Below are 144,179 nucleotides of genomic sequence, written 5' to 3'. Positions count from 1 at the left end.
GTCCCCAAATTAGCAACAGTATTGCAGGTCATAAAACATGGCATCTCCTTTAATCCACAGTGACACGACCATGCCCACATTCTCTCATGTTGCAACATCAGGAATGCATTTTCATCTAATATGGGGCTTCTCAGCCATGTTCATGCATTTTTGAGGGGACCAATTTGTCCCCAGATTGTGAAATTTGAAGATGTAATAAATCAGAACATTTAGCAGGGATATTATGGGTGGTTGAAGTCTGGGCTTTGGAAAAAAAAAATGTAAAAAAAGAGAAAATGTGCTCAGTCATAAGAAAAAATTTTATTTTCCTTTTCTTGCTGGAGTTGTCTGAGTAAATGCCAGAGAGCAAGTTTGTTATTAAAAAGCCTCAGATAAGCTCTGATTAGTTAATTCTTAAAGCTCAACTGTGTCTTGTTTTATCTTTTGTCTTCAATTAGTGATAAAATCTGATTGTCCTAATGTTTCCTGCTCAACACAAGGAAAATCTTTTTGCACAGCATTATTTGTGATCAGTCCTCCACACACACCTCTGTATCAAATTATAGTCAAATGGAACGAAAAGCAAATTTGAGCGCTATATGCCAATGAAGATCTAGTGATATGATTGAAATCTACAGAACAGCTTGTAAATGGATCTTGTGGTGATTTTTTCTCAAACTCAACCTAATTTCTGTAATATTACAGCCCTTGCTTTGAATATGAGAATTTCTTTCCCCTGTTCATTCATAAAATTGAAGAAAAACTCTGGCAGTAGTGTACAAACATAAAGAAAACCATCAAATTACAGTATTTGTTTAAAGTAGCTGTGTGTTTATTTCACTCATTCTGTGTCTACATTGCTCTCTGTAGTATAAACTCTGCAGTTTCTGTTATGAGATCTGTGCTCTCTGGAGTCAACAAGACTGAATAATGAAATCATCACTAGTCCTCAAAGACGAAATCATCTCTGAATACCTATCATTTTAATTACATTGTACAAATACTATTGGCTCTTTTCCCAGACCTATACGTACAGAATCAGTCACACAAGATTGGGCTTGGCAAATGTTTATTTTCCCAAATACCAAATGGGACCCTGGGGATATTATGCTTCATTCCACTTTGTCTCTCACTTCAAAGGCACTGCTGGGAATCGACTGACATATTTCACTGAGCTTACTTGTCCTCTGAAGAACTGAAGTTCTGAAGAACATATTATATAATATATATGTGTGCATATTACTTCATAATTTCAAATTTTCAAAAAAGTATTCTCAAGCAATGAACAGTACAAGTCCACACAACTCAACAAGAAAAAAAAAGTGATTTCTGATTCTACTTAGGGATCTTTATTTCCCATGGCCAAGCATTATCCCTTTGCATCAACATTAGTGAGGAATGTGCTGGCTTCATACCTACAGACCTCATAAATTAAAATGTGTAGACAAATTACACACAATGGCAAAAAAAAATAATAAAATTTAGACGACAGAAATGTGAGCTGTGTATTTAGCAGCGTGCTGTTTGACTCTCTGGCTCTATAACAGAGCTTTTATTATTGTGCTGTTTCCCGGTACTCCTCAAACAAACTCTCACCCTTGCTTAATTAAATCCTCGATTGAAAATGTGTTTGTGGAAAGAAAGGAGATACTCCATGCAGAAAATACTTTTGCAGACAATTCATGGCCCTTTGTTTTCCCAAAGAGAGCGGCTCTCACTCCAATCCAGATTGTGTCTGTGTTTGTTGGCTTATAAGTGGGTGAATTTATTTCTAACAGGCTTTTTTTCTTCTTCTCCTTCTTTTCAGCATCTTGGTAGTGGAGTTTTACTCTGCTGTAAGATGACAGTCAATAAGAGGCCTGGGTCATACGAGCAATTATAATACTCATCCAGGTTTCCATACCTGACATTGTGCTGAAATTTTATGGCACTAATGAGGCATCCTTCTTACTCCGGTCAGGAGATGTTTCCTTGGAAAAGCTTGCGTTCTTGGTTTGTTGGCAGATCTCAGCACCTCTAATGATTCATCTGTTCATGATGGTTGTTTTTAAGGGCTAGGATAAAGTCTATAATTTAGACTCTGGTCATTTCTATGGCTTTTCTTGGGATGAAAAGGAAAATACGTTTGCTAATGACTCACCTTGACCCTGCCAGCTTTATCTTGAAGGAAACCTGCTGGACGTCACAGTCTGCTCCCCTTCAGAACTGTTCCTCACTTATTTTTAGCGGGTTACTTTATCTGTCTTTGTCTACCTTGAGCTTTCAAGCGGCTATTAATGTTTTTGATGTCGTCACATGCTAATGTAGACTATAACAATTGATTAAAGCCACTTGATGTGAAGTTTAAAGGCATTCCTCGTGTATTATAGTAGGGATTTGTCCCAAGCCACAGACTAAAGCATGCATAATGCTGCTTTCTTGCACATGCTTCTTGGTTTGGGATATTTTTGGCAAAGCATGCTAGGGAGTCCATGACAATCTGTGCCGTGGAGGCGACAGGCCTGTTATGATTGACACATTTCAAGTGGGATTTGCAGGGATTTAAAGACCATGAGTGCATTAGGAGTGGAGACATGATGCCAGAGGCAACACCTGTAACATGAGTTGCATGAGTTTCAAATGAAGTAGCATTAGAGTCATTTTCAATCTGTGCTCCTTTAAGAAAATTAAATATAGCAGCCAGTAAAGTCCAGAGAAACATGAATCCACTTGCTTCCCTCTGCCTTGACACTCTCTCACTCATGCCTGTGGTGATATTTATTTACCAAAACAGTAAGATGATGGGGAATTTGTCTTTTCATTCCATGCATGTAGGCTTGCATTCAGAGGCCAAATAACGTCCATTAGGTGGAGCCCAGTGGAGCGGAGAGCAGGAATGCATGAGGGATGGTAGCTGTGAGAGCGTATTTACTGTAATGAGAAGCAGACAGGAGGAACTCTGTGCTGCTATTGTTGTGCACAGGTTTGCTTTGGATTCTTGTCTCACCCCTGCAGGCTACAGACCCATGAATATTTAAATAGGAAAGGGACTTCCTCTAAACATCAATCAAAAGCCTATCTATTCAATTACTGGCCTCAGATCTGAGATGTTCAACCAACAGCAGCTTCTGATGAGAGGGAATTCAGCCCGTGGCAATGCCCGTGAATATTCCAACCATGTGGACAATGAGTCAATTAAAAACAGCCCCTCGATGGCTGGCAGAACTTCAAGACAGGAAAATCACTGGATATTTTGTCAGTGACACTGCACTTGGAACAAATTCATAAGAAGTTTTAGTTGGTTGAAAGGGGATAAAAATACAGCAGAGTAATCGCAGTAAAGAAATATTATCCACTTTTCCAGTATGAAAATTTAACTCAATTCAGTATTTTCTCATAAAGTATGTTGAATAGGCTCAAATTCAAAGGCACTTTCTCTCTCTGAGCACATTTCATCCTTGATAAATGCCAGAGGCTAACCCTGTTTCTTTTGTACAAAAAGCAAGAGAAAGCATTAGAGAGTGGGTGTGTGGGTGTGTGTGAGAGAGTGGGAGGCCAGGACTGAGATGGGATCAGATACACATACAGTAATGTAAAAGAAAAAACAGATGAGAAAAGAAGTGATGAGAAACAAAAACAACAGCTTTGGACACCTGCTCAAAGACGCTCTGTTTGGCCTGTGCCATGAGAAAAAGATGACTCACACTGGCAGGGGATCAGTTGATTAGAGGTGTGTCATGCAGCAGCAACAACATCTCTGTCAGTGAGCGAATGCACACAACAGACCCGCAATCTTTTTTAACCACAACAACAGCACAGCTAAGCCTGCAGAGAAGCTGTGCTTGACACAAACCTATCCTCCACTAACAAGAGCCAGACACATCAGCCAGAGTGCTTTTCTTGGCAGTCAGCACTGGTCGTCTATGAAAGACAGATCAGGCAGTGAGGCCAGAGGACTACTAGAGGGATTTTACAGCGACCACTACAGTGGTTAGTTAATATAATGTTTGCTTTTTATATTATCTTTACATATCGTGGCTTCCTGTCCATGATTTGGCCATACTAATTGAGTTAATCAGCGATCAGGGTGTTGTGCCCGGCAGCAAAATGGTTTTTAATTTAGTCTTATGAAGAGAACCATAGAGTTTACAGAAACACAACAAGGAGATGAATGACCGCAGAACCGCAGTGTTAATTAAACATTACCCTGATTAAAGGAATAGTTTTACAAGGACATGCATTTGATTTCCTGCTGCGAGTTAGATGAAAAGATCAATACCACACACTGTATGTCAGTTAAATATGAAGCTAGAGTCAGAAGATGTTTAGCTTAGAATAAAGATTGGAAACAGGGGGAAAACATCTAAGCTGGCTCCGTCCAAGTGTGGCACCTTCAACCCCACTAATTTAAGGAGCTATTTGTAAGTTTTGTCACTTTTCAATAGTGAGTCACTGTTGTGTCCAGTCTGCTCTGTAAATGCAACCATGGCTGAAGCTCTTGGCAAGAAAGGTGAGTAAACAGCTGTTAATGCTAACGTTCGCTATGTAGCAATAGCAAAACTTACAAGTAGCTCCTTTTGCATGTGATTACATCATGTTACTATTTCTTGGCCAGGAAAAAAAAAAAGTTAACCAGCTGCCTTATCTTTAACAATCAGATATGAGCGGGGTTTCAATCTTCTGATCTAACTTAGAACAAGAAAGCCATTAAACCAGTGTATGTCTTTGCCACAGGTGCACAAAATAAGTAGCTTAAAGTTCGGTGTACTGGAAAATATAGTTATTAGGACGCAGAATGCATTCATGGAGTTTCATATTTTTAAAAGTGTTTCATCACCTGTAGTGTATTAGTGTGATCTGGTATTTCTTTGTCAATTTGTGGTGCTTATTCTTCTGTGTGTAGAAGGTGATCATTAAACTTTAGGTTGACTTTGTTTGAAACAAAGTGTAATAAGTTTGCTTTTACGTAAGATTAATTGAAAGGCAATCCAGAATCCCACTAAAGAGATGATGGTGAAATATTGTCAGAGCTGAAAGGAATCTGCAACGCATTAAGAGCCTCGCTGGGAGTACCAGATGAAAGGCTCTGCCCTTATATTAAAAGAACTGCTGGGGAGGTGAAGGATTCTCCTCACGAGAAATCAAAAACACTCTTCTCCCACTGGCGCACTGACAGTAACTCACCGGCTGTCAATCCATTTTAATCAAATTACTGTGATGTTTCAAATGCTCAATTTTAAAACTGGAATGACATAAGTCTGAGAGATTGCTAGCTTCACATTATGAAAGCTGTTTTCAATCACATCTGCGCAATATTTCATTGTTTTTGGAGCTTTGCTTTAAAGGACTGTGAATATGAGGGGAGATGAGCAGATAGCTCGCTGGCAACATCACATAACGGCAGATGTGAGAAGAGAGAAGGCTGGGAAGCCGTAAATTATTTCTGATTTGAACAGAGGAAAATGTTTGTTTGCTTAAGCAGATATGAATCGTACAGGAACAATGTGTTGGTGTGAGGTTTTTCACAAATGATTTCTCTTGAGGCGCTTTGCTTCAGCCAAATGACAGCTAATGTTTGATGAGGCGGTCTCTTAAGTAGAGTAAATAACCTTCAAGCAATTAAAAACCTCAAAATATGTTGCTGCAGTCATCCGATGCCAATATAAAGGGTCAAGGAGTGAACTAAGGCCAGAAAATACTCTCTAGGTTTTTGTCATAAGTGATGAAAAGCAGATTGTCCCAAAAAAGTATCAGATAATTAGCTGATAATGTCATTTATCCCAAAGGTAGGACTTGGTTAACAGGCACTTACCATCAAAGCGTGGAAAAAGAGAGATCATCCCTTGTTTAACCACGCTCTGTAAACCTTTCTAACATGTATACCATATGTTTTACTCCTCTCGAGTACCGTAAACGTGTTACAGGCTGCACAGACACAGTGGCCTGTCCTGACACTGAATCACAGGATTCCCTCAGCTCACCTAAATCTTGGCTCCACTCAACACCTCAACACAAACGGAACTGTTTATGTTGCAAACAGGCTGAAAAAAGCATGCTTGCAAAAGGATTTATGAGCAGGATGTTACGGCTCTGTTTTATATGGTTGATCCATCCAGTGTGTTTTTAAAGCTGTCCCGAGATATTTACACTCAATATCTGCTAATACCCACTTCAGTATGGTAACAATATTGTTATTATCCACTGCACCACCATCCTCACTCTTTGAGACAAACAAGACCAGGCTGTGTCTCAAAGCATGCTGAAGCACAGGAAATGATCAGCCATCACTGAGGCCATAAACTCAAGTCATGAAAGTATTGGATGTTCCTTGTAATCTGCATTTTTTGGTGCTGCTTTCTAATGAGGCATGCCTTATGAAGGGCTCCTAAGTTGTATCTTTTGTCTTAATTAATGGTTAATAAATTATTTATTTACCATGCTCCATGGAACAGTAAAAAAGGTTTTGATAGGTGCAACTCTTGGGCAGATTTGGTTGTTTATTGGAGAGTAAAATACCAGAACCCTTTATGGGTAATTTATAACTGTAAATTAGGGTTATTAGAAAGTGAGCAAGTCATTAATAAGGGGTTATTCTTGACAATTAGAATGAAAATAAAAAGAAGCATTCAGCCGGCAAGGGGATCCTTCATAAACTGAAAACCAAAAATTTTGTTCTTTTAAATGGTTTATTGCTGATGTATGAGGCCTTAATTAAACACAAACAAGTTAATTATTAACCATTAATTAGCCATTAGTCACAATTTTTATAAAGTTCGCTTTATCAGAAAATGGGACCAACTTTTCAGACTTACAAAATTAATTTAGTATTTCTAACAAGTTTGTGAAAACGAAGGGAACTGAGAAATCAATTGATTTATATTCATGTGTGAGTCAAAGTTATGCATTGCATGATTTCTTTCACATGAACACCCAGAACCATCATTCAAAGCTGACCAACACGTCCACCAGGTCTAACAGCTCTGAGTGTGGCTGGCAAATGACGAGAGACACCGACGACCACAGAGCGAAGAGGGCAGTTGACTTTCACCAGTCAAGGCCCTCTGTTTGACATCATGTTTTCTTAATGAGAACCAGCTGCCCGAGATATCAGCATTCAACTTCATACCAGCATAGAAAAAAAAACAAAAAAAACTTGAAAGTTAGAGCTTTAAACATGTCCAGATTCCTTTGTACGCCACGGGCAGAACTAGCCTGCTCGTCAGCATTACAATCAATGGTGCCTGTGATCATCAAGGGTGGAAATGAGCTCTTAGCCTTGGAACACACACACACACACACGCACACACACAGACAGGATGAAATACCACATTTTCATTATATAAACATTGTAGTTTTCGAGCCATGTGCTGGCTTTGTTTGTAATATATTTACATCAACATATTCATACAAAATAAAAACAAAACCAAAAACATCATATTATCCTGGTGCTAATGTACACAGTATCTGGGGAGTCGATTGCTGCTCCATGTTGTTGTGGGGCTGTAACAGCTTTTGCTTCTCTGACCAGTGATTGCAGATATAAGCTGTTCTTTTACAGAGTAATCAATTTCATGCTCCCTTTTCAGCTCATGCCTCGTTTTGATTCTCTCAGAACCAACAAATGGATTTAACAGAAATTTTGAAAAATGTCCCACTGCTTGTATTGTGAGCAATGATGACCTCAGATGCCATCTGACCATATGTGAACAAACAGGTACATTTATTATTTTGGGTATAAACCAGATGCTGATCCACAGCAGTCCTTCCATGTGGAGAGAGAACACTGCATTTGAAGACATATAGATCTGGCTGTTTAAAAGACAGTCCTTGCCAGCCCTGAACAATCAAGAAGGAGACAGAGCAGGTTTTCCTCAGAGAAATCTGTGGATTAAATGATGCAGCTGTGTCTGAGCTGGTGTAAAGAACAAAATACAGTGATTCTAATCTCTAAACAGCCCCCAAAATCGTTCTTCTCTGCTCTTTTTTAGGTCACCCCAGTTTATTTTCGAGATACTGAGGAAGCCGAGGCGCTGAAGCAGAGTGTTTACACATCAAATTATTCCTGTTATAATTCCTTCTTTTACTGTAACACCTGCCCTGTATGGCAGAAGTATCATCTTATTAACACCTTTGAATTAGTGCTTGGAGTCGGAGATGTGTCTGCCTGTGCCTGCCTTGAGGAGTCCGTAGCGGGTTCCAGCAGGAAAAGTGGTGGAAGCTCTGCTCTCCCCTGACAATATCTATTTCAACATCCTCTGTGTGGATTCCATCTGAACTCAACCCCTGACCCCTTCCCCTTGTCCCCGAGCCTGGGCCCTGCCCTCACGCTGCCGTCCATCCTCCTGGGTACATGCTGACCTGTGAACTTTGCTTCGCCTCTGAGGCCCAGCTACCGACCCCGCACACAGACTTCACAGGAGAAAAGAACACAAGACGGAAAGTTGCCCCTCATCACTAGTCACGCCTGGGGGTGTACTGTATTGTGAAAAGCTGACACCAGCCAATGTCAGCCGTTGGTTTTTTTGAGTTATTACCTGTGAGTCGTATTATTTAGAGCAAACTGTGACTCAAAACAAGCTCCTGTAACACTGGATTGACCACTATGAATAGATGACAGCATACCACACTGCCTAACTTCATTAATTAGGAGTGGGTCACTTGGGTCAACATGTGTTTATTCTCAGGAAGAAGCATTAAGGGGATTAACACTAATCAGAGGGGATTATAAGCAGCTATTACCCAGCTGGATGGTACTTTCCTGCCTGGTCTCTTCACTTTGTATGCCTGTGGAGTAGGATGTTTGGTTTGGAAAGAGCGATCTAGATAATGGCTCCTCTGGTGACGTTTTCTTTGTAAACACAAACAGACTGGACCTCTTGCTTACCTTTGACCCAAACTCTGAGGATCCAAGTCCATTAAAGAAAGTGTGTTTTATTGCAGGATAAGGATCAGCAGGAGTCTTGTTGGAGTAATGGTACGGGTCATCATTAAAAACTCTGGCTATGTTTTACACACTGAGCTAACACTATATTGGGAAAATCCGTACAATGCAAGTCAGTACCTCTGATATAAATCCTGTGTTTGTGATGCTAATAATTTTAATATTCAACTATATGACCGTTTTGAGGCTGTAGTTTGTGTTGTTGTATTATACTGTAGCATACTGTGGTGGAAAGTAACAATGTACATTTGAGCAAAGTAGTTCTAGTATTTCTATTTTCTACCACTTTACACAACTCCACCACATTTCTGGGGGAAATATTGTCCTCGCCTATTTAAATTTTACCTGCAAAACATATGATCAGTTTACAAAATACAGAGTAAAACATTATTAGTGCCACCTCAACCACCTACAACCTTAAAATGCTGTGTGCATGCTAATGCAATAATAATACTCCTTAATAATAATTATATTACTCTGACAAGGGTAATTCTGCACTATTAGCACTTTTACTTTTGATACTTTAAGTGCATTTTGCTAAATACATTCATGTACTTTGTTTAATTTGTTTTTATATGTTACCTCCTGTTATATATTAGAAACCCATCTTTCTATTACAGAATTCAATATTTCTCCACAACTGCCACAAAATTACCATAGAGCTGAATTGCTCCCCTCGGACGCAGTATCAGAAGAAATTAACATTATGAGATTGAGGTTATGGTATTGATTGCACAAGTGTAACTCACAAACTCATAACTTGGTTTTGTATGAAAGAATTTTGTTATGAAATTATTCTAACAGCTCAGCAGCTGACTTGCACCCTGTACGTCTTCATTTCATCTAAAATACACACCAAAGGAACCTTTTCCAGGCAGAATCTAGGAAATCAAGTTCCCTGTGGAGCCACAGAGGCAAAGGAAATTGTTGCTAAAATGAAAGGCAGAAAAACACACAGACAATATCTATCTGTCTTTGGATGTTTTGGTGTTTTCATTTCTGTCCTGGTAGTGCTGCTTTTTAATCTTAGCACACACACACGTGCTTATCAAGCTCTTTCACTTTGTCAACCTTGAAAGAGCAGGAGAGGAATACTGCGCTTGCCAACAGTGTTGTAGTTCTAGTACTTGTATAATGTGTGGCATGCATGTTCTCAGGTCTGTCCATGTGTTCTGGTCTTCATTACACCTAGACTGAACATCTTTGCGGCCTGACAGAGAGATCCTTTCATGTGTCCCCTGCCTGGTCCCACTCACCAGAGCCTAACCAGAAACATGCCACTGCCCAGGGCAAGGTCAGATTTCTCACCATACCACAGCATTAAAGCAACATTGCCTTTCCTAATGGAGGGGGGAAACACTGGTTATTTTTCATCAATCTCACAAACAATATATTCCATCTCATCATATTGAAGGAGTACCCACGCGAAAGGACATAGTCCATGTGGTAGTAATCTGGAGCAAATGCCTGGCTCTGCTCGATGATCTCACTGACCTGAAACTCACATGAGAGTGAAACTCGGAGCCTTCGAATCATTCAGGTTACGATCTGTGTCATCTGAAAAGGGAAAGTAAAGTCCATCCATTTTATTTTTCGCCCCATTCTTCAAAGTCAAGCGAGGATTGAACCTATCATCAAAACTTGAACTCCACCCATCCTTTCAGGAGTAATGTTACAGTTGTTCAGTCAACTATTGTAGGATGACCCATAAAAGTGGCTTAGATTTGATAAATAGTGATGCATGGCTCATTGCAGTGTTAATCTGCAGAACGGGTGCAAAGAGGTCAGAGGAAATGTGTGGGAGAAACAGCCTATCTTTGTTGCGCTCCTCTAAAAGAACTCTTGTGTTACTCTCAATTCTAATAAAATAGGGGCTAATGTCAACCAGAATACAGGTAAACATTTAACTGACTGGGATTATTCAAAGAGCCAAATGAATAATATTGTTTTCAGAACTATGTGTTTAAATTTGAAAGCAATATCCCCTGCCTGACTCTGACAATAGGGATGTAATGTCATGCAAAGTGAATAAGCCCTCACTGGCCTTGTACCATCAGAGACAAAGCTTTTGTACTGACGACTGGCCTATTATTTAGTTGTTGCATTTTTTCCTTTCTTTTATGTCCTCGGAGACTTGGACGTCTTGCAACGTGCCTCAAAGGAGGCTGGAGGCCCTTTTGTTTTGAGGTTTTCACACTTGAGGGCCATGGTATTTGGTGTGTGTGGAGCGGGACTGTGACAGTCTGAAAGGGAGAGGGGCTGGGCTGGCTCACACAGAAAGGAACATTGGCTAAACACTGGCTCGGCTCCTAGAAAAGAGTGAGGGATTAGTGTGCACAGACCAAAAGGAACTAATCTCCTGTGACATAATAGAACTGTACATAAACAACGTCCCTGAGAAGTGAGTGGTGAAGCACTGACTGAGTGAAGAGGCTGAGTGTGTGAAAACAAGGGCTCGGAATAATTTGTCGCTTGCTGTGGAAAATGGTAACAAGAATAGACTTCAAATCTAAACATCTGGACAGCAATGTTTTTCACAGATTAAGAAAGCACACTCACGCACACACACACACACACACACAGAGATATGCAAACACCGGGCTCATTTCATACAGACAAAAACAATACAGTGTTTGACACTGATTAACCTCCAACAGCACATTAGGAAACTAAGCCTTTGCTAGTGGCACACTAGAATAATATCTTAATAATATGTCAATTTAGGGAAAGTAATTTCCCCTCAGTATATCAAAGGTAAGGCAAATTAGAATTGCAATCTGAAACAAGACCACGTCTCACGGGGGTTCAGCATGTTGTGAATTCTGAGATGTTTCTCTGCTCACCACAGTTGTAGGGAGTGGTTATCTGAGTTACCAGAGCTTTCTGTCAGCTCCAACCTGACCTCTCTTATTAACAAGGTGTTTGTGACTGTTGTGTGTGAAAATCCCAGGAGATTAGCTGTTTCAGGAATAATCAAACCAGTCTGGCTGGCTATTTTTAGTCCCCATTGTGATGTTTGATGTGAACAGTAAAGCTGCTGACCTGTATCTGCATGATTTTACACCTTACTCTGCTGATACGTGGTTGGCTGATTGGATAATTTCATGAATAAGCATGTGTTCCTAACGAAGTGCTCGGTGAGTGCATGTGGAAAGAATAAAAATGAAATCCAATCACTGCCAGATTCCCTGCACGTTGTAATCGTGATAAAATCTCCATCCAACTTTTAAAGTCCAGAATACTTTGGTTTGGATGTCATGGACAATCAGGGCAGATGCAGAGGTGTGAATACTCTGATGAGTGAAACACCAACTGGTGAAGATACTGATAGTCAGTGGTGCAGTTTTTGTTCCATGAATGAACATCCTGACTCACATTATGTAAAAGCATCTGCAAAAGGAACATAATGTAATGGCGAGCTCAACACATCACATATCTCTGGTGTAAATAAATCTCACTGACACTAATATTGAGAATAATGTAATGCACGCCATCTTGCCTGGAACACATGATAAAGAATACACTATTAAACACAGTCCTGCATGCACTGCTTTCAGGATTTTTATTTGTGCGCTAGGAAAGGCTTTCATCCGACATCCACACATCCACTGCAGGCTTAAGTCTCAGAGTGTCACTCTTAGCTTTATTTTCTTGTAAACATTTCCACTTTCCATTTCATGAGGGTGAAAGGCTGCTGAGCAGAGGAGGGATTTAATGCTTTTCAAACACACAAGCGCTCTGAGAAGCAGAGTATTATGTTGAGGGGTGCCCGACCTCAGCGATGGTAAATTCACTCGGGCTGCTGAGCTAGATGACCTGTTTATTTGGACTTGCAGAGCGCATGTCTCGGGCTCCTGGACCGATCAGTGAATATGCTGTACACACAGTCTGCCATGGTGGATTTTACAGCCAAAATAAGCAACAGTAACTGCCAAATAGCACTGGGAAGAGAAGCTTGTCTATTTACTGCTTGCAAGCAGCTTCAATTAAACAAACAGCAAAGGGAACTGGTTAAGGATTATTTTATTACTTAGCAGTTTGTACAGTTTCTACCATGGAAAAATAACATGTAACATAAGACTGTATTTACAATTCCATTTTTACAAAATGTCTTTACAAGATTTTTTGCCGGTTCAAAAGTTTGAGACTAAAACACACAAAACATACACATTCACACACATCCAAACCAAACTTTGTAATACACACATAAATAAATATAGACATTCACTGACTGTTCCACGACAAATATTTCTACAGCCAAGAACATGTACAATTCATCATTTCCACACAAGTTATAATTTCATTAATAAACATTACATATTACTCGCAATATAATTCTTTGTTAATCTGTTAATGAAATATTGCTAACATATTGAAAAGAGGTAACACAGCCATTATTTCATGCCAACAGAATGCTAACGGTTGTCATGCAAAACCATTACAAACTTTCAATTTGAAGCAAGTAATTCATTTACAGTTCAAAAAAATCAAATGTACTACATGCAACATACTACGTGAAATATTCTGGGTTAGACAACAATGACTTTAGTTACATTATCCATCGGTACTGACTGTATGCCTTAAGCGCCTCTTCAAAGGGTAACACAAAATAAATAGATGGATTTCTACTTTTCTTTCTTCGTGAATAAACAACTGTTTTACATGTCTGGCATTTCCTCCCATACACGTTCAACCATCTTCTATCATGTTGCCAAAGTAATTGTGTTTCTTGAAACCATGTACTAATTGCTTGTCATTAATCGAGTGATCAAATCCAATTGAAATGCCTAATATCTTATCAATGCCTACAATGACAGCTGGATCACAACATTTTTAGGGGCTTTCCTGCATCTTACTTTTACCTGGGATTTCATAACTTCCTCATGATTTCACTGTACAGATACAGACCAACCCGTCCGGTGCCTTGTGTCAGTCAAGAGAGAGGGGTTAAGAAGGAAAGCTGATGTGTTGTGGAGCCTGGAGAAGATGGACCCATATTTCACGAACAGGGGGGTCAGTTCATGGTCTGGTGCGCTGTGTTTCTGTTTGGTTCCACACATTCCTTCCCTGACAGCCTGGAGCAGAGAGCCACTGGTACGTCTCCCTTTTGGGTTTGCCTCGACTTGAAACTCAGTGTCTCTCTACCGACGGCTTCTGGTGATGAGAGTGGTGCTGTCGGAGCCTGGGTCCTAGAAAAACACACATTATCACACACACATTACCACACATGCTATTAATAAATATAATCATTTTATATGATCTTTTTTTTTTGTTGTTGCTTGCTGTTACTGATAGAAAGCGGTGTTTGACCTGTTATCTGGCTCATAAACACTTTTTACATCCTCTCCTTTTGCTGAGCTTAACAACCAGTGTTAAGTGTCTTTTCCGTAAAATGATGCTGATAAGACAAAAGAATGTGGCAGAAGCACAGCAACTTTGGGTGCAGCAGGAATAAGCTGTAAACAACGCTTGAATGTTACCACTTAATAAAGTTGATACGGCAAACTTGTTAGGAAACAGCTGCCTTTACATCCATAAGATACAAATAGGCATTGGCTTTTATTTATTTATTCTGGCGACTCCTCTTTGAGCTTCATTTTGCTCTAGTTCAATTCATGAGGGAAATATCTGTCTCTTTAGCCGCTAAATGCTCCACTGTGTTAATTAGGTAACCGGCCATATTGTGCTGAGCTGGTATACCATACAGTGGGTTTTTAAAGATTTTACCCTGAATACTGCTGCCTGCTGCTGTGGAACTAATGTGAGAAGTGAGAGTGAACAAAAACAGTTAAGTTTTGTGCCCCAAAATCAAGTCAGTGAGCTGACAGACACCAACACGGCTCTGTGGAGCGTTTTGGCATCTGCCATTTTACAGGGTGTTATGAGCTGGACTATTTCTTGGCTCAGAGGAGTTTCCAGGCAATGTAATTGATTAGTGGGCTTTAAGGTGCTGGTCAGTTGATTTTGTTATTACTGGACAGAGCCAGGGTAGCTGCCTTCCCTTGATTCCAGTCTTTAACTTTATTTCTAAGATGTGAGAGTAGTGTTAAGAAAGCCAATAAGCATGTTAACTAAAATAAATGGAACACCAACGAGTGCCACAATATTAAAAAGAAATCTGGCAGAATATCACTTTAACCGAGCTAATTAAGGTGCAACTCATCGATTCCTCAAGTTGTTCAGCATAGCAACAGCTGACAGTGACTTAGCACTTACGGTGTTGAATGACTGGTAATATGTTCGGGGTCTGGAAGGTCTTGACAGTGGCAGGACCTTCTCCTCCAGTTGTTATGACCTGCACCTCCAGTCTGTAGTAGGTGGATGGCCGCAGGTTGGACACTACAAGCAAGTTATGATCCTGCCAAGAGAGGGGAGGAGAGCAGCAGAAGACATGCAATCAGCTGAAATACAACAGAACATGCCTTTGAATTTGACAGGACATGGATTTGAATTTGGCTGTAGACCAGGGGAGTATCAGCCGCATAGCTGTCTTTGCACAAGCCACAGACAAAAACAAAGACTTTGTTTTCATAAGGCTTGCCGTCTCTCTTCTTTGCTGCCAGCTTGATAAAGTGTGCGGTGGGTGGTTTTATTTATAGACGAGCTCCAGAGGCTGGGAGGTGCAGATAGGCAGAACGTGTTGTTGATGGAGAAGATTATGTCAAAGAGCGGCGTTTTCAGAACTCTCACGGAGGATGAAAGAGGAAGACGTGAAGTCAGATGAAAAGGTAGAGGAGGAGAACTTCCAGCAGGACACAACACTTCCTCAGATCTATCCCTGTGTCTGTCTACACACCAGCGCTTATCACACGATTCATGCAAAGAGGCCACAACAGAGTTATCCTGAAATCGCCCTCACCTCTGACAGATGCTGTGAAATGAAATACTGAAGATAGAACAAACTTTCCTGCTGCAAGGGACACTTTTCTGACTATATGACGTATGTGAAAGCACATGAAAACAGACTTTGCTGCCTTTATTGGCTTTTAGGAGAGTTAAAACAGAAACTATTCCTGTTGTAATGAAAAAAGACTTACTGGAGGCAGGATCTGGGACTGGGAGATGATGCTGTTGGGTAAGCTGTTTTGCCGGCTCTCAGTGGTGATCTCAGCCCAGGTGACCTGGAAGCCTGTGATTCTCTGATGGGGAGCCACCCTGGACACACGCCACAGGAAGTTGCCGGTGATGTTTCCCTCGTTGATGGAGAAGGAAGCTGTCAGGTTCTCTGGCTTTGCCAAAACCTTTGGAAGCCCTGGTGCTGTTAGGAGAAAACTAGTGAGCTTTACAGGCTCTGGTAGACAGATTTTGTTGAAGGCTTAGTATTTCCCCCTGTATCCAGTTTTTGTGCTAAGCTAAGATAACCACATGCTGGCTGTAGCTTCCTATTTACCATGAAGACTTGAGAGTGGTATCAACCTTCTCATGTAATTCTTGTCAAGAAAGCAAAACGTTGAACTACTCTTTTAACAGCGTATTAATTTTATCCATCATCATGTTAACAATATGCTACAGTCTGATGATTGTGTTGCCACTAACATGGATGTCCTTCATGTGTCAAATCACTGAATACTCACCCCCCTCCCCTGGGCAGGGGATATGTTTGTGAGTCTTGCTCCGGATGGTAGCACAGGATGGGGTGAGGAAGGTGGTGCTCTCATCCTTGGAGCGTCTCTTGGACTTCAGCATGTGAACTGTGACTTTGTACTTGCAGGAGAACAGCAGGCCCGGGAGGTTGATGTAGTTCTCCTGAGCCAAGAAACACATTATTCAGCCCTGATGACTTCGACATGTCACCTAGGTCAGCTCCCATGGAGCTTCGGAGATAATTAAATACACAGTGCTGGGGCAGATCACATTCCCATTCAGGCCTCAGGAACATGCCCCACATTATAGGACCACATTGAACACTCACATGGTAAGGGTTAGACCACTATTCTCCTCTTCAAACTGCAATATAAATGATTTTTTAAATCGTTCCCAAATGCAAAAACAAAGATGAACTTAATTAAGAAGCAGTAACGAAAGTGGATTCATGTGTAATTTGCAGCAGTCTTACACTTTACATTCACTTCAGACTTTAATTATCTATTGATCTTGACAAAAAAAACGCCTTTCTCATCTCTTTTCGAGGAAACAAAAAAAAAAAAAAAAATCACGCTGAGTAGTGGATTTAGATCTTGCATTTGTAATAAAGAGGTTCTACATTAATAGGCAGTCTCTTGAGAAAGAAGCCGTGTATATTCTCTCTGATATGAAACAGCTTTGATTAAAAGTGAATGAGGCGCTGTGCTCACATAAAAGCACAAGCCTGGAATCCTTCCCAGTGATCTATAGAAAATGGATGTATATTTCCTAGCAACCAGAGCACTGGTCGCCAAAGAATGTGTTGATTGCCAGGCCTCTGCCATCCTGTATCAGCCTGAGCCCAAACAGTTAACCCCCCCCCCCCCACCCCCAGACTCCCCCAACACCCCTACACAGACTCTATTGCACCCTAAAGGAAAGCTGCATGCAGAAGCTTTGCTGGAGCTGTTAGAGGTGAATGATCCCCCATTCCGGGAAACATTTTTTAAAGTAAATGTGTTTTATTGGCCAACACACCACATGCCTGACCACACGACTGACTCATAATATTCAAAACAACAGCCAGCAACTTGCCCTGTGCAAATTCAACACAACAGGGCTTCAGGCTCACTGAGTGGAGCTGTTTTCTTTAGAGGAGCTGTCCTTTATAAGCATCAGACAAAAGCTTTACCACGTGCTTTGCATAGCACAGAGCTGCTGATGGAGTCATAGATCTGCACTATGCACTCTGTGATGCAGGCTTTAGCTGGAAGGTGTGGGACGGTTGCTGCAGACTAACCTGCGTGACAGATTTCTCTGGTCCTCGGGTCTCGTTGTGGCTGCAGTACTCGGGCATCCACTGGACATGGTAGCGACTCACTGCGGGATCTGAAGCAAGGAGGATGAGAAGAGAGAATGCCAAAGACGGGACTCAGTATTCCGATCTAATCGTTTTTTGTTAGTTATGGCCCTTGTTGATTGATGATTATTATTACTGATGCATTACTGTGTATGGAGCATGTCAAGGTGCAGCTAACTTCAGTGACTAGACAGTTTGGTAGTTTAATTTTATAACAATGCATCGTATCACTAAAGTCATCACAGGTTTTGTATATGAAATCTTATCCTGCAAAGTGACTGGTAGCAAGTGGCTGTAGTTCAGATGAAGCAGCAAGATTAATCACAGGCTTCTCCTCCGCAGAGGAGTGTCCTTGGGAAATGCATGCACTCACATGCAACTCTCTTTAGACAAAGTGCACTGTGTTGCCAAATGACTGTGATGTAACTACAATGATCAAATACATGCAGCGGAGTAAAAGGTTCTGCCCCTCTCCCTCCTAGTGAGATGGAGCAGCTTTTAAAACCTTAAAACTACACCTCAGTGCAGCACTTGAGTTAATGTACTCGGTTACGTTCTTCCACTGCAGCCACCGAACATTAATCTGATATCAAAAGACAATCTGACAGACTGAAATGATTAACTGATGTGTATCTCACAGATTACAACACTCCCTATCTGAGAACTGGTATCAGTGTTTCCATTATGGATGATCGCGATAACTTGTGTCTCCGAAAATAAAAAGAAACTTGAAAGCGCTTCCTTCATCTTTGCATTAGCTTATTAACATGATTTTCCTGTTTCCTGAATGTTTCCTTTTGTTTGCTGAAGGCTCAATTCCCAAACCAAACTTTTCTGCTTCGACTTTGAGGATATGTATTCTCATCAGCGGAGCAGAAGCCCTGGTCATGCTGGGACACACTCGCTCTGTTACTGTACAGTAGCTCATCAGCAGTGTTTATCTGCCCCTCACTCTCGTCTTATGTTACTAGATTTATTATTCATTCATCTGTGTCGCTTGGATATGTGAAATACTTCTCCGATTAATAATTGAGTTATGCTATGTTCGCCCCTTGGCGGGGGCCTGCGTTATAGTGGGGAGATAAAAGGGGTCCTTTGAAGGCTTAGACACAGATCTGGCACTTGGAGCCCCTGAGCCCTTTGGAAGTAGAAGAGAGGAATTACAGGGAACCGGGAAATCGGGGAAAAAATAAACAAGATATGCCTAGCTGGGTCTGACGGAGAGGGGAAGTGGTATGTAAAACAAGAAATGGGACATGGAAATCAGGTAAAGAACAGAACCTAAGCAGTGTTCGATAAATCATGACTGGAAGCGAACCTCAGAAGTACCGCCACTGCTGAACTGCTGTCTATTGTCTGGGTGTTGGGCAGACGGCGATATATTATCTGAGTCCATGTACAGTGAGGCTCGCTTTCGTCTGCTGGAGACAACCCAGAGGGCGAGCTGCCTTGGATCACGGAGACAATGAGTGAGTTTAATTGTGGTTCAGTTAACCTGTCCCTTTTCCCTGTCACACAAACCAGACTTCCAGAGACTCCAGGCCATCTGTATGTGTGTATGTTTACAGTGGTAGAACGCAGGTTGTCAGAATCAAAGCCAGGGGTCATCCCTCACACTAATGAGTGGCAGTGACATGCACACTGCAGACCAGCACTGCAAACAAGAGAAAAAGAAGCTGAACGGGAATTAACTCTGCTCTGCAACACTGTGATTCCCAAGCTGTGCTCGACCCCCATCAGCATCACTCAGCTCTCTGAGTCCGGGCCAACCTTGCAAACAGCTCTGGGCCAACTCTATCTTCCCCCTCGCTCTCCCTCACTCTGATTCAGCAGTTGGTGTCTCACCAGGCCTCTCCTTTAGCCAGGGTTTGCATTCTTGACTCTAAGATGTGGAGTTTGGCTTGGGCGATGACATATATTAGTAACATAACATAGACCAGTGAATGGGACTTGACAGGTTACCCTGTGAGCATGGCTTTCAAGGTTTCCATATTTCCACTCCGGTATTAACAGAAGGGTTGGGGAATGGACACCGCTGGGACAGGCATTCCTATAGGCTTTAACCCCTTGCGGTGCTACAACCCACAGGCGTTTCTGTTCCCTATGACATCAGGTCTTGTAAAACAAAATGGGCTGCTTCAACGCTAATGCAAGGGCGAGGATCTATTAAATACAGCTGTCAATAAATCCCATCGCACGGCCTCGGCTCTGTGTGTTTATTGTTCTTTAGTAAACGGTGGCTCCGCTCTACCAGCCCATGTGCAGCTTAACACCAATTTGCCCAGCGGTCACATTCCCAGCTCTCACAAAGACACATTCTCTTTCATTTATACCATTTGATGCCACATTCATAAAAGGAATCCTCCATTGTTTGAGTAACTAAGAATCAGTCATAACACTTTATTATGGTGTGCATGTGTCATAGTGATTGATGGGCATAACAGGGTGCTAATTAGATTCTAACAAAGCTATAAATCAATTCAGTCGAGTACATACCTCCCCGGTTCTTCCAGTAGACACGGACCTGCAGCTGGCCATCCTGGTAGAAGGGCGTGCCTACCTCCAGAGGGCCAGAAGGGCGTTTGGCCAGGGTTGAACCAAGAGGGGATATCTCCTCCTTTTTTGACTTGAGCACCGATTTTACTGGGAAGAGAAAGGAGAAATGTTTGCTGCTGTAGCTAAGACACAAGAGTGACTGTGTTGTGGCAAACTCTCCAGCATGGTAACAAAAACACACAATTATTTCTTTGTGAAACCACAGCAGTTACAACACGTCCTTTATGCATAGAACTGGTGTAATTCGATGGGTACACACATAGCTAACGCTGCCAAGGTTAGAGGTTCAATTCCCCGTAGAGCCATGCATGCTTAAAATGTACGCACTCATAGCGCTGAGGCTTGGTCTGTGCTTCCGAAACACCCAGGAGCTCCGGATGAATGCAGTTGTGTTGTCAGTGTACCTTGGCCATTCCTGCTTTTTGCAACTCTCATGATGATTGTTTGCCTGAAGACTCAGTAATTTAGCAAAATCCAACTCTCAAGAAAAACAAAGGAAATTGGAATCGGCTCAGTCGGTTCAGCCAAACCCATATGGATCTGCAATCACAAATCTGCAGCTCCATCCAGGCTTTTGTTTGATTTCAGGAAGTGCATGACCCTGGCTGTGACTCCTGACTGAACCTACCACGCTTACTTGGCTGCCACATATCCTCCTCTGCATCAGTTTCTGAGTGGAGCCTTAATCTACACGAAGGTGTTTTGGCCTAACACATTTACCTTGACATATGTAACATGATATACAGTGTAACAAGATTAAGCATCTACAGCCATGTGTGTGTGGCTATACAGTTGTGCTTTCAGCTACATGCTAACATCTGCATGGTAGTATACTCACAATAACAAAAAAAAAAAAAAAAATGCAAATGTGCTAATATGCTAGTGTTTAGAAAGTTTACCACATCGACTATCTTACGTAAGGGTGTCAGCATTTGATCATTTGCACTAAAGTGCAGCTTGGGCTGATGGGAGCATCACTAGTTTTGTAGGTCTTTGTTTATAGTATTAGACAAAGTGAAATTTTTCACATGATCATCACCCTAGAGGAAAATCTGGGGATCAAAATTATTAAAATTCACTCTGAGGAGGACATGAATGTCTGTGCCAAAAATCATGACAGTCCGTAATCGTCGAGACCTTTCCCTTGAAAAACCACAAATATCAATCTCACGATGATGCTACAAACAAAGTCAGGGGATCACCAAAGTCTTTAGGATTCATCTTCCGGGAACCACAAATGTCACTGCAATCCATCCAATAGTTGCTGAGATATTTCAGTCTGGACCAAATAAGTGAACAAATCGACTGACACTGCCATCCCTAGAGCTGCGTCGCTAGGGTGCTGGAAAAACATTATCAAAAATAAGTCTGACAGCTGAATGAACAATAAAATATTAGCACCAGCGTTTACCTGATTCATTATTATGGCCGGTGCTGAAGTGGAGAGAAGCCTTGGAGCTCTTCAGTCGCACCTGTCCCCAGTATGTTACAGCCTGCAGCTCCACAGTGTAACTGTTGTTTTGTTGAAGTCCCTCCAGATCCACCCAGCTCTGAGCCTGTGACAAGAGAAAACACTAACATGTTGGCATGTGTATGTTACCACACTGTCACTTGAGCCTCCTTTCAAAGCCCTGTCACCGTCCCAGTCATATTTCCAGCTCAGCTCAGCCCGAGCCAACTGGGGCCTGTGGGAAAGCCTTGCTTATTGAGAACACATGTGGAGCTGAGGAAGGCACCGTGGCAAAGAGATAGCCTTCAGGGCCTTGTGAGGGAGCCATGTTATCAGAGCCTCCCAGGGCTTCCTCACTGTGTTTGACTTCCAGCATTCCACCATCAGCGTGAGCTTGATGAGTTCTTGTTATTGACTGTGCGTGTTTTGACATTCCTCTACCAGCAGGCTGCTTTCAAAGCCCCGAGGTGCCAAAGTGGAAACCAGTAGTACATGTGTCAATAGGTGTCTGGTGTCTCCCACCTCTATCTCCTCTGTGTCACATCTGCTATGCATTTCAAAACCTAATTCAGGAGAAGACTGTATAGAGGTGTGTGTGGACTGTCTAGACACTGTGTCTTTCTGCTCTCTCTAATGAAATGCTATTCACAGCTACTGAGCCACGGATGTGTCACATGCCACTGGATATATTGTGCAAATGGCTCAAACAACTTTATTTAAATACCAAATTTATTCAGCCACGTGTATAGTCTGTGATTTAAGACGAGAGTCAATGATTTGCCATGTGATTTATCTGTATGGTTAGTCATTGTTTGCATACATCATTGTGTAATCTTTTACAGGAAACAAAAAAAACACTTGTTTGCAATACAATCAAAATGTTTTTGTGTGGGTTCCTCAGTTGTCCAACTCAGGAAGTCTAACTTTGTACTTTTCCTGTTTGTCTGAGCTTTTGTAACCAAATTATTCTCATCCTTTCTAGGTGATCGGGGGGGGGGGGGGGGGGGGGTATAAGTCCGTGTGACATCCCAGTAAAAAGGCCATGAAACCTCTTCTTTCTGGCCAGAGCAAATACTTGACAATGTTCCAGTATGCAAACTAAACTATTCCAAGGAGTAATGAGGGCTTTAACAATAAGACTCAAGACGAAGAAAATGTTTCTTGGATGTTTTCAGCTGTTCTGTCCTGTTTTACTGAGTCTCCCCTTGGTTTAAATATAATGTATCATGTAAAAGATAATAACAGGCTAGGAATTGTGACTATAGTTATACAACCACTTGACTTCGAAAGGACTGAGTTCTATGTTAAAATAAGTGATAAATAAATAAACAAACCCATATACTACTTCAAAAATAGTTGAATTACACAGTCAAAAAATTAGTAAGAGAAAAAATATGAATACAAATTGAGATATTTAAGAAACAGATCTTGAAATTGTGATTTATCACTTTAAATGGGGCTATTTATCACACTTAATGTGTTTTCTTTCAAAGCTTAGCAGTGCGTTTAAGGGTTCTTTCATCAGTATCAGGAATCAAAACAATGCAGAACACATTGCACCAATCTGCATGTGATTGATAACCTTGCAAGTAAATGAAACCTCTATTCCATGTTTAGCCTTTGCAGGCCTTCATGGATATTTACAGCGATGTGTTGAGACCGGGAGAGAAGATGCCGAGATAAAACTTAACCAGACTCTGAGAGAGAAAAAAATAGGGAGGAAGAGAAAGAACACATCACTAAGACAGGGTGGGAAGATTACCCCGTTGGTGGTCTTTCTCCTTTTCTTCTTGGATGGCACCATCGACTTGGTGGACACAGTCCAGCTCCAGAACACTTTGTAGTGATGTATGGGGATATCGGGCTCCTCTGGCAGGGTCCAGTTGAGACGAGCTGTCACCAGGCCTTCATCATCCAGGCCTGCGTTGGTGATACGCAAGCTGGTTGGGGTGGGAGGGGCAGATGGATCTGATGATGTAGGAGCGAAAAGAAAACAACACTGTCAGTGTTAACAGATTTTAGTACATCTGCAGACATTTAGGAAGGAAGAAAAAGAAGGTCTCTTGTTCTCTTATGTGACAAATCTTGGGCCTCGGCAGTTTTCTTGTAAGTATAATTTGAGGTTGAATGTATCACAGGCTAAGATACCTTTCACCACTTGACAGTTTGCATTGCGGCTGAGGAGGGGGACCACTGTGACACTGTGTAAAGTAATTAGTCCACCATTGACAATCTGCGGTGAGATGTTATGACAGGTGTCATGTCACCTCTATGACAGCGTTCAGCAGGACCGAGAGCGCAGGTCAGGGGTTAACAAACACATGCTGCTCACTTTGGCTCCACACTCAGCATTCCTGTACTCTAACTAATGTGTGTGTGTGTGTCCAGAGCAAAGCTGGTTCTGAATTATCCGTATGTGCTGTGACCCAGCCTGCTGCCGGCTGCTGATGTCAGTGCAGGAGGAGAGGCAGGGCCACATGCCAGACACCAGACCAGAGGGAATAGCCCTGTAATGAGAAAATGATTCACGCCACAGCCCAGTTGGCTCTCCTCTCCTCCACTGCCCTCTCCCACCTGAAACACATTTAATCCAGTCCAAAAACAGAATCGGTCACATCGGCTCTCCATACCAGCTGATGCTGGCCGTGCAAGATAAATAAGCAGTCGGCTCTTACAAATTGCACTAACAAAGTATAGTAGTGCAAAATTGCAATCAGATGATATGGCCGTACTATATAAATAACAATGGCATGACACACTGGCCAGGAGCTCATCAAGTCCATGACAGCTCCCATCAATCTATCAACCTTCTGGCACTGATTGGTCTGATTAGAGATCAGTTTCCATCCCTGCAGCAGAATCCTTCTCCCACCTGGTGTCCGGGTCTGTCTGACAGCCATCCAGAGCACTCGGGGGAGCAAATGTATGACGGAGGACTGACAAGACAGGTCAACACACACACACACACACCATAACCAAACACTATACTGTTTGTCTTTGGCACGGGTTTTAGTATTTGGCAGAACACAGTTTGTACTCCACCATTCGTAAACAACTTTATCTATCCGTTAACTTTATCTAAGTGCGCACTCTGATGAATACAAGACATAGTGGTCCACACAACGCAGACAATGTTTTCCATCAAATTCCCTGAATTCAAAGCTGCTTCCCGAGCCATTTGATCTCAATATATGTAAACTGGTGAGCACATAGTTCTTTCTCTACATGTCAAACAAACACACTGTATTGGATGTGAATCAGATGCAATCTAGTCACAATATTACATTCACAAACCTTTAATGTCTGGGAACCACACAACAGTTGGCTGTAACTTTAACAACCGCCATCTGCAACACAAAATGGCTATTTAATGTCACTCAACACTGAAAATGCCGGGAAGAAGAGTTATGCTGTGACACAGGATGCCATCAGAGCTCGTTCACTAATCTGTGGCAAAGATCTGAAGCGTGCCTCGATTACATCACTCCCTCTGGAACCAAGACATCACTTGCATTCATTTGAAACCTGCAATATCCTGACTAATTCAGACATATTACATTTTATATGACTGTAAAGAGGGGGGAATCCCACCCCCCTCAAAATGAAGATCTGGTTGCACCACAAAGAAGAACACCCAGTCACTCCTCATTACTTGGCATCGGTATGAATTACCCTCTCTATTTAGCACACTGGGCAGATGTGTGGAAACTGTGCTGGGGAAATACTTATTTACACTTCAGATTAACAAGGCAAACAAAAGAATTCAAGGGTTTAATACCCAAATACAGTTTTAAATAAACACATGTAAACAGTGCGAACACCATCAGTCAAAAGTGATAAATGTATATTTGGTGTTAACATAATTAGTTTACTGCTGCTTAATGGAGCCATGGGGTTGAGCAGATTAGGAAGGGACCACACAAAAACACCAAAAATGTGTCTTTCAGTTCACTAAAGATGTGCAAGGTGCAAAATCCAGGGTTTTGTTTTTGTTTTTTTTAACAAAATGCAGAATTTCTTTCTTAAGTGATACAGTAAGCTTGGATGACATGTTCGACACATACACCAAATACTGTGGTCAGATAAAAAGTCTGAAAACTCTTTCACAAAGGCTCCACCTGTTCCAAGGTCTTAACCATAACAAATGGGGGGCAGTGGGTGTCAAACAGGAACTTACACACAAAGCAAGGCCACACACACACACACACACACACACACACACACACACACATATGTACATACACACACAGACCTCTGGAGGAGCGGAAGTGTTTGCTGGGTGCAGTGAAGCCGCGGGTCCCGTGGACATTGACTGCAGCAACTCTGAACTGGTACCATCTGCTGGCTCTGATGTCGGCCAGTTGGACGCGCTCCTCTGCAGTCTGAGAAACAGATGGGGGGGAGAGCAAACCACAGGGGTCAGGGTTCACGCAGGGTCACAGCCCCAATGTGAGTTTGCTGCCACATCAGTCATCTGTGTGTTTCTCTTTGCCAAACTTTCAAAGACACTGCGACTGTGAGGAATGTGCAACCGTGTGCAACAGTCTGTCAGTGCAGTGCAGCACTTTCACAGCTGTAGCATGTGGCACGCTGGGACATGTGAAGCTGAAATACAAATCTGATCAAAGGAATCACCCAGACAACAAAATCTGATGGGATCTAAAGACAAAAACTTTTCATCTTACGGGTGTGCCTCGGCAGGTTACATGTGAGGCGTGCAGATTTCTACCTGTGCCACTGTCTGCCACTCTGTGGCGTCGTCCTCGCTGGGATGGATGCCATAGTTCCAGCGGCGCTGCACCACATAGAGGACAGGCTCTACGGATATGTTGAACTTGGAGGACCAGCGAATTTCCAGCTGACCTGACAGCTGCTCCAGAAACACCAGCTCTTTCCTCGGCTTCAGAGGGACTCCTAAAAGTACAAGCAAGGAAGACAAAACGGTGACGAGAGTTAATACCACCACTGTGCGGAACGTTATAGGTGAACTTCAACATGAAATTTGTTGTTTTCCTCTCGTGAGTGAAAGTCAGCTGGAAAGATAAACGACACCATCAGAGCTGGACAGATACAGATTTGAAAATGAGACATGACCTCACCGCAATAGATTTAATGCATGCTGAGGGTCAACAGCATCATCTTTCTACTGTGACAGATTGTGATATTTCCTGGCCAGAGTGATGTGTTTTATTAGCTGCGCTTCTTAGTAATGATACACACAGTTTGCATTTAGGTATGTGAGATGGCACACTTGACGTCTCTCTCTCTCTTTCTCTCTCACAAAAAAAACACAAGTGCAAACATACACATATATAGGTTCAGCTCATTTGCATCGATGCACTTCACATTCAGCCTTTCAGACAAAGCTGATGTGGCCATGTGTAATAAATTAGAGCTCTATTAAGTGCAGGCCTGGGACAAATGCTCAGCCAAGTCAGACTGACTCTCTCAAGTGAATTTATTGCTGTGGAGACATAGTGAGCTGTTGATTGAGCGTCGGGCACAGTGATAATGAGATGGAGATTGGAAAAGCAAGTTTGGGAGTACAGGAGAAGGCTGAATACATCCCACAGTTCTCAATAAATCACCCAGCACTTCAGACCATTATGTTGGACCTCTGTCGCTGCTGAGCGGCCCACCACTGCTCCGCATTTATAAACAGCATCAACACATGCTCAAGGCTACTGCACAGCATGTTGGTAAACAACATAATCAAGACTGTGTTCTGTATGCAGGGCGCTTGATCTACTTATATCTCTATTCAGTCTTCATACGCAGCATGTTAAAGTGACTGAATGATGCATATAAATCCTGGAAGATGGAGGAGGGTCCTTGAGCCACACACATACGGAGTCAGTACTTTGTTTTGTCCCGCTGATAACAGCTTTCTGCATACTAACAGCTGGGGGTCATTGTGCTGTGGTTTCACAGCTCCACAGCCAATTGTGTGTGTGTCTGTGTGTGTTCGAGTGTGAGTGCGTGCGAGAACAAACGTGTCACATTTCCTGCGTAATACGTAACACCAAGGTAACCACAGCATTCCTCTTCTCCTTCTGTCTTAACTCATCTTCCCACAAAGTCACACAAGTACTCCTGCAAAGCACAAATCACACACATACACAAAAATATAAACACACAAAACCTCGCTCTTCCGCAACATGTGGGAGGGAAACGAATACACTTTTTCTCAGCTTGCTCCTTCCAAAGATAGCTTTTGGGTCAGGTTCGGTCCAAGAATCATACAGCGTTCATTTTTCAATGGCCACACGCTTACTCCAAACCATGATGTAACTGCTGCTGAAGCACGATCAAGCGGACGGCATCCATTCATGCCTTAATCATGCCAACAATTACACTCCAGGAATATAATTCTCAATACTCACGCACATACTGTCATAATCACTGCTCTAATTACCAGGATTGAGGAAAACACTACAAATAGCGCCTGCAGCAGGAGCACTTGCTGTAAACTGAGGATGGCTGACGGACTGATAAGCCGACGGACTTGTTGTGACAGTGTGAATATGACTGTGGCTGAATTGAATTACATACTGACATCTGAGCATTTCACATATTCCTCTTTGTAACTTATCTCTCTCGTTCTTTTTTCCACATCTTTCACAACATAGTGTAGAACCGTGCGCTGCTTTTGATCAAAAAAACATTTGTAACAAGTTGGGTTGCATCACAAATGGTGCGATTTCTTCCAAGGAATGAAGACAATGAGAGAACTAGAGAGAAAGATGTGAAAGCAAAAGGCATACAAACCCCTAATAAACCACCTATTCCTATAGGCCCAGGGCATATTTTATCTGTGGCACACCTCCGCAAATATATATTTTGGGATGACATTACAGAGCAGTGGATGATGGGCAACAGCGTTGGATCTATTGATGTAAAAACAGAGGAAAAAAAGAAAAAAGAAGACGCTTTGTTACACATCAAAAGCCCAGTGGGGCTCCAGTGTCTCAGTGTCTCCTGAGCACTGCTGTTTTTCTCTATCAGGGACATACACATGGGCTGGGGACCCTAACCTGAACACGCACACACAACCACACACACATCTGAGAGTGATCTCAGTGGGGGAAACGCTCCATTTCTCCGCGCTTGTGTTTGCTAATGGCTTCCAGCATCATGGCTCATCATGGCGAAGACTACATACACACTTGTGCACACATAGAAACAATTACGCTCTTCAAACCATGAGCAGCTAATTAGACCTTTAACACCGTGGACCAGGGCAGGAATTCCATCCGGACTTTCACCAAAAGGGTAAATGTGGTGCTGACAGCGACCAGCCGTGAGCTCAGAGTTTGGACTGAATCAGGCGGGCAGGCTGCTTGATGTGAAGGTCTCACAGTGCGGTGAATGCTTTTCATTGACTGGGTCGCTGTACTGAAATTTTCAAGGTTACGCCTGCTTTCATCTTTCCCCCGATTAACGTGCTGTTCACCTTTAGAGCATGACATCCACCGTGACGTCCCTCAGGATTTTTCCAAATCATATATAAATACTAGCATGCTCTCCTGTGTGTGTGCACAAGCTCAAACTCACAAATCACATGCTCCTACCTTCCACTGTTAAATACAGTTCATGCACAGTGAAACCTGCTTAGACTGACTGCAGCGCGATTCAAAGCGCACACAGCTACAGTCTATCACTGCCGCAGTTCAAAGCTTGATTTAGACTCGCTGCTCTCACTTCAGAATCTCCTCAACTTTGTTATGGCCCCAGGCCGCCGACAATTGTGTGCTGATAGTGTATATAATGTAGTTCCAGCTCCCATCTCCAAGTTCAGGGGCACTTGGTTCGCTCACATAATGACTCCGCCGCCTTGGGCAGCGCTATTAAACTGTTTTACTGGAGCAAAGATTCTTGGGTACATCTGTGTCTGCACAACCCTCGAGCTTATCCAGCAAATTCAAGACAGAAGATATATTCTGATTTAAAACAGAAACAGCATAAGGAATGTGTGGGTGAAGTACAATATAAAGAGATGAAATAAAGATTTATGGTTCTAAGCAAACTGTCAAAAATTGTGTAAGGAAATCTGCAGTCTACGTCACTGAGATTTAAAATGAATGTTTGACAGAGGGGGATTAATTGGTTCAACGTTATTTATGAAAATTATGCAAACTGCAACACTTAATCACATTAAAAACATGACGTTTGTGTTGGACCATTACAAGATATAAAATGTCAGTAATTGAACAGGAAAAATAGAGATGGAGGGAGTATCCAGGATTCAGCTGATGAACCGTGTTAATCCGATCCCCCTTGGAAACAGTACTGAGCAATAATTAAATACAGAGTTGTTGAGTACACAGACAGTCCACACATTTAGACACTTGGGTTGCTCTAAAACTCCGTTATTCGGGGTTTTATCTCATGTTTTATGTCATTTTTTATCTCAAGTCCTCCCTCTCTTGCTCACTTCTTGATTAATCTCTTCATCCACACTGTCCTGCCGGTGGCGCAGTCTTCACAAACTCATGCTGTGCAACCAAACGTTGTTCAAATACACAACACTTAATTGCAATGTCTGGTTACGAAAGTTTTCATAAATAACAAATGTTAGGGAGATGAGTATAAAATTATAAACGTGCCATCCGGGAAATTTCATTTTAATGAAACGGTGCAATAAAAACATGAAGTATTAGGTTTCAATATTTAATTCAGTGTAAACATAATTCAGCTTTAGTGAGGAGCTGGAGTTCAGAACAGATGTTTATAAAGCTAACAACACATATTACTATTTAATACTTTTAAGGTTTTAGTCTTGATTTTTGACTTGATTCATGTTTTTGAAGCAGTATTCACTGCATTTACATTCAGTAGTTACCTCTTCATGCAGTAAATAGAAATGTTAGTGGAAGAGTCTGCCATTTCTACAGTGGATTCAAATGCACAAGGGATTTCTCAGGAAATGATGCATGTATGTAATCTTTGTTGCTTTAAATTTCATCTCATTAATATCCGTTTCTCTGTGTACTGTTTGCTCTGCTGCCCATGCTGCTTCACATTACCGGCGTTCATTTCAATTGTATTTCTGACAAAGTAGCTGCTGAACAACTGTTTGCTGTCGTATTCACTGAGCCACACTTTTACCACCAGAAACAACGGGTGTCACCAAATCAACCAGGACTGAAATCTCAAGAACTGAAGAACAATTTGTTGTGGCGGAATCATTTTTCTGCGATACAATAAAATGAAACTTTATTAGCCTTTAACATTACCTTTGTAGAGGTTTTTGGGGAGCTGGCAGGTGTGGCCACAGCCGTTGGAGCAGCACTTTTTGACAGCTGAGCACTCTCCATCCTCCTCGCAGCTCTCCACGCAGGCTGCTGCAAAGCCGCTGGCCTTCTCCGGGGCAGGACAGTCACCCTGCTTCACTCCCTCTACCGACTTCAGGAACTCGCAGCTCGTAAGACACTCATAGTGCTTCTTGGGAAAGAGGGGCTAAGCAGTGGGGAGAGAATGACAAGAGGTAGAAGGAGGAAGAGGAGGAGGAAAAATACATGTCAGATTACTCTTTAAGACCAACCTGCCAGGCTGCAAACAGGCAGATCTGTGAGCTAACAGGGATTGTCCTGTTTACATTTCAGCTTATGACTCACTTGAGCGGTGAGGACATTAAACAGCTTTGATTTAGCCTCACAGAGGGGGTCATTACAGAGCAAAAAGAGTTACTTCACACTCCTCTCAAACTTTCCTCTTATAGAATTTTCCCACTGACTCTGAAAAGCTCAAGCACTCGAGTCTGAGGCAACCACGGTATATGTGGTAGTGACATACCTCGCATAAATCCTGGCACTGGTTTTCCTTCAGGTCCCAGGATTCCTTGCAGGGCTCCAGGCACTGTGAAAAGGAGAAGGGTGTCAGTTCTTCAAAGAACCAGCCACATCAAAGGGCCGCTGCTGTGGAGATGGTGCTCTCTGTGCTCAAACGCAGGCTGGCAGGCAGGCACCTCACCTTCCCTTGCATGTTCACATCAACTAGTCACACCTCCTTTTGTTGCAGGTGCCCCTCTAAACAGTCTTGAGCAAAAGCAAACATGAGGCACAGGGCTTGTCCGTTATGAGCAGACAGGCGCAGCCTTGCTCCGTGTCTAGGAATCTACTGATGCTTGGGGTTTTGCTTGGTGTGGGCCCTGACAGATTTCCCTACTTCTTTCTACGCCTCATTCTCATCCTGCCGCTTCTCTTGTTCATGTCTGGGCCTGATACACTCTGGCACTGGCACTAAACTCCCGTCTCTTTGCTACACTGAACAGAGAGCGCTTAATAAATGATACACTTGGTTTAATGTTCTTGGGATTCCCTTTTTTTTTTTTTTTTAAAAACACGTGGAACAAATTTACTGAATGTCTGGCATAGGCATGGGATAAAAGAAAAGCCTCAGTGTGAGTGCAGCTCAAAGTCATTTTGCCAGACATAATGGGATGATAAAAAATTTAAATGAAAGTTTACCAATCTAGTCAAACTCCCCTTGCTGTAAATACAACAACTCCCCCTGAATGAATCAAATTCAATAAAAGCGAATATAATATAACACAACAGTCCATGTATGTCCAACAGAATTAGGCAGATGCTGCCGCAGGAAAGGGAACGTGTTCAGATGGGACCGAAATGAGATGGGGGTCTTATGTGCTCCTGTTGCTGGCCTCTGAGAGCTGGTGTGAAAGAGAAGAGCAAGTTCAGTCAAAACAGACAAACCACTGCCAGGCTGCTTCTGTGCTGCACTGGGAGCAGCCCCAAAACCACACCAACCAGAGACCTGCCAAAGTCACTCATTCAACTCCATTTAATTTAAACTCCTGCACCAGCAACAGCACTGAGACAAGTCACAGCAGAACACTTTCAACACGCTCACCTACATTCATCATCTTGGACGGTCCAATATGTTGGTCAGTGACAAGTGTGTGTGTTTGGGGGGGGGGGGGGGGGGGGCAGAGAGACCCAAAATAAGACACTCAATTGCTTCAAGAAATCACTCATTATGTAAGGTACAGTGGTTAAATGAGGGCACATTCTGTAGACTGCATTTAACATAAAGATGATGTAAGAAATTTCACATCTCAGTCAGGTTGCCAGAGCTGTATTTACGACTCTTTAATTCACTCATTAGCCAGCTCTGTCATTATTATGCCATTGCCAGTGAAAAGTTTATTTGCTTTTTATGGAGTGCGGTGGACGGGCACATGATGAAACATAAACCTTGCTTCTGGAGGAACATGTTGCAATCAGGGCCACGCACACGCCTGCCAGCGCCCAATTACAGCCGGGGCTCGGCTCTCTGCGTTGCCCAGCCTTCGTCTCAGGCAACCGAGATCCCTGTGTGGACAGTGTGTTGAGTGTTAAACAGCGGTCTCGCCAGTACAGAGGGTGGAGGAGCTTGGATAGAAGGGTGTTTTCTTAATTACTTCACAGCAATATAGATATCACTCCAGTGATATAAAAATATAAAGTGTCAGAGGAAAAAATCAGACACCTTGGAGGGAGAGCATGCAGTTATGACAGATGAGAGCTCCAAAGAAACTAATGTGGTTTCCACAGAGCTGATCAGGTGAAACCGCTGTAACACCTCAGAGATTTAAGATGACATATGAGCTCAACTGCACTGTCCAACTTCTGCCTCACCGTCTAGAGAGTCTATGCAGTTTCATCATCATCTGTTATTAATAATACGGTGACCTTATATCATTAATTCTGTTCTCAATTGTGTCCTCTGGGAGTCAAGCCTGCAGCGCAGACAGGGCAGTAGCAGCAACCTCAGCATCCCGGCCTCACTCAAGCACCGTCGCAGGAACAATGAGGTCTTGAGGCAATAACTGTGTGCTGCACCAGTATCTAAAGGACATTCTGCCAGTAGACGCACATGTTAAAGCCCCCAAATCCCTCCTACAAATCACTGAACATACACACATAAGCCCGGGGATCAAGCTCATTTTACTCATTGAAAGATCTTGTGTGCATGGACTGAATGCATTCCATTGGCTTTTCCTGTGGACGAATCTTTTTTTTTTTTTTTTTTTTCCCGTTTCAACACAATCGCAACTATACAAGTGAAAATAGAATCATCGTTACCTCGAGATGCTCGGGCTTGCATGCCAAGCAGCATGAATTAACACAGCACATTGCGTACTGAGGATATTGCAACACAGATCAGAATGCTGGCTGTGTGTTTAGTGTTGTCTCACCCTCACAGTCCCAGTTTTTTTTTTCCTTTTTCTTCAGGGCAAAAGTTTAAAACTAACAAAAAAAAAAAAAACTGCTGAATTGTACCAGAAAGGTTATTTAAATAAAATGTTATCAGGACAGTTGCTTTTGCGAAATCAGCAGGTATATCGTGAACGGCACTCTTAAAATAAGATAAGCATTAGCGTCGAGGCAGTGATAGCTCCCTGCAGGTGTGCTGGAAACCGACAGTCTGTCATCGTCTCCCCCCAGCCACACCCACAACCTGACATTTAAGCAGGGAAGAGGAGGACCGATGACAGATGTCTTGCCAAAGCAAATAGGACGGCTGGATATAATTACAAAGGTGCTCTCATCAATCAAGTGACTGATTCCTATTTACACAGTTTGGTGCTCAATCTAAACCATAGTCCTGTTGCTGCCAAAAACATGCTTGGGAAAGTGCCATAACATATTTTCTGTAAGCTGCAATGTTTTGTGTATGTGTGTGTTGGGGTGGGGGGGTGGGGGGGTGCACCACCTTCACACTATCACACGCAGAACACCCTCATCATTGACAATCATGTACTTCTACTTTTATATGCTGCAATTTTAAAAATAACTTACATTGGCCTTCGGTAAGTGAAAATTATACCAATCAGGAGCTAATTACAACAAACTCATAAAAGGAAAACCATTTACAAACCATATGCAAAACTTCCTGCATGTATAAATTACACACTTTTTTTTTATCAATGGGAACAAGCTAGGAGATATCTGCGGTCTAACAGGGAGTATTAGTGGGATCCCCACAGGCTCGGAGCCCTCAAACATTTGCACATCTTGCGCCGCCAATAGCTATGCTAGTGTTTGACTTCTGAGATCTAATCTGGGAAAACACACCATGGAACAGGAGTGGAGAACATAATTGAGCTGGACAGTGTATCTGCACAGTTTGGGTGCCAACGTCTGGGTCTCCCTCAAGCAAATCTCTCATGCTGGCAACACAACTACCATCTGTTTGAATAGCATAAGGAATGCATGTAATTATCCTGTGTGATGTTAACATATTTCTGGTACAAATTTCACCTAGAAAGGGACAAATGCTTTTGCTCTGAGATGCAAACAAAAGCATAGGGTTGTTTCTATGGACTTGAGCTGTTAGTGTTAACAAAAGCAGCTGATTTCCCCCTTTGTCCTCTTATCTTCCAACCCAATAGTGACACATTCTGCATGGTTAAGTAGGAACATCCATAGCGGTCTTTCACTCCCCATTTCACGCCGTAATAAAACGCAGCAGTTGTTACTCTGGGGGACCCTGAAAGGCATTCTGTGGGGCCGATGAGAGAGTTAGGCTGAATGGCAGCCAATGCCACAGCCCATCTTCAGTTTGTCATGGCTGGGACAAGGCTGGGGGGGTGGGTGTAGATGGGGGAGGAGAGGGAAGTGAGAGAGATTTTGGGAGGGGGGGGGTTGCTGTGAATAGAACTGCCTTTCTCCATCATAGGAGCATGGTTATTTCCACCCGTCGTAAAAATGCTTACTGGCCTGAGTGAGTGACTGGAATAACAAACTATGAAAAAGTGCGTATATATATAAAATGTCACACAATTGTTTTGTTTTAGTTAATGGAGCATGAACTGCTACCAGTAAAGACTGCCTCAGGCTTGACAACACACAGTGTATACAAAATACAAGAAGGGCTGCAATTCATACTGATGCAGATGACATTTTCCCATATTGCCTGAACGTATCAGTACAGTGACAGTGACTATGACTGATCCTGTTATTTTGTAAAGGAAATTTAGCAGACTCGAAATCATGCACCAAAACATGTGAGTACCTGCATGTACACAGTCTGCTAAAATGTGGATTTCTCTAGTATGTTTTCTCACCGTTATCCAAAAAGCTCAGAGATGACATCTGGGGGCTGAATGCATCGATCACAGCGCTGCTGGTTCGTGTGAAGCTCGAGTTGTGCCAACAGATATTTACAAGGTGCCTTTGCTGCCCCTTAGGATGGAGCCGCAGCTTTCTGCTCCTCTGTGAGACAGATATGGAGGAATCTGTGTTGTTGATCACACTCAACTGTAAATCTCACCCCCAATCTCATTGAGTTATTGCTATTTTCTGCTGCCCTGGCCCTTTTCACACTCACACGATGACCAGACTCAATTATTCCGGCTGCTCTCAGCTCCCGGCTCATATCTATCGACCCATCTCGTAGCAAGTCATTGGGCCCTGCTCGCTGCTCTATTAAAACAGCCACTTGCGCCACGTGCTCACTCTCTTCTCACTCTATTTCACTTTTATCTGGCTATCGTCTCGCCTTCACTTCCCCAGTCCCTTCTTAGTTCTTATCTCCTCTCTGGTCTCATTTCTCCATCCCTTGCCTTGTTCCTTCTCTCTCACACTCAGTGCACGTTGACTCTAATCCACACAAAAAACTCATCGTTTTTCCCCTGCTTTGGCTTTCCATCTGCCATAAGCCAGCGTGTTCATACTCTGAACATGGATGCTTTCCAAAACTCTTTCCAAAGTAGATAAATTTGCAAACAGCGGGCTCATGTTGCAGTGCAGACAAAGATTTTTTTTTTTTATCATGTGATATATCTTTCACAAACATGGCCAAGGCACTTTCACTCGCCAGCAACGTTATGAGGCTGTGTTTATGTGGCCCCCAACTTTATCCAGTGCGTATCCCCAGCCTATAACCAACCACGCAATACAGGTGATGTCACTGACACAGAGTCTCTACAGATATTTTCCAGACTGGATTTTAGTGTAGTGTTTTATGCAGTCTTTGCAGGTGTAAATACAAAAAAAAAGTACATTTTGTCAAAGTGCAGCTGAAATGAGACTTTGTCAGTATCACTGTTGGTTCCTGCAAGAAAGCAATCACACCCCCGCATACATCTGACATTTACCAAACAAGATTTTTTTTCAGCGCTGTCGTTCATCTCTTACACTGATGATTCACCTGGGAGAGTTTCAAGTGCTCCCACTGCCAGTTACCTAACACTATCTATGCAGAAAACACTGTCTGCTCAAAGTAAGCACTTCACTTACACAGCACAAAGAATCTGCCTTTCAAATCAACTTCACTTTTATAAACTACTTGGCCATTTATTCATTATATCAGAACACAGAAACATGTCCATGACCACACCTGTATTGAGTGTTCAGGCACGATGAGACTAAATAAGCATCAGAAGGAGCCAGAGGTAAGCTTTAAAGTAGGACCTCACCTCATGATTATCTTCATTATTGATCAATCTACTAATTATTTTCTCAGTTAATCATTTTGTCAATAAATGTACAAAATAATGCCTGTTAGAATTTCCCAGAGCCCAAGAGGATGATTTCAAATTGCTTGACTTCAACCACCAAGAACCCAAAGAGATTCAGGTGAGTTTCATTTATGACAAGGAAAAACACTGAATCCTCACATTTGATTATCTTCCCTACCTCGTTTCATTCTTTTTGTGGAGCATTAAATAGTTCACTATTCATTTTCTCTTGGTTGACTAATCGCTCAGTTGACTCACAGTTTCAGATCTACTTTAAAGTGAATACCTTTACAGTGCATACAACCCTATTTCTTTTCAAATTTCTGATAGTACTAGGTTATTTCATGGTTTGAAAACCTCCAGTAAACATACAAGAGGAAGAATAAGAAAAGGTTTGGTTGTTTTTCTGTTCTTATGGCATTTGGTTGCAGATGACTGACATTTTGAGAACAACCTGAAAACACTGATGGATGAAAAACCTTTGACGTGTGAGCATTTTATTTGAATTTCTCCACAACACAGTGGACATGACTCCACAATCTCTGTCTGTCACCTGTTCCCTCTCCCACCACCAGTTCTCAGAGGGAAGCCACAATGAGGAGCATTACCCGGGATGGTTTCCTGCTTTCTCCCTCATTCTCATTCATAGCGCATGCTCTACTCCAAGCTGCCTTATAGAAATTCAATTCAAAGCCAGTTTCAAGTCTATTTTTTTAGACTAAAAATGTGTAGCATGTGTAGCATGGTTGCCTTTCAGCTGATGCCCACTGAGACCCACATTACAGGCTCGCCAGACTGAAATATATTTCATCAAGTGCCGGAGTGAGTGTAAAATCATATGCTAGCAAGGCTTTCCAATAGGTCTCTGACAGGCCGTTAAGTTTCAAAGCATTGTAAAAATACAGGGAGTAAATCAGGAAGAAGATATCCATGTCCTGAACAGTTATGAAGTCTAGACGCAGTATTTTTCTCAACCTAACGTGGCCTTATAGTGTGTTAAGTACATTAGATATCGTGCATTGCATTTCTGTGCCGCCGTAAATCAGCACAGGTGTGTGTCGAGCAGACAGTGGGGTGGATCAGGTAGATCAAAAAGAATCACAGCGTGCTTGAGATATGAGTCTGCAACTTAATACACAGCAAGCTCACACAAGTGCTGATAAATATGAGGTTTTCCAACGAGAAGAAGGTTGCTTGTTGAAATTCCACACTTATAACCTATCAGGAGAGAATTTAGTCATTCTGTTAAAGATGTTGGAGTCAGTAATTGTTGATGTTTCAAGGGAAACAAAAGACAGCTGTGTGTATTTTAAATATTCATAAAAAGATAAAAAATGAAAATGAAAATAAAAAAGTTGGTATGATATTTCACAGGTAAACTTGACTGCTGTGGGGTTTTCCATTCTTCGGCAAACTAACAGGAAACCCACGTGGCTTATGGCGTCGGTGCAAGATTGCTGTACCCAGAGCTAGAGAAGAGACAACAATTACAGCATGTTGGTGCTCTGGCACTTCCTTTGTTCCCAGGGCTGAATTCTTGGAAGCACAGATATCAAAACCATATGGAAATTCAGCATTAGGTGCAAACAGATCCTCATCATCCCTGTATCTGTTCATCACCTCTGTCACAGCTGGACAAGCTGTCTGCCAGAGATATTCTGCAGCACCTCAGGAATTTAAAACAAAAATCTACATGTGGAGTTTTGATTAATATGCAGAATGCGCCAAGTATTATTAGTAATATAAGTAATGTAAATAATGATAACTGTCCTAATTGCGGTAATTCAGACTAAAACTGATACAGACATCTTCGAATTTCCCTTACACAAGTAATGACATATTTTCCAAATCTGCAAGTGTTTTACAGCTCTGAGAGCTGAACATTGCCAGTGTCATAATTCCATCATATTTACAACCAACTAAAACACGGTAGTATTCCAGCTCCGGTGGGGTGAACTGAAATGTATACGGCTCCAGACTCTCTACTTTGTTTCCCAAACCCGGCTGAGAAACGGTGAGTAACCTAGCAGGTGGTGTCACAGACATTCTTTGAGCATCACTTTAATTATTAATTTAAATGCAGTTGAGGGTGCAGACAACAAAGAGCTGAAAAGGAATAGCTTGGCAGAAAGTGAGAAGAAAAAAGAGGAGGAGCAGGAGGGGCAGTGCATGAATTATACATTTACCCCACAATCAGAGGTGCCTGCCTTATTTATGAGCAGAAAGCCCACACAGCTTAGCTAGAACTGTGCTTTGTCTGCTGTGGAATGCAATAGCAGTTCATTTAATACTTAATGACTCTGAAGTTTCACCCAGACACCCCACCCCACACACACACACACACACACACACACAGACACACACACCAATGCCCGAGTCTGCTGTGAGTGCTCCTTCTCTTACAGGTCCTCTGCCATCTCATGTTGTTATGCTCTGCAGTGACAAGAGTCCAAATTACAGTGGCTGTAACTAGAGCCTCAGTTATCACCTACCTCTGGGCTCAGTTTACATTTCATGACAATTAGACTCAACAGGATGTATCCATCATGTGGGGTCAGATTGGTGATAAAGAGGCCAGAGGTCCTTTCGCCGTGACGTGGCATGGGAAAGCCAAACCCTCCCTGCTGTTCTCTGAAAACCAAATCAGATCTGCTCAGCACATGATTTACTGTATTTACTCCCACTCCATCACACTGAATAATGCTATGATGACAGATGCACAGGAGCAGAGCAGATCGCATGATAAAACACTTCCTCACTGCCAAAGATATTTATTCAAACGGTCTATAAACCTGATTTACAGCAACAATAATGAACTCACGTTTTCGATTGCGGATGATGAAAAATGCATTTCATGTCATGGGAGCGTCAGTCATGGCAGACTGGGCAGACAGTAAACAAGATAAAGGATGTCAGCCATGTTGGCTTGTTCCCACAATCACCACTCAAGCGGTCTCAATCCCTCCTCATCTCAAATGAAATGAGACCTGGAGATTCTGTCTCAATGTAGGCCAACAACATCTAAAACATGGCACGCCCTCCGAGGGGAGCAAAGCCGTCCTAATCCCAGGCTGCAGACACATTCCAACACTATCTCCACTTGTTTATTTGAGTCTCAGAAACACTTCAAATTCACTAATCCTACTTGCCCTCTCCAGCTTCCACTAACAGCTCCTTACACTAGTGGGTCCTTTTAGTATCTCTCAATTGTAACACTGATTGAGAAATTATGTGCAGCCCAGCAACAGTAATATAATGTATTCAATTTGCTTCAGGTGATGTTTCATTTCTCTCTTTTATGTGTATTTCAAAAGCTGCGAACACAGACTTTACTAAGAAAGGGCAAACCTGGACAAGTTAACTGGTTAGAGTGTTTGATTTACACTGCTGCAGGGAATAAACAAAAAGGCAAAAAAGGATAGTTGATACAAGTGCAGTCGGGAGAGCTTAAGTAGAAATGACTGCGCTGAAGACATCGGTCAACCACTGTGTCTTTGACACACATTCTGGTTTTCTGTCGTCCTGAAACTGTCACACACAATCTTTGCGATTTATCTGCAGCAGCTTTGAGAGGAGCTGGAATAAATTGATAAGCCCACATCTGCTTAGTACATCAGCTTTAAGATTCTTACATTCTAATCTTCCCTTCCTCAATGTGACTGTTTGGCATGATTAGTTCGGTAAGGACATATTAGCATAGGCAACAAATAAAGCCGCAGAATCATTTCTGGTTTCAGGACCTCTCAACACGTGAGCCTGGTTAGGAAAAGATGACAAAGTCAGCATGATTGGAGCTTCGCAATCTATGATAGTCAGCCAATACATGCTCTGAATGAGAATAAACACATGGATGACAGCAGATTGTCTCAGTGTGACTGGTCATTATTGCTAAAAGAGGATTTCACAGCAGCTTTGATTACATTAATCCTTCAAGAAAATAAAATCCCTTCTGACAGGGAGAACATGTTCAGGCTATCTGCGAAAGGTCGATTATCTCGGAAAATAAATGGCCACTATTTAAAAACACAGGTTGGTGTATGATAGTGAGTGTGTTTCTTTGTGGAGGATTACCTGGAGTGCTCATCACTCAGGTATTGAACAGACAGCATTTCACAGAGCAGCTTTAGATGTGAGCTTTCACTGCTGAAGGAAAGTCTAAACTGCAGTCCCACAGCCTCTTCACCTCCTCTCCTGTGGCCACTTGGGTTTTTTTTTTTTTTGCTGTGGGGGGTTTTCCTTCTCTGCCACCCACCATGTGAATAATGAGCTCCACAGATAGCAGCCAATGAAGCGACCCCCCCTTTAACCAATGAAACTTAACAACCATGTCCAGATCAGGTCCTTCCTGCTGGGACTGACCAGCCCTGCTTCACACTCCTCCGCCACCCACACACACACACACACACACACACACACACACTCACAGTCACACTGCCTCAAACTAGATAAAAGAAAAGGGTTTCAGAGAAACTCCAGAGATGTCTCTTTACAGCATCTCCACCACCTCAGACTTCTTCTGTATATATATGAAATAAGAAAATCGATAGCCTCACTGGCTAAGATTGTCTCTCTCATTTTACACTCTGCTTAGTAGCTGCACTGACAGGCAATCCAGACACTGCCCACTTGACAGATTGATTTCTAGTCCAGCTTGCTTTGAGGTGTCAGTGCTGGTAATGTGCCTAACATAGGGAGGTGAGACGGACGTCTGGCCTCAACATGACCAAAAGGTGCTTTGAAGTCCATCTAAGCACCTAACAATCCCAGCCATGCCCAGCCGTAAACTACCGACCAGCACCCACTTCATCTTTTCAGTTAGCCTTAAAGATATACTACCGACCGCCAAAGAGAAGATGACCACACAAAAGCCTTGTAACCTGCAATGACACGCTCTTAAAGCCTCAAGCCAAAGTGATGTGGAAGTATGTGCTGTGATTTTATTTCATTTTCTAAATTAGGAATGAAGAATGAGGAGGTGCTTCCAAGTTAATTTTACAGGTTCAACTGACTGTGAATAAAGAACAACTGATGGGGAAGTTCGACCATTTTATTTTGGCGTGAGAAAACATGGGGCTTGGTGGGGGTGGAAATGGGGGGAGGTTGACAGTGGGCTTTGAAAGACACTTTTGAATGAGACATAGTAGCATTCCAGTGATTGTTATTCAGGCAAACCCCTCCAGAGCTTCCAACATGTGAAGACGAAGGCGTATGTAATCCAAAAGAGCAAACACTCCTCATTCTTGCGCTGGTGTGTGCGGCTCAGGGTGTGATCGGTAGGAAACAGCGCTTAAAAGAGCCACCTGGGGTATGTGAGACATCTATGAAAGACATACACGACTCATTGCCGTCAAACGGCGACCCAGACAATGTTCCCTTTCCCGAGCTTTTCCCTTTTCAAACTTTTGATAAATAAAGTGCGGGGATGTGGCTGGTTCTAAGGTTAAGTCAACATCCCATTGCTAAAAGATGTTATATTACCAACATGTGCTTTCATTCTTCTTAGCTAAGTAATCACCACTCAATCTAATTAATTGAGTGATCACTCTTAGTGGTGGAAAAAGTACACAGATTTTTTTTTTTTTAAATGTCCAGGATATTCTGGGTGTTTAAAAGAAAAAGTATTACTCTGTCTTCCTCAGGAATTATGAGTGATGGACACTTTCCAGTGACTCACCACAGGCCAACTTATCCAGGCATGATGCACATGTCCTCTCCTCTCTTCCTTCCCTGAGAGAAGTTTGAGTAATGAAGCGCACCGCTTTGTTGCAGACCAGCATTCAGCCGCCTTAAGTCAATCCTAGCATTTGATTTGGAGCTTGGATCACACCCATGGGGAAAGCAAACCCTGTTAATATCAGCCATGCTCTGAATGTGGAAAGCTCTTTGGCGGCTTCAGCACACTCTCTCATGCATATGCACAAAATCTATATTCTTTTCAGCGGCAAGAAAAAGAGAACACCCTGGAGTTGTTTTTTTTTTGTTTTGTTTTTTTTTTAACTTTCGGGGAGCACATCCAAACTTCTCAAGTGGGAAGCTCTTAACTGTAGGGAGAGAAAATGACAATGGCTCATAGAAATGCTGCCTGTTCTCCTGGCGTCTCCCTGCTGAATGGAGTTTGTCTGTGGGTCCAGTGTTATGGCATGATAATGACTCCCCGGCTCTCCAAATGCCACCTCGCTCTGCTCCAGAGAGAGGGGGCAAGCAGGTTAATTACCATGACAATGGGGACACTGAGAGCAGGGCCGACTCTGGACACTGCATACGAAATGACCGGCGTGACTTTCTCATCACAAATGGAAACAGGGCGCTTTGATTTCCTAAAATTCAGACAGATGGATGGGGTCACAGCATCATTGTCTAAATTATTAGGCGGCCCGTCCTCGCATTCTCTTCACAGGCAGGGAGCTCTCAGTGGCTCTTTAACAGAGCTCTGGGTGGACAGGCCTTCTGCCCTAACGCACTCCCCGGGAGCCACTGCCTTTGTCTCTCTGTTTGACTGTGTGCTGTTCATGAAGTGAAGAGGCTAATCAGCGGCTGTGGAGCTATTCACAGGGAATCACTGTACAGCATGGGCCCATTTGGTACAATTGTTAGAGTGGCCACAATAGCTCTGTGTTTTGACACACTACACACAGGCCCTAAGTGTGCACTCGAGTCACTGATGTGGATCTGAAGTGTGGGGATGTTTGCTTCCAAAATATTGACTTCTGGCTTCAAATTAAGCTTCAGCGCCACGTTCCCAGCCTGCATCCTGAATGCCTGACCCAAAACCTAGGCTACAATAAAATTAATTCAATTTGGAGGGCCCTTGAAACTATTTGGAAGTTGTACAGCTGTAAAACAAGCATATCATTATTTTTAACATCGAATCCAGCCTCATTTATTTACAGCCTACAAGTAGGATAAAGAAGTGCTAACTGACATGCTTGTTATAGCAGGGAGAAAAAAGGAGTCCATTAAAGAGTTTTTGGACATTTGAGTTTCAGCAGTGGTAGCTGGTTGATTATGAAAACAGTATGCTGTGCTTAGACTCACAGCCAGCAAAAGCCTTATTCAAACATAAAACTCTGCTGAATGACTGGGGAGCGACTGGTGCCAAGAGCCGATGTTGGCCATCACAGTGGAAAGGAGGTTTCACAGCATTATGGTGAAGACAAAGGAGGTTTGCCTTCCTGAGAGCCTACACATGAAACTGAAACATACAAGCGTGTCAAAGATTATTTAACACATTAAAGATGACATTTCTTTTTTTACCTCATATATTTTCTTGAAGAGACAATCAGACGATCTTGAGCTAGCTGTGCTTTGCTCTCGGATTCTTCAGTTAGCACATGGTGTTCAATTTCAAGAGGTTAGGTCACATTCATTTAATGTGACAAAACACCATGTTGTAAATATTTGCCAAGTAGCGTAAGGAAAATAACCTATAGGCTACATTTGCACATGTAGTAGAAAGCACAGAGCACAATAGCTCTGTTGTATCCTGGGCAAATGCAAATAGATGAGGAAACAATTTGAAATTCAAAAAAGGGAATTTAGACATCAAACACAAAGGGTCATTTTGCAAAGCAGTTGATACTAGACACTGATTGTGATTAATATGTACACCAAATGTGAGGCCATGTTAAGTAAGCAATGAATAAAAAAAAAAAATAAAAAAAATACTCAACCACTTTGCATTTTCCTGAATTTCCAATTAATCACCATCATTGCGATACTGTGATTTGCCCAAATTCTCGGCGTGCATTCCTCTGTAATTACACCAACATCTGTGGACTTTTAAGAAAAGCCAATAAATATACACAAGGATTTCATCTAATTTGTTGTCGCCTCTACAATAACATTCTTCCTGTGTTTTTTTTTCTTATTATTTTAACACATTTTTATAGCATTGAGGAAAACCCGGTAGAAAAGGAAAAAAACCAACAGACACACAGCTTTCATGAAAGGGAATCCCGTCCTCCTGTGAATCAGTGTTGTATATGTCCTATTTTGAGTGCTCATAGGCTAGCAGCATTGAATCCTGGTTTCACGGTCTGTCTGTGAGGAGGTGAGAGCCTCTGACAGCTACAGAGAGCATTGTTCAAATTGCTACTTGGACCAGGCTCTGCTAGCGTATCATCCTTCCTATTTCAGCTCCACAGTGTTCTCTGTCTACAGTCTATACAGCACATGTCTGAGGGCCTTGTCAACGGCTCCAGGAGAGTCTGATAGAATATGTCAGCGCCATCTTTTCAGAGGGGCTGTCAACACCAGCTTTGTATCACCCTTCTTCAGGACAGGGCATGAAACGCAAACAAGCGCTGCGGGAGGTGTCCCATGATGCATCCTACTGAAATTCCAAATCACAAGTCTATGAAAAACAATCATGCTTTGCTTTCACAAATCGACGGGCATTTAACCTCTTCAGATTTCTTTTAATTGTATTTAATTGTACCCATTTACAAGAGCAAATGAGTCACAATGAAAGCAGCAGCTATCTAAGTAAGGACTAGTCGAAAAGAAAAGAGTCTTTCTCCGTAGAGTCAACAGCTCTCGGAGTGATTCCTGCAGGCGTGACAAAACCAGTCCTGTCGTGACATGTACACTTTATGTTGTGTTATCCTCCAATAATGAGGCATGTATGTGGCATGTGTCTCGTTCAAGAAGTGAAACCACACTACCTTGGAGCACTGCTTGTGATTCTGGCACCACACCAAGGATCCATTATTCTGTGGAAGAAAAGGAAAAATATCATCAATCATCACAGATATCATTGAAAATCTATTTACAATAACCACTTCAGCGTGTAGCTTTGACATTCTCCTCTCTCATCACGATACATCTTAACATCACTTTCCTTAAGTCGTGGCCTTTTTGGTTAACAGTAAGGCTAACAGCAGATACATTTCAAAGACTGACTTTGAGTCAGCTTTGCGTGCTGAGTGCCTGTAACCTAAGCAGGAAAGTGGGGTCAGCGGCACCAGCGCCTGGGCAAACCTCTGGTCAGTTTCAGCAGAGCATGGTGACCTCAGCTTTTCTGAGGACCTGTTTGATCTCTCAACAGACGTCCCTGAGGTCACTGAGGCGGGAACTGATGTCAGCACTCCTGCATGGACTGCAGATACTGACAATTTCCTTTAATTGCTGTGCAAGTGCCACCTTCTGCGCTCCACTGAGGCAAACATTTGGTCCTAATAGAGCTGTGTATTTATAAGTCCTCTATGTGTAAATATGGAGAGTTGTTGAGCGAAGGACCAGTGGGGGTAAATGGCTTGTGCAAGTGGCCATTTCCTGAATTCCATTAGGGGCGAAGAATTATGTTGTCATTCCCCGCAAACGTAATTGGGCTTGGATGGCAAGAGCAAGGCTAGCGCTTCACAACAAATGACCAGCTCATCCACATCAAAGAGACAAAATGATTAAATGTGCTGTATGTCAGAAAAGGGGTCATTTAGGTCAACGTTTTAAACCTGCGATAACTGCGAGCAATGAAAACACACTGTGAGCACTACACTGACGTATCCTCAGCTTTTAAGTCAATTTGGAAAACTTGTTATTAGACAGTTTCCTATTTATGCATCCAGAAGATGTGAAGCAATCTTGGCGTTCATTTGGAGTCAAGGTCTCGGCCACTTGACGAATGTAAGTCCAATATTCACTCATCTTTCAGCTCTGTTTTGTGTCTCCACTAACAGAGCGACGCAATGAGAGTGGAGAGGGTGAAAACAATAAAGCTGCGGGCTGTGAAACCAAAACAATAAGCTGAAAGAAGCAAAAAAAAAAAAAAAAGTTGCGTAGAGCACAGGGCAACTGGGTCGGGTGGGTTCATCATCACAGCTGACAACTGTGACAACGAATGCAAATACTTTGAGCGAAGGCTCTGAGTTTAGAGTGACATTAAAGGAATTCATTCCAGTCAGTGACCTAGATCTGGGTTCAGTTCTGGATTTTTTCTGTGCTTCTATATGAAACTAATGAAGCTGTAGGATACAGACAAACTTTAGGGGTGCGCAGGCAAAAAAAAAAAAAGTCTGCTTAAGTTCAATGTCAAGTTCAAAGCCTTTTCCCACAATGTAATCCAGAAGAAATTTCCCATGAGACCTTAGGAGAGAACTTATCATTAAAGGGTTTAATTTGACATCCAGTACCAGTAAGTGCTGTGCTTTTAGTGTCAAGGATAATGGTCAAATGGCTTCAAAGGAATCCATGATTGTATGGTCATGTCTTCAGAGAATCTCTTCCACTGAAAACTGCAGATAAGGATGAAAAATATATGAGAAGCTAAAGAGACAAGAAATAGTTGCTTCACTTTGTTGCCAAATGAAGTTGAAATGAGCACTAACTTTGCTGAGGAGCTCAGTGTGCCTCAGCAGGTTTTCTGTCCTGCTGTGTGAAATGAAACACCTTCACTCTGTTTGGCCAGACACTGATTAAAATATGAATTATTCCTCACCAGTACATCATTCTGCACTGCATCACATGATGAAAATCCTTGTAGAGTTTCCTGACTTATAAAAAATGATCAGTACAACCAAGCCAAACCTCCTATTAATGACACCCTGTTAAAAAAAAAAAAAAACCCTTGACATTTAAACTAGCAGGCAATGCCTCAGGATAATTTATACAGATTGTCACAACTCTAGACCACGTCCTAAATCATCAATCCTGTTTTTGACACCTTTCTTCGCCCATCCATCAACAGCGACAGGGCCAGATCCACAGAGGAGCTAATTTTGCTGTGTGACAGCATCCACAGAGCAGAGAAGCTCAGCAGGATGTTGCCCCAGCTGTCCAGGCCTGACCCCACCATGTCAGGGACCAACGGGGGAATAATTATAGGTCAGGACTTCATCCCTTTGACTCACCATGACATTCCTCTGCAGTCTGAACATTATGCAGTGCTGAGGACTGTCAAGGACTCCAGTGAATGAATGCTTTCCAGATATCCTCCTGTGTGACTGGGGTCGCGGAGAAGAGGCCAGACAGTGGTCTACGAATGTGCGGCAAACGCGCCTGCTTTGTTAGTGACACTGGTGGAGTCATGTAAACAGGAGATTTATCACAGAGGTACATTGTGGCTGTTGTCAGCTGAGAAGTCAGAGCAGGTGGCCAGGGGCATGTTGTATTGTCTAGACAACTGAGGAGAACATGGACAAAACCCCTTTTATCTTTGAGGATAGAATTCCACCTTTTGAAAAAAGGTAATCTTTTGTTTCCTGTGAGTCTCTCATTTGGATTAAATGGATCTCAGTTTACATTGGTGAAGGGTTTTTGAATTGTACTTAATCCTGCCTGTATGTTTTCCAACGCTGAACTACTGGAAAATGTTGCTGGTCTACGAGACCTTGTACCAAGTGAACAGAAGATAGGACTTCAAAGGAGCGACTGGTGTCTCTGTGTGTCCTTTGACAGCTATGGGGTCCTCAGGCAACACCAAAATAACTCCTGCTTAAGGGCACATATGCAGCACTAAAATAAAGGGCCTCAAGATTTAGGCTTTGACTTGAGTGGGTGTGAGGGCTGTGGTCATTGTATTCATCAATTATTCACTTTATATGAATTATTTGACATGGGCTCTGAAAGTGAGCTCATGTGTTCAGCGCACATCCAATGTGTAACATAAAAGGGTGCTTCAGAGAGCTCAAACAACATTGATGTAAAGTTGTCTCCACTTAGGAGTGAGGGCTGTTTGTCAAATGAGGCAGCTCAGGGTGGTGCGGCAGCACCGGGGGCTGAGATTTACAGACAGGACTGTCATGGTTTAAAAGCATTTACAGAGAGGTAAGGCCGAGCTACATAGACCTCTATTCATCCGCTGTCTTCGCTAATGAAAAACTCCACACATGAGTCGCACACTGGCTGAGGTTTGATTCCACCGCAGGTTATTTAATATCAAAGGCGAAAACAAGGGGACACGGAAAAACTACTTTCCAATGTTTTTTCTTCCCTTTCGCTCAAAACACAAATCTCTCAAGCAAGATGCTTAGACTTTACTGCGCAGCACATTAGAAATGAATGACTGAATTTAAAATGTTAGATTTTTATTGCTTTGAATGTAATAACAAGACCTCATGGACACACCTTGTTTTTGGCTTCACAGTTCACCACATAAATAATCCACTACAAGGCTGATGCTTTCAGAATACATAATTGCACAGGGCTCCCAGCTCGCTCTTAATATTTTAGAGTGTCCGAGGCTAATATTTATGGTTGGGTGTTCCCCTCAGTCTATTATATTAGGGTGACAAGTTCCCCAAAAGTGGAGTAAAATGTCAATAAATCTGTATTTGGAAATACTATTACAACAATAAATCTAGAGTTGCTATAAATCTGACAACCAACAGACTACCCATGTGTTTCCTAACTCTCCAACTCCGTGCTTGTTTCCATTTCGCACTAATTCATAATTGCAACAATTAAAACAAAGTCTCTGATTTGTCCTCTGATTCAAACAAATAAAAAGCAAAGACACGTGGGTGTTCATAACATCTGCAAGTGCTAAAGTCTCAAAGTATCATTCCAGTATTCGGAGAATGATCAAATTAAAGCTGATATGAAAAACAGAGTTTTCAATTCCAGCTGCAGAATGTGTTAAGAGGACAAATTGTTTCTTGTACCATAACCAACATAAGTAGTGCTCCATATAGATTACTAGATATGGAGTACACGCAGTAAAATATTGAGAAACAGTAGGCAAAAGTCACAGCTTTGACATACAGCCCAGGCATTTCATTTCCATTAAAGTGGAAAGTGTTGTATGTCTTGGTTTTCCTATCGAGTATTAAATGACCCCTGAAGGATGTCCGAGTTGAAGTGAAAGGTCTGTCGTCTCAATCACTGGAGTGGAGCTCCAAGCGGCCCGTCGGCCCCCTTGCTGTAATAAGATCTGGCAGAGGAAGCAGATCCACCTGTAGGTTGTGCTGACTGAGCATGCTCCAGTGTTGTGGCAACAGTACATTAGAGCTTATCACGTTTAGTGCAATTGGGAGCCAGCATTTAGCAGGAAGGTGACCTCGGAGGAGCAGCATCAGTAGCTCAGTGTGTATCCTCTGCATGCCTATGAGGTGTGATGCTGGCATTTATTGGCAGGGCCAGGGGGTAGAGGGCAGGGGGAGGAGAGCCATATGTTTTTGCAGCTGACCAGGACCCCCCCCCCCCCCCCCCTCCTCCTCCACACACACACACACACATCCATTTTCACCTGAAAGGTCTGTTGAGAACACAGTGCATTAGACAGTCCTTGCAGATTATCAACAATTGCCTTCTATTCTTAGACCCACAAGCTTGCTCAGGCAACCTTGCTTATCACTAACCATAAAAATGCCCCTCTCTTTAGACAAATACCTCCCTCTGATTTTCCTCTCACTGAATAAGGCTGCCTCAGACTCTGAGGCTCTGCAGTCAATTATATCGACTATTAGCTGTTCATTAAAGGTGAGAATTCCATCGGTTATTTGACTTCACAGTCAGTTGGTGACTAATACGATTCCCCAACTTTGCAACCCAGGGCAGTAATATACTCTTGGATTCTTCTCAAAATAAATCCCTGACCCTGCCAAGTCATGCTTTGAGAAACACTGTTTTCAATCTGCACCCTTTGGATTCACAGCACTACTAGTTTTCTGTCCTTTTATTACAGTTCACCGCATTCATCCACCACCCCAGGTGTATATTATCCCTTAATAAAAATGCAAGAATTGACCGCAGTAGGTCTCTGTGTCCCATGGAGGAACAGCATTAAGAGCCACTGCACTAGATCAATAAGTGCTTTCAAAGTAAAGTTAATTGGGGACAAAGAAACAAGCAAAGCACTCTGTTGATTCATTAGACTTAATTACAAATGTACCTTGTTCCACAATGTTTCCTGACAATTAGGAATTCATTAATGCACCTTAAGAAAATCAAGCCTTGCAAATGCAAATGAAGTGAGTATAAAAGCCGGTCACCAGATAGATAGCTGGTGAAAAGAAGCAGAGAGAGGAAGGATCAGTGACCAGTCCTTTTCTTTTCGGGAGTCCTGAGAGAGAACAGTGCGTCCAGTGAAGGGTGAAAAACAACTTCTGACACCACATACCAAATCATCCAAAGCATACAGATAACTCATTGCAGCTACAGACAAGATCTGCATGACAACATTCTTTGAGGGGGGGGGGGGGCTAGTGTAATATTCTTACTATAAACATACAGTAAGGCAGAGGTTCCTCTCATTTTTAAAATAAGCAGACACCGTGTAGAGCCAGCAGAGGAGTTCAGTCCATCACATTTGTACTAACAGAAGCTGCCATCTAATTTTCCAGTAATCAGCATCTAATGAATGGAAACTGTCTCAGGCAAAAGCCATCATCACCTCTCTGCCTCAAAAACACTGCCTTGCGTTAATTAGAAACACTATAAAGCGTCCCTCTCTACACACTTGGGCGATCACTCATATCATGTATGTGGCAACTTTGCAAGCAACTCAAGACCTCCAAATTAGATGATTAAATCTGCAACTGGTGTTTTAATTCTTGGTGAGACTTTATGTTCAGAAACATCAAATGTCCTCGTCTGGGATCATTCCATGACAGGAAACCAAACTAACAAAGTATCCCAGCACCATTAGTGACCTGCTCCTGTCTGCTCACAAGGGGCTCAGGAGAAACAGGTTTGACTTCTGTGGGAAGCATCGACTGGCACGTTTATCATTTATGATGTATGATACAACGCCGGGTTTGTTTCTGGTTTTTTTTTCCAGCACACTGCCGGGAGTTTGAGTCAGTGCGGCCACATGCTCGTACCTGAGAGTGCTTGAAGAAAGCAGAGATGCGAGTGATGTGCAGACTGAGGCATCTCGACGCGCATCTTGCTCGGTAAACACTGGCAGTGAAGAAAGAGTCGTCCTGCTTCCTCGCAGACACACTTCCCGGGCTCGTTAACGCTGTAATCCACAAACACAGGGTCACACACACGCTCAGGCTCCTGGAAAACATGGTCCCCCGGTTGTGTATTTAATCCCTCCACGGATCGGACACTACTGCGCGCAGGCTCCGCCGGAGAAACTAAAGAAACTTCAATTATACACTGGGGAGGAGCCACGGGCTCAAGTGCCCTGTGATTGGAGGATCCCGCAGTGACTGACAGACTGAGGAGCGTTCAGGCAGGTAGACTGCTGCATAGTCCCGCACACTGTTCACAGCATGGGCAGGTTGATCAGTGAGCAGGCCTTCAAGGAGGAAGAAAAGGGTGTATGAATGGAAATCGTGGTCTATAATCATAGCTTGTAATTGAATCAGCACTTGTAATGGACTGAGCTCCAGCACGAATAGAAACAGACAGGTAATTATTATGTGCTCAACTCAGCACCTTGCCGTGCAGTGCTGACGTACACTGTATTATTTCTAGGCTCATTGTCCAGTGTTACTCAGTTCAGTCTCTTTTCTAAGGAGTGAGCTATTCTACTTCATTGTTTCTTATTATATTTCCACCATAGATATAACCAGTAAGTGCAAGATGAGTCATTTGATGTAAACACAACTCAAGGGTGATTTAGGGCTGCACATCCATGTAGCTGAGGGGCTCACAAGTGACTCATGAAAGGAAGAATGGGCAAAATCGAAGCAGCAGAGTTAACCTGGTTTTTAGTCTGTCGTATCTGTCCGACTCCACAAACACAGGATCCTACATTTTCCGTAATGCAACTTGTTATTGTCTTTCACTTGACCTCCAGCCCCCCTCGATCCACATCTTTCAAACTCTGCACCTCCAGTTTGTAACACAGCCTTTCTGATATGAAGTTTAAGTCTCTGAGATACACAACATAACATAACTTCACCTGATGACATCATTAGGGTTATGTTTTCAATCGTTGTAAAGCAGATATTATACAGCTGTTTTCAAAAGTAGCTACTCCCTGCAACAGATAAAGTGAACTATGCATGAAAAATTATTGGAGAGCCCATTAAATACAAATAGTGACTTTACGAACTTCAGTTAAAGATACAATGCTTACAGACACTCTACGTTAGAACTATAAAATGACTCCCTTTTTTAAATTATTCATGTATTTATTTGCTCCCTTCCTTCCATTTTCAATTATTCATTCATTTATTTATATAATAAATATATTTAAGCAGTGTACCAGCTTTTGTGTTCATAAAATGCATCGACAATACACCCAAACATAATGCGCAAAGGACAACCATATACACACCCGTTTATTCTAATGTATGCAGAAGGGTTAGATCCACTGATAGCACATATCATTAAAAATGTGGAGTAGACAGGTTTTCTGTATCAAGCCCTCACATATGGCCATGGTGAAGCTTGCCAACATCCCAGGGAAGCCCTTTCCCTTTAGCTCTCGCCTCCCAGTTTAACGGTAGCTTGGAAAAACAAATCTACATGGAAAACTATTAAAACCATCCCGACTAAATTCCTCAAGATGGACTCCCAACTTCTGGCATCATTTCATAGCCCCAGGTACGGAGAAAATATGACATATAGGAAAAGCTTGAAATCCTCGCTATTTATTGGAGTTAAGGAGGGAGTTTTTAATTAGAAAGTTCCCTCAAGGGTTTATAAGACACTCCTGCTTTTGTCAGCTCATGGAGTACTTCCCTGAACCCCATTACAGCAGCAGCAGAATAATGAAGTTTTATAGGTGTTGCTCTTAAACTGTATGCAGAGGGGGAGTGAAAACACACTTACACACCATCATTAGATTTGGCTTAAGTCGCCATCTTGCCTTGGGCCAAACACACATTGTGCCAAATAGTTTGACCCGTGACTCACTCACTGCTGAAAGTGTAATATGTCCATATTAGCACATCCTGAACAGCAGACATGTTCCCTAGCAATGATGGGGATCATGAAATAAGCCTAAAAATTCCCATCAGACAAAAATTCCCACATCTTTCATAAAAACTCAACACTCTGCTCAGTGAGATTGAGCAGACCATAATCATGAGGGCAAAGGTATGGCTGTGTATGATATAAATCAACTCACTGCTCCCTAATGATAAGATGGATGTGCATTCATTTCCCTGGTGGTCTCAGACACACAGTGTAACTCGGGGTGAGAGATCCCTTGCTACTCTTAAAATATTTAAGCACGGATGTCTGTGTACCTTAAAAACAGTATAATGGCTTAATTTGTTGGCTTATTACAGCCATAGGGGGGCGGGTTGGTTTATATTGTGCAGTGATGGAAACATACTGTCTGTCTGTGTGCGGTCCTGATGTCTCCTGCAGTCTGTGGGACATGTATCCCTCCAACACCATGCTCTCATTGACTGGGAAAAACCTCTGCCAGTTGTAGACTCAGAGTAAGAAGCTATCAAAAGAGGGAATGTATGTCTGACTCACGTCACGACATTAATTCACACCTATATTTACAATCAGTCTCCACTGGCAACATGTGTTTACCTTTGTAAATAGACCTTCGTGTGGATAAACTGGCTCATGAGCCATTGAAACATTCACATAACAAAACATTCATAACTATGCAGGGTTTTTTTGTTTGTTTGTTTGTTTGTTTGTTTCATACAAGGCACACCCAGTCTTCATTTGACTCAATTAGAGGATATTAGTAAAAATTACAGACAATAACTAATATTTGAAGTTTAAAGTTCAGTCATCTCTGTTATTCTTAGCCCAACACCTAACACCGGCTGCACTCCCAGAGCTGAAGAAATGTGAGTTTCTGTCACATGATCTGACAAAAGGCAACTGAAAAGATAACACACCAGTATCAGTTTTCAGCCTGCATGCTCCTGAGGAGGAACGTGCATGCCGATCAAACACTTGAGTATCTTTGATGCCTTAAGGTGCAGGTGGATGTGCTGTTCACACCTTTGATGGTGGGCCACCCGGATCACAGTGGGCGACCAGCTTTTGTTGTGAACCCCCCTGCAAACAAAAGAGAAGATGAGTTCAGGAAGATGAAGGCATTATTCTAATACCACTAACTTCTCTATCATGGACCAAAAGTTCAGTAACTATATGGAGTGTAGCTTTAATTTGTATACATTTTGACTCTATATCTGTTAGTTAAACAGTGGATTGTCCTCCATCAACCTAGAGGCATTGTGCATTTGTTTTTATCATGGCAATAAGTAGTGTGTTAAGTAAGGACTCACAGAGTAAATATTTCTAATGGTGTTGCATATGTAAGATTTTATAATCTCTATTATTGTTTACAGAATTTTAACACCTACTAAAAAAAATGGTTAACACCCATTAGAGGAGACAGAAAGTTCAAAGACCTCCCATGTGATGACACCCACAAGTGTAAGTCAATCATTCCAACACATTATCACCACGTAATGTGCACAGACTATGAATTAATGTGAGACAGAATCATATTTTCTGAGTGATGCTTATTCTAAGAAAAGAGCTTCAGGCAAATAAGCAACCAACACCAAACAAAAAACATGAGGTCTATCTCTACGAGCGCACTACCACAATGACATCATTGCAACAGATGTCGTCGTCAGGCTCATCCTGCAAGAACCGGCTGAAAAACCCAAGCCAATACTCACACAGAGGTTGATTAAACACCTTTCATCACATGCCAAGTGAACAAAGGCAGTATATATCCTTGAAGTGGGGGGTGGGGATGGGGGTGGGGGTGGGGGGGTGGGAAATCAATTTTAACAATTAATTTTGTTTATTGATCCTCTTCGTTCCTTTTACCAAGTCGGTCAACAAAACATGTCCTGGCAAGACACAGTTTCACTGGCAGGTTGGAATAAAGGCAGTACATTAAGTTCACTCAGTGTTAGTTATATTCCTGTCATTTTATCTGAGATAACTGGAGCAACATGATTTTCATTGCAAGTCAATTATTCTGTTCCGTTAGCAGATTTGTTTTCCCCCTGAGTATTGATATGTAAGCCACAGGGAGAGTCATTTAAAAGCAATGTTGTGTGCATCTCTTGCAAATGAGAGTGTGGTTAAAATTGATTTACAGTATGCTTTATAATTTGTGCAATCTATTCATCGTCTTTGATTTGATGTTGATGTTTCTCTTTTATTTTAAGTTGTGCCTTTGTTCCTGTGATCCTGTACACGAATATCCTTTCAGGTGAACCATGAGATGTCTTGAAACTAATAAAACATAGTATATGAGAAACATTTTTCTCTTTACATAGGCTGTCTCACTGATTAAAAAAAAACAAACCCTTCAGCCCTACAGTCATTCTTTTTGTCTATTCATAATCTCAAGCCTATTCACTCTGGTGTGTTCACAAGAATTTCTAACATTCCCTGTGAAAATATTTGTCTTATATATGTGGTTGGAAAAACCTACTTGGCATGAAGGATTTCTAAATAGATGCCTGCATGAGATATTTTCCCTCTTTCTTGATGTCCCAAAACAATGCAGCATTGTGCAACGGTGGGGGATAACAGTCCAATACAAGCTGTTATTCACATATAAACCACCCACTCAGAGCTAAAGTTACATTTTGGTTTCAGTTTAGACAGTGATGGTTGACTGACAGTTCAGTATCCCTCGGTGGCTGTTAGCAGGCCGGATGATAATAACTGCACCTTTTTTACAAAGTGGGCTTGTGTTTATTTTCATATTGAATATGATAAATAGACAAAGGGGAGACAAGGAGGACAGAGTTATAAAACAGCAACTCTAAACCCACGTAGTCATCCTATGAAGACAGAAAACATGTTATCCAAGTAAGGAGGATATCAGTGTTTATTAATGGGTATTGTGCTGTTTTTGTACCACTAGATGGCAATGTGTCCACAGATAAATTTTACATTCAGGCAAAGGCTTTGAAACCTCTCTCTCTCTCTCTCTCTCTCTCTCTCTCTCTCTCTCTCTCTCTGTCTCTGTCTCACACAATATTTTCCAGGAGATGATCCAGCATTAATATCCAACAAAGGAGAATTTATCAGGGGGATTTTGTTCTCTCGTCTCAGGCAAACAATTATCAGATATGATGGAAAATAGAACACATTTTGAAATTCAATGTAATCTCTCTTTCTCTGTGTCTGTCACACACACACACACACACACACACATGCATCCACATACACTTACACATTCAAATGTTTTTACACACACAGACACATACACACAACTCTTACATTGTGTAGCAGGATTTATCCATGTTTTATAACCTCATTTGGTAGGGAAATGTTAACAGATGGTAATTCTGTCTGAATCATTTCATTTTACATATCAGATCATGAGGTGCTTGGCATCTCCATTTGAGTGACTGTTATCTGGATGTGCGATAACACAGTTTGTTCTTTCCTGTCTGTTATACAATCCCATCGTTCTCAACCAATTGTAAATCTCCATGCTTCTCTATGTCATCATTACTTATTTCCAGAAGGAGGAAGAAGAACCATGACAGCCATGTTTAAATGTCATCTTCTGAACCTGCAGAGGGATTATGTAGAGTTATATGTCCCAATATTAATGCTGTGTGTAGCCGAGTGGAGGTCCATTACACAGCATTATGTTGCTATGACAAAGCAGAAGGCTGAAACCACTGATCCACTGCACAGCAGACATGCCCATCCCCCCAGCCTCTCAACTAACAATACAGTGTCACTGGGAGATCACAGCTCTTGTGAGATTCTCCTGACTAGATATCATACATCAGGAATGTTAAAAATGCCCTCGGCTTGTAAGCTGAAAGCTAACCCCATCTTATATTTTCCATCAAGGCTAACCAGCCAGGTTTCGATAGATCTACTTTAAACCAGTTCAACACTAACTTCAAAGAATTAGGAAAAGAAATTAGTTCAACCGTCAGCTAAATAAAATATCAAAATACTTTGTTTTAGACATGGATGTTTTTGAGTTGACCCTAGCACAGTCTGTTTGGCTTCATTATAAAAAGCTAGACACAGACAAGTGAAAATTGACCATCATGTCATCTAATAAAATTACTGGATCAATACATTGTGAATCCAGGCAGGAATATTTTAAAACATCTCAAGATTGCGACTCATCCGTGGTCTCCATTGGAATGCCATTTGTGCTGTAGATGACCATTCAACTTTAACAATTTTTAACACACCATCTGAAATTGTTGAAATTATATGATTGAAATTACATACTGTTGAAGACCGTTTACAATTGGTGTAAATGATATAACAGGCACAAAAAATAGTAGTCTGGCTTTCATACTGATATGTAACTGGAGCAGCCACTTAATTTAGTTTAGCATAAGGCAAGTGTAAATGGTAAGCCTGGCTCTGTCCAAAGATAATAAAAATCCACCTAATAGCACCTATAAAGTTCAGTTTTATCTTATTTGACTGAAGCCTTCAAAAACCAAAGTGTATAAACAATTCACCATTTTATTGGGGGTTATGTACTAGTGTATTTCATGGTTGATGTGATTTTGTTAGCTTTGGACAAAGTCAAGCTAGTTTCCCCTGTTTCCAGTCTTTATGCAAAGCTAAGCTAACAGGCTGCTGGCTGAGGCTACACATTCATCATACCATACAGTGATATCTCATCTAACTCGCTGCAATAAAGCAAATAAGTATATTTACAAAAAGCAAACTATTCCTAAAACTAATGCTCTATGAAAATGTTTATTAAGGGCTTTTCATTTGAAGCATTTGTTGGATTTTAACATCACAACACAAGGACTAATGACACAGTGAAAATGAGGGACAAAATTACAGCTTCTGAGAAATCTACAGCTTAACTGGGAAATTAAAACTTTAAACTGAGGATTTAAATGTCACTGTGAGAAGAAAGCATTGTAAAGTCATTGACTGCTATTGTGCTGGAGGGGGAGGAAAGGCAAGGCGAGTCTGTTGGGTGCCCAGGTCACCAACCCTTGACCTCTGTCCTCGACCCTTGAATCTCTGACATCTGTCTGCTTTTCCCGCCTTCTCTCCCTCCCCCTGTTCTGTCAAAGGAATTTGATTATGATGGAGGGAGGAATGTAGCTTCCTAAAGTAACACACGTTTTTTAAACACCCAGATGCTCTCGAGAAAATGATCATAATTCAGCAAGCAAGTGTGATACATAAACAGCATTTTTGTAGCAGCTCGCATATTGTATAATTCATTGCAGCTCCACTTTGTCAACTGCTAAGTCTATTTTTCTTTGGTTATGTGAAACCAAAGAAGTCGCACCTGAAAATAGATATGTTTTTTCTTGTTTTCTGCTTTGCTTTGTCTAGAAAATAGGTCTGTGGGCTATGACATAACAGTGTACTACAGAAATCCTTCTGCATCTCTAGCTGGTGTAGATGGTTGGAGAGGGGGAGGAGAGGAAGATAGTGGGGGAGGTGTTGTACAGTGAGTACACAGGGCTCGTTTTTTCTCTCTAATGCCACGTGCTCATATGTGCACACACACACACACACACAAAAAAACTCACACAGACATACAAGCCCTTTCTTCCAGACTGGGTATGATGCCCCAGCCCCCATGCTCCTATTCTCTTTACAGTGTAAATAAAGCAGCAGGGCTTAGGGAACTAAATCCAATATGTCAATGGACACTATAGCACAATGAGGAATAGATACCCCATTGGAAATTCCCCTGCTACAGATTGAGCTTTCCCTGCGCTTCCCTGCCTAATAACGACACAACAAGAGTCGTGTGACTCACGGCACCCTTCCCCCACTCGTACATATTACCATTGCTCCTCAGTGCTGTCTAGAAAGGTCATGTGACCCTCATCAGCTTCCTGGGTTGGGGGAGGGGAGGCAGATTGAACCTGTTCTTTGTTAGGAGGTCAGCCCCAGCTCTATGGCAGGAAGCACTCCTACCATATACCATGTAATAGAAGTGCAGAAGGTGCAGAAGGCCGTGTGGAGGGAATAGATGAAAATGACTGAGTGTCTGAGCATTCATGCAGTAGAGAGCATGCAATCAAAACCTCACAGTGTAGTGCTTAAGCAGCAGCTGCTGTGGTTTTAAAATGGCAAGAGGCGGTTGTAAAAGAAATTAAATTAAACAATTTTTCTGTTTTTATTAGCACTGGCTAGGTACAGTTAATAGTCACATGACATTAGCACTGCTGGAGTTAGTGTCAGTTCCATGGGTTCACATCAGGATAGGGCCAAAAAAAAAAAGTAAATATTTGGTTATTTAAATTAATTAGAAATAAAGATGGACAGCAATAGTTCAGAATTTCATTGCATTTCTACTATTTGCAGATGATGTTGTCATTCTGGATGCACCAGACTGTACATTCAGGTAGTTTGCAATATGACAGGGCTGGGATTAGGATCAGCAGTTCTAAAATATTTGTTTTCCAGAAAAAAGGGCGCTATAGTACATTCAGGTAGTGGGGTCATGTTCAGTGTAGTACAGCCTGTTTATCAGAGCATGCTTGTAAAGATAAATCTGACCTACAGAACAAAGCTCTTACTTTTCCACTCACTCTTCATTTAGCAAATTCCACATTGTCACAAACCAGGGCTACTGACTGAAACAATGAGTGATTGAGTAAATTGTACTGACAGAGCTTTTACGGCCATCCTAAAAATTAAATTTTAAATCTAATTTCTAATCAAACAACAAATCCTGTTTACAGAGAATGGACAAATTAACAGAAACACAAAGTATTTCGGCTATTGTTGTGTTTACAAGACAAGAGGTTATGCTATGCCCTGTGAGCAGTGCAATGTCTTCAGGGCAGATTGGAGGCTATAGGAGTTGCAAAACTTACAAATGGCTCCTTTAAAGATTTTTTGGGGGGCATTTTTTGCCTTTAATGACAGGATAGAAGAGAGTGACAATGACATGCAGGAAAGAGCCAGGCCGGGCAGGAGTCAAACCAGCACTCGCCTGCTAAGAGCACCCAGTCATGTGGTACGAACCCTAACCACTCCGCCATCAGGCCGTCCTGACAAATGGCTCCTTTAAAGCAGACACCTGACCGTTGGTATTGAACTTTACAGGAAGAACTTTGTATCACTGTCTTGTAAGTTAATATCTAATAATTGCTGCTTACAACTCCACACATCACTGTAATCTGAGGCAAACACCAGATCACATGTATTACCACATCACATGAGGAATGTTGATTTTTACACTGAAACTTCCACCAAATTGACCTCTAAACTACATTATTATTTAAAATTCAGTACGAGCCCCACATGTGCATCATCATTTTGCAGTTCAACCATCGTGAAACTGCAACCCCGATGTTGTACCACATCACAGCACTTTGCAGGAAGGAGACAGGCGAAGGATTCATTGAGAAACATGCAGCATGCTTGGAAATGCAGACGGCTCGTATAGAGCCGGATGTATGAACTATGTGAATATTTCACTTGTCATTTTCTGGAAATGAGGTGTCACGCTTCCTAACTGAAATCTGTATATTTACTGTTAAGAAAGTTCACTGAAATGCTTATTTGGCAGACTGGACAGCTGAGCTCATATGTTTATTTGTCTGTTCTCATCAAGTATGGATTGCTCAAGAGACCAGCAAGGACAGGACTCGGCATATGGTCCAACAACATCTGCACATCATGGATACTGACTGACAGCATGTCCTGGGTGAACTGGGTGTTTATCTTATTTAATTGTTTCTCACTCAGAATGTAATAACAAGCTAGGAGTCCTAGATTGTTACATCGTTGCTGGAGATGACATGTTCCTCCATTACTTTGAACACGGGCAGTGTAGTTTACTTTGAGTCAATCCTGCATACACTATCCTGGTGCCATTAATACTCAGTGGAGCACCTAATGTGTATTAATCTGTGGCTGAAAATAGCCCCCAATAAATACATTATTTATCCCTGTCTGAGAAACATTTGCTAAAACTTCCACGCCCAGATGTTTCTGATCTTTTGAGGGGATAATTTAAGAAATAAGAAAGGCAATACCCTTTATGTTGTGGGACAAAAATAACTCTTCTGTGAACGCTTAGCCGCATCAGCCTTCAGAGGCATAGCTGATGTTGTCTTCATGGGTGTCATCTCTTAATTTGCGGAGTGGTATGAGTGCCAGAACTGCCTTTTGCTAAATACAGAAGAGACAGTGATAGACTGTCAAAGACCAAGGCAGCTCCCCGCCACACAAGTTAACATCAAATTGTTTGTCTCAACAACAGGCTGCAGGCACCCAATGCACAAAACCCAGTGTTCTGACAACTCCTTTAGCCCTCCCTTAGTGTATGAAGGAATACCACTGGAGTTATATCCTGCTTGTTATCACTGTAGTGTAGTTGTATACTTGGGATCCATAGAGATATAACAGCTAGAGGAGTAGTTATGTAATAACTGTGGCCACAGATATAAGCAAAAGGGAGAGTTTATCAGCTGTTAACTTCAGCCTTCAAATGTTTCTTATCTCCTTTGGTACAATGCTGAGATAGTGATATTGTTTCAGTCCTATATTTATTGTTTTTTTAAGGTTTTGCTGGAATGTATTGATAGACTTTCTTTATTTAGCCACTTTTTGTTGTTTCGGTTGTTCATTTACACATCATACACTTAGACTTTTAAGTTTATGATCAAGGTTTTAGAAACACTTAAGTCCCACTGTTCAACCCTCAACCCTCTTTGGGGGGGTGTCTTTTTTTAAAGACAACAAATTTTAAATTTTCCTTCACAAGGTAGCTCACAGATTACTTGAAAAAAAGTCTATAAAAATAATAATAAAAAAGGGGTGGCCCGGTAGTCGGTTCGACTCCCGATCGGCCCAACTCTTTCCTGCATGTTATTCCCCTCTCTCTACCCCCTTTCCTGTCAGACTCCACTGTACTATAATAAAGGCACAAAAGCCAAAAAAAAAAAAAAAAAAATTAAAATAATAAGTCAGTTTTATTTGTATAGCACCTTTCATACACAATGGTAGTACAAGGTGCTAAACATTGGCAGAAAAGTAATTAATCACCATGGAAAAATCAAGTTGGAATGTTAAATGTTAATGAGTTAAAATGGATATTAAATCAAGACACACACACACACGCACACACACACACACAATGATACACAAAATTAAAATTAAATCAAAAATTACTCAAGAATCAGTTGTCGAGTTGCACACATAAATTGACGAGTCATAAATCTGAGAAAACAGAAGAGGATTATATTTTCTTTTAGATGCAGAAACAGTTGTGAACACACACACACACACACACACAAAATGTATACATTGCATATGTATACATTGCACCTACATTGCTATACTTTAGTAATTTGAGGTGCGCAAATATTACCGTGTGTACGGTAACCAAAGGAATGTGTCACACCAGTGTAGAGCCGTAATGATGTCAACTTGTTATTTACTTTCCAAATCTGAATGACTGAGCAAGGCGAAAGGAGAATTAATCAACCGCTGTGTGACCGGGCAGGCGAAAAATAGTGGAGTGTGGGGGGGAGGGGAAGAGCAACTCATGGGCCAGATAGGCAACATGCAGGACTGTAGCCTGTGAGGCTCAGCTCGCTGCTTATACTACAGCAAAAATATCAAAGTAATATCACACTTTATTCACTTTTTTTTTTTTTATTCGAGAGTGAGCCAGTTTTACAGGTTAAGGTAAACGAGCACACTCATGTGCGTCAAATCTGAGCCCCACTCCATTTTTTTTTTAGATGGCTACATTAACATACAGTAGCTCAGAGGTAACAGTCCTCGGACGTAAGCGTGGGTTATCTCTTTATGTAAGACGTGGGCTGCTCTCCCTGTAGTGATGGCTACATGTTTACAAGATGACATTTGTAGCACACAATCCAGCCAATTAGGTCAGGGAGGTATATACAAGGTATACAATCGTTGGGGAATTAATGAATAAACTTAAGCACTTTGTTGCGCTTTCATGTTTTCAATATTCAGGTTTAAGGTCAGCCCCCCCCCCCCTCTCTCCCCTCTCTCCCCTCTCTCTCTCTCTCTCTCCTATTCTCTGTCTAGGTCTCTCTCCCGCTGCCGATCAGCGCCTGCAGCCGCTGTCTCTTTACGCCCCTGTTCTCAGTGGACGGTGAAACTCCACAGAGTAGACTTGCAGCCTCAGCCTCAGAAACTCGGCTTGTGTTTTTTTTTTTTTTCCTCTCTCTCTCTCTCTCTCTCTCTCTCTCTCTCTCTCCCCCACCTCCACCTCCACCTCCACCACCTCCTCCTCCTCAACTTTACCGCCAGTTGTCAGTCAGTGCGTCTGGGCGAATACGCTTCGTTAGCACGTCGAATAAGCCGACAGTGAGTCACACAGCGGCGGTCGGAACTTGAAATATGACGATAAGCGAAATGGGAGGAAAGTCGCTGCTAGCTCACTGAAGTTGGAGGCTCTCCTTGTGGAAGAGGAAGAGGTGGCGGCGGACACCACGAGTTCACTCTCACAATAAAAGGTAAGCCAGTAGAGAAAAAAAAAAAAAAAAAAAAAAAAAGAAAGTCGAGTGGCGTGGTTTGGGCTGCACTGCATTCAGGGCGCTTCTGTGTTGTGTGTGTGTGTGTGGGATTTATGCGAAGAGGATAATGACTTTGAGAAATTGGTGATTATGGCGTTGATTAGGAGGTTGCCGGCATAGCTTAGTCACCCATTGACTCACACGTGTGTTGAAATTCCTGCTTGTGTCCTTTTTTTTTTTTTTTTTTAATCTTCCCTCTTTTGTTGTTAGTTAGTTATTCAAACAACCTACTTTCCACATGCTGTGTGTTTTATTTTTATTTTTTTTTATTTTTTATTTTTTCTCACACTCACAATAAGCCTTGGTAGCTGAGCTGTGGACTACTTTACCAAAATACAATAAGTTTTACAGGATGAAAGGTTGTCCCAGTTTGGCGAATAATTAGGATATCCACTCTGGAAAACCTCTGCCATATCAAGTTGCACCAGTGCAGTTTCAGTCATTTTGTTGAAGCTGAAATATGAATGATACATATTTATATTCCCTTGCAGACTTAAAGCGCATGAGTGGGGGAGGGGAAAGACATTCAGCTGTACTAGACATTGCCACCAGTAGTCAAGGGACAGTTCATGTTACTGTATAACTACAATGTTAAGCTGTTTCCTGACTGTGTCAGCTGTAACTGTCTGAAAGCACAAGAGAGGCACCAATATATCAAAAGTAACCCGTGAAATGTGAAGCTTGAGGACACTGTGACTCCACATGTCCACATAACACTTGATAAAACAGTTTACTTTTTTATGAAGAGATTAGGAAATGTTGTGTGACCTACAAATTCTTCTTATTTTCCATGTAGTAGCCCTGGCTGTTCCCTGTAGGTCATGGAATAATGGGATACAGCATGTACAAACACATTTAAGATGTCTCGCCTGGCCTGTGAGCATCAAAGTGTTCATTCTCTCTGCTGAAGCAAGACATTAGAGGGATTCAGAATGAAAATAACATTCAAAACACACTGCTGTTTCAGTGCTTTCTTCGTGTAATTCTACGTCAGTGGCCCGAAAAATAAATGCTAAAGTGATGTCCCCATTTTCTTGTTGACCTAGTGGCTGTTGTTGTATGTTGTTTGTTCACAACATCTTGTTGAGCTACTAAGAACAGATGGAGGCATTTTAACAAAGAGGCTGCATTGGAGAGAAGATACTAGGGAGAAGATACTGGCTGGACTTGATTTGACATTTTGGTTACTGCTGCCACCTTTGTGTCTGTAAGCTATTTGACATGAGCTGGGTGACTCCTACTATCCTACAACCGTTGTATTAATTGGATTTACATAATTAAATAATACACCACAGTGTATGGGTGTCTTTCACTGGAAATGTTTTGAGACAATATGATTATGTAATGGGGCCATCCGTCTTTCAAAAATAAAAATCAAGGTAGAAGAAATAATAATAATAAGCATGTAAATTGTCAAATTGACATCGCTTTGTTTAATTTCGTTGTTTGAGAGATGGCTTCAGGTTTTTGAGGATTGGTAATGTTAATGTAAATTAGTTCCATATCATGATCATCACTGATCTTACTTTTATCCACTATTTTTACATCTATGGCACGGAATCCAAACTGCTTCCACACATTTCCTCTCAGACATTTTGGTGTCATGATTATTTTTTCAGCACAGCTTGCTAGTTTACTCCATTTTGCGTTAATGAAGAGATGAACTAGTTTACTGAGACCACCAGGGCTGTCCCGAATACCATGTCTAGGGCTGCAAAGCTTCAGTGAGAACTACAGTTTTTTTTAGACGCTTGACTTTTTCAACATCTTGCTAGCATTGTTGTGCCTTGTAAGCCACGTGGTCATGTGACACTGTCCCAGTGTCAGTGGTGGTAATGTGAAATGAAAGTTGTGACACACAAAATCATTAAGGTTGAATGTCCTTGTCTGACAATAACTAAAAATAATTCATGTTGATGCGTCATAAATAATGTTGGATTATCGTTTCTTACTTCCTGGGATTGTTGTGGCAATGTATATAATAAAAAAAATAAAAATAAAAATACAGCATTCAAATACTGATTTGGATGCTGATTACCATTGCAGCGGGTAATGCCTTGAAGCTTCAAGGCATTTGGGTCAGGCCTAAAGACCACACGGCACTCAGTTGATAAGAGCCTCCTGAAATACAAGGAATGGCCTGTTTCACTTTTACACTATTCGTTATCAGTTTAGCAGTTTTGACAGTATAGCGAGTGGAGTTTTAGGTTAAGATTAGTTGAGTTTGAATTTGGCAGATTAAGTAGATTAAGATAGTTAAATGAGTTACTGCAGTTTTCACTTTGCGTAGTGAGTAGTTTTGTTTGATGTATTGTATTAAATGGAACATATAACTTTATGTGACTTGCTTATATTTGCAGAGATATACCTGTGAATATTGTGACATTGATTTCAGCCATATTGCCTTGTCTTACCAGCATGTTCACCCGTTTCGTCACCAGAGGTAAGGGCTGGCAGTGAAGCCTAATTGCAGTCGTTACAAAAACAGGTTTAATGCTGCCTGTTAACAGAACTATAGGAGTTTTATTATGTCTTAATTACATGTTTCAGATAACACAAGTTTCCAATTATTGATTTCCAAGTATTTTATTGTTAATATTATGAATTTGCATGAGTAGCTGAAATTCTTCTCAATGTGTCATACACTTTGAATCATTCCTAGTTAACATTTTGTTCTTTGGAGGTTCTATAGTCTTTCTTTTGATTTGGTGTTTCAGTAGATGAACACAGATGTACTGAGTTCTCAGAGGACACAAATGAAGAATGCTGTTGGCCCGCAGGTTATTGTCTGCCTGCCTCTTGTTCTGTGACAGGATTTGAGAGGAAACATGTCTGTGATTTCAGTGCTGTACGTGGTCTCAGGTCTGGAAAAAACTGGATGACCTGTAATATGTGAACAACCATAAGTCATTCATCCGCTGGCTTGTAGATACTCCTCTATTTGCTCTGAATTGATTCTTGATAAGTCATTCAAATGTGACTACTGTGAATTCAGTGAACTGAGGCACAGAAGAGACAACAACAAATCCAAGGTACATTGTGTTAGACTGTGTGTTCAAAACATGAATGTATCCCCTGCTCATAAGTAGGGCAAGGAAGTCCCTGAGAAAGCCCATGTCAGCCTTGTGGAGCTGCAAAGCTTTGTATCTGGCTGTCCAAATATTTCTGTAGCAGTATTTATTTATGATAGGCCATGGGGGGAGGCAAACCATTCTCTCCCTCCAAAAGAGACATGCGGCGTTCATGGGCTATCTGCCAATTGGCAGACTAGTGGTTACTCTGAAATAACGCCCATACAAGTACTGGCTAGTACAAGGCTATAGTTATTTATTTGGATTCATTTTGGATTTAGGGTGGCTCTGTTTATCATTGTGTGAAGTTGTGTATGTTGTGGCTTGACTTTGCCCTTGTGTGTATTTAAATTAAAACAAGTGGGACAAAGCCACATGCCTTTAAGGGTGTGTTAAATGTTCAACTGTTTCAGTGCCTAGCAGCTAATCAGTTTCTATTCCTACTGTGTCTGAATCCATTGTAGCTAATGATTCAGGTTCCATCTTTATAGTGAACAGACTATGTGCACTGCTTTTAACATCTGCCTGTCAGGTTAGGCTCAGTCAATAGATACAAACACTTTGTTTCCAAGGTTAGTCTGCATTTAGGCAATCCCATTTCTTAATATTGACATAAAGGAAAGTAGAAAAAGATTATGATCTATGTTTCCATCATTGTAGTGAGCCTCTGGAGTTGGTCTGTAATTTTTAAGTAGATTTGCAGAAGAAAGGTGTTGGGGGCACAATTATGCTTGTGGATGACTGTTCAGGAAGTTGTGCAAGCACATGCCTGCCAGAGAAACTTTTTTATTACTAAAGGGAATATTGTTTTTTCACCCCCTGCTGATTGAGTCACGTAAGCTTATCTTGTCAGTAAACGTGAAGAAAAGTATGTACTCAGAAAAACATGAAGAGAACAGCATCTAAAAAAAATATTACCCCAACATGAATTTGTATCAGAGCCAGAAAAACCATGGACACCACAGTGTGAACTTTGTACATCGTGGTTTGACAAAGACTTCTTCACTGTCTGAAATGTGGGTGAGGCTGGATGATAACTCAGTATTTTTTTTTTTTATCTTATCATTGCCTCACAAAATCACATTGTGTCAAGATTGTCAAGATCAAGATATGATGGTTGACAATTCTCATGTGAAATTTACCAAAGTCAGAAGATTTTCTCAACAACATAATCTTTAGCTCACACCCGCCGATATTAACGCACATAACAGAATTTTAAGCTCTGCTCACTCCGGGAGTTTTAGTTGCCTTCTCATCACACTTTCTATGTATACAGGCTTGTACCTTGGACCTGATATTTTATAATGTGGTTGCTCATCTTGTTCATGCCCATACAAGCCATGGAAATGCTCCAACAAGTGTTGCACGATATGTCATTTCAGCATTGACATTGCAACATGCGCATGTGCAGTAGTCACATTGCGGGATGTGCGATGTCAAATAAGGCAAATTAACTCAAACACGTCGTTGATATAAAAAGAAAACTCACAAGATTCTCATTTTCTGTGACTAATCTACAAGAAAAGTCAGTCTGTTATTAGATAATTTCATTTGATTTAAGGGTTTGATCATCACCCATTGTGCTCTGGTGAAGGGGTGCACTTCATTAATTTATCAAACAACCAAAGTAGTTCTCACTAGTCGACTACAAGAGCCTGAAAATGAGCACTGCCTGTTTTGGTCATTTGATAAACTGATCTAGTGCACCCCTTCACCATAGCATATACCAAACTGATCGCGGTGCATGCAGAGTGTGTGTAGCACTTGTGTGGTTGGAAGTTGGTTTGAAGTTAAAATGTTACTGTCACAGGACTGAGCTCTGCCCTAATGTAGGAAATGTTCAATACACACAACACACAAAACCTGCATTATCTATCTGTATTTACATCTTTTCAGAACATAGATATATATCGGTTTAGTTTGAGAGTGGTGAAATTTTCAGTATTTTTTCATATTGTAAACAGAAAAAAAGATTAAGATATAATGTTGGTTTTCTCAAATACTGTGCAGCTCTAGCTCCAGCTGTCAGGTGTGTTCAACATTTCCTGCAACTTGCTGAAGCCAACAATCCAACATTCACACCTAAATGTGTGCAGTGATTGGGCAGGTGTATGACGGTCAGAAAATAAGCAAGGTTTAAAGTTTCCCCTTAACATCTCTTCATGCAACTATTTCCATTACTTGTTGTGCGTATAAGCAAGTGCACACCTTCACCCCTTCAAGCATCATTGCATTTTACTAAATTGATATTTAATGGCAATCCCACGTTTGTGCATGGAAGTCAATAATTTCATTATGAAAGGCATGGATCACATTGCACAGATTAGTTTTTTGTGATGTTCTGCTCTGAATGAACTCATGAGTTATCTAAAGCTTTGGCCAGGCAGCCGGCGATAGGAGTATGCTGTTTTTAGGAAAACAATGAATTGTGGCTTTGAGCACGCTACTCCGGAAACGAAACAACAATCTGTAGAATGCCAGTGAAAGTCTCAAGTGCGCTGCTGCATAGTTTGTAATTTCCTTTTCCTTGTAGTTTGAAACTTGTCAACATCATACCACAGGCTGATCCAGCCAGTGGTGCACACGAACGTATACATGGAGAAATGAAGTACATGCATCTAACGCAGGTCCTATAAAGACAGATTTATCATTCTACCCTTACAGTTGTATATTATTACACAATGTTTCTTGAAATTGCATTATATGTATAGTCTTTCTTTACCAGTTGCTGAGTAAAAGGCCAGTTTTTATTACAGAAGATAAACGGTCTATTTATTACTTCCTAAGAAAACTACACTGTTGGTCTGGTCATGTGTCTTGATTGTGAGGCCAGTAATGAGCCAGGGAAGAAGTGAATGTACTTCATTTAAGAGTCTGGTATTGGTATCTCATGATTGCCAGTAACTTGTGCATGTTCTGTCACGAACTAAACACACACACAGGTTTAAAATGTCTCTACATACATCAGAGGTATGTGCACTCTGAGTAACAGTAAGAAATTTGAAACATTTCCAAACTTTTTATTCTGTGTGTGTGAATCAATTGCTCAGCAAGATATGCACCGTTTAGAGGACACACACACTACAAAGGAGAATCTTTGTTGTGTAGTGTTAATGTTGTACTGTGTACATGCTAGGTACAGAATAAGTCAAGGCGTGGCTTAGAATAAAGATCAGTATTTCAGCTCACTTGTCCGCTTTGTTTGTTTGACCCTGATGTCAGATGGAGGAAAGCTCAAGGAGAGTGGGGGGTATTCAGGGTGGCATGAGCAGCTGTTGACAGAGAAGCAAGATCTTCTGGTCACCATAGCAACACTTGTATTGCCCACACTGGTTTGTCGCTGTGTTTACAGCTTATTTGTGCAATCCTCATCTTGCTGAAAAACGAATTGCCTGGCTGAGGCCTTTATGTTGACTTTATAATCTCAAGGACACTTAGTTCTTTCTTTCTATTGACTGAATATAGAAATATACATTTACTCTACTGTAATAAAAATGGCTAAAATGATTCAATCCTTTTTTCCTCTTCAGTGAAACAGTGATTATGTAAAAGCTTGTTAAGAAATATTGTACATTTCCATAAAGATGTAATAGTTTCAGTTCCTGTCAGTGGTGGAGACAATGGTCCCATCTATTGTATGTCAACACAGCCTAATGTTCTCTTCATAATTCAGTCTGCTGTTTTTGATAAAACGTACAGATAATTTAGTCTCAATTTCAGATAAAACACACAGGAACCTGTGGCTCTTAATCATATTATGCAACATGAAGATACAAAGTATGCACTGGCCTAGATTAGAAACGATCTCATTTTAACTTGTCTTTGTTATATAGTGAATTTGATCATGTTTAAGACAGAGTAAGTAAAACTATCTTTTACAATTTTTTTCCCTTTACATGTAGTGATATGAGTGCAAGGTCAGAGTATTGAAAGGGTTATTTGTTTTCTAAGTACAACGTCACAAATGATATGCAGAATGTCTATGGAAGTCTGTGTTTCTTCTGCTTTATTCTTTTATTCCACATTCCCCTCCACACAAAGTATTTACTTGCCACCCACCCCCACAGAGGCATAGACACAGGCATGGCCCACAGCGACTGGTTCTTTGTGTGCTTACATGCACATACGAAACCAGGTTATTTGGAGAAACAAGATTAAGACAGGAAATCAGACAAGTGTTGACATGCAATTACCTGGTTGCTGGTCTTTTCAAGTAGCTGATCAATAATCAGATTTATTTCCTACACCATGCTGTCTATATTCTTTTAAAGAAGTCTAGCATATTAGAGTCTTAATGATATGTGCGTCAAATCCTCCTACTTACATGACAAATCTGGACACCTGTCTCTGGCCAAATGTGACCATTCTAGTATCGACTCATTTGAATGTGATCTAGACTGCAAGGGCTGAACGATATGCAAACAAATCATATTGTGATTATTTTATCAGATATTACAATGAGGGATTTTAGTGTGAATGGTCATTTTTGGATTTCATTTTCAATGAAAAAGAAATCTATGTGTGTGAAACAAATATGTTCCTTTAGGTGGGGAGAATATGATTTGTAGGCTGGGGCATCTCTGTAGCACCACAATGCTTCGTTTATCACAGTAAGGTCTGACAGATTTTGCCTTTTATCAAATAATTGCAGGTCCTGCAATTTGGACATTGCACTTGGCCATTTTGCAATTTTGCTAATATTTTGATTAATTGTTCTAATTAAGTCCTAATTAAGACATGTTCAAAGACTGCTTGGTTACCTGGTGTTCAGACCAAAAATATCACTTAGTTGAAAAACTGCAAGGATCTGTGTAGGTGTGGGCATGTCGCTACAGGTACTGAATGTAATACTGTCCAGGAAGTCCAGTTAGAATAATGCATCCATTAATTTCAAGGCTTATAAGATTCTATCACAATGTACAGCAGTTAATAATACTATCATGAGGAAGCAGCTGTGTAAAATGTTGCATTTACATGTATTTAATTTATCTTTCAGTCGTACTCTTGGCATTGAATTTAATTATTTTGGATAGGAGAATGCTTCAAGTAATCATCAGTCCTTTTGTCTGTATTTTAGTGATTTTTTTTTATTTTTTTTTTCAGGAACAAAATTCTAACAATTCTACTGTTTATTCTTTGATAATGTGTACACAGTTTCCTGGACTCTTTGCTCATATACTCATCAATAAAACCAAGAGGGATTTTTTGGACCTTTTATGTACGTAATGTAGTGTCCACATCAGTAGGGAAAAAGGGTTTCGCTTCTTTGAACAATGTAAGGCCGCTGATGTCCTTTTGTTTCTTCTGAGAATACTAAATGACAGCAATGGGCAAGTGGGAGTTGTCATTTTTATTTGATTCTAATGGGTTCAGCATGAGGGTGGATCTTAGGTCCTGACGCCCCCGATTAGAAGCCATCATGATGAATCCTTTCAGTGATCCTCGCTGTCTGTCACCATCCCCCATTCGTTCCCTCAGGAGAAAATATAATTGATGGTGGCGCCTGTGAATGTGCAATTCTCTCTTGAAAGAGAAGGACACACCTAATGCTCATATTCCTGTGAAATCTGTCAAGACTTATATCAAAGATTTGGCTCATTGTAGTTCATAAGAGGATCACAGCATTGGGGCATATTTGCAGTATCAGTGGCTGTAGTTGCACTTATTTGTTACCCTGATGACCTTTTCGATTGTTCACTGCTGGAAGAGCCATTAGGTTAGGCCTTGTGGTTCCAGGGGTGGTCAGCCATGTACCACAAGGAGCTAACAGTATGCAGGTTTTTATTTCTACTGATCACCTCAGCAGATAATTTCTCGTACGAGTGCTTCCCCTCTACTTAAAGGAGTGTTAGTCGGTGGGTGGAGTCTTTGGTTGGAATGAAAATCTGCACACTGTTGTTTCTCCTGGCACACAGTTGGCCACCCCTGGTAAACATTTAAAGTGTTGCCACCCATAGGAAGCGTGGGAGAAGTGTTTCCCCTAGAGATTGAGGGCTACCATCCCCCACCGTGTGCCAACCCACATTGGCTGCCGCTAAGTGACTCATTGAGAGAGGCAAAGAATAATGCTCAAATGGTTGTTGTGATTACCTGTGTGGGGATCATTATTTATCACCCTGCTCCCATTCCACCATCCCCCCTCTCTGATTCCCCTCCCCCACCTTCTCTCTCTGTCTCTCTCTCACTCCCCTCCCCCTCTGAAGACTGCAGCCCAACCAGAAGCTTCAAAGGCGGGTTTTACTCAGCAGAGCAGTTCAAGAGAAAATGGCTGCTGTTTCCAGGTCTTGTTTGCACATCTGTCAGGAGGTGACTGTTCAGGAGAAAATGGGGTCCCTGGTATGCTGGTTTTTAACATCATTCTTTTCAATCCTGCATGTGTAGGAGATGGCTGGTTGTGTAGTTCTCATTGCTCTATAAATTCAAATGTTTATGTTCAGAAAGCATTTTATTTGATTTTAGTGATGAATTAATGATTTCACATTATAAACCTGTTTCAGAGTGCCGTGCATGGAACTATTTGCAGTGGCATGTTTGTTTTACCCAGTCTAGCGGAAAATGTAATAAATAACATTTTTATATTTATGTATGTGTGTGTGTGTGTGTGTATATACAGACACACACAGACACAATGTCAGTGTTGTGTTGTTAAAGTTATTTTAAGTCAAAAGGCTTTTTAAAAAATTGAATATTTGTTGCAATGTAAAAGCAGGTCTCTTAACTGGTTTACAGCAGATGACAAATAATGCTCTCTCTTACACATTCATCCTTAGATAAATCTCTATCCTTAGATAGTCTGATCTCATGAACTATTTTCTTTGTTTTGACTTTAAAATTACATCAAAGTCGAATTTGTACACTGTCTCAAAGCGCTGCCATGTAATCCTTTGAAAGTACACACACCTGGGAAATGCATTGCTTGGATTCACAGATATTTTACAAATGAATAATCATCTGCCATCTTGCCCGAAACATTTGAATAGCTTTAATTAACATGCACGCTCCAATGCTATCATCAGACGTGATGATCTGTGATGACAGTTTAAAATACAAACACCTGAACAAGAAAGTTAGTAATACACTGTACCAGCAGTGCTCAACTGCATCAGTGTTGGATTATGTAAAAACGACCGTCAAACAAGTTCATGCCTCTTCATATTAAAAAACTTTCATACTGGTGAGTGCTTCCAGCCCAATACACAAGTATATGCTTTGGGTGGCAGTTGTGAGTGAAGTGTGAGTTGGTACATTACTTGCGATAGTATTTGTCAGACATTCATCAGATGGAGGGCGTCAGGTGTCAACAGATGGTTACATCATGACAGCTTTTAATACTCTTCTGCTTTGACCACATCCTTAGGCCGTAATGCACTTAGGTGACTTGGTAAGCTGGTGGTGTAGTTTACATTGTCAGTAATTGCCACAAGAGTGCAGTAAATAGACTAAAATTAACCGTAATGAGCCTGCTCACCACAGGAGGGGTTCTCATCATTTGTCATTTAGTGTTTTCATTTGTCCACCCATCTCTTGCCTGTCTTTTTGCAGTCAACCGATTGCAATTGTTAATGTTTATACCATTATTACTTGGTTGTACTCTGGAAAAGGTGAGGTGACAGCACATGGGTTGATAATAGTGGGAAGCTTTCAAACAAATGTTTCACAACTGTAAGTCAGTCTTAGAGACCAGGAAAATGAAAACATTAAAAGCAACAGGAAACTACGTAGAGAAGTTATAATTAAATGCATGTTACTTGAAAAGCTTGAATAACTCTCAGAAATAACTGTTGGTTTTGGACTTAAATGTTGACGTCTTTGCCTCTGGGTTCAGACAGTCTCTTGTGACAGCATTTTGTCACACCAAAAAAATTTCTGGGTTTTGCCAGACAGGCCTTTTTTTTTTTATTCTTTACTCTGCTAATTGAGAGAATGGCAGCTTAGAACAGTGCAAGGCGAAACCTGTCAAAGTAGAAACCTGTGTATTTGGCGTCTTTCAGCATAAAACATCAGAGGAATAAAAGAGGAGAAAAAAAGAAAGAATGAAACAGGCGTATTTGCATCCAGTGTGAATTTGGCACACAATTTGATCAAACACAAACCAGGCTGGTAAATGAGAGGTGGTGCAGAAGGTGGCAAAACAGCTTGGTTGTTGGGATTTTGTGGAGCTGAGCAATGTGAGCAGCTAGATGTGGTTAACCTGTGCTCTGACAGCTCAAACAGTATATTTATATTAGTATCCCCATTAGCAAGTCATTTTTTACTTTGTAATGTCTTCCTTTTTTCAGAGGAATCATATCTTCAGACGCATGACTCCACTTATCATTTATGAGGATAAACTGTAGCCACTGCAGAGGTTAGCTTATTGTCTGGTTTTCTGGATGGCACATTGTTTGGTCAAGGGGAGCTCGGATGCCCAGGGAGTTGGTGAGGGTGGCATCATGGGCCCATCTGTTAGACGGATTATTGCTCCTGCCTTGCACCAACGGGACCTGAGCCCCTCCAGGCTGCCTGTTAATTACGTTTCCAGTTGTTGGGTATGTAGTTGTTGTTGCCCTGGGTGCAGTGGCTGCCTTGCTTTGATGTGGCTAGCTTTCCTAGTCCCATAAGTAAGCTAATTAATGGAAGAGAAACATGGCGACAGTGGTCAAAGCAAGTCGACAAGCTTAGTTTTGTTTTTGGAGGAAGGGAGCAAAGAGCCTGAGCCTGTTGAGTGTGATTTGTTTGTTTATGTAAATGATAATGAGAATGTATGATATGGTGAGATTAAAGCAGTGTTTGCCTTTGTAATATTTCTGAGAGATGCTGGTCTTTTTTTTTTTTTTTTTTTTTGCAGTTGTTGCAGGTTTTTTCTTTACTACAGGTGTAACTTAATAGCACCTCTTTTTCTGTTAGAAAATATGAGTGAAACATCACATTGTTGCTGCACCAGTTGCAGAGGTTGTTATAATTCCAGCCCTCGGTGTGTCCGCTGTGGTACAATAAAGGTAGACTCTTTCGGAAAGAATATACCAAGGTGAAAGTGAATAATTCATGTTGAGTAACATGTTCAACCCCTCTGGCTGTATGCCCACTGGTAATTGGGACAACACCATTCTCTATTTTGCTCGGTCGCTCTTGTTGCTATGCTACCAAAGGGAAACTTGAGTGGGCCTGGACAGTGTTTGGAATGAAGGTTGGACAACCATGCAGTCTTCATACCTGACACCATCCCCCTTTATTTCTCCTTTTTTTTTCTCAGCACAATGTCTGCCCCTTTATCTCCCAGTGGGAGAGCAGGAAATAGTTATGGACCTTTTTACGTCATGAGTCATTGTCAGGTTGCAGCTTGTTTCTTTCCTTATTTTAACCTGCTTGCCAGCCATTCTCTTGCTTATCATATTCACTTCACATTTATGTTTGTTTACATTGTGTTTGTGGGTCTATATGTAATCTCATTCCAACTCTATTTACCCTGCTCTCATAAAGTGTGTGCATGAGTCATTGGAAAATGATAAACTCCACAATATTCCTGCAGTGTTCATCAGCCTGAAGACAAAAACCTGATGGCATATAAAACATAATTGCATTTTTGTTTCTTCAGCTCCCCTCAGTTATGAGACAGTCTCAATTGAAATGTTAACATAAGCTCTATTAAACACCCCTATTTGTTGAAAATAACTCAGAAGGGAAGGTCAGGTTGCCTGCTATGAATAATTAGCCCTTTGGTCTCCTCTGTAATTCACTAGATGGGCAGTAGACTGGCATTTAATATCCTTACTGCTTTATCAGGGCTCTTTCCATCTAGATGGTTGGCCAGGTCACTAATGGGAAGCACCATTCAGTTCTCAGTGGAAGCCAAATGGATATAGACACTCCCATTAGGCCAGAGAAGAGAGGCTGGAAATACTTAGATCCAGTACTATTCATGGATTCACAGGTTAAGTGACCCAGCTATTGACATTGTCAAAAGAAGGAATCATGCAGCAGTGGAATAGATAAGAGTGAGTGTGTACTAAGAAAGGCTGGAGGTCAGAGCTATCCTGTGTGTGTGTGTGTGTGTGTGTGTGTGTGTGTGTGTGTGTGTGTGTGTGTGTGTGTGTGTGTGTGTGTGTGTGTGTGTGTGTGCGTGTGTGTGCGTGTGTGTATTAAAATATATCGGCACATGACTGTGTCACTTAACAGAGCCCCAGACAGATTTGTGCAGTGTGCAGAATTACAGGAATGTGATAGAGATGTCATTCAGAATGCCTTAAGAATATGTCACATGCACGACTGCAGACCTAAATGTTAATTTCTCCCAAACTCCCATTTTTGATTAAATTTTCAGGAGTGAGCCCAGCCTTCCAACATACCTCCTCCCTTTCATTGGGCTAAGATGAGTATTACCAGTGACGAAGTGAACTTCTTGGTCTACAGATATCTCCAAGAATCAGGTTTGTCTCACAAAACAATGATACAATGAATTTACTCAGACACAACACATTAATTTTTGATGGTTTTTTGCAGTATTGCAGGGTTTTGCACACAACATTGTCAATTATCATGCATAAACAATAAAAAAAAAAAAACACATAACATGCTATTTATGTTATGAATGCTCACTTAGGTGAAGATATTTTTTCTTTAGCTTATAATGGATGGAAATAAACAGGCTATTCAGCCCCTGTAATGTGGGGGCCCTGCTTCTTAAATGCCAACATGCTATTCACTCTTCGATCAATGATTCAAATTCTAGCAGCTCAGTTTTATTACTGTTTACTGAGACTGCTATTGAAACCATTTGGCAGAATACAAGCTACTAGCTGCTCAGGTCAACACTGATATTGGCATGCCTTATCATGCTCCAAATGTCATACTTGCTATGCCATTTGGTTTTTGTATTCAATTACTGTTAGCTTTGTTTTGTAGAGACAAGACTTTTCTTTGAACATTTGAGTTGTGTTTGTGCACATCTTGTGCTTGGCACTCTCCCGTTAATGAATATAAATGGTGTTTTGTTTTCAGGTTTCTCTCACTCAGCATTCACCTTTGGCATTGAGAGCCACATCAGCCAGTCCAACATCAATGGAACACTAGTGCCCCCTGCAGCCCTCATCTCCATCCTGCAGAAAGGGCTTCAGTATGTGGAGGCAGAAATCAGCATCAATGAGGTGAGGGCAGGGACCTGCTTTTTCAAACTCCCATAGATGTTTTCTATTGCTAATGATACAAAGACAGACTTTGATCTCTATGATAACGCACCGGTATACCCACAAATGCTTTTCCCATTTTTGCTCGTCCTTATACTGGAAGAAACACTGAAGAATGTTTGTAGAGGAATGCTGATTAGAAAACTAATTTCACCCTTAATGGATCATTATCGAGAAACATGGCTCTGGACAAGTCACTAATTAAAAATCCCATTGCTTCATGATGTGTTATTTTCCACCGTCCTCCTGACAGGATGGTACAGTCTTTGATGGTCGGCCAATCGAGTCGCTGTCGCTCATCGACGCAGTGATGCCGGATGTGGTGCAGACGCGGCAGCAGGCCTTCCGCGACAAGTTAGCCCAGCAGCAGGCGGCCGGTGCCATGGCAGCTTCAACCTCTGGAAACCAGTCTAATGCACCAAAGAATGGAGAAGCCACTGTCAATGGGGAGGAGAATGGCACTCACAACATGAGTAAGAACCTCCAAAATATGTGTGTCTCAGTCATCTCACAGTAGAAACTGACACAGTGCATATGAAGTCATTATGTGATAGATTGGTAATAAAGAGAGGTTAGAAGAAAAGGGTTAATAATCTCCTGTCATGAAAGCTGACAAGTACAAAAAAGTCTCTATTACATGTAAGTTTTTAATTTTATTATTTGCAGCTTATAAGGAAGGGTTCTTTATTTTTCTTGAAGTATACAATAATTAAAATGTAAATAATTCTTATTTGAATTGTTATCAGTAGTCACCATGTAGTGTTTCCTTACTTAGAACTCTTATCTTGGCGATGGCAGAATTATGATGTTGACTTAATGCTGAATTTTCTCAGTTTTGACCGGTAACTGAGCATTAATTCATGTTTTATATGAATCTGTATGTGGAGTTTATACACGCAACTTTACACAAAAACAGCCTTGTGGTTTTCACAGAATGTGATATCGTTAGCAGCTGTTTCACTTCTTCTGTGAGTGAAACCAGAGAGGTGTAGATCAGGTGCAGCTGTAGACCAGGGGAAGAGGAGTGGATGTTTGTATCAATATATCCCCGTGGAATTTAATTTGGAGGTGTGGATGGCAACAGGTAGAGTTGGGTGTGAGTAAGGTTTCAGTGTCTGAGGATACTTGGAGGATTTTACCAGGTAGAAATGAAATGAACTCTCACCAAGCTTTTCTCTATTTGAAAGGCTGCCTCCATTACTGCAACTGGGTTCTTATCATACCGTGATAATTATGTGCATGCAAAGTGGTCAGTTTTTCAGACTGAGTTTACCTTTACCTTCTTAAACATATGGTATCAATTAATATTTATTAGAGAGGAGTTTATCAGGAATTTATTTAAACTACTCCTAAGTTTGCAGACAAGTGTTGGTGTTTGTGTGTGTTGATGCATATATGAATATGTATGTCTGTGTCTCTGTCCATCTGTGTGCGCGTCAACTCTTCTCAGATAACCACAGTGAGCCCATGGAGATGGATGTAGATGTTGCAATACCAGCCAGTAAAGCCACAGTGCTCCGAGGCCATGAGTCTGAAGTGTTCATCTGTGCCTGGAACCCTGTCAGTGATCTGCTGGCCTCAGGGTGAGTCTCTGTCTGTGCTGAAACAGATCGCTGGATGAGTCACTATATATTGTATGCACACTTTGGCTTTTATTTTGAAAGATAAATGGCTTCATAAGAACTCTAGCTGACAGCTTATATTAAACAATCTTTTGACCCCCTCCTGCTGCGTTGGTATTCTGTTCAGCTCGGGGGACTCCACCGCCAGGATCTGGAACCTGAACGAGAATAATAACTCCAACTCCACCCAGCTGGTGCTGCGCCACTGTATCCGAGAAGGTGGCCAGGATGTCCCCAGTAACAAAGATGTCACCTCACTGGACTGGAATGTAGGTCCCCAATCGTCCATCCACATCTTTACTCTTCTACTTTTACCATATGCAGGCTGTGCAGCTGAGAACGGTAAAGTAACAGTTTTGATATCTTTCAAATCCAACAGAGCGACGGGACTCTCCTGGCAACTGGCTCGTACGATGGATTTGCCAGGATATGGACAAAGGATGGTATGTCCTCCATCATTCCTGCACAGTATTCATTAGGTTTATGTCATTGTTATGTGAATAATGCAACCTCTGTGACAATTTTTTAAAGGATCTTTTCTAAAAGAAATGGATATGGCTCTTATCCACTAGGAAATCTGGCAAGCACCTTGGGGCAGCACAAAGGGCCCATATTTGCACTCAAGTGGAACAAGAAGGGGAACTCTATTCTCAGTGCTGGCGTAGATAAGGTATTTCATAAAGCTCCCCAAGCATGGATTTGTGTGTGTCTTTCAATAATAATATCATCATGTTTTTTTTTATTTACTAGTCCTAGGGCTTGAAATGATCTTTTTTGGGATCACCAGCCGGAGTGTAAATCTGTAACATATCATTTCACTGGTATCCACAAAGTACACTACAAACTGGACCTCAATCAGTAAATGTTTTTTTCTTTCCCAGTATAAACTCAACACATTGACAAAGAGGAGAGACCTGTATATCATAACATTGTTGTAGCATGTTAACAGATCTAAATAAAGACAAATTTATTAATAAGTTCAATGTAACAAAATGGAATTTGCGTGAGTTTAAATGCTATAGTGACATTAACTGCAGATATGGTTGATTTGTGAAGGGTTCTTTGAAAACGAAACAAGCAGAAGAAAGAAATTCCGTTAAACAAATGCACACACCAAGGGCGATAAATATTACTTTTTTTTTTTTTTTTTTTTATATCTTACCTACCTATTTGGCAGGATGGCGGGTGTTAATTTCAAGCCCCAGTACTCTGTTAGAGTACATTTTAATGAACCTTTATTATATCACATTATTTATAATGATGCATTTGAAATGTTGCATTTGTGGTTTGAAATGCTCAATTTCATTTTCCAGACGACAATCATTTGGGACGCGCACACAGGAGAAGCCAAGCAGCAGTTCCCTTTTCACTCAGGTAAAGCGAGTTCACAAAGTATCCAGAATAATAAAAGCTTATTATTGTAGATGATAAGTATGATGCAAAAAATGTTGCCTGGTGAGTTGTGGTAATATGGTGGCCTCATAAACCCTCTAACTCTTTAATGAGTGTGGACCTTTGCATTAAAATATTTCCCAGCCCCAGCTCTGGATGTCGACTGGCAGAACAACACCACCTTTGCCTCCTGTAGCACAGACATGTGCATTCACGTATGTCGTCTTGGCAGCGATCGGCCCCTCAAGACCTTCCAGGGCCACACGGTAAACAGCTTTCTCCTCGCTTCTCTTCTGACCTTATCTCCCACCATAACATGGTTACTCCCATGACACTCATGCTAATGACATTTGTGTTTCACAGAATGAAGTTAATGCCATTAAGTGGGATCCATCAGGGATGCTGCTTGCCTCCTGTTCAGATGACATGACGTTAAAGGTAAGACTTGTCCTCCGTCTCAGAGGTTAAAGAGAACAATCCTGAGTGGTGATTGTTATTCAGTCATATTTTGCTGTGGCCTTTTCCTTCACACACAGATTTGGAGTATGAAGCAGGAGTCCTGTGTTCACGACCTCCAGGCTCACAGTAAAGAGATCTACACCATCAAGTGGAGTCCCACTGGCCCCGGCACAAACAACCCCAACTCTAACATAATGCTCGCCAGGTGGGAAATCACTCACACATAGCCGACGCTCAGGACCACACAGGGCAACCTCACACATTGCTCACTTTTGAGAGAAAAGTCCAGGTTTGTGCGCTCAGAAAAAATAGCGCATATGTGAGTGCACTTGTGTCTAAATATATTTGGGAAGAGGATACTCATCATAGCCTGGCATTCAGAAGAAACCAGTTCCAGGCTAAATCCCAGTGCTAGTAAATGTCAGTGGCCCACAGCCTTACACCCTGACCCAGATACGCATGCATGTTTAAATGTTCTAGTTCAAATACCACAGGAATTTACAGCCCTCACTGACAACCCAGCATACCTTTACTTCACAATGGAAATAAAACTGCCATTATTGCCACAGCCTGGATGGGACTTCATAATCTTAAGTAAATGCCATCCCGGATCAGTATTTGTGTGGTACATTTTTAATTGACTTCAGTTTTGCTCCCTGCATAATATCCTTCAGAGTTCACTTTCATTTCTTGCCGCCCATAGGAGATAAGCTCTGGCTGTGTTATACTTTGGTGACAATCCATAGTTTCCTTGTTAAGAAGATGTGTTAATTGAAACCATCCTCTTTGTATCAGTATTTGATCACAGGTGCCTTTTTTTAATGAAAAGTTCACACATTGTTTTATTTGCACTGTGTCAAATTTTGATCATTTTATTTAGTTTTTCTCCTAAAGAAGCAGCTATTAACAATGTTTTTTATTTGGGGTTCACATGTTAGCATTGTGAAATTGTTCAGTACCAGACGCTACGATGCTAACAGAGCACAAATGATGACAATCAGTAGCTTCTAAAGATGTGTTATTGCTTCATTCGTTTCTGTTTATGAGCTTTTCTGTTTCTTTTACTGCATTGCAAATCTGTGGAAAAAATGAAATATGCTATTTAAATGCATCTTGCAGGCAGTAAACAGACTTGTACTTTTGGTCGTTTTTATAGCCATAGCAAAACTTGGCTTTTTTTTTTTTTTTTCAATAGATCATCTTTCATGTTATAGAAACAGACGATTACGAATCCCTGGCATCTTATTTGTGCACTCTTTCTTTCCCACGACCACAGTGCCTCTTTTGACTCGACAGTCCGTCTGTGGGACGTAGAGCGAGGCGTTTGTATTCACACACTGACCAAGCACCAGGAGCCTGTCTACAGTGTGGCCTTCAGCCCTGATGGCAAACACCTGGCCAGCGGCTCCTTCGATAAGTGCGTCCACATTTGGAACACCACGGTAAGTGTCAGGCTGGAATTTACACTGCTACAAACAGCATAAGAGAGAAGATTTATTGTGACCACAAAATCATTAGTTAATGGAGTTGGTAATTTATTTGTTTGTCCTTTTGTTGTAGACTGGAGCCTTGGTGCACAGCTACAGGGGTACGGGTGGTATTTTTGAGGTTTGCTGGAACAGCACCGGGGACAAAGTTGGTGCCAGTGCATCAGACGGCTCGGTAAGTTACAGTCACTGTGATGACTTAGCAGTAATTCCCAACAATATTTTTGTGTGTGTGAGCAACTTCTCAGTTTATCTTCTGTAGTTTGGTATTTGCATATAAAATTTTTAAGTACTTTGAAAACAGCAAGTAAAAAAGACGTGTTGCCTGAAATGTAATGCTAACTATAATATAATAATATAATATAATATAATTATAATATAATGCTACTCAATGCTTTATCTTCTAGGTATGTGTTCTTGATCTCCGAAAATAGCTGACTTGAGACTTTGATGATGAATCCTGAAACGTGCAGCAAATTGCCTTCTTCTGACATCAGCAAACACACTCTCATTGCTCAAGAAGAGCTGTTAAGGTGGACTGAAACAAAACCCTCACAGGAGTAAAACCAGATGACCGCAGCAGCTTCTGAGGAGCCAACACCAACTGAATTCAGTGCACCTTACAGTCTGTTGATGTGTGTTTTATGATACACCTGTTTGAGACAATGGAAGCGGGTGAAGAGATCCCCAAGACTGGCCTGAATCCAACTTCCTGGGTGCATCCGTGTTTTAAAAAGGTTTCTAATGAGGAAGTGCTGTGATCCCTCCGGACCACTGGTCCAGCAGTTATCAGGTTGTAAGGGTTGGAAACACAAAGATGAGTTTTATAGAAAGAGAAGAGTGTTAATGAGACACGTGTTTGGCTGTGAAAGGCAACAAATTATGAAAGAAAGGTTGTGGTTTTAGAATTCCTTTGTGCAAATGTTACTTCATGTCCAAATGAACAAACTGGTGACATGATAAAAGTAACATCAATACTGAAGCACTGGTATTGTCTGTTGACAGGGTGCTTAACTTCTCCTCAGTGGAGAATAGTTTGATTCAAGAGTACTTCTTGCTTTTTTTGGTCTATTTTCCACAGATGGACTTTTGAAAGTCAAAATTGAATGTGCCGCTACAAGGTAGTTCTTAGCTCACGTTTAACATCAGGTCAATAAAGGAAAACCTGCCAAGAAATAGTCCTAATCTCCTAAAATGACCTGCTCAATTCACTCGAGATTAGAAAATGTCATTTTGTGGACAAGATGTGAAAAGTGTGGTTTACAAAGAGAATTTCCTCCCTTTTTGGATGTAAATTTAAAGAATGTAAAGATATGTAAATTAGATTAATACACAGACTTATATACTGTGTATATATGTTTATATACAGTACTCTTTATTGCCATCCTGTAGGGGCTCATTAATGGCTAAAGCTGTCACATCTTTGCAGATAATGCGTGACAAGACCTCTTTTTAAATGAAGTGCATGTCTCATCAGCTTCTTTTAATACAGTCTTTCTCAACTCGACCAATCATATCCAGTCCATCAGTTTTTTTTTTTTTTTTTTTTCAAGGGTCACAAATGGCATCAAAACAGGTTTGTTGACTAACTTTGCTGTCCTCTAATGATCAATGAAATCCATCGAAGGAAATGTGCATCTGCATTCAGGGAATTATCTGGTCAACAATGTGAGAGTGAACAATCATCACAGTCTTATGTGTTTCGCTGCTTTACGATGGAGTTACATGTGGAACAGGGCGTCAGAGAATCAACAACAAAACCCTACCAGGGAGACCTACTACAGCTTGATTAGCATTACCATGGTTTCTCTTTGGCACTTTCCTCTGATAGACCTACTGAAAATGCAGAGCACATTTTGACCAGAAGGTGGAGGTCAAGCAAAAGTCCCGCTGAAGAGTTATGATTGGTCTTGTTCAGTCCCGCTGAATGCTGCCTGCTGATCAGATTAGGTCAGTTTTTAAATGCCTCTGTTGTGGGTTAAGCTTCAGCAGTGTGCAGCAAGTCTGCCTCCCTCTGCATACAGGGGATCTAATGTAAAAGACAGTATCTACAAACTAACATGCCATCACTGTGATTTGCCTTTTTTTTTTTTTTTTTTTTTTTTTCTTTTTCTGGTCCCTTTCAGTCATATTCAGCTGGAGTAACGTGAAGTGCACTTTTTGTAATGCCGGGTTCAGCAAATGTTCAGATTTTGCTGAAAGTAAAGGGCCAATTTATTTTTGTCTTTTTCTATCTCTTTATTTTGAAGTCACAATTGGATGTTAATGGGTGGTTCATTGTTTATCATTTGCTGAGAGCCATTATTGTCTGTGTCAGACTGAGAATTGGGCTGTGGGTTGGTGGCCATTGTTGGCATGCTAAGGAGCCCAGTATGGAATAAGTGCTGTGACAGCTACTGTCTCTCACACCCTGGTCCAGGGTGCATTCACCTGTTTCCAAGACAAAACTTTGAAGTCATTCAGTGTCTCAAATAAATCACTCTATTTTGATATCAGAAACCATGGAGCCTGTGTCTTGAATTGAGTATTTTTCGTAGCTTGGAAGTCTTTAGTGTGAAATTGAAATAAAATCTCACCATGCAGTCCACAACCACTCAAAACACATTAAAAAGTGTTACCAACAAAGTCTTAAGAAATATTTTGGACATTTAATATTGTATAAAATACATGTGTGCAAAAATACAAGATGGACAGTTGGAAATACAGTAACATAGTTTAAAAAAAGACTAACAAACTGCATTCTGTTGTGCCTTAGGAGTTGAACGTCAAGAGTGCATATCACAAACCCAGTGCACGTCTAATTCAGAGAACCTGCCAGGAGAAATATTTCCTCAAGCGCTAAAGGCAACTGGAAAGCTCAGCCTGTGCATTATTAATGAGAAAATGTAGTGTTTGTTCTGTTAACTGAATGCTGCATACATGAGACTGGCTTTGGGACTATTCAGCTGTCCACTACACTGTACTGCAGACAGATTTAAAAAGCTTAGAGAAAAATAAAAGGCTTGGAATCAAGAATTAGACTCATTCAGTTGTATCAACTAATGAAATCACGTGCCCAGTTAATATCTGGGAAAGGCCTCAGGAGGACAATAGAGGCTAAGATCAGACAGACTAAAACAAAAGTAACTGAAAGAACAATGTCACACCAGCGAAGCAGAGGGAGGCAGTTTGTTGCTGACCCCAGCTAGTGCCTCACAGAGTTGTCCAACGATTCTCCATCAGCGTCTACATCCTCATAGTCTCGTAGCTCGCTGGAAATGTGGATTTCAACTGTACTAGACTCTGAACCTAGCAAGACAAAATAGGGGCAGATTACTGGGTGTTGCTGCACATGACGCCTTAACGCCTTTTCAAACTGTATTCATTGAGGTGTTGATATGATACCTTCACAACTGTGCATATATATTATACATATATAGTCACAAATGTATTTTGGGAATTTTAAATAATATAAAAGCTGCAAATGCAGTCTTTAATGAGGAAGTTTTTATTACAATAAAAAAACATTATTTTTCTCTTGTATTTGATGAAAAGCAGATAAAAAGGCTATACAAATGAGTGAAAAACATAAATCCTTGAAAAGATTAACTTTATTCCTAAGGACTTGTCATTTCAGAGACACTGAATGGTGACACAAAAACACTGAATAGGCTTTGTACATGATCTACATGTTGCACAAACACAACTTCAGAAAGGCAGAAAATGGTGTAAAATGCTTAACAAAAATCATCCCAAAATACATTAAATAAAATCTTATCAGGCCTTTTTCACAGCAGACATACTGACATATAGTAGCAAAAGCATGGGTGATGTTAATATCATTAACAATGTCTGTTCTATTCAACTGTCACAGTAAGCCATGACAGCGTGACAGTGAGCCAGCGTGAAAAATACCAGGACCCTGAAATTGAAACAGCTTAATGGAAATCAGCCATTATTAATTTTATTATTTACATCTGTGCTTTTCCTTACTGTGACGTATGTCTGTACAGAAAAAAAGGCCTGTGTCATCACTCAGTGTTGCCAGAATGACAGAATAAATATTCATATTTTAATCCAGTTAATGCAATTCAGTGCTCAACATACTCTTCGTGAGGTACACCTAGCTAAAAACCAATTCAGTCTAATGCAGCAGATCTGCAATATATCCAGTTAAAATCTGATTTAACACCACAGCAAATTACAACTACATTTTATTTTTGTTGTATTAGACTGCATTAGCTTTAGCTAAGTGAACCCAGTAGACTGGCAAATGGGTGTATTTTATCTAGCTCATCTACATATTTAACAGCTTTGCCACTGTTCCCTGCATCCCAACGATGACACTTAAAGCCCTATGTGGTAACTCGGCACAACAGACAGACAGAATTTGTGCTGATGAAGTTGCCCAGTTTAAAAAAAAAAAAAAAAAAAAAAAAAGAAGCATGTTGTGCCATGGTGGATTACCCAACACATTCAGAATGATAGCAACACTGTTTTCATCAGTTCATCATTAACACAGTGCGTAACTTCCCTTGGAATGAATTTCAAGCTACTGTACTATTCAGAACGCCATAAATCATAACAAGCAATTCTGCAGGGTGTTATATAATGCTACACCAGCAACAACTCTGCTTATATAAGTACTGTATATTATTATTATTAAAAAATTGAACCAAAAAAAAAAAAAAAAACATTGCAGAGAGCTTTAACTGTGTCCTGCTCAATGGATCCAAAACTGTATCACGGAATTTAATTTAATCACAGCAATAAAAACCTTCCTTACGAACAAATAACCTTATCAGACAGTGGGAGCTGGTTCCTCAGTGGATGATATCATGACATAATAGTCTCATCTATTAAGAAGAGCCAGTCCAGCCACAGCATCAGGAGACACCGTGTACCATAACCGGCGCTGAGGAGTTGTGTGTCAGCTTCACCAGCCCTGATATACAGGTGAGCTGTTACTGCCACTGAAAACAAAGTTACCTTCTGAGAGAACACTGATGGCGTCGGAGTGGTGCTGTCCGTTTCCCAGCAGGTTCTTCTTGGCTTCCTGGACATGGCTCTGGTAGAGCAGAGTATTTCCCACCATGGGGTTATGGCCGCCTGCGTTAGGCACTGAAGTAGAAACCGAGTCCCAGGCCAGCTCCCTCCTTCGCTGCAGGCTCAGGTCGACACTGAAGCCTGTCCAGCCGTGAAAGGCCAGGGTGTTGAGGAAAGCCTGCATGGGGTTCAGGATACCCTGAAAGAGTAAAATAAAAAAATAAAAAAATACACAGCACCTTAAGGTGTTAGATACTGATAGAACTAATGTTCTTTATTCTGTACGTTGACGTTTTTTTTTTAACTCACCATGATAAACCATGTGATGAGGGCTGCGTTCCTGACATTCCTGAAACTGTTGTCATTGATGTCTGTCTGCATCTCCAGGTAGAAGAGGAGGCTCTCGTTGATGATGTTGGGAACCCAGCTAAAACGTCAGAGCGAAAACAATATGTCTCAGTGGTCTCTCTGAACAATACTTTAAGATTTGACTCGCTGTAACTGGAACATTTAAATTGCGTTATTCATTATATTATTATGCTGAAAGAACTGAAAAATAATGATTAATTAGTTTGACCTCTGTTGAGGACTAGAACATGTGAGTTTTCATGAGTTAGTCTTGTGAGTGTTCAAGTTACACCACAACATAACAGCTTCAATTTAAACAAGCTCTAACAAACACATTTACAAACATGAGAAAGTGGAAAACTTACATTATATTATGGGAAAAACTATTTTTTAAAGGACATAGGCAATGTTTGGCATGTTTGACACATACTTAACAACCATATTTTATAAATTGTATTTTTCCTGCCTTTCCATGCATTTATATAAAAATACAATATTAAAATCTATCAGCAGAGTTTTGTTTGTAATCCATCACAGTGAACACCGTGTCTGCACCTTCGCTCTTGCTACATTTACTTTATTACTGACTTTTTAGATCAAACTGCATCACCATAACAAAACACGTACAGATGTAACAGTGTGCTTCCCGAGATGTGAAACTGTTCCTTTAAGGAAGGTAACATACCAAATAAAGAACACCAGCATTATTTTAAAGAAGCGCATTTTTATCTCGCTGGCCAGCCGTCTCTCGTTTTCTGTGTAGATTCCTTGTCGTCCTTTTAGTAAAGATGTCACTAGATTGGGGGAAAAAAAAAAAACAAGAAAGGTGGACATTTCTGCGTGTGTGTGTATTAGTATTAGTCAGTGAGATTTGAGAGTGAGGAACTGACCTGCAGATATGGTTCGGTTAAAGAAGACAGGGTTGGCTACAAGGACGAGCAGCATTGGTGCGTATGTGGTGACGTAGTGAGGGATAGCGTGCTGGAGGCCTTGCTCACAACTGCACAAAAATGCAACAAAATGAAGTGAACAGAGTTTTGTCAGGTCTGTCAGATATTTGGCCTTCTAGATAGAAAAAAAAAATACTAGAATTAACTGACAGCGTAAAAAATTTGTAGAGCACTGCGGCCGAATAACAGGGATGAAGTTAACCAGGACAAAAATCAATGACCCAAATCCAACACAACACACAAGAGCTAAACACGGCCTAAATGTTTTCGGCACAGTTACATCTGCTTGTTCAGACAGGGACAGAGAGCAACACAAATATGTCAGTGGTCTTAGTTTATCTCCTCACAAGACATGCAGGTGGTCAGAGGTGTGTGTTGGCGTAGCTAAAGGGACGGCAGACAGTCTTACTCGGAGATGGATGGGTAGTAGAGCATGGCCACGCCTTCAACACACAGCAGCACAGCCAGACCCCATGTAATCATGTGGTAGAGGATAATGGTGCTGATGGGGAAAGAAACAAGTCATGAGACTGAGCTCACAACACATGCTGCAGCTCTGTGTGTGTGTGCCCCCCCCCACCCCCAGGGTGAATGAGGTGGTGAACATAGAATCATCACATTTACAGCAGACAAGTGAAGAAGAAAAGAGAGAGAATGATGTTTCACACATTCGGCTCGATGTGAATGACAGCTCAGTGTAAAGCTTTGTGCTTCAGGTGATAATGAGTTGCAAGCACCTAATTCCTGCAGATGTCTTCACCACGAGGAAGACGTCAACCGCATAACAAAAGGTCCACCAGAAAGAAGCGCTGAAAAACAGCTGGATCCACATCTGTAACACATAAATTGGATGTGATTTGGGATGGGCAGCTGTGCCCTTGTTTCTCAGGTTTATCTCCTGTTATCTGTGCCCGTAACAGATTCGAGAGACGCACAGTGACAGATATTTCACAGTTGGATGCGCACGCGCTCGTGTTGAGCGCGCATTAAAACAAATGACAACGTTTGACCGTGGGAGCAGGATTCTCCAGGGTGACACGTGACTTAACTGCGCTGCTTGATTGTTGAATGAGGCGATACATACCGCACTGCCAACGCAGAAGACCTCTGGCCAGACATCAGTGCTGTTGGCCACTGAGATGTGATCGATGATGTTTGGCAGGCCCAGCCAGACTGATGACCTTATCACGATACCTGGAAGAGTTAAAAACAGCACATGTTCTCTGACTGTAACTGCAGAGCAAATTGGACAATTCCTGCTTTGGCAGCAAACACAAACGGAAGGGGAGAGGAATAAATACAAACACAAAACAGGGCACCTCGGTCTGGGTTTAATTAACTTACAACACATCAAACTGCTTCTTCTCAGTCTCTATTTTTAAGCACATGGATTAATTAGAGTCAGTCACGGAGTCCTTTTAATAGCAGCTTTACATCATGGAAATATGAATGGCCTCCAGGTGGGTTTTTACGAGGGTGTTTCCATTTCCTACATGAAACTCATCACTGCGGAGAGGCCTGAAAAACAGGAGCTCTCCCAGCATCTTTATGTGATGCAGACTACATGCTGCCGTGCGTCTCGCTTTAAAACCGTGCTTCAAGCTGTTAGTTTGCGGTGGTGAATGAATCTCACTGGGCACTAAGTAACACAGAGACACATGACTTCATCTGCTTCCCCCCTCACCAACCGTGAGCAAACAGTTCAAATGGGACATTGGCTGCAATGCAGTGCAACGATATGGAGTGGATCTACAGCGTTTTGTGTGTCAATAATTTTCTAAGAGCTGGTTGTTTAAAGACCAATGCTGCGTTTAAATCAATAAAGACCGAGAGGAAAGAAGATGTGCTGTTGTTATGAATCATTTCAATACTCACACGAGATGATGATTCATTCTTTGGTGTGATAAGAAGAAGGAAGCTGCGTCACAATGAAATATTTGAAATAAATCTATTTTGTACAAACTTTATAAACATCTGTGCTGTGGGTGTTGCAATATACTGGGATTGACTACAACTGTGATATTTAAAAAATGAAGTGTTGTGCCAAGAACACACATGTGATAATGATAGATATCAGGCCTTGTGGATTTTTGTTGATCAGTTCACCAGGGTGCCTTTTCACCATCCATTAAGTGTAACTGTCCTTTTTGTAGGCTTTTGTACAATTATGGTTACAGACCCCGTCTCCACCTTCCTACAAATCAAAGATGAGTCATTCATTTGCCAAAAAAAAAAAAAAAAAAAAAAAAAAAAAGAGACAAAACACACAATAAACAAAGTTAAAGATGAATTTTACTATTGAAGTTTTAGTGATGTCCCTCATTTGTAAGTCACTTTGGATAAAGCAATCACGAGTAAATGTAAATGTAATGTAACAATTATTTTCACATTTTCTGTAGATTTTGCAATAATATTGTTATCGGGATTTCCTCTGGCCATGATAATGATGTAGTGATATCGTGATATAGTCCCAACCCTGATCTGAGCTGAGGTTTGCATTGTTAATCAATTAATTTATTTATTTTACACTAATTTTCCAATTGAAAGTGCATTTTTACAAAGCTAATGATCGAATTATATTATATATATATATATGTAATATTTCTGAATTGCCTTTTTTGGCAGATAAATAACCTTTTTTTTTATATAGCTGCACACACATTGTGTTTAATGTTTTCTCTGTGTAGGATGGATGAACAGAGAAGGCCAGACAGGAAAATGTAGAGCAACAAAGGGGTTAAGAACAAAACATTTGCGTGCGTAATTACATCCAGCCACACCACGCTGTGAAAGCCAGCCTGATCCTTTCTCTTTTTCTCAGCTAAGATTTAAAAAAAAAAAAAAAAAAAAAAAAAGTAGGCCCATAGCCGCAGTTTGTGCTGTACCTGTGCATCCCAGTATGTCACATATGCTGATGATGAGCAATATCCGGGAGGAGGACGCAGGCCTTGGCAGAGGATACTGTCCGAGTCTTCTGTAGCCCTTGCGCTTTGGCAAAGTTTGTAAAATAGCAAACAGGAGGCTCAGCGCTGCGCTCCCCAGACTCAAAGCCCCGAACAGGACGGGCTGGGAGGTCACCACAAACTCTGTCGCTGCGTCTCGGTTCGGGCAGCAGAAGGTCTCCAGCCGAGGGGATGCCATCACGGACCGGAGAGAGAGAGAGAGGGAGAGAGGGAGAGGGAGAGAGAGGGAGAGAGAAGTGGGCTGCGATGTCGGGAGACGTAAGAAGAAAAAGAAAAGGAGAGGAAATGAGTCCACGACCCGACTCTCCGACAAATCACGGGGCTGAGTCATCATGTGCTTTCATTTAATCCCCGCAGTTGTAGCTTAACTGTGCCACAATGCAAGAGACCGACAAAGGGCTGTTGTGTGATAGTGATTTAGGTCTGAAGTTAAGTGAGTTCAGCAACATACTGTAATGAGCTGATCCACTGTACAGAAGAAAATTCAGTAAAATATACTTCAATAAAAGGATGACGGGAGAGTTTGATTTGATACTTTATTTTATCAATGAGAGAAAATTCAAATGCACTACTGACCATTAAGATACAAAAAAACAAAACCAATAATAATAGTAATAATAATAAAAACCTCAGAGTAAAGGCAACAACCTATACATTTACACATAATAACAACAACAGGCAGTCTAGAGAGAATATAGTCTGTTTCATATACAGAATATAGTGTACAACTGTTTGTGTGGGCACTACACTCTCTTCACTCTATACTACTTTATCATGGCAACACAATCAATAAATCACTGAATATGTGATGCGGGTCACTGTGAAACACAGGGACTCCCTCTTGACACACGTGGACTCATCATCCACTTGACCCCGTTACATTTAGACTTGCTGACCAGTGTGTGACCAGTCACACAATATCCTGTGTTGTGTATTAATAAAAGTGTTCAAACAGGCGTAAAAGAGTGACTGTTAGACTGACCTCAAGCTGTAATCCAGAGAGTATGCACAGTATGTTGTAACAGCCTTGTAAAACGACTTAAAGAACAATTACGATTTTGGTAAAGAAAGATCTTTGATGGCTGCCCGTGAAACAGTAGAGGTGACAATGTCCTGTCCTCTTTGCTGAGGTCACGAAAAGGTCAGCTTTGTGTGACAAAGAATCAAAAGTAAATGTGTTGTGTCTCAACAGAAATGGGAAGCCTCGGAATAAATTAGGCTCAGCCCATTTCATGATAAGGTAGGTGACATTTGGTGCACTTTGTTTACATAGGTAAGATGAGTCTTGCACCAGGACTTAGAGCCTATACTTGAAACCCTATCCCCTCCAGTGTGTATGCAGCTGACGTTCACCACGGCCAGACACAGGAGAGGCCGTGGCGGCAGCTGAATCTGCTTGCTTGGCCTGAGATCTGAGATCTGAGATGACTGGTGGACCTTTGAAGCTGATTTATTTGGGAAGCAAAGCATCAAGGGATTTCATTATTCAGTACTACAGAGAGGGCATTCATTGGGTTTGTACAATGGTAGTCTAATCCATATGCACCTTCCCTGACAAGGCACCAAGTCAATTGTATGGCAAGCTTGTAGCCTGCTGCCAGGGATTAACACCTCTCTGAGGAATATAGTTAGAGCACTGACTTGCTGTTAGATTGTCTGCTCTCTGTTGCTGCCCTCTGCTGGTCTGCATATAATCTGATGCTAAATCAGTAATTACAGGGCTGTATCCCATAGCATGATTGTTTGCTCCAATTCAAACTGGATTAGTTTTATTATTAAGATACAGATGTCGCGTGGGAACTTGAGGTACACTCTGCGGCTCTGTGCTCACTGGAGCTGCGAGGGACTCGGTGATTAACTCAGAGATACTGAGGCAGAGCAGATTCTTGTCAACATGGGATCTCAACTCAGCCTTTTCACTTTATGGAGGGTCTGTCTGTCTAATAGGCCACCTGTCTACATTCAGGTGAGTCTGAAAAATAAGTGGACTTCCTGGTTTTTACAAAGCAACCTAGCTAATCATTAAAAAAGGTTTTTAGGAATTTAATATTTTACTTTAAGTCCCCAATGTTGCGTTTATGATCGATACATTTAACATTTAGAGGCGTTATAGTTGTTGATGAATACATTCATAAAGTCTAATATCTCTCATTACTACATTATAGTGTGTTAAAAATCAATTCTAAATGAGGTTATAGTGCTTAGGTAACTAAGGGGACTAAAAGTAAAGTGTTACCAATTTAACAGTCTTTATGTAAAGATGTAAAATTGGAAAACGCATAGCTGTGTTGTCTTAAATCAGGCACAATGAGAAGAAATAGGAGCAGATTAGATGTAGGATTTTTTTTTTTTTTACAGCACAATAATGGCTATGTTTTTAAACTAATAATACATGATGCATTTACAGTTGACCGCAACTTTACACATGCAGATGACTCATTCATTTCCCTTCATACTCTACTTCAACCAGTGTCGCCCCCCCCCCCTCAACACCCCCTATCTCTCCTTGCTGGAGAGGATGGGTGTGGTACAGTCTCAAATTTCACACAAATTACAGATCTGCACAACAGGTCCCTCTGCTTCTCCCCCTGCACCTTCATTGGTTGAGACCCGACTGCTACATTCAACCAGCCCGCTTCCTGCATGGCAAGTACTTTGTCCGAGAGGAAATGACATCAGAGCACCAAACACACTGAAAACAGATGGGGAACAAACATGTTTCAGATGTGTTTTGACTTTGAGTTGGACACAGTACAGCCTCTCTTCCAAAAGCCTATCAAGCAAAACAAGCAGGCCATAAAAAAGCTTTTGGAACAACATTATGAAATATGTCTGCTGGGCACAAAGAGACGCCGCGAGACACTACATGTCAAACTGGAACTGTTGTTTTTTTCTCAAACCCTTTGATGAGTGGTGAGTAGCTGCTGGCAGCGTGAACTCACACTGCAGCTGGAGTATATTTACTGCTTCACACGAAGGCTTTCACCGTGTCATTTTAAGCCATATTTATGTTGTTTGAAAGTATGATACTGAGTAAGACTATTTATTTTTTTTTTTTGTGGTTACACCTAGATGTGGATTCAGACTGGTCTCCAATTCATGATGCAGCCTTCAATGGACGTGTCCTTGCTCTGCAAAGACTCATTGCTCAGGTGAAGTTTAATTGGATTTTGTAGGACATGTTAAGGGGACATTACACTGCATGAATCACTCATTATAACAAAAATAATTATGAAATGTATCCATTTAGGAAATGTTTTGCTGCCTGAAAATCGTCATATATCTGAAAACCTCAATTGGTCTTCACTAAATTATGACATATTTCATTACCCAATAATAATATTATCTTAATGGTGACTTTAGACTTGCATGTCATTTTGGAAGAAATCTCCTAATGTGCATCTACAGTATTTCTGAATCTACATGTGTATTGTTCTCAGGGTAGATGTGTAAATCTGAACACGCTGGACCAGGTCTCTCCCCTCCATGGAGCATGTGTACAGGGCCATGTAGCTTGTGCCAAGCTTCTGATGGAAAATGGAGCAAATGTCAGTAAGGCCTTGTCATCTGGTAATGCCGTTTTTTTTGTGACTGCAAATGAATTCAAGACAGTCCCAAGTGAAGACAGCATTGTGTATCTTTCTTTGAAAGAAACCTCTCTTGTCTAGCGAGGCGACAACCATATCAATTATTTCTGGGTTTAACATCACACTAAGGAGAATGTGCATTTTAGTAAGACATTAACCAAACATTAAAAAGCATGCGGACACATCCATGAATGCATGATAACACAGTGACTAACAAAAATGTGCAAATACAAAGTCCGACTTGTGAAACCACCACAGTGTGCTGCATGTCTGATGGCAGCTCTACAGTAAATGTTGGGTAATCTAAATATCTAAATATCGCTGGATGATACATTAAAGGCTCATAACATTGTGTTATTGCTACTCATTTGTTACTCACATATAATCATCACTTTACTTACATATGCTCACTGTGAAAATATGACTACTTTTCCCTGATGTGTCCAGTATTTTGACTTTTCATTGAAGAGTTGGAGAATTTTTGGTGGATCATCAAAAAAAAAAAGTTCTAACCTATGTCAGGTAAACAGTTCAAATGTGGATGGACAGACTCCTCTGTCGGAAGCCTGTGCCCGGGGCCATGTGACCTGTGTGTCACTACTCCTACAGCACGGAGCCACTCCCGTGGGGACCAGCCAGTCTAACTCTCCAATCCACAGGGCTGCGGCCAAAGGTTAGGGGTCACATTCTTCTGCACATATGAACGGATAATCCATGCTGAACCAGCTTAGTCAGTAGGTACAAAATGCACAAAGAATGCCAAAACATCAGAAAAGCTCTGAGAAATAAATAATGTTTAAAAAAAATAGTGTGTTGATGTAGCCTACAAAGTAAAAGGATTGCATATTCTTCCCCGGGATGTCAGAGCACAAGAAGATTTCAAAGCAGATCCTTTCAAGTACATCACTTATGTTTGTGATGATTCTGGCAACTCTGTGCAGGTCACCCAGAGTGCATTGCACCTCTTGTTCAGTATGGTGCAGATGTGGATCAGTATATCAACCAGTCAGGTTCCCCTCTCCAAGTCGCATGCTCCAATCAGCATCTGAGTACTGTGAGGAAACTGCTTCAGCTCGGTAAGAAAACTTCTCACTTTAACCTCTTCATTAAATCCATTGGTCTGTTAGGTTGAAGAGGGGACAACCGTGACCTTTGTAGAGAATATAAAATGACCGATTACACATTTACATCAGACTACTTAAATTACTACTACAATTCCACCAACTTTACACATCAGAGTCTGTTTATAGGTCTTCGGCGGTACCACTACTTATGTAAAAAGCCTTTTGTGGCTCCAGACGGAGGCTTAGTGAAATCTAATAAATTGTCTCAGACTAGCTCAGAGTCACCTGAGCTAGTGTTGGTTGGGGCTGAAGACTACACGTTAGAAAATGAAAAACACTCTGGCAGTGTGGAGTCAGAAAGAAGTGAGTGATGTCTCTGGGTCTGCTGCATTAGCACTACACTTAAGTATTGTATTCAAGTATAATGTACTTTACATGAAGGAAATATTGTACACGACATTGATTTAATAGATTCTTGTTACTTTCAGATTTGACATACAAAAATTACATTTTGCTGACAATATAGACTATACTTCTACTTAAGTGACATTTGCAATGCAGGCCTTTTAATCTTACTAATTTGACAAATAAATCAGAAATTTTATTGAATTTGAATTCATTCGAATGATGAAGAAATCTTATTTCCCTAGGGATTAATAAATTATTCTTTTTAAGTTTAAATGTAATGGAATATAAAGTACAACTAGTGGAGTAAAAATGAGAAGGAAATGCATGTTTTGCTCTACTTAAAGGAAAATAATTAATTCTTTGGTCTAGCTAGGAAATGTCCCAACTGCTTTTGTGTAGGAAATAAAGAGGATAAATGGTTCTCTCTGCAGTTGAAAAAGAAAAAGCATTAACTGAATTGTCAGAGACGCTCTTCATCAGTTAGGTAATGTGAAGATATCGTACCTCATTAGTCTCCTCTCTCCTTCAGGTGCTAGTGTGAACAACAGTGTGTCTGGTGACTCGCCGCTGCATGTCGCCGCTCATCTGTCCAGCCCAGAGTTGGTGTCTGTCCTGCTTGAGCACGGGGCCAATCCCTCCCTCAGGAACCTAGAGGGCAAACAGCCACTGGACCTCGCACCTCCCAACAGCCTGGCGGAGAGGCTGCTGAGACAAGCAGGAGGTATTCAGAGCAAACAAACTAACAAGTAGCCTGACTGAAGGTTTTCATGGTCTTTACAATGGGCATTGAGCAGTAGCTAATAATCAAAGCATCTCTCTGTCATGGCTCCTGCTTCTCCCCTGACGCCTGCCCCAGGAGTGTCTCCACTGGTGCAGCTTTGCCGGCTGAACATTAGGAAGACTGTGGGCAAGCAGAGGCTGGGTGGGATTCATGACCTTCACCTCCCCACAGAACTGAAACAGTATCTTCTCTACGCATCAGACGCCCATGGATATCTAATGCACTGAAAAATTCAGATTTGGAGCATTTCACTTCTGGGTCAATAGGGGGCGGCCTTGCATAACCTTACACTGAGATGACTGCATCATGGCTAATAGGATAGTAATCAACTGTAACTCTGCTTTGTGACAGATTCTAAAGATCAGTCTGGACTTTTATGTGGAGACTAAAATGTCTTGGCACAAGATTTTAATCTTAAATATTCATAAACAACAATACATTCACATTTAAAATGAGAATATGGGCTCATGTGGTCCAATGATATTATTAATGTTAGTTTAATATACTGAAATAATATTTGTAATTTTGCCCAATCCAGCTAATATTGGTTCTTTTTTTTAATTTTTTTTTTATCTGTGACTGAATGAGATTTCTTCCGGGCCACCTAGTACAATTCTTCTCAGTGCACAAATTCACAGTAATCATGTTAGCAGAAGAACTGACAGCACAGATAACTTATCTCCATCGCAGTCATTTCAGAGGAGCCTCTGATAGTGGAACATGTTCAAAAGAAAGGAGCTGAACACACAACATGACATGATCGATTGCACAGATGTATTTTTTCCACAGTGTTACTATCATGATGAAGTCATACAAATGTGAGTATTTCAAATTAAACCCATCTGATATTATAGGTGGCACCCTTAGGCCGGATGAGGAAGATATCTACCAGTGGGCCTTTGTGTTTCATAGAATGTCATAAACACAGCTGGGTGCTACTACGTTTCTCAGTAATTTCAAACATGGTCACACTCTTGTGAGAACTTAGTCTTGATAACCAGTAACTGTGAGTCAACATTCACTGCACACAAACCACCAGGGAGGTTTAAGCTGCTAAGATTTTTTTTTTGGTTCTCTTTTAGTTTGTTTTTGGTTTCAAATGTGTTTAAGTATTATTTTATACTGATATAGAATTACTACTATCCATGCACTGTGTATTTTACCTGCAGGTTATGTTTAAAAAGAGATGTGATATATAAATACTTCTGTATACAGACTGTGAAGAAACATGCCCATTCTTCACTCACTGTAAAAACAGTCTCTAATGTTAAGTGTTTGTGGTTGTGCACAGGATGTGTTAAGATATTATGCAAATTATTCTGTTAAAAAAAAGCTTGTTCCCCCGAGTCTAGAGTATATTTTTTAAAACAAACACAGCACAAGGATCAAGGTAAACAAAAATAGAAATGTAAACACTGAATGTATTGGGAATAAAGTAGAAAAAAACACACCATATATAAAAAAACTCACAGTATTTGGTGCATGAATTCATATGTTGTAATTCAGTTACCATGAGGATGCAGTCCTACATCAACATGAATGCTCTTCCCTATACCAATCTGAGAGAAGGAACTTCGCAGATGTTAAAGTGAAGAATCAGGTATTTATTAACTTCTAATTTCCTTGCGGTGCCTTATTACTTATCATAATAACCTGAGGAGAAGAGAGGGCACTGCTACCAAGATGGAGCAATGATTGACACAATTTCTGACTCCCATTAATTCAGATGGCAAAAACCAAAGAATCCAATTTTTTTATTTAGGTCATCTCCTCTCTCCATTGCCCAAATCTAGTATTTAGGATGTGCCGGCTGATTTCATGGTAATCATTTGTTTATCCACTGCCTGAAGGAGGAACATGCAATTCAAAACAGATTTATTCTTCTTCTTCTTGATTCTCTCAATAGTTTGGTCCACACAAGTCCCATAAATATTGAATGTGAGTGAGGAATCACTGGTAATGTTTCCAAGGCTCCTAGCGGCCTGTCAGCTGTCACCAGCCTTACCCAAACCTCTTCAAGAGCTCACTGACCTCTGACCTGTGTGTCATTCTGTGCATCCAGCCAATCGGTGGAGGGAGGGACAGCAGAAAACAGGTTCAGGGTAGACTGAGATATGACGGAGATAGTAAAGCAGATATTTCTAGGGTATGGAGAATATAATATGCACTTACTTGCTATGGAACGTATGAATCATTTTTATGTTGCTCCACAGTTATTGGAATTGAGTGATTTACCACTGCTGTATTATATGCATTGATTTCAATAGGACATTTAGAGATATGATGAGAAGGACTGCACGGTGCTGTAGTTCACTGTGAACATAAACGTCCTCTCCACTGTGACAAAAGCAACAGTTGCTCATCTCACCCACACCCTTCTTGTTAAACGCAGCACTCATTAACTTTCCATTGATCCCCCTGTCCCAATTTGCCACTTGAACTAAATCATCATCCCCTCAAACATCGCATGAGTGCCGGGGGCCAGCCACACATTGAACCAGATTTCGACTTTACTGGTGTGTAATGTTAAATCAATACCGTGGAGGAGCTTCTGACTTCAGAAGCTGTCGGGAGAGACGTACAGTGTGCACTCCCTGTAATTAGCGACACCTACACAATCAGGTGAGACAAGTCTGTCTGGAAACGTCTGCCACATGACCGCTCAAATCATTTTCCACTTCAGGCGTCGTGACATAACTGATGGCGGTGTTCTGTTTTGCTCTGTGCAGTGCAGTGTATCTGAACGACCTGCCGAGTTCAGTCAGGTACTATGTGGCTCTCACATGCACTTAAAAATCAAGCCACCTATGTGTGATAGCAAAGCTTTTACTTTTATTCTCTAGAGGCTAGCACTCCATTAACCCCCATCTGGTTTTTTAGTACAGAGGCACTTACTACCCAAATAGTGCAAAATGCACTTCTTACTGAGGGGTTAGGCGAAACACGCACATCAAAGTTTTACATGCAGTGCACACGTTCGCTTAAAACTATCCAGTTCCATCTACTACCAGCTAATAATGGAGAGGTTTTACACTCAGAGCAGAAGGAACCACAAGAAGGGTTACCACTAATATAGAATGAGCTACAGAACAAGCAGCACAATGCAACCTTCGGGGAATAAACATTTTGTGGCGGCCAAAACAGCCCAGTGTTTATAATCAGTGTAGGATTAGTTTACTCATTATTGCTTGAATCTTTCTAATCATCCTTCGAACGCAAGCAGCCACCACCTACTATGGAGATGCTGCAAATGTTGCTGCCAGACAGCCCTTATGTGCACACATCTAATAACCAAATTGTAATCATTCCTTGTGCGGCTGGCTCATGTCCTGATTGCTCCGAGCGGGATCTTGTTATAGATATCAGTGCTTCCCACTAAGCTACAAGTGGGTTGTGCCGTGTCCTTGTACTCGCCAGTAATTGCTTTGGTATTTTTAGTTTGCAAGTGTCGGGGTAATTAAAACAAATGGAGGAGATAGTGGAGACAGAGATCTCCTGTGGCTTCTTGGTCTAAGTGTGGAGAGGTTTAGTTAGGTCATACACTGCAATGTTTTCAATTAGACACCGCCACACTAATGAGGGTTTATTAAAGACTGTGAATACTTACGCTAACATCTACATCTAGATAAAGGCAGCCGTGTAGATGCTCTTATAAGTTACACAAGTTTACTCTTCTTTCTCTGCCTGACTTAACTGTACAAGGAGGAAAGTATTATACTGTTAAAAAAAAAAGATTAGTTGAAAAAAAAGAGTTTATTTTAGATTATGTAGATTTATAGAATGTAAAAAAATTGTACATCATGATCACAAAAATAACTCATCTTTACTAAATATTGTGACTTTTGCAATAAATACACATTTATTTTTCCATGATCAGTTTTTAAAAAATGCATTAATGATTTGTTAAAAGTGTCTCTGTTATAACTTTCAAGTGCCTGAAAAGAGACAAGTACAATCTCTTCATATCGTTATTCCACAACAACTCACATGTCCCTAAAGTCAGCGCACCTCCTCGCCATGACAACAGCCTGTAGGGAGGGCGGAGGAGGGGAGGGGAGCGCAGAACAACCGTCCCTTGGTTGTGGCCCCACTGGAACCGTCTGTGTGTCTGTGGTTGACATATGCAGGCGGAGGGAGCTGTGGCATGTCAAGACGGCCGCTGGGCTGTGCCCAGCAGGTAGAGACACAGCAGGTTCAGCACCATGAGGACCAGCACCAAGCCGATGAGAACCTTCTGCACCCACAAACACGTACTCAGCTTCTGCTCCAGCCGGGAGTTGCTCGCCATCATTCGCATGAGCTGGTGAGATAAAAACCGGATCAGTCACATGTTTTATTTGTGTTAACACCCTGGTAATGAATGTCAACAAAACAAGTCAGGTCATGATAGATGAACAGGAAAATAAAGGAATAGTTCAAGAGTTTGTCTGTGTGTTAGGCTTAGTTTAGCATATAACCTGGAAGCAAGGGGAAACTCCTAATCTGGGGGAGCACTTAAACTTAGGTTTGTCAAGAAATTGTAACTCCCGCCAAAACCACAAATTGTCATTTTTACATCTTCTTAGTGTACAGATTCAACAAACAGAGATAATGAAGGAGCTTTAGAGGTGCTGCAAAGCATATTTTTTAACATTGGACAGAGCCAGAATAACTGTTTCTCCATTTCCAGTCTTTATGCTAAGATAGGCTAACTACCTCCCTATTACAGCACCATAGTTAGCACACAGTCATGAGTGTTATCAATCTTCTCATCTAACTCTCTGTGAGACAAAAAATTAGCACATTTCCCAAAATGTTGAACCTTTCCTTTACAATGTAATAAATCTGGACTTTTGTAGCAATACTACCAAATGAACCTACACTCGACCTACACTTGTTAACATGAAAATTAAGTTATCATGCAGAGTATGCAATGAAAATACAAACACTATTAATTACATCATCATCATTACTGCATTTCAGTCTTCAGATCTTGATCTCTTAAGAGACTGATGATGATGGAAATATATAAAAATCTGTAAAGGTGCTTGTCAATGAAGAAATACATCATAACTTAAAGATAAGTAATGTAGAGGAACAAGGCTTTCCACCAAAACTACTTACCACTGTGTTTAACTCCTGCTGCCCATTGGTCCCTGTATCCACAGGGCTGTCCCTGAGAAGGCTCACTGTTGGTTTAACGCTCTCCAGAACGTGACAGCGCAATCTGTGGGAAAGTTAAAGTCTAATTACCCATGAGACCATAGGGAGGATATGCATCCTAGTCCACTGTCACAACGGTAATGAGAACTGTGTGGCAAGAGGCCATCACCAACAGTGCACAAAGTCCTCCAAGTATTTACTGCCATGGTCAAATAAAAAGCGCAGATGTGTACCTGTGTTCCATGATCTTGGTTTTTGGCACTTCTTTCCAGAACTGTGCAAGTTCTTGTGATCCAACATTGTCCATCTCAGCAGCCATAACCAAAAATCGGTCCTGTGGAGAGGCCTGAGAACCTGCAAAAAACCATCCAGGGCAACATTACACCAAAAGATTCATGCAAGCCAGTACAATTAGGGCAGAAATGTTGTTGCTCTTTGTCGGTCTCATATCCTCAATGGATATCCACATTTTTATGAGAAAACATCGCTTTGAATCCCATTACATAAAAACAGAAAAGGGAAGGATTAGATTCTTCCAGTAATGGTGAGAGAACCATTTAAATTGCTGTTTAAATCAATAGCAAACTGACTGATTTGCTTCAGAAATGGAGAGGCTGTGTTAAAAAATTCAGTGCCAGACATGACAGCATTGAAAAGAAAAACACCACTGCATAAAAGCTACAAACTACAATTCAAGGCGTTCCTGAGATATCACGTTCATGAGAACGAAACGGACAGACAACAGACTGGACGTACAGACAACCTGAAAACTGAGTCCCTCCGGCCACGGCTGTTGCTGGCATGGAGGCATAAAAATGCAACCCTTAAGTGGGCAACGCTGATTCTTCTGAGCTATGTGCAGCACATCTTAACCTGCAGCTGACATCTCAGTGCTTGAAGGCCTCGAAATGTTTTTACTCGCAGCGCGCTGTCAGTTGTCTGATGGTTTGTTTTGGGGAGATGATTCTTTTATCACTCTTGAAATATGTATGTCAGGGAAAGAAAAGTTCCTGCTGGCACTTTGAGTGAGTAATAGACAGGACCATTTGATTATTCTAAGGTTCAGAATTTTGAAACATCTGCTGTGAGTGGAGTAGAGCGCAAAGCCTAAGTGCAGTACCTCCATGTAAGGACACCACAATGTCTACTGAAGCTCCTGGTTCACAGCAGCTGCTACTGGGCTTCACTCTGTACTTCTCAGGTGCTGTTGTCCGTACCTGTGGAGACATGAGATGCACTTTTAATAAATCTTTGATAAATGAGTTAAAGTCTGAGTTGGTGAAATGTCAGAAAACTGTGAAAAATGCACATCACAATTTCCCACAGAGAAATGTATATATATATTATATATATATATATAGATAGATAGATAGATAGATAGATAGAGAGAGAGAGAGAGAGAGAGAGAGAGAGTGCACTTTTTGTTATTTTGCAGAGTTTTGCCATCAATTTAATCATTTAAATTAATTTTTTTTTTCATCAAGATACACTCTATGCCCCATAATGACATAGTGACATCAAAAAGGAAAAAGTGACATATCACATTGACATAAATATTCAGACTGTTATGAAACTTAAGATTTTGCTCAGGTGGCTACGATTTCTCTAGTTCATCTTTGAGATGTTTCTAAACCTTGTTTGGAGTCTACCTGTGGTAAGATGACAATGCATGTCAGAGCAAAAAACAAGCCGTGATGTGGAGGGAACTGCCTGCAGAGCTCAGAGGGAGGATTGTATCAAGGCACAGATCTGGGGAGGGCTACAAAAACATTACTGCTGTTGAAGGTTCCCAAGAGCACCGTGGCCTCTGAGGCCTCATTCTTAAATGGAAGAAATTTGGAACAACCAGGACTCTTCCTAGAACTGGCCGCCTGGCCAAACTGAGCAATCAGTGGAGAAGGGCCTTGGTGAGAGAGGTGACCTAGAACCCGATGGTCAATCTGGCTGAGCTCCAGATCCTGTGTGAAGATGGGGGAGACTTCCAGAAGGTCAACCAGCACTGCAGCACTCCACAAATCTGGGCTTTATGGCCAGATGAAGCCTGTCCTCAGTGAAAGTTTGCACAAAAAAAAGGCACTAAAAGGACTGTGAGAAACACGATTCTCTAGTCTGATTTAACTACAATTCAACAGTTTGGCTTCTAAGCATCATGTCTGGAGGAAACCAGTTACTGCTCAACACCTGCTTAATACCATGCCAATTATAAAGCACTGTGGTGACAGCATGGAATGGAAGAAAGTACAGCGATATCCTCAATAAAAACCTGGTCCAGAGCACTCAGGACCTCAAACTGGGTCCGAGGTCTATCTTCCAACAGGACAATAAGCACACAGCCAAGATAACACAGGATCAGAGCTTAAGGACAACTCTGTGAATGTCCCTGAGTGGCCCAGCCAGAGCTCTGACTTGAACCCAATCGAACATCTCTGAAGAGACGTGAAAATGGCTGTCCACCGACAGTCCCCATGCAACCTGAAAGAGCTGGAGAGGATCTGCAGAAAAGACATGTGCAAAGCTTGTTGCATCATAGCCAAGAAAACTCAAGGCTGTAATCACTGCTAAAGGTGTTTCAACGAAGTACAGAGTAAAGTCAATGTGATATTTCAGTTTTTCCTTTTTAATACATTTGAAAAAAAATGTCATTGGAGTTTGAGTGTAGACTGATGAGGGAAAAAATGAATTTAAACAAGTTTAGTTTAAGACTGCAACCAGAAAAAACCTGAAAAAGTGAAGGGGTCTGGATATTTTCTGAATGCACTGAAAGAACAAAAACAACTGCCAAACTTTGGCAATTTTTTTAATCCATCTAATCCCAGTGTCTTTATCAATATTGTTATTTTAGTAGCACACAACCGCCTTAGTGGCAACCCATTCCATGTCCACAAACTTAACCACACAAGTTTTCACACAGGTGTGCAAGTGCCTTCACACTCACCTTGAAGGCCACTTGATTTTTGGTCACATTGCTCAGGATAATAAGACATTTCTTCTCTGTCTCTCCAGAACCAAAGCTGAGCTCCTCTGCAGGGCTGAAGGGAGAGGAAAACACACACTGTTAGAGGAGCTGGGTGGAAATCAGAGATGCACGTCTTAAATCAAATGCATTAGTTTTGTGCTATAAAATGTCTATTAATGCATTCCAGAGCAGATACAACTGCTAGATACAGACAGGAGTTCCCATTTGCTTCACACCATGCTTTGTTGTTTCTGTTTTACACATCTTATTAATACAGACTGGGCTTCTGCAATACCTGTGCCTTGCTGCCTGTGTGGTATGATTATCCTGGAACTTTTTCTGCTACACATCACCTTAACTATCAGCTTCAGTGAGTCTTTCCTGGATGATGATATAGTAGCAATATTTTGCAGCTCAAAAAAATCATGAAAATAAAAACAGAGGGTTTCTGTTAACCATGTTTACATTAATCTAGTTAGATGTGGTCTAAATTCGCCTCCCATGACTGGATTACCTTGCTTAGGGATTCTGTGGACAAAAGCCCCTTTAGACCGTTTGTTTCGTTTAACACTAATTAATTTAGAAAAACGCACTGCAAAGGTTTTAACAAAGTAATCAAGACAGGTAACATCAGCTCCCACCTTAACATCCTCGCTTCGGTCGATAATGTTAGTTTTTGTGCTGCATATTTCCACGCATATTTGCATTAATCATATTATGACACATTAATTGACACACAGTTAATGAGGCTAAAATAAGTAGTCGATTAATCAACGAGGTGATCGACCTGTTACTCTGGTTGATAATCACCAGAATTAACATCCTGTGGTTTGCAGATTTCAAGATTCTTCCACAGCTCCTGACTACATATCTTTACACCATTTTCACAGCCTGTGATATGCAGCTTATTCTTCACCCAAATGGATCTCTCTCAGGCTTTTGATTGCCTTGAATAAACCCATCTGGTTATCCTTACAGGCTATCAGACCAATAACAGCATTAATATCAGGTTTAAAGTCCAGCTGAAATCATATTCAGGCATCCCTTTTGGCAGGAAAACAATGCGTTATTTATTTATTGGTAATAATCTATTTTATTATTCAAAAGGAGGAGAAAAAATGTCTTTTGGGAAAAATATCAGAAATACTCTTTTTCTGTCAGCATGTTGGTATCTGGGCTTCTGTGTGTGATTGACAGCAGCTGACAGGCAGAGCAAGGGAATGAGAGAAAATGTAAACAAACTTGTGCCGTTTATAAGCTATGGGCAGAAGGTGTGTTGCTAGCAGTGGTAGTGAAGCATCTACAGGGACCTAAATGACATTTGAAGATAGGCTTACATGCTGTTTTGTGTGCTGCTGCTGACCAGCTAGCTGCTTAACTATCTAGCCTGCAAACTGACATTTGCAGTGCACTTATCCCCTGTTGAATATTTGTTTGTTTGTTGGCTTGTTCATCAAGCTGAAGGTGAAGGACAAGACATTTGTCCATGTAAGTTAGATAAGAGGAAGACTTCAGCAGAAAAGCTAAAGTGGGTTGTTGTTCAAAGTCTGTGGCTTTTGAGTGGTTTATCATGGTGCTGTCTGGCTTTTAGTCAATTAGACCATCTGCCCACGATAGAACACTGACATTACTGCTTCATTAAAATGAAGAGATTTGATTGCCTGTATGGAAACAAGTATATATATGTAGATGGAGAACTACTGGTACTCTGACAAATTACTCTGAAAAATTAGAGGCGGAATGATGAAATCAAAACACATTTCTCCCTTTTGGTTTATTATTTTGTCCCATAGGAGAACACAGATCATGTAATTTACAAATTGCATATGTGTGCTGTAGCAGAAAGAAATATGCAATATAATTTCTGTTGGTCTTTAGGCATGACAGTACTCTGATCATGCAACAAAGCTGTGAAATCCAGAGCTAAAGCAAATCTGTGGCCTAAAGTCTAGGGATGAGACCCCTTGCCTCTTTCTCTCCTGTTGGTGCGAAGTTCGCAACAGTACAATTTGGCTATATATAGTATGTGATTTCATGAATTCAGCCTCAGTGGACACTCAGCACTTACTCCATTAGGGACTTTAATTCTGTCAACAAGAAACTGGTGAATGGATTATAATATCTGCTTTGTATCTATAACGGTTCTCATTGATGCAGCTTGGCCTTGTTTCATGGACTGAACAAAGATATATTTTTCTTTTTCATGTCCTCATGTGTTCTTTTCTCCAGTGAAACAGCTGTAGAGTCTGGCATTTGCTTGAGCTCAGTGTGAGTCTTCTGGCTCAGGAAACCTTTGGCAAACACAAGATCAAAGCCCCCTACTCCCCACTAAAGCCCCCAGCCTCGAATTAAGGCTAACACAGCTCAGAAACATAATTGCATTTAAGGCGCATTTAAATCTGTTTATCACTATAATTCACAGCCCAGAGCTGTCAGAATCCTCACATCAAAGCAGTTACTCTGTAAAAAAACAGAACTCAACGGACATTATTCATGAAAATAAGGAGTAATATCATACAGAGTGTGAATGCACTGCAAAATATTTATCCAAGATCCCACCACATCGCTGTGCGATTGCTATACTCCTTTGCAATACACCGCTTTTGAAGTTAACACTCTTTGCAATTAAGTGAAAGTTTAATTAAAACATATTATGTGTCTGATGGCATGTTTGAGATGTGACGAGCGCTCCTTGCTTAAAGGTTAATTGATCATTGGCCAGTCTCTCCCCCTGATTACTGTGGGACCATTAATAATTAACAACACCAGCTCATTTCTACTCATTGAACAATTGATTGGTAGCATCCTCAATTCCCACCCACGTGTGACTAGATCAATTAAGCTATAAGGGTACAAACACATCAATAATGGCTTTAGGCTTTGCACCAATACATGAAGAGAACATTTTAGTCAATATGTACAAGGCAATTAAATTTTTTTCTTTTTGTATATGGCTCCTCACTACACATACACTACAGTTGTAAGTTTATTAGGTACATGTGACTTACCTTCATAAAGGTTATAATGTTCAGTTTTTGTTATTTTGGATACCAATTAACTGGCAACTGATTGTACATTTATTCAGATGGTGCACGGTGTAAAGTCAGCCACAGTGCGGCACCTGAACAAGCTTAGGAGTTTGGCAGAAATGTTGGGAACAGAGGATGGACTAGTACATGAATACACCATCGGTTCTCAGAATCAAACAACCAGTCCTTTGGTGACCAGTCGCCCTCTCTGGCTTCAGACAAATGAGTTCTAACTACAACGTGAGGAAGCTGAATTCTGTGCACATCCATACCTAGTTGGATACAGAACGAAGACTGTGTAGGTTATGTATTAGATATAGGCTGCTCAACCACTGTAAACAGGATTACAAGTCTCAAAACATGCCAGCAGCTCTGTGAAGCTGCACAGCAGTGCTTTGAGCTAAATAATGTCAACATGCTAACACAGTCAAACTGAAATAGCTAAAATGCTGATGTTATGCAGGTATAATGCTAAGTGCAGCTGAGTCTAATGGGAATGTCATTAGCTGCCCACATATTTAATCATAAGCCAAAGTGACACATGTAAATACTGATTTAATGATGGCGCTAAATGCGCTAAAAGTCAGTGGAAACACCAAAATCACGAATTCATCCATTGTTCAGAGAGAAAGAGATGAATGTGTATCAAAAATGGTGCACCATCCAATAATTGTCAAGACATTTCACTCAATGTCAGGGGATCTCTCTTAAGATATGTTAATGTGTACTCTCCCGAGTGATGCAACATTTTGACGCACAAGGTCAGCCAAACATCAGTGTGGACAAACTGCAGATTATATAAACAAGACATGACTGACAGCTCACATTATACAAAATAACACCATCCCCAAACAATGTCCTAAGCACATAAAAAAACAAACTCTATGTCCTAAAGAAATGTCTGTAGTCAATATGTCCTTTGTAGAATGTGCATCAATATAGTTTTTGAGAGCTTGCAAATTTAAGTGTACAGCCAGTTTTTCCTTTTCCTTTCTAGCTGCAATGAGACCATGATCATTTGTATGTAAAAGCACACACACGTAGATCACGACAAGAGAGCGAAGAGAGCAGGGTGACCTACCTAACATCTAGCAGAGGGCCTTTGAAGGTGGTCAATGGCTTCCGGGCTCCTTTGGTCCTGGCACTTGTGTCTCCTTTATCATTGTCCTCTGCCCTCAAACTGTCTTCCAGGAAATTCACCTGAAACAACAAAGACCACTAAATTAGAAAATGGACTCAGAATACTGATAACGTAATCATGTGACTATTATCGAGTTCCTCCTGTGAAAATGAAATGCTTGACCCTTCACCTTCATGAAGAGAAAGCTATCAGTTAATGAGGCCCCTGACAGTCATCCGTAATGATTAATAAATGGTTCTTGTGAAATAAAGGTGAAGCATTCTGTTATCAAAATCTTCTTTACAAAATGTATTTTCTCTTTTACTAAGAAACCCCAGTGATGATTCCTGACCTTATCCCTAGTTGTCTCCCAGTTGGAGACCAGAACAAGCAGCATGTCATTTTAAAATGCAGAACCAAATAGGCCACAAACACATGACTTTTGTCAAAAAAAAAAAAAAAAAAAAAAAGACCTTTGAATGAAAGTAGGACACAAGTCATGACACATCACACTTTCGTTTCAGCATAATATCCATAAACTTTGTCCCAAATCAGACTGCAGACAGGTCACAAGACCATCCAACAGCTGACAGGACAGAAACTGTGAAACTTCTGTAGAAGCGTTGGACATTATGGATAGAGAGAGTAATTTGGGGAAATGGATGGTTTCACAGTGTTGCTGGCACCGTGTATTGTGTAAACAGATGGGCGAGTGAGGACATCATGGGAGGAGTGGGGGGAGGAAGGGAGGGCAGGGGCAAAGGTGAGCGGACTCTGCATGTGATGGCAACATTTATGACTCAGTGGGGAAGTGTGTCATTTGTTGTGATAAGCAACAAAACGTGTCATCTTAATCTACTGGCTGACTGTCATGCGACTGCCACAATGAAGACATCAAGAGAAAATCAGCTGCTGATGAAATGTCTCTATTTATTTGTCATTTTAAAGAGCAAGCTTAACACAATTAGGTAAATGATGCGAGTAGCAAAAAGTGAAACATGCTCCGATTTGAAATAAAAATGAAACTTTGAAATATTAGGCTGGTTCATACAGATATCAGAATTAAATATAGTGTTTTGATAAGAATTAGAACAAAATAAATGGACATTTATTTTGAGAAACAAACTCATTAAAAACTTTCATTATAATAATCACGTACAAAGAAATAAAATAGAACATTATTAAAGACATCTAAAAGGAAAGAATGTCACCTAGATTTCTACACACTGTGTAAGACATGAAATGCAAAGACAAAAAAAGAAATTTTTGCATCATTCTAAAGTAAAAGAATAGTGAAATGTTCATAATGAGGAGTGTCTAGTGATGATACAATACATATTAAAGACACAAAAGATTGTCTACATAATTAGCTTTCTCCAGCGTCACAGACCTGGTAAGAATAGTGTTAGTCAACCAGGCACACATGGCTTTAATTAAAAAGGCAAGCAAAGATTTAGTGCTATGGGTTAATAACGATGTCTACTGTAATATAACAGTAATAAACTTAGTAGTTTTGTAATCTGAGGTTAGAAGATACAAATGATATGAAATTGTTAATGGGCAGTAGTGACTGTTACCCGTTTTGTCTGAGCTAATTAAATTGTGAAATGAGTGTCTCACTTAGTTCAGTGTTTACATGATATTGTGCACACGGCAGGCTACATCATTTAGCCTGTATTCCTCCATAATAAAGTTAGGATTTTTTTTTTTTTTGGGGGGGGGGGGGGGGGTTAAACAGTACAGTGCAATTTAGAGGGTCAAATTGAAATGTGCAGTCCAGAACAGGTCATGGGATGAACATGTCAAGGAGTGGTGATGACATCAGTTGACTGTGAGGGAGGTGCACTCACAGAAATCCAAATCACATGAGTACACCTGCCCTTCCAGCCTGTAGAAATCTTCCGGACACAGAGCTCCTTGTGTGGGTGTGATCCTACACTGCCTTACCACCTCCAGCCCTTGTTTCAAAACAAAGAGAAAGGCAATTAGCTCGCTGAAGCCATCACGGTTTCTGCACAGTGCTGCCTGGAACCCAGAAGGATTCAGGTCGGGGTGGGTGGTGGTGGTGGTGGAGGGAGAAGAGTCTGTTGTTTTTTCAGACAGATCAGAAGCCGAGTGCTGTGGAATGTGTTCAGGTGGGATTTCAGGGCCAACAGGCCGGTGTATTACAGGTTTAGTCACAGCACTGGGTACCAGACATAAAGTCTAACTCAATGCCTGAAGAACAAATCAAGGGACAATAGACACTGCTAATTAACCTGCCAGAACAATTAAAATTTTCTCTTACACACTCTCCTCTCATCTCACTTCAAGTACTTAAGCTTGCTTTTCTTTTTATTGTGTTTTATTTTGAATACTCTTGATTAACATCCAACAGTATAATTATTTCCATGCAAATCTATGGGTTTGTAAAGAAGTTAGTTTGCAGGTGGTTTTATCTAGTAGATAACAGCGAAGCCTTGAATGATTCAGCTTTTTGCCAAAGGGTGGGGTGCAGTTGGTAAGTTCCCAAACTTAAGTTCTAATCTGTATGTGACCTTCAGCCAGTGGCAGAATCCAAGTCACATGAATAACCATTAAAATTCATTTTAATCGCTGTAAGTCACCATTCAAGGTTAGAGTTTATAGAAAAAAATACTAGACGACTGTTCTCTTACCTTGTTTATTCCTCAACAACCACCTGAAACTATTTGATTGTAGTCAGGCATATTCACACACTTACTTATTTTGTACCACAAGCTGTGGGTGCAGTGTCACTGCAGGGCTGTTGGGTTACTTTAGTTTCTCATGCTAATGTAAAAAATATCTTCCACTTTGCCACAGAGCTGACTCAGAAGTTTTGATGTGTAGGCTGAGACCTCAGGGGACTGTAGCGCTTGTTATAAGACAGTTACTAGGTTTAGTATCAGTAAGTCATTGCTCCAGTAGAGAGCTATGCACCTTTTCTGTGGGGTTATGCAGGTCGAGTACACCCCACTCTGACCAAATATATGCCAGAAGGAGTGCAAGGTGACTGTGTGTTTACATTTTACAGTAAGAGCATTAATAAAACTTGTGCCTATAGAGTACTGTTGAGGTTAACAATAGAATGATTAGCATATCTCTGTTCTGTAAATCTAAATCTGCTGTGCATGACCAATGTCTAATTTATTAACAATGGCAGTGCTGTTTGTTTATTGGAGCTTAGGAGACTCATGGGAATAGCTTGGAGTGGCGCAAAACTGTTAGTTAGATACAGTTAGTGTCCTGTAAGCAGCAGCCAAAAAAAACCAAAAAAAACAGCATAGTTATGTCTTAGTCCTCACATCGAATGGAGGCTAAACCCAAGTCTGCTGTTCCCTGACTGAGACAGGAAAACATCAAAATATCTGTAAATAAAACCTGTAACACTAAAAAACAACAAAGCAAAAGGAATTAACAACCATGGCTGAAAACAAAATGCACCAACATAATGTAAATGTACAACAGGCATCTCCTGATACCAGGCATATCCTGAGATGACCCCCTTAATATGCTCCATTTATTTACATACAGGCTTTCTTTGCATTCTGTTCGCTAGACAAGAAGCTAAATAGATTATGAAGTGAGGGCTCGATCGGCCTGTAGGGAGTGAGTACAATCTGTGACATAAGCTGCAGTCCCGGTGCAAGCCGGTGAAATGCGGTGGCACCAGAGTGAGATTGAGGTGACAGTGGCTGCAGAAATATTCAAACTGAAGACTGTGGGTGTCTGTGGTTGATGGTGCTACACTGGTGCTGCATGCTGCGTTTGGGGGAAGCAGGAATCCAGCTACAGCAGGGAACAGCTTAAATAACAGACTTGACAACCTATGTGAATCATATGAGGAGCTGAGAGGATGAGAGGAGCAGTGAGCCTGCTGTGATGCATGGGCTTTGTTGGCAGGATTTAACTGCAGCCAAAGACATTAGGAGTCACCTTCACAGAGACAATGAGCAAGAGCTTAATGTCTACCAAATAAGGGCATTACTTGCCATTTAATTCACAGTTGTCTCCACAGAACAGCCTGATTACATGCTGTAATCTCTGGCTCAACTTAAAGAAAGTGAGTCAAGGAAGAAACAGGAGGAATCTCTGACTATAGTGCATCTAATATGACTGGGAGCAGAGAGCTGCGTCTATAAGAGATGGACAGCGCTGCCCGTTATGCCAGAATCAGAATTAATCATGAGCTCTCAACTCACGTTGAGAGTGATTGAGAGCAGCTACACCGAAACACTGCTACTGCCAACTATATTAGTTTCAGCATCTGCAATATTTACTCATGTTCATTTCCCAATTTTATTCAATTTCTTAGAGAATGTTTATAGCAGACCTAATTTCTGAAAGGAATGGTATAAACTTGAAAGTGAATGTACCTTTTTGGGCTTTACTGCAACCTCAGAGTTGAAGCTGGACTCAAGGGCATCTTTGCCCTCCATTTCGCCCTCTTTGCTTTCCGTCTCGTCCTCACTGACAATGGGTCCGTTGTCACAGATGGGCGTTTGGAAGTCGTCATCAGGAAGAGGAGGATAACTATACTTGAAGAGGTCCTGCAATGTCGCCAGATAAGTTATTATCACTACAAGCATGCACTTTGTCAGTTTTAAGTAGTCATACTGTATGTCTTTGTACAGACAGTCCAATGACTTCCATGTGTGTAAACATAAGGATACGAGTTACGAAAGGGGAATCCTGTTAAATAGTCAAACTGATGTTTATTATTTACCGAAACAACAAAGTTAAATTTTGCTTTTATTGTTGACGTGACAGTCATGACCTGGCATCAGTATTTATTTAAGAATACAGAAAATCTACAAGTATGCAAACTGTACAACTTTCATTGTTTCACCACACCCAAAGTTGAAATCTGCAATTCCATTCATTAATACAAATGTTATCAATAAAACAATATTACGGATTTCAGTGTTGCACAAATACTACTCAAAGTAACAAAAGTAGTTCTTAAAATGGTTTATATTCAGAACTTGTTTAAATTGATTATACCTTAAGCAACATAATTGTGCATGACATCCATCATTACAATATGATCCCTTTAAAAAAAGATGTTAAATGTTAATGAATTTGTGACTAGTTCTAGCAACTAAATGCATCTTTTGTAACTGTCTGACAGACAATGCAAGATGTAAGGCTATTTCGGACATTTTAAATATTAGACATATAGAAAGATATAAAAACATACCGTTCCACCCATGTGAGGTGGTAGGTACTCGGGACCTATGAACATCTGGACCTCAGATTTGGATGCAAACTTTAGTTTGCTAATTGCCTCAGGGCCCAGCCATGACTTGACAATCCTCCATGCCGCTGAAATGAGACATGTTTTATGCTCAGGTCCGTATTTAAATAAGTTAATGCTGCACATAAAAATATATACGTTTGTATGGATTGTTAAGAGAGGACAGGCTCAGTCTCACCATTCATGATCCAAGGCATATCCACAATGATCATTTTGGCTGAAATGGTAAGAAAAGACAAGGTGTATACATTTTGTATGACTTAAAAGTAAATTATTATAAAGTGAATGTCACATATTGCCATCATGATAAATATTCATTGTGTTTTTAAAGCAACTTTTCTTACTTACATAAAAACTTTGGATAATATACTTTGAAGCAATTAATGACATACTTCACAAACTCCATGTCCTGAAAAACAAAGTGGGGAAAAACAATGATTTTAAAAAGTGAAGCAACACCGAAGGCTTCAACTACAAAAGATGCTTTATGGATTTTTTACAGGGAGAATGTTTGTTCACTCTTAACCGCCTCTAGATCAGAAGTGACCCACTTAACATAAAATGAAAATTCATTACAAGCTCCACTGAATGATGCCCCTGCTTGATCCCTCTCAAATACTATGACTGAGAAAGAATTGAGCATATTATTTAGCTATTCTTTTAACTGTCTTACAGTTTTATTTTGATATAAACTAATTGCAAAAAAGATAATATGACTTGCTGATACAGTATATGCTGTTTTGTCACCATTTGCACCAGAGAGTGATTGCACTACCTACATCTAACAGGTTTCATCATTTCAAAGAGTTAAGAGAAGGGCTTAGACTCAAACGCATCTTCTCCACATAAATAACAAAAGGCTTCAGAATCAAACAGACTCTTTAGAGAGCACTAGAAAATCTAATCATGGCTAAGAGATAAAATTCATATTATAAATCACATCTAGTTACTGCATATCCAGGTGAAAGGTTCTGTTGTACTTTAAATTATAAATAATTTTAGGAGAACATAATAAATGTTCATGCTACTGTTTCATGTTAATTACAATCATCAGACGAACAGCCGATAGGTCAATAGATACAGCACCTAAACCCTGACTGGGCTTCATAATTGGCTAGAAGCCTCATTGCTATGCAGCAGCCTCACTCCCAAGCCTTAATGAGATCATACTGGCTACCCTTGCTCTAACTCATACTGTGGTTCAACAAGCCTCAATAAGGCTGTTTTCCAAACTGATCTTCTAATCTACTCATTTCATATTTGGGATGCATAGCTATTCATCTTTCCTGCCTTCTTTGTGTTGGCTTATTTGTATTTAATTGAGCTATTTCTCCAGGAGAGAGCCTAGCCAATGAAACACACTCACTGACGGAGAGCTCCATCAAGGAGCTAACGCCTGTGACACACTGAGTCTACGGATTAGGCAGTCCACTCGAATTGACCAACGGGATTTAAAGGTTACTTTAATCTCCAAAGTGTAAAACCATTGAAGAGCATCAGTCCCTGCAAGACCACAGCTCAGACAGCAAGAAATATGAGGACATTCAACAGCATTTCAATCTTAGCACAGAAATGGTCTTTTTTCAAAATAAGAGTGAAGCATGTTTAACGGGAAGGAAAGGAAAATGTTTGTTTTCAAAACCTGGATATTATAAGAAAACAAGCTAAATTAATTTGTATTACAGCATAACAAATCAGTTTTAAAAAAGAAGTAACTGATACAATGACAACTTCTGAAACACAATCATCATGTACTTACTATATTGCTGAGGCCAGACTCAGCCATATCAAACACAACAGTAAGTGGCATTCCAGGTTCTTTCTTTGCATATCGCTCCAGCCAGAAGGCCACATACTTCTTCTTGTCCAAGATTGTTTTTGTATCCTTGACATGTAGCTTTACTTTGAACCAGACTAAACACAGGAAACAAGATTATAGAATATTTGTATGAAGTATGTTTGTTTTTAATAAAAAATATGAGTATATGGATGTATATATGAGTATATGAAATATGAGTTTTGGATTTGTGTAGACTTTTGGTAATGTTTACACACATTTAACAGACCAGATATCATATCACACAGTTAAAAATGACTATGTTCTAAGTCCATATTTGGACAGATTTTAGGTTGGTGATAAAACATGTACATACAGAGCTTGTTGCCCTCTTTGTCATATCCATGGAGGTAGACAGCACCAGTCTCGAACATCCATCTGGGAATGGTGCTCTCAGAAAGATCTGAAACACGCACAAAGACATACAGTTAACAGGTGTTTGTTCCCATTTAAAGCATAACTATACATACCATGTCATTGTAGGCAGAGGGCAGAGGTTATTTGTAATTTCCTTACTAGACTGTCTGAATACTTCTCTGTATTGGAGGCACACAATATTTTACATTAGAACTTTTTTTTACAGTTGTCCTTAAGATAAAATTGAATTGAATTGAAATTGAAGCAACTTAAAATGTCTGAAATATATTTAAATCATGCATGAACAATTGTTTCTTACTTTTCAGAGGAAGTGATCCACTTAGCAAAACTTTTATAAACCTTAACTGCCAAGGAACCCAATTTCACTAAAGTGGGTCTTTGTGAAACTGCTAGAATAACACATTTGTCATCAACCCTTTCCAATAACTGAAATAAAGTCATACAGCTCATGCTGCCCCTGGATACTAATGACCTGAATAAATCTAATTTTCTAAAAACCAACTGTTTGACAATTGAATTTGCTGGATTAAAGACAAACTAACAGCAACTCAGACAAATTCCTCAGAAAACAGAAACAGTAGGGACTGTTCTCAGGGGTAGCCTATGCATGGAGATATGGGTGTTTAACACACAATGACACACTGTCTGGATTCATCCCAGAGTGGCACAAAGACAAACAGTGATGTCTGTTACAAGCTTGCAAACATCTAAATATGGCAATGTCAACATTTCCACTTTTAGGTAGGGCTGGAAATTGAACTTTGCTACTGACTGAAAAAATATTGGGTATTGACATCTAAAACTCAAGTACCGCATTGGTGCTAGTATCAAAAAGAATAACTCAAACTAAACTCAGGTGATGTGAACTTGTGCGTTTCATATTACAAAGCATTCAGCATGACTTCTTACCATTCACACCAAATTCTTTTCTCCACTGAAGACTTTCATCGATCATTTTCAAGGCATCATCAACAACATAAAGTCTCCATGTCAGGTAGCCCTCCACCAGACCATCATCTGTTTGAAGTCTTTCCACATCTCTGGAGTCATATTTATCTGCTGAATCTGTAAATATGGACGCATAAACACAGTCTCATTACATTTAAATTCAAAGGGGGGGTCAGCACAAGGTTTCACTTTCAACCACGCTGACCCACTTAAAAAGTGCTGTTAAGGGTATATAGCGCTGTAAAACTCAGGTAAAGACCACCTGGAGGCCATAACGTTACACCCACAGACTGTAATTGGTCTCAAGTACTTCATTGGTAACACAGAGCTAATGTTAGCTAGTTATTTGTGAGGGCTTATCCAGCCTCCGAGCACTTAGGTCAGCATGACGTTAAGTAACACTTAGTGGACAGTCAACGTACAGTATTTGAATTTATGTAAATGATAATATATAAGCCAGTGACTGGTCCTGGAGCAAGTTCATTTCTGCTTTCCAACAATAACTTGTGTTACCTTGCAGGAACTCATTCTTGAATCTCTGTCTCGTCTCCTCAATCTTCTTTTCGAGGTCCTGTCAAAACAGAGTTCTTCAGGTTATGCACGTCTTTTGTTGCAACAGAATAATTTGCAAAACAGCTTAGAAAAGTATGCTTTAGCGGTCTTTAACTATACCTGCTCTCCCTGCTCAAGTTCAGCCATATTCAGCCGTCCCCGGTGGCTCCTAGTCTGGTAGTTTCCTTATTGACTCAGCTAGCTTACAACGTTTATAGGAATCAGTGTGAAGTGTGAAACTGGCGTTCCGTAGTCGCCATTTTGGCTCCAGCCGTGGCCACACCTCTCCGCTATGGTTTTAACTGAAACAGTAAAGGGCTTGTTGGGTGGCTTTAAAGTTCACGATCACGGGGGAAATAAAGGGTTTATCTAATCACTCACAACTCGATTAAACGCGCGACTGGCGAGCTAAGTATTTTATTTTAATGTTGTCAACTCACTTTTGTTTACCAACCCTCACCCACAATGCACTTGACAGGAAGTGTTGAGTTCCGGTTCGCGCTCTGATACGAGTTTACAAACAGTCGGTGTCATGAAATGTTGAATAGGTTACTGCTACATTTCTCCCTCGCCGGTAAATTTAGCAACGAGAGGTCCATTTGAACACCTCGGTGACACTTCTGCCATGAAAGTGACAGCTCCCAAAATTAGCTATAACGTTAACTCGGATCTGTCAATAGGGAGAGATTTGGTCCTTGTTGGTAGCCGATGCTTCTCTGTTGTATAATGGAAAGATTGCTCTCGGAGGATCTGTATCGAAATCCCCACCGGCTTTCCCTGTGTGGAAAGATAATCTTATTTAACTGCAAACGAGCTTCAGGCACAAATGGCAGCGAAAGAGCCGAGTTGATATTCCGCAGCTTTTCGTTTGAACGGGAGGACAACTCGTTCCTGAAGGCAGCGGACGGAGCAGTTGTCATCAGCAGGAAAACATCAGCCCATGTGAATATTGTAAAATGTGCATGTGCAGTAGATGTTCAGAGGAGAGTCGCCACAACGTGTGTTTTAGTGTCACTGAAGAGTGGAAAAGGGGGGAGCTTCAAGTATAGTCTCCACACACTGAACAGCTCAAACCGACTGGAGCCCTGCATTGAGTTTAAACTCCCTTATCAAATGAGGGAGAGTGTGTCTGTCCTCCAGGGTCCTACAGTGTTGTGGACTCATGCTGGTAATGTCTTCTATACATCTCCGCAGGCAGGAGAGGTGAGACAGATGCCCATTCAGTTTTCCCACAGTGTTGTTGGAGAACTTCCCCTCAACAAAGTACAGGCATTTGTTCTTGGACTCCAAAATGAAAATAGTCAGTCCACAAGCCCAACCCTGGGCTTTTTTGTTCAGGATGGACATACGTTTGACGGTAGCATGATTTTACCACACCCCTACATTTGCATCACACGGTGCATCTTGGTGCTCTCAGCTGAAAAAGTGGACGGTGAGCTGAAATCTGCTGTGGTTGCAGCGACCTCCAATCAGCAACTCGTGCATTTCGAGAATGGAATTGCAAAAGACGCATGTCAGCTCCCCTTCCAGCAACCTGAAGATATTCAGGTGGTCAACACTGGAAGGAATGGCTGCCTGTTTGTCATATCCTTTCACCAGGGGCATGTTTGCGCCGTGTGGAGAGACACATTTCATGTAAGTAAAAATGGGATTTCGGTATCTATGGAATACTTGTCTTTTCTGTAGCAATCCATCCGGGTTTGCAAGTTTTTATGAAGCCTGCTCTGGTAAACTCTCTTCTCCAGATAGCCTCCCACTGGTCAGGTGTCAGCTCTGCCCATGTGGAAGACTTCCTGGGATGTGGAACAGACCAGTTGCTGTTGGTTTTTAAGGATGAGGGTGTAACGGGGCAGCCACTGGAAAATTTCCTCCTCACTGACCTCTGTGGTACTTCATATTCTGTAAGGCATATTTATATATACATATATGTATATTTTTTTACTTGTCATGAACTAGAGTGTGCCATTTCATAATGCATTTTCACTTGGTAGAGAACATATGTGACAGAGATCAGCATGACGTATTAAAAATGCATGTTTTCAGCATGGACAGGACACTGGAGCACCAAATCTATCTCCTCCACCCGAGAACCATCTTCTCACTCTTCAAGCCTTAGAGTCCAGACTACAGGTGAACATTTAGTCTTGTAATTCTTAAGAGGAACTTTGTTCATTTTATGGACCATACATACATTAGTCACATAGTGATATATCATTGTCATAAAAATATCATGTTAATACAGTGATAATGATTTGATTGAATCCATACCCCCAGCCCTATTATTCATAATTATTGGTGACCTGATGATAGTATTTGTATGAGAGAGAGCAACCTCTTAAAATGAACCTATATTCATGTATGAGTCACCCAATGACCGTGTTTAGTTTCCAAAATATTCTGTCAATCAAATCTGTCATCCAGAGTGGATTGACCATCCTTCAGCAGCTTCAAAGGGAAGTGAGAGTGAAGGAAAGAGTTGTGCAGCAGTCCGTCCAATCCCTGACTGACGTCATCTCGGACAAAGAACCTATTCTCACGCAACCTGAGCAGGTACTGGTTATGCAAAAAAATATAAAAATCACTTTCTGCAAAACGGTGTGTGTTGTGTTACATTGCTTAGCTGTTTTATTTAGAGACTGGGTGGTTTTAGTAATGGGAATCAAATCAACATCTCCCTTGAGCACTGGGACAGGATAATGTTATATAGTACCTTCATTGGAATTTAAGGAAATATAACATATTTCCTTAAAACAGTGAGGTATGTTGCTGTTAATCACACCTTCCTCCCCCTCAGCTGGTTAGGTTTTCTCTGGCGCTTGTCACTCATTTTAATATGTTTTCATGTTTAAAATGTCACATCACATGAGGCTGAGGTAGCGTTCCTACAGGCACTGAGGAAGCAATGCCAAATGTGGGCGATGAAAACATACCACACATGCTCATGATGTAATTTTATTATTGAAATGCTTTTGTTGCCGTTTTGCGACGTGGTTATGAGCCTTGCCTTGAAAGGATCATCTAACTGGTGGCCTTACTGAAACACCCACAGTACAATTGTGTATGGCCCAAAACAAACTTCTTGAAAAGCAAATGCTAGGGATAATTGTACTCTATTTTGACAGAACACATCACTTCCACTCTCTGTGTTTTCAAATAGCATTTTAAAAGTCCACTACATTTGTACCTAATAGACTGTTGTTCAAATTGAAATGTCTGATAGAAACTGCTATTGCTGTCAGTGCTGTCACACACTTGTCATTGCTGATTATAGTCTTTGTGCTTTCTCTCCAGGAAGGCCTCATTGCTCTGTGGGACTCTGATGAGTCAAAAGATGAGGCTTTGGATGACAAGACACAAGACATGCCAGAAGTATCTTCAAAACCTCAAGTTGACAAGCTGTGGCATCGCATTGCTGAGGACCGAATGGTTGTGGGAGTGATACTGACGACTGACAACTCCGTGTAAACATTATTCGTTTTTTATTCAAAGTGTATGGATTTGTCTTTGTCAAGAATATGTGAGCTTCATGGACCGTGGCATCAGCCGTCCAAAATGTCCAATTGAACATGACATTATCTAAACACTTTGCAGTGATTCCTGTAGAATACACACATGCATAATGAGTTCATCTGGTGGAGTGGCTCATCTGTGTATGGTAAAGATGCAGGCGATATTAATATGACATTCCATGTACAGTAATAGCCAAATGCAAAGTACTGCTGACCAGCTGTCAGACCGAATCGTTGCTGCCTGATTAGATTTGTCAGAACTACAACATTGTGGTGCCAGATCGTGTTCAGTAAATCAGATCTGTGAGGTAAAATCTTTCCTTGTCCTCAAAGAAGTGAGAGTTTTTTTTGTTTTTTTTTGCATTTTGCAATTAATGAGACAGTCTTGTAAAGAAAATCTCTGTCATGAAATAGCACTAATGAATTAAGGATTTTTTTTTTTGATTGCCCCTGAACTTAATATGAATTTCACAAGCTGACCAGGGGGTCACCGTGGCAACAAGTTTTTAGTAACTCTCCAAGCTAGATACTATAAGATTCCTCCATCCACCTCTTGCAGTTTCTTATTGGAGAACATTTGGAGGAAAACTACCTCTGGCAACTCTTCAAACCCCTTCCCTTTTTCACATTTTGTTATGTTGCAGCCCTATGTGAAAATTAAAAAAAATTTAAATTAGTTTTTTTCCTCATCAATATACACTTAGTACCCCTTAATGACAAATCAAAAGCAGAATTTTAGGCATCTTTGCAAATTAATTAAAAAAGAAAAACTGAAATATCACATGGACACAAGTATTAAGACTGTTTGTTATGAAAGCTCAGGTGCCTCCCATCTCTCTTAATCATCTTTGAGATGTTTCTACACCTCGATCGGAGTCCACCTGTGGTAAATCCAGTTGATTGGATATGATTTGGAAAGACACACTCCTGTCTCACAGCTGACAATGCATATCAGAGCAAAAACCAGACACGGGATTTTGTTGAGACAGCCGAGGAAGGCTACAAAAATTTTATGTTTCACTGAAGGTTCCCAAGAGCACAGAGGCCTCCATAATTTTTAAATGGAAGAAGTTTGGAACAACCAGGAATCTTCCTAAAGCTGGCTGTCCAGCCAAACTGAGCAATCACAGGAGAAGTGCCCTGGTTAGACAGATGGCCAACAACCTTATAGTCACTCGGGCTGAGCTCCAGAGATCCTGTGTGGAGATGTGAGAAACTTTCAGATTGACAACCATCACTGCAGCACTCAACCAATCTGGGCTCTATGGTAGAGTGGTCAGATGGAAGTCAAAAAGCCGACTGTGAGAATCAAGAGTCTCTGGTCTAATGAAACCGAGATTAAATTGTTTGGCCTTTAAGCGTCATGTCTGGAAGAAACCAGGCACTGCTCATCATCTGCCCAGTACCATACCAATGGTGAAGCATGGTGGTGGCAACATCATGCTGTTGGGGCATTTTTCAGCAGCAGGGACAACAAGACTGGTCAGAGTCGAGGGGAAGCTGAATGGACAAAAATACAGAATTATCATTAATGAAAACCTGGTCCCGAGCGCTCATGACCACAGACTGGAAAGTTCATCTTCCATCAGGACAATGACCCTCAGCACCCTGCCAAGACAACACAGGAGTGGTTTAGGGACATCTCTGTGAATGTCCCTGAGTGGCCCAGTCAGAGCCCTGACTTGAATCCAATGGAACATCTCTGGAGAGACCTGAAAATGGCTGTCCACCGACAGTACCATGCAACCTGACAGAGCTGGAGAAAATCTGCAGAGAAGAATGACAGAAAATCCCCAAATCCACATGTGTAAAGCACATACCCAAGAAGACTCAAGGCTGTAATCACTGCCAAAGGTGCTTCAACCAAGTACAGAGTAAAGAGTCTGAATACTTGTGTCAGTGTGATATTACCTTTTGAATAAATTTGCAAAAATTTCAAAAATTCTGTTTCTACCTTGTCATTATGGGATACTGAATGTAGACTGATTAGGGAAATTGTTTTAAATTTAAATGATTTTAGCATAAAGCTGCAACTCAACAAAATGTGAAAAAAGAGATCTGGTCCTGGAGACTTTCTGAATGCACTGTATGTTGCTGTTTTGATGGGTGCACTTGTACTGCTGGTTTCATTTCACCACCTGGTGATAACTGTGTTGTTAATCAGTTTACAGTTGCACATTCATTCACACATACAGTCTGTATGTTGATTTGTATCTGATTACCCACTGTCCATGTGATATCTGATTGTTAGTGATGTGTTATTTTTGTTGCAGACCATTGGCCAGTGTGAGCTTATCCATCCTGACAGAGACGGGCCAGAGCTCAACGCCCGAAGTCATCCAGACCCAGAGCCAAGTGCTATGGCTCCCCACACCCTGCCCCTCATCATCATCCTCCTCCTCCTCTGCCTCCTCGTTCCTGGAGCCCGCAGCCAAAAGAAGCAAGCAGCACAACGCCGGCAGACCCAATGATCTCAACACATGCAGACTGGCTGTGACTGCTGTGACCAGGCTGACTCCTCTGTTGAACTCTGGCTGTGTCAAGTGCCATGTCATGCTCCATTACGTCCAGAGACAAGATGCTTTTTTCCTTGTGAGCAACCCAACACCGGTTGTCCTGCACTGTGGTCGAGTTGCTGTAGACATCCATGGTGATTTCCAAACCCAATTGCTGAAAAACCCTGAACTCAAAACAGGTAAAATCACAAATGCTCTACGACTTGAGATTTTAATTTTGGCATAAGTGGATGTTCATTACTGTCTTCTCTTTGTGCCCAGATGAGGTCAAAGAGGACCTGCTGAGTTTGTTGTCAGTGCTGGATCGCTGGGTCCTCCACATAGACTCTCCTGATCACAGCTTAGGTGACATAGATGGCTGGATTCAGAAAAGGGTGGGTTGTAAGAGGTTAGAAGTGAGCCCTCAGTATCTACTGGTAAATTCTTCGGGACCATCTGCTCTCATGCTGCTGCGATGGAATCAGATAACCCCTTTCCAGGGGGAACTGTCTGTCCACTCCAGGTAAATCATTATTATTTACAGATACCAGTGAGATGACTGTATTACTGACCTCAGTTGTAGGTGTTGTTGATATTACTGGGTTTTGGCCACAAAGATATTATCAGTTCATAAAATAAAGCAATGGATTTTTTATCTTTGTTCTTTCTTGCAAACAAAGAAATTTTCTGTTTACATTTAGTGATACTTACTAAAATCCATTGTGTCTACGTGTATGGCTCTGTAGCACTATAGTGGTCATTAGACTGCTATGTTCAATTATCTTAATATCATTTCTGTATTTTTTTTAATGAAGAGATTCTTTTTGGTTTGTATAAATGTATGAATGATATATATTACATAATGATATATGCTGCAGTTTGTGGTCATGGTCATGTAAGGCCAGAAAACAAATTTGTTTAACAGAGAATTATTCCATTCTTTTGCAAACTTTAATGTTACTGCTCAGTGTATTGGTTCAAACACGGCTGCCAGGGACTCTCTTGAATAATTCAGTTTTATTCAATGTAGCCAAGAAAACTAGTTCTGCAAGTAGAGGTGTGCACTGTTCAGTTTATATTAATGGATTCAAAGTTGACAAGCCTTTGAAGATGACCAGGATGGATGTCAGTGTGGTATTCCACAGAATATCAAAGTGATTAAGATTCTCTTCCAATACAGCACTTAAAATTACAAATACTGCAAATAAACTCTGGACAGGTAGGTGGGTGTGAAACAGATGATAAATGACATAAATTATAAAAAGACATGAAGAAACCTAATCTTTTTTTCTCATTTATTACAAGATGCATTATGTGGTAACATGCACAACCTGACTCTTGTTCTTTTGCAGCCAGTTACAGATGCTCCAGTTCCTGGACTCTCTCTTAGGTTACCTCCCTGTGTCCTGCTCTATCCAGCCTGTCAAAGAAACAAGAGGACAGGGTGCAGCTCAAACATTTTCTTTGGCATTGGAAAAAGAGGTGGTGTCCCTCCGAGAGTCTGTGTCATTGCTTCTTTGTGAAGAAGAGGAGGCTGAGAAGACGAGGAGCCCTGGACATGATGAGACACCTGAGCCAGGTTCTGTAGAGGGCCTACAGAGATGTAGAGAGGCGTGGCAGCGGGACGTGGAGAGGAGTAGGATGAAGTTGAGCCCCCTGGTGGATGTGGGGAAGTATCGTAAGCTGACCAAAAGCATGTCCAAATTCCAGCTCGATGGGGATTTGATAGCTCTCTTAGAAATACGGAGAAATTTGCTCCACTAGTTATTGTTGAAATCCCATCACATCGTGTCCTCATCAAGCAGCAAGTGTTAATGGGGAAAAAGAAGCCAAGTCTTTAATAGTGCATCCTCTCATGTGTAATAACTGAAAAAAGACAGTTCACACGACCCCTGTTGCTGGCTTGGCTATGTTCTGAGCTGAACTGTGTTCATCTGCTCTCTCAGAGAGCCTCTTGGGGTTCATATCTTTCAAGTGTCTGTTGCTGTATAGTGCCTCAGCCTATTTCCATTGGATCACCTCCTGGGTTTCACAACCCTAATCAGATACTGATGCCGTACTGCATCTCGGTTCGGATTATTCTTCTGTTCATGTCCCTTTAGACCTTGTGTGTTCAAAAAAAACTCCTTCTCAAGTGAGAAACTATTTGTGTCATAAATAAAGACAACCGATGACAGTGGAGCAAAGGGTTATACATTTGCTCACTGGCTGTAGTTGACTGAAAGCTTTTAGTTGTATTTCCTCTCATGGTTCAGTTATTTCCCTGTGAAACGATGTAAATAAAACAGTCCTTGGATGCTGTTTCTCCTATGACGCTGTACAGGCTGCCAGTGCTGTAAGTTAAAATGCCATTCATCCAAGTAAACATCAAATCCTACTTAAAAAGACCTAGTCTTTGTTGGATACATAAGGTCTGTAGCAGCTTGACCCATCGTATTTACTAAAATTAATGATAATTTTTTTTCTATCCTAGATGGGGATGAAAAATGAAGATGTGCATTTTGTTTGTTCCAGGAACTACTCCATGTGTTTGTACTACTCACTGATGCAGAGATCCACCCCACTCCTTTTACAACTTTTAATGTCTCTGCTCCTTTGCACATAACAGCTTCCACTAGACTCCCTGCCACAGGACTCCACTAAACATAGCTGTAACAGAATTACTTAAAATTTCCCTATTTCCATGAGCTATTCCCAAAATGTTATTTTATTATAGTAATGCTGTGAGATGAAAAAACACCATAAAAGTAAGAAATGTTCTTTGTTGTTAGAATGAAAATAAATAGCTCTTTGTAGCTCAGTTATCTTTTGCTGATATAGTCACACATATACATACACACAACTTTTTTTGTTCTTGATGTGAGACAAACACCTCTCTCACTGCTAGCGATGAAGAGGAATTGTGAGTCCTGTACAGTAAATAACACCAGTAAATGGCCAGGGGGGAGTAGATCACATGTGAAAAGAATAATTCATCTGTATTGGTGTTCCCCTAAAGCCCTGACTGCCACCCAGAGTAAAATATATGTTTTGTCATCCCATTATTCCCTGTTAAGTTCTATTAACTCTGAATCGTGGAGGTAGGCTGCAGGTTTTCTACCCTCACTGAAGCCCCCTCACCTTAATGGGGAACGAAAACATGGTAAATAAATAATGTTTCTGCTGTTCTGCAACATCTCACACATGGAGAAAACAAAATCTACACCTCGTCCAGCTTATTATTATTACTTTAAGACTGCCAGCCATCGGCAGTCACTTTAGTATGGAAGACTATTTATGCCAGGAAAAGGAAAAAAACAACAAAACAAGCTAGCTAAAAAATGCTCATGGAAAGTCAAAGTTTTAAAAATATGTTTGTTTCCCATTTAAAAATGTGACTTTTTATTTCATGATGTATTTTTAGTATTTTATCAGTTTATTTGTTATTTCATAATTTGACTAAGTCAAAATTTTCTGACCTTCTAAGAGTTGTTTTTTTCTAAGAATTTAGATTTTTGTCATGACCAACTTTTCATGAATGTTTTTTTTCTTTTCCTGGTTGAAATGGACTACATATTTGGTATTTAATTACAATAAAAATATAATATTTAAAGTCCTTCATTTATTGATCACGTAAATATCCATGTTCATAATTGAAAGGTTTCAGGTAAAAATTCACAGTTTATGTCTTGTTGAACTGATGATACTTAAAATGTAGGATTGTTTCATTGCTGTAGCATTACTACGTTAAATTTAGTTGTAACCAAAATTTGTTTTCAAATTTAATTGGTGGGTTGAACCTTTTGTTGCTATTTGAATCACAGCCCTTAATGATATCAAGTTGAGTCATCCATAATAATAAATGGCACTGCTAAGCCAGGTTTATATTGATGCTGTATGACGAGGGCACTAGTCTGGTCTTTGCCTGCATTGGCTGTTATTGATTGGGGTCGGAGGGTTTCCTCTCCTCTGGACTCTGGAACTCAGTGGGTCAACCAAACAGAGTGGGAGGCCATTGATTATATCTACAACAATGCACAGTGCATAGACCACATGCAGTACAACAATAAACAAGATTCTATATGCAGAGAGCTCCCATGTGAGGCAACACTCTGTTGCAAAGACAGAAAATCCTTGAGCTAGCAACATTTAAATTGAATTTTACCACATTGAAATCAATTGAAATGTTTTTAGTACATCTCACCAAGTGTATATATAAGTATAATTACAATTATAAATACTAGTATTTGTTGAGGTTGAGCCTTTGCTTATCACAAAGCAACACATTTTTATATAGCCCTTAGGCATAATACTACACTAAACAGTACACACAAGCTGAATTATACTTGTTTGATATGCCTGGCTACTAATCTGTACCAATTTTTACCATGTGAAGATTGAAAATGCAGACTGTTGAACTCAATTCAGCAACAAATTCTCAGCGCAAGGTCCACTCACCTTGTTTCTAAAGCTTCCAACCACACCCTGTGGCTCTCCTCAGTGGATAGTTGCTCAGTTGTCATGGAGATGGTTTAGTTGTACTGAAGTTGCGGTTTTCAGATGCTGCTGCATTTTAAAATGACCTCTGAAGTTTCTTAACTCATGGATCAAACAGTGCTTAGTGTGAATTCATAGACACTTGCGGCTCACGAGGCTACCTTGTGCCATGAAGGAAAGGAGTGGAGATCAGTACAACCAGTCTGCAGAGGATCACACATCCACCAACAACATGTCTGTGGCTGGAGTACCACGTGTCTCAATGTACCATTTTAGGGACATTTTTCATTTTTCTCTTGATGCAGATTTTTTTGATGTGCAGTATGTATATTCAGGCTTAGGAGACATTTTTGGCAAAACCGTGTACCAGTGTTCTTAACTTCATTAATGTCCTGCTTTTCTCTCACAGTAGCCCTATCAATTGCTGTGCAGTTGCTATGGCAACCTCCATTTCTTGCCTCTCTCTCTCTCAGACCTCTCAAAGCAGCCTCCCTAAACCTTAATGAATGAGGGAAAGTTGTTTCCCTCTTAAACACCATTATAAGCTGCAAATAATGTTCCCCTCATAAGCCGTCATTCTAAATTTGATTGCATAAAGGCTGTTGCATCCTTGCATATTCAAACAGCAATAATAATGGATCGTGATGTAAGGCTGTGTCGGTGAAATGGATGGTATTTCCATGTGAGGATTAGTATTATTGATTAGTTTATAATCCCTATGTTTTGAGCATTAAAAAAAAGCAGTTGGATTATTCATGCAGCCTTCTCAGTAAGCCTACTACAGGCCATGTATTCATATTTATAACAAATAAAGGTTGATGGATCCTGGCATTACTCACACTATGGTAATGAATAGCATTATTTGGTGGATAATGGCCTTACAGCACATCCACCTGAATATCGAGAACTGATGTGGTCACTGCTTTCTCTGAGGATGATACATTTCGGTTTGTCAGAGCTCACATGCAGTAACAGGTGGGAACAGTGTAGAAAGAATCTTTATTACCCTGTGTATATATATCTTACATTTTTCCCTTCTCGTATGTGAGCACCAGGTCAGTATTTTCCATTGAACTGGTCGGTGAGCCCCAGTTGATAGAATCTCTGCGCTACAGTGTGAAGTCCATTATCATGCATTAATGGAAACCCACAGTCAGATCATATCTGTGTCACCCCAGGCCATCCACTGATCCACAGCATGTGTCATCACCCTGACTTGTGGGCTTGGTAAAGAGCAGAGAGCAGTGTTTGTCATTTTCTTTGATCTGATCTGCAACCGGGCACAAAAAGGATTTTCATGTGTTTGTGCCTTACTTGATAGAGGTTATTTTTATTCTTTAAAGGCATCCATCTCTTCGTTTTGTACATGAGAGGAAAGCAATATATGGTCTAATCTTATCAACTAATGCATGAAAATATAACACAAAACCAAGCCTTTTCCACACATATGACAGGAGACGTGGAAATAAAGTAAATATGGTGCACAGTCAATTTTATTGATGTACAGGCCAGTAAATCTTCACCACAGTATATCAGGAGTGCAAGGACCATTAGCTGCTCTGTATAATGAATGTTATGCAGATCTGTCCTTCACTGTTAAATCCTTCTACAAACATACGTCACCATCCAGCAACAAATAGGCCAAGTGAAAGGAAACAGTCCACAGAGGTTGAAGAGGAATACAGAAAGCTTTTTTTTTTTTTTTTTAGAAACATAACCTCTCGTCCTTTATCATAAATATTTCATCAGACTAAATCTACAAAAACATAGTCTCAAACTCTAAAAGCATACCTAAGATACCTGGAATATTTACCTGGAATATAAATGAATTCATGTGGATATGGGCATATGACGACATTGAGTAACTCAGTGCATGTTCACAGTTTGTAGGCTTACATATACACTAGCTCAAAATTGGCCATTATACTTTATGAACCTAGCCTGTGGAATATATGACAGTTTATTGAACAAATTACTTTAGAATGTGAATGAAATTAAAGACTTTCAAAACATCTGAATCAACTTACACTGGTTTTGGGTGACATCAGTTGTCCACGTTTATGATTTATAATACACTTAGAGAAAAAGGAAACAACACGAAGTACCTTTGGATGTCTGGCCACAGGTAGAAAAGCTCAAACGGTGCATTCGGCTCTGATAGACCACTAAACAAGAGGAGATGCTTGAAAAAATAGAGAAGCATAGTATTTCATCTCACCAAATCTTTTGATATCTAAGGCCTCAGGTATTTCATAAAAATGCAGTATCCAATTCCCAATTCCAGATTTTCATCTGCTTTGTTTCATGCTCGTGTCTGAAACGTGTGCTGCTGCCTAACGTTTGAAAATGTGCTTTCTGAATGTATACTTTAGACATTTGCTGCTGTATTTTGTATAAACACAAGAAGTGCCATGACAATAATACACTATAAAACAGTCTTAAACATCCTTGATAAGAAAGACCCCTTTTTGCAATCACAAAAGGTCTTTGATGGTCTGACTCAGCTACCTTGCAGTTACAAATCCATGGAATGTTTCTTTGTTCCTTGTTTGTACGGATGCCAACGCAGAACTGATTCAAAAAGTTTTGGTCCGTCTTCTCCAGCATGTTACTAAGCCTTGAGTTAAAACCATTATTCCAGATTCTTTAGGAAATATTATGCAGCAGTACAACAACAAAAAAGCATCTGTGTCTCAAAAGCTCCTCATGTCATCAGAACATGAGCATTACTGTATGATGCATGAACATTATACATTATCCCTGAAAGAACATCGCCATCATCACCATGGTGCCTCTCAATGCCCAGTCTCCCTTCTCATCTCACTGTGCTTTCTGAGCATTTCTCAATCTGAGAAATGAAAAATAAATGTTATTTGTCAAGGGTAAAACTTTTACTTCTTGTGGATGTCCTCATGCCTGATGATCTTGTAGGTAACCCAGTAGAAGACATTGAAGATGAGGAAGGCCAGAGGAAAGGCAGCCCTGGAGATCGTGTCTATCCTCTTGGCTCTGTCCACAAACTTCTTCCTCATGGTGTCTATGTCTTTTGGGACTGACGGCTGAGGGTTTGGAGCTGGAGCAGCATTCTTAACAGCTGAGCCATCCTTCGTTGGCAGACACTGGGTCATGTTGTAGCCAGCAAAATTAAAGCGGCCTTCACGCATATCCTCATCCTGAAAAAAAAAAAAACACATGCACATGTGGATAGAATGACCTTACATAGTCTTTTTTAAAAGACTGCAGCTCAGCTTTTATGCTTTACTTCTTAATGGTAAATGGGTTGCACTTATATAGAGCTTTTCCAATTTACAATTTGCCTCTCATTCACCAGTTCGCACAGTGTCTTGCTCAAGGACAGTTCAACAAATGTACAGGAGGACCAGGGGATCAAACAGTCGACCCCGCAGTTAATGGATAATCTGCTCTTCCTCCTGAGCCACAGCTGGTCGGGGCCCCTGGCTGAATGTTGCTGCAGCACAGTGAATTTATATGGACGTTAATCAGGAGATATTACAAACACTTTCAAATTAAAAAAAATACCCAAGATAACCTAATGCACACAATGACTGCTTGGGGGATGAATCTTAATTCAGGCAAGTAATAACCATGTTGCACTACTTCTCTGTTCTGCACTTCCTGAGCCCCTGGATGCTGAATAGACTGTAAAACCCTTGGAGGCAAATTTGAGATATTGGTCTGTATAGATGAAACTAACTCAGGGGTACATTTGTGCTAAGTCACCTGCCAGATGTTGAGCGATTTCACTGCATAAGATAAAACTTTCACCTGTTGATCTTGCTAAAAGAAAAAGTCAGAGGATCATCAAACCATCAAGTTAATGGCAATCCATTCAAAAGTTGGGAAAATTTTCACTCTGGACTGGTTGGTATGGCCAACCAATCAACTTTGCCACACCTCTATTGTGGCTCAAAAGTTTGATAACCAAACAGAAGCCTATTAAAGCCTACCTTGTGATTCCTCCTTTGTCTTCGCCTCAGGCGAAGGAACTCTTTCTGTTGCCTGGAGACAAAATTAACCCCAGCATATTCTAGCAATGCAGCAAATACAAAGAGCAGACAGACAGCCATCCAGATATCAATGGCTTTCACGTAAGAGACCTGGGGGAGAAAATAAATTTCCTTTGTTAGATCCTCTAAGGTAACAGCATCAGCTAACAGCTCAAATGCAATATGAATTGATGCTTAAGCCTGAAATATTGGTAGACGTTTTTAACCCTTTTGTATTCATTTTGAGTCCTACATCTGTTAGATCTACCTGGTGATACACGCTCACTGATTCTGTTTCCTCTCTTTATTTTACTCATTATGTCAGTTAACTGTGACTGCTAAATGGCAGTAGTTAGAGGGGGTGCTTACAAGAGTATCAGAGCTGCCGGTAATATCAGCTATCACATGGCCATAAACAGTGGGAAATTATTGCTACCTTAATTGCCAATAGAAAGAGAACTGTAGCATTAGTTTTGATCTGTTTCTTTTGAGAAGGCGAGGAGGTAGTCGAAAGCCTTTACTTCTCATCAGTGTGACCTCCTATCTTCATGGCAGCTGATTAGCATGTGCAGAAAACAACTCAGCTTTATGTGGGCACTTAAGGCATATTGAGTTATTGTTTTCTTGAATCAAAGCTCTCAAAGGCTCTCTTTAAATATTTATCAGCATACGTGTCTTTCATGTGAGACTATCTGTTGTGGCTGAGACCTTATTGTGCTCATCTGCAGAATGATGCGTGGAGAGAGACTGATCATCTAGTTCCGACACTCATTGCCGGTAGTACCCTTCATGAAGTATGTGCATGGAAATTTACCCTGATTGAAAATAAGCTAAGAATAAATAAACCATTTACTGCTGTTGTTATGTAATGTACACATGTTTTAGACAACAGCAAATGAATTGCTGTAACAGAAATGTTAAAGGTTCTGTATATGAGATTTTAAACTATAATAGAGCCGCAAACAGCTATTTTCTATGGAAAGATATAATGGAGTAATGGCATCCTGAGCAGAGACAGACTCCCCCCCCCCCCCCCACCATTAATGGAGTTGTAATCTGAACTTCTCTGTTCTTTGCTTTGGTATCTGGGATGGTGGCGCGTGCATGTACATCTGTTGTTAGTGCATCATGTACATGTGCAAGCATATGAGTCCTCCACTGTTAAACCACCCCATACCCCCCACAACTACTGGATCAAATTGGTCAGCCGGGAGTCAAAACCTCCATAAAGTTTTTACCGGCTCCATCAGTGTCATTTCGTGCAGCCAGTTGCAGTGGCAGTCCAAGGCTGAATTTCTTTCCCAGCCTGACCATGGAGCCAATACTAGTCTGGCTTTACCAAGATGTAAATATATACCACAATATATAAACATATACAATTTCTTACAAATGCCTGCATTGGTGGGTGCATTTATATTAGTCTCTTCACAATATAATTTACCAGTAGAGGCTTTTATGCACTTTGAATGAATTAGACCTGTTTTAGTGCCATAACTTTACCAGTTATGCCGTAAAGAGAAAGAACTGAGACTTACCTTTGGAAGAGAAGCTCTAGAGCCAGAGCTTTGGGTGGTCATGGTAAGCACAGTGGTGATGCCCAGTGCCACTCTGGCCGGAGCAGCATCCATATTGATCCAAAAAGACACCCATGAGAGGATGACAATCAGGAGGGAAGGAATGTACATCTGGATCAGATAGTAGCCCATCTGGCGCTCGAGATGGAATTTAACTTCAATACAGGTGAATTTACCTGTTCAACAGCAAGGAACACAAACACACCTTAGCCACCTCGCTGGGAGGAACGTTATTGTATGAAGTCTAAACAGCACTGATGTGTGTGTGTGTGTGTGTGTGTCCTCTGACCAGTGTTGTAGTGTTTGGTACAGTAGCCCAGCTCTTTCTCCTCCCTCATAATGAACTGAGGCAGAGTGAGCCCCTCTGACACCTGCACCGCACCGTTCTCCAGCCACTCAAAGATCAAGTCATTCATGGTGTAGCCAACTAGAGACAGAAGAGAACACATGAGTCAAACTGGAGACAATCAGTAGATGCTCACTTTAGAAAGTGCAGCGACAAAAGTGAGACAAAGTCAATCCTTACAACTTTCCAGCTGCATTGTACAAGTTTGCACATCCATCGGAAAGTTCTTCAGGTCCATCGGGCAGGACAGAATGAGAGTCAACCTGTGATGTGAGACAAAGTCCTACTGTAAGGTACAGGGAATGGACTACACCTAGGAATATATGTTTGATTCTGACAGAAGTATGCTTATCAAGCTGTGAACTGCTGAGTCGGCACATGGATTGAAAATAATTTGCTTGAAAAATTAAATTACAATTGGTACACTTTTTTTTTGGCAATCTCAGTATTGTGTGCTTCTTTCTCCTGTGTGATAGCCTCTGACACATCATGTAGGATTCCCTTCAGCAGGTTCCTATCACACTTTCATTACTGCAATGTATTGTCTCTTTGATGCATTGTCGTCCACAGTCTGCTCACTCTGTCATTTTTCTCATGAATGGAGAGAGTGTCGAACCACCTCTCATCTCTCCCACTCTGACCCACTCTGCCTCCACACCTGAGCTCCCCTGAGCCTTGAGCTGCTCTTTAAATGGACTCAGAATTGATCTGCTCTATATCGTATCACTGCAGAGAAAATTGAATGCTGTGTGTGATTGAAGTTGTATTGAAATGAAATGCAACATATATTCATATCTTGTACTGAGTTTTGCTCCAAATTTGAGTTGATGGGCCTTTAAAATCACATCCAGCCTGAGCTGGTTGCATGTTTCATATTTTTCCACAGTGTTTTATGGTTGTGGATTTTAAAAATATTCTGTTCTCAGATTCCAACATGTAGAAGGATTCACATTTTTCTCTTCGCTTCTGGTTCTTGCTTCCCTTTGGATTCTCAACAATGCCCTTGAGATTCACTTGCCCTCTTGTAATCAGTGTTCCTTTATTAAAAATCTACATTGCACATGGGGATTTACTGTAGTTCAGCAAATTATGCGATTTCAAAGGAGTGATCATAATGCGATAAAATTCATTTTATACTGTATGCTTTAGATTGACAGACTTTGATGTTTGAGAGGAAATGTAAGAAAAGCAATAAGTGAACATGTCCGGGGGCGATCTGTGCATCAGAGCTTCTGCCTCTCTGTAGTCTCATCTTTCACTCAGCACAGATTTCTACCTCCGCTATGGTACTTCAAGGCTAGATGCTGCAAACTAGGGTTGCAACGAATAATTATTTTCCATTGTCAACTAATAAAATGATTATTTTCTTGGTTAATCACTGGGTCTGGAGAACATCAGGAGTGACAAATGCCCATCACGATTTCCCACGGTCCATGGTGATGTCTTAAAATGTCTGTTTTTTATCCAAAACCTGAAGATTTTCAGTTTAGTATTACAGAAGAAAACTGTTTGCTGTTTTTTTTCAAACTGGCTAATGGATTATGAAAGAGTTGACTCTTTTTGAAAAATCAACCAAGTGGTTCAGTTCTACTGTAAACCTCGATCTTTAATGCTGTTATTTATAACATGTTCAATACATCACCTGATACTGTAGAGCACAGTCCCGTCCTTGAAGATCCTCAGCAGCTTGTTGTCTGTGGTGACATCATGGAAGTTGGCTCCTTTCTCATTGGCAAAGAAGAGGTCAGGCTTCCATATGGAGTCCAGCATGGACGGGTCCAGGTCGAGGGAGGAATCTGGGTATTTGCTATACGCCAGCCGAGGGTCATTCCACTTCTGCCGCAGGAAGATGTTCACTCTGTAATCCTGCAGAGATGACAAGCAGCTTTGCATATTTTGTAGTGCACTGATTGGGGTTATGAGGAAGCATGCCGGCGATGGAGCATCAGTCATCAATATTGGTTTGTAATATTATATAACCCTCATTTTGATGAGGTGAACAGAAAAATTGCTTCAGTAAATGTTTTATTATTCTAATACACAAAAATACATTTATCATAAAATAATAATAATAAATTAATAGAACAAGCAAGCATCTATACCAGTTCTTAAAAAGTCAAAAACCCATTGTTCACATGTATTCTCATGAGTAGTAGAATGTAGGTAAGTAGATTTATTCAAGAAGCACTGTACTTACAAGTACAAGTCTGTATTTGTACTTGAGTATTTCCATTTCACACTACTTAATATTTCTACTTCACTGCAATACTGAAGTAATTATTCTACCTTTCCACCAGCTTCATTGATTTGACAGCTATTACTCTGTCACTTTGTAGATTAAGATAAATATGATGCATTTTTAGATACTGAGTTTGTAAAGTAGTTTAAATTATCTCCACTCGTTAGCATATATGGTATTAATATAGTAATATGATACACACAATCATATAATTCTCTGAAAGGGGGCATTCTGCATTGTGAGTTCTTGAAGTATAATTTGTGGCTAAAACTATAACTAAAACCACAGATTTTCTTGTTACATCCATGTTGTCACATTTAGTCACATTTCAGTTACAGCTATTGTGATAATACAAAACATTTTCAATGTCAATGTAATATTAATGAGAACATGTGAAATAAAATGGATAATGAGCAAAAAATTAATTTCATTGCACATCAGGCAAAAATCTATATCATCAGTTCAGCAACACTATAATCTAGGTGCCTATATAAGTTAGATTTCACATGTGTTTTTCATATTTCATATGTGTTTGCTTGACCAGTTTGATCATTAACTATTGTTGCGAGTTTGCAAAACACTGACCTTATAATAACTTATAATAATCATAATTATCTAAGAGCCATTATAGAAGCTACATGGTGCATTTGTAAGATGTAGCAGCTGATGAGGAAAACTCTGACAGTGCAGTTAGTAGTAGACTGAACGTCACAAAGCTCAGTTGCTCAGAGTAATTGACATGTCATGATGATGAGAAGCCCTTATGTTGTTTGACATTTCATCAGCATATTGGCGGTTCCAAATATTTGCATGCATGTCTAAAGCCGTGTAATTCCCTGGCAATCTTATGAGCTCCAGCTCCTGTGCAAATTAACATCCTCCATTCATGATCTAAATAGTTATTATCACTCATTATGAATCCTTTGATCAGGATGAGTTTCAGTGCAGCCTCACAGGTTTCACATTTTTACCCCTTTGGCAGTTAAATACTTTCACACATCACATATCTACATGATACATACCCCTTATTATGCTCAGTTTAAAAGCCCAGCCCTCACCCCCCACTGGCTGCACTTAAAGTTGTTCTATGAATTATTAAATCTAGAATAACACAAGTAAAGGGGCAATCATGCATTAACTGATACTTATTTGGGTAGCCAGATTCATAATGGTTGTGTGTCTCACGGACCCGCCAATAGACTCCTTGATGGCAAAAAACAAAGTCTTTTTATGAATAGGAAAACATAGCACAGAGAGATGTTAAAATAAATAAAGTAGTTTAGGTTGGGTTAAAAAAAACAAAAACAAAACAGGATGATTCAATCTGAACTCCAGAGCAGGGATTAGGGCTTAAGAACATGTCCAAGCACAACGCTCAACTCACCATTGTAGTTTCTGCTATAGAACCAAAGCTGTTGATAAATATGTTGCAGGTAACATTAACGGGTGGACCTGCAGGTTGAGGGATAGATAACACATTGACACATTGTACAGGGCAGAAAGCAGCCAAAACTCACCATGGTTGTCTCTGTGACAGAGCCGAAACTGTTGATAAAAATATTGCATGTAACGTTTACTGGGGGACCTGTGGAATGGAATGACAATGACATGACAGGAAAAAACCTTAAACCATATCATCAAGGACGACTCGGTTTGGAGTAGTGAAGATGTTTCAACAAGAAATTCGGGGTCCGTTGGTTTACAAGCTGTTGTTGCACTGTGTATGTGTATCTGCATTAACACCAATGAGCAGTTCTTTTCTTCTTCTTCTTATTATTATTATTTCATGGAAGCTTCGGTGGTGGCTGGTGACATGTTGCATGCTTTCTTAAACCAGAAGCAAAAGATCACATAAAAGGAGAGGATCCACGTTTTGCCTTATAGAGACTGCTCTGATGTTTTTCAGATTTGGCTGAATGTTGTTTAAATGCAGTTATAATCAAACTGAATGTGTTACAATCAGTAACAATATCACTCTGTATCAGCTTGTTCTAACCTTTATACTCAAGTGATGATCTCTTTTATGGTGATCTTCTCTGTAAGGACATCTTTGCTACAGCCTGTGCTTACAAATTCAACAGAGGATACATGCACACACAGACAAATGCACGTGCATACACACAAACTGTAATGTAGAGCTGCAACAATTAGCCAAATAATCGACTACTGGCAACCATTTTTATGGCCGATGTTATTTTTTCAAACAAAAATGGCAAAAAGTCACTGATGTCACTTTCTACAATGGGAATATTTTCTGAATTACTTTATCTTCTTTTACATTAAACTAAATATCTTTGGTTTTTGGAGAGTCAGTCTGAAAAAAAAGCGGTTTCAATATGTAAAAAGCTCACATTTTTTGTAGCATTTTAAATCACTTGACAACAGAAAATAATCATAAGTTGCAGCCCTACAGTAGTTTATTAGATGTGATATAAAATCAAAGCATCATCTAACCAGCATTGTGAGTAAAAAGCAGCCAGCATGCTCTAATGAATAGTGTCATTTTTTACTCCAAAGTGGCCTGAACTGAAATCAGTTCACAAGGCTTGCCAGGTTAAGCCATCGAAAGTCACAGCAAATCTTTTTTCTCCATCTGATAAGTGAAGTTGTAAGTCCTTACTAGTGCCCTTCCCCTGTGCGCGCTTCATCAATATTGCATGGCACTCGGTATTAATATTTGCCTCAGTTTGTCGTCAGGTGGCTACATTTAACAGCAGAAGCAGAAAAAGAAAGCAGTACCTCCTCACAACAAACTCAGCAATGAAATCTAGGTCAGCCTTCAGAAATACAGTTCAACGCTCCCTTCAAAGTATGACTCGCAGGTTCGCTACAGAAATCATCTGTTTACATCGCAGTGGGTTCATGCAAAAGTGTTTGTTTTCTAGCTATAAACTGCTATATTGTGTACAAGACAGGGAGCTTTATTTATCCCTAAGTACAGAGAGAATATGAATTGAACCAGCAGCATTAAAATCGGGCTTTATGTCTTTAATCCATGTGTGCTTATCCTCTCTTTATTAGCTGGAAACAGTCGCTTACATTTCACCCGTCCGCTGAAAATGCCAGCCAGAGTTAAACAGACTGTCCTCCTCTCATCTCAAGTCCATTTCAGCAATCTTGTCAACATTTTCCCTTCACTCCCAGATGGAGAGGAAAGATCTGGGCCATGTATTTCTGAATCCTGCTAATCAATCCCCGTGCTGTGTACTCAACTATACTGGAAACCCCAAACTGCCCAACAAATCCCAGCCCACCTGACCCAGCCTGCAGCGGGTCTGAGTCCCAGCAGTCCAGCCTCTGCTTCCCCTCACTCAACTCTGTTCCAGTGACAGATGCTGTGTCTGTCTCCAGCATCACAGCAACAACAACAGAGGAAGTCAGTAGCCTGCAGCCTTGCCACAGGGGCACCATCCGTCATTTGGCTTGTCATGGTGGCATCCCCGTCTGCTCCCAGTAACAGTCTGAGACTGTGACTGTGATATTTACAAGAACCAACCCAACCACCACCACCACCACCACCACCACCACCCTCCCTGTTCCTGTTTCTAAATTGTTATTTCATGGAGATATGGATTCTATTTCACATCATTTCACCTAATGAAAACAACTGTGCGATGTTATGATGAGGGGTGAGTTCATGATTTAATTCAAGCCAGGACAATCATGCCACTGTCAGCTGAAGTGATTGATTGTTCTTATCAAAGGAATGGCAGCACGGTATCTTCCCAACAGATAACAGCAAGTGGATCTGCAGATAAGTGACACAGTCACTAAGAGGGATGGACCCATTCTACATGCAAAAACACTTCATGTGCATTAGCAGATGTTGACAAAAGGTGGTAGTGGTGAGGGCTTTTTTTTTGGGGGGGGGGGGGGGGGGGGGGGTACAGAGCCAGACTCAGTGTGTGAAGTGAAGTGTGTGAAGATTTCCAAAATACATAAATGATGATAAACACACCTTTAAAATTCGGTCTTATTCGTGCATCATACCCGGACGAGTCTGATGGAGACATGTTGGAGGATGATCTGCTATCGTGCTCCTTGGCATCCACGACTCTGGAGAACACACACACACACACACACACAGCGTGAGGAAAATCACTTGTTCACACAGAAGTCAGAGCTCAAAACCAGGCGTTAAACCTTATCTGCAGCTGCCGGGGAGTAATGGACACGGGCATGGAAAGTAGAAAATGCTTTAAAGCGCACACACGTATCAGATGAATCTTTTGTGATTTCGACGTCGTGGGCATCTCCTTCAACATCATGCAAGACTGCTACACAGACACCACAGCATGCTCTCATTTATAACAGTAGCCTTACAGGAATATAGTTCTGATGCCGCGGGATAATAGAAAATGACACCATTATGTGCGTAAACGTCGTTATAAAGTCACTGAGCTACAGGCAAATATATTTTTGAAGAATATTTTTAGGAGCGAATGGTTCTACAAGAATAATTCAAGCTGTTAAAAATAAAAGGAAACTTTATTCAATCCAAATCAAAGCAATACTCAAGCAATTATCAACTTAGTCTGTGAAGAAAAAAAGTCACCACCCATTTTATATTGTTTCTTTATTGAAGCCTTCAAAAATGAATCGATTCGTTTTCCAGACTTCAGAAGGGAGAAATCATTAGTTTGAAATCAGAGTGTTTGGCAAATAAATTCCCTTACCTAAAGTTGCTTGTCTCCATGAAACATGTAAGTAAAGCTACCAAAACCTGAACGAAGGAGCGATTCATCCCTGGTGGTTTCCCCATGTGCTCACTTTTCTATTTCTTCCATATGTTTACATTGGTCAAACACATAATCCAAATAGGGATAGCGCTTTCTTCCTGAGCGAGTGGTGAGCGTTTGGCTGTTCTCGTGTCAAACAAAAATACAGGAGACATTCCTCAACGCAGCCACAGATCATAGTTTAGTTTCATTCAAACTCTGACTCCCACAAACAGATGTCTCGAAGCGGAGGTGTGAAGAAACATCAGTCCTGTGGTCAGACGTCGAGAAGGTGAAACTCCAAAACGCATTCTGCTTTGGCGTTTGCTCCCTCTATGAAGACAACCCCCTCCCCGGTGGCCTGTGTTGTTACTTATGAAGTGAAATGTTTCGCAGGTGGAGGGACCGTCTTCTGTTGAGGAATGGGAGAGGAACGCCTTTTCTCATTTCAGCACTTGGACAGCTCCCGGCTCCGTTACGCGCAAGCGCAAGGCTTTAAAAGTGGTGGACGTGAGTTGGTTTTCAATAAGTCTAATAAACGAGAGAGGTAATTTGCAGAGACACATTCAAACATCCTGTTACATAACGAAAGATGTCTGTTTTAAATATTAGAGCTCTCGCCTCGTGAAATCGCCCTGATCCTGAAACTCCCAGTGCGCACAG

General features: G+C 40.9%; 7 protein-coding genes across 8 annotated transcripts; 3 read left to right on the top strand and 4 right to left on the bottom strand.

Moving 5' to 3' along the window:
• Positions 1-12,905: 12,905 nt before the first annotated feature.
• Positions 12,906-52,320, bottom strand: LOC139620267 (anosmin-1). Its single transcript, XM_071475622.1, has 14 exons — positions 52,054-52,320; positions 45,958-46,005; positions 31,624-31,686; positions 31,065-31,287; positions 26,558-26,742; positions 26,081-26,210; positions 23,591-23,796; positions 21,790-21,934; positions 20,319-20,465; positions 17,763-17,851; positions 16,474-16,645; positions 15,937-16,157; positions 15,116-15,257; positions 12,906-14,088 (listed from the first exon to the last, which is right to left on the bottom strand). The coding sequence occupies exons 1-14, from the start codon at positions 52,243-52,245 to the stop codon at positions 14,030-14,032; spliced, it is 2,022 nt and encodes a 673-aa protein (XP_071331723.1). The 5' UTR covers positions 52,246-52,320; the 3' UTR covers positions 12,906-14,029.
• An 11,859-nt stretch (positions 52,321-64,179) lies between these two features.
• Positions 64,180-86,306, top strand: tbl1x (transducin beta like 1 X-linked). 2 transcript variants are annotated; one of them, XM_071475573.1, is made up of 16 exons: positions 64,347-64,554; positions 73,889-74,021; positions 77,986-78,091; positions 78,663-78,808; positions 79,101-79,320; positions 80,298-80,430; positions 80,597-80,738; positions 80,849-80,912; positions 81,042-81,139; positions 81,783-81,843; positions 82,006-82,127; positions 82,225-82,299; positions 82,398-82,525; positions 83,597-83,762; positions 83,881-83,982; positions 84,215-86,306. In XM_071475573.1, exons 3-16 carry the CDS (start codon positions 78,034-78,036, stop codon positions 84,239-84,241), a joined length of 1,542 nt encoding a protein of 513 aa, XP_071331674.1. In that variant the 5' UTR covers positions 64,347-64,554; positions 73,889-74,021; positions 77,986-78,033; the 3' UTR covers positions 84,242-86,306. The 2 variants fall into 2 exon arrangements, with proteins under 2 accessions (XP_071331667.1, XP_071331674.1); XM_071475566.1 differs by lacking the exon at positions 73,889-74,021 and having other exon boundaries at positions 64,180-64,554.
• A 536-nt stretch (positions 86,307-86,842) lies between these two features.
• gpr143 (G protein-coupled receptor 143) lies at positions 86,843-93,356 on the bottom strand. The gene is made up of 9 exons (XM_071475599.1): positions 93,016-93,356; positions 91,215-91,324; positions 90,868-90,962; positions 90,540-90,632; positions 90,071-90,180; positions 89,866-89,974; positions 89,142-89,259; positions 88,776-89,031; positions 86,843-87,095 (listed from the first exon to the last, which is right to left on the bottom strand). The coding sequence occupies exons 1-9, from the start codon at positions 93,269-93,271 to the stop codon at positions 86,992-86,994; spliced, it is 1,251 nt and encodes a 416-aa protein (XP_071331700.1). The 5' UTR covers positions 93,272-93,356; the 3' UTR covers positions 86,843-86,991.
• A 2,414-nt stretch (positions 93,357-95,770) lies between these two features.
• LOC139620260 (ankyrin repeat and SOCS box protein 9-like) lies at positions 95,771-100,279 on the top strand. Its single transcript, XM_071475610.1, has 7 exons — positions 95,771-96,006; positions 96,166-96,245; positions 96,534-96,641; positions 97,203-97,353; positions 97,622-97,756; positions 98,682-98,873; positions 99,009-100,279. Exons 1-7 carry the CDS (start codon positions 95,922-95,924, stop codon positions 99,158-99,160), a joined length of 903 nt encoding a protein of 300 aa, XP_071331711.1. The 5' UTR covers positions 95,771-95,921; the 3' UTR covers positions 99,161-100,279.
• Positions 100,280-102,671: 2,392 nt separating this feature from the next.
• On the bottom strand, positions 102,672-120,431 carry mospd2 (motile sperm domain containing 2). Its single transcript, XM_071475554.1, has 15 exons — positions 120,273-120,431; positions 120,114-120,171; positions 119,562-119,717; positions 118,591-118,677; positions 118,197-118,351; positions 116,786-116,846; positions 116,616-116,654; positions 116,381-116,505; positions 115,557-115,730; positions 111,142-111,260; positions 107,011-107,104; positions 105,196-105,292; positions 104,309-104,429; positions 104,037-104,139; positions 102,672-103,233 (listed from the first exon to the last, which is right to left on the bottom strand). Exons 1-15 carry the CDS (start codon positions 120,297-120,299, stop codon positions 103,081-103,083), a joined length of 1,569 nt encoding a protein of 522 aa, XP_071331655.1. The 5' UTR covers positions 120,300-120,431; the 3' UTR covers positions 102,672-103,080.
• Positions 120,432-120,638: 207 nt separating this feature from the next.
• fancb (FA complementation group B) lies at positions 120,639-128,960 on the top strand. The gene is made up of 8 exons (XM_071475542.1): positions 120,639-121,787; positions 121,898-122,053; positions 122,196-122,282; positions 122,574-122,702; positions 123,444-123,613; positions 125,935-126,356; positions 126,439-126,679; positions 127,509-128,960. Exons 1-8 carry the CDS (start codon positions 120,861-120,863, stop codon positions 127,918-127,920), a joined length of 2,544 nt encoding a protein of 847 aa, XP_071331643.1. The 5' UTR covers positions 120,639-120,860; the 3' UTR covers positions 127,921-128,960.
• Positions 128,961-132,098: 3,138 nt separating this feature from the next.
• Positions 132,099-143,947, bottom strand: glra2 (glycine receptor, alpha 2). The gene is made up of 9 exons (XM_071475588.1): positions 143,475-143,947; positions 142,757-142,854; positions 140,183-140,250; positions 138,202-138,425; positions 136,740-136,822; positions 136,503-136,640; positions 136,175-136,389; positions 134,601-134,750; positions 132,099-133,805 (listed from the first exon to the last, which is right to left on the bottom strand). The coding sequence occupies exons 1-9, from the start codon at positions 143,558-143,560 to the stop codon at positions 133,524-133,526; spliced, it is 1,344 nt and encodes a 447-aa protein (XP_071331689.1). The 5' UTR covers positions 143,561-143,947; the 3' UTR covers positions 132,099-133,523.
• Between the last annotated feature and the right edge of the window lie 232 nt (positions 143,948-144,179).

Source organism: Trachinotus anak, unplaced genomic scaffold (assembly GCF_046630095.1).
Source record: "Trachinotus anak isolate AG129_WGS33_773 ecotype Australia unplaced genomic scaffold, CSIRO_AGI_Tana_v1 ptg000001l, whole genome shotgun sequence".
In the NCBI taxonomy this organism is placed as follows: Eukaryota; Metazoa; Chordata; class Actinopteri; order Carangiformes; family Carangidae; genus Trachinotus; species Trachinotus anak.
The sequence above is the reverse complement of the archived record's forward strand: the minus strand, read 5'-3'. Positions and strand labels throughout refer to the sequence as shown.

Coding starts and splice junctions, on each gene's coding strand:
- mospd2 (XM_071475554.1), bottom strand. CDS start 120,299: ATGGCTGAACTTGAGCAGGGAGAGCAG. Junction 118,352..118,590: donor CAAAGAGGGCAACAAGCTCT/GTATGTACATGT, acceptor TCCTGTGTTTAG/TCTGGTTCAAAGTAAAGCTA. Junction 104,140..104,308: donor ACCAAGATCATGGAACACAG/GTACACATCTGC, acceptor ACTTTCCCACAG/ATTGCGCTGTCACGTTCTGG.
- glra2 (XM_071475588.1), bottom strand. CDS start 143,560: ATGGGGAAACCACCAGGGATGAATCGCTCCTTCGTTCAGGTTTTGGTA. Junction 142,855..143,474: donor ATGGAGACAAGCAACTTTAG/GTAAGGGAATTT, acceptor TGTGTTCTCCAG/AGTCGTGGATGCCAAGGAGC. Junction 136,390..136,502: donor TACCAAACACTACAACACTG/GTCAGAGGACAC, acceptor GCTGTTGAACAG/GTAAATTCACCTGTATTGAA.
- fancb (XM_071475542.1), top strand. CDS start 120,861: ATGCTTCTCTGTTGTATAATGGAAAGATTGCTCTCGGAGGATCTGTAT. Junction 122,054..122,195: donor TCTGTGGTACTTCATATTCT/GTAAGGCATATT, acceptor GCATGTTTTCAG/CATGGACAGGACACTGGAGC. Junction 122,283..122,573: donor CCTTAGAGTCCAGACTACAG/GTGAACATTTAG, acceptor TCTGTCATCCAG/AGTGGATTGACCATCCTTCA.
- LOC139620267 (XM_071475622.1), bottom strand. CDS start 52,245: ATGTTTTCCAGGAGCCTGAGCGTGTGTGTGACCCTGTGTTTGTGGATT. Junction 46,006..52,053: donor CTTTCTTCAAGCACTCTCAG/GTACGAGCATGT, acceptor TTTCTTCCACAG/AATAATGGATCCTTGGTGTG. Junction 31,687..45,957: donor ATCACAAGCAGTGCTCCAAG/GTAGTGTGGTTT, acceptor TCCTTTTCACAG/TGCCTGGAGCCCTGCAAGGA.
- tbl1x (XM_071475566.1), top strand. CDS start 78,034: ATGAGTATTACCAGTGACGAAGTGAACTTCTTGGTCTACAGATATCTC. Junction 80,739..80,848: donor TCACCTCACTGGACTGGAAT/GTAGGTCCCCAA, acceptor CAAATCCAACAG/AGCGACGGGACTCTCCTGGC. Junction 83,983..84,214: donor CCAGTGCATCAGACGGCTCG/GTAAGTTACAGT, acceptor TTTATCTTCTAG/GTATGTGTTCTTGATCTCCG.
- LOC139620260 (XM_071475610.1), top strand. CDS start 95,922: ATGTCTGCTGGGCACAAAGAGACGCCGCGAGACACTACATGTCAAACT. Junction 97,757..98,681: donor GAGGAAACTGCTTCAGCTCG/GTAAGAAAACTT, acceptor TCTCTCCTTCAG/GTGCTAGTGTGAACAACAGT. Junction 98,874..99,008: donor GCTGCTGAGACAAGCAGGAG/GTATTCAGAGCA, acceptor CGCCTGCCCCAG/GAGTGTCTCCACTGGTGCAG.
- gpr143 (XM_071475599.1), bottom strand. CDS start 93,271: ATGGCATCCCCTCGGCTGGAGACCTTCTGCTGCCCGAACCGAGACGCA. Junction 90,633..90,867: donor AAGACATCTGCAGGAATTAG/GTGCTTGCAACT, acceptor TTTCCCCATCAG/CACCATTATCCTCTACCACA. Junction 87,096..88,775: donor CATCAGTGTTCTCTCAGAAG/GTAACTTTGTTT, acceptor TTGTCTTGCTAG/GTTCAGAGTCTAGTACAGTT.